General features: G+C 52.3%; 6 protein-coding genes across 16 annotated transcripts; 3 read left to right on the top strand and 3 right to left on the bottom strand.

Annotated features, from left to right (window-relative positions):
- Positions 1-7,356: 7,356 nt before the first annotated feature.
- AGTRAP (angiotensin II receptor associated protein) lies at positions 7,357-21,949 on the top strand. Of its 3 annotated transcripts, none has more exons than XM_082612313.1 (5): positions 7,357-7,492; positions 15,290-15,324; positions 17,599-17,704; positions 18,531-18,726; positions 20,216-21,949. In XM_082612313.1, exons 1-5 carry the CDS (start codon positions 7,466-7,468, stop codon positions 20,317-20,319), a joined length of 468 nt encoding a protein of 155 aa, XP_082468439.1. In that variant the 5' UTR covers positions 7,357-7,465; the 3' UTR covers positions 20,320-21,949. The 3 variants fall into 3 exon arrangements, with proteins under 3 accessions (XP_082468439.1, XP_082468441.1, XP_082468440.1); XM_082612315.1 differs by having other exon boundaries at positions 18,531-18,705; XM_082612314.1 differs by lacking the exon at positions 7,357-7,492 and adding an exon at positions 8,437-8,679.
- A 7,094-nt stretch (positions 21,950-29,043) lies between these two features.
- On the top strand, positions 29,044-52,735 carry LOC309799065 (uncharacterized protein C1orf167; the record flags this gene model as incomplete). The annotated part of the gene is given in 23 exon segments (XM_082612093.1): positions 29,044-29,222; positions 29,309-29,365; positions 33,289-33,413; positions 34,711-35,246; positions 35,248-35,874; positions 36,622-36,834; positions 37,775-37,853; positions 41,467-41,521; positions 43,654-43,829; positions 43,941-44,061; positions 44,335-44,536; positions 44,658-44,761; positions 46,204-46,411; positions 46,715-46,862; positions 47,320-47,464; positions 48,501-48,899; positions 49,715-49,814; positions 49,866-50,069; positions 51,208-51,276; positions 52,121-52,192; positions 52,566-52,592; positions 52,596-52,632; positions 52,635-52,735. Coding segments are annotated over 23 exon segments (3,984 nt in total).
- MTHFR (methylenetetrahydrofolate reductase) lies at positions 50,236-67,900 on the bottom strand. 5 transcript variants are annotated; one of them, XM_082616348.1, is made up of 13 exons: positions 67,694-67,717; positions 66,701-66,807; positions 65,084-65,329; positions 63,687-63,925; positions 62,712-62,822; positions 59,766-59,959; positions 58,585-58,835; positions 58,176-58,310; positions 57,832-58,012; positions 57,407-57,589; positions 56,474-56,575; positions 55,513-55,632; positions 50,236-55,147 (listed from the first exon to the last, which is right to left on the bottom strand). In XM_082616348.1, exons 3-13 carry the CDS (start codon positions 65,314-65,316, stop codon positions 54,929-54,931), a joined length of 1,968 nt encoding a protein of 655 aa, XP_082472474.1. In that variant the 5' UTR covers positions 65,317-65,329; positions 66,701-66,807; positions 67,694-67,717; the 3' UTR covers positions 50,236-54,928. The 5 variants fall into 5 exon arrangements, with proteins under 5 accessions (XP_082472474.1, XP_082472475.1, XP_082472473.1 ...); XM_082616349.1 differs by lacking the exon at positions 67,694-67,717 and adding an exon at positions 67,375-67,596; XM_082616347.1 differs by lacking the exon at positions 67,694-67,717 and adding an exon at positions 66,890-67,596.
- A 161-nt stretch (positions 67,901-68,061) lies between these two features.
- On the top strand, positions 68,062-95,694 carry CLCN6 (chloride voltage-gated channel 6). Of its 5 annotated transcripts, XR_014293601.1 has the most exons (24): positions 68,062-68,145; positions 68,945-69,004; positions 72,823-72,888; positions 73,245-73,310; positions 73,886-73,952; positions 75,755-75,861; positions 76,495-76,621; positions 77,268-77,335; positions 78,352-78,410; positions 79,489-79,621; positions 80,444-80,557; positions 80,827-80,993; positions 81,534-81,660; positions 84,758-84,884; positions 85,146-85,299; positions 85,443-85,602; positions 85,693-85,799; positions 86,809-86,995; positions 87,789-87,946; positions 88,077-88,233; positions 89,837-89,944; positions 90,089-90,214; positions 92,669-93,739; positions 94,864-95,694. XR_014293601.1 is itself a non-coding variant. In XM_082616343.1 (23 exons), exons 1-23 carry the CDS (start codon positions 68,077-68,079, stop codon positions 92,747-92,749), a joined length of 2,595 nt encoding a protein of 864 aa, XP_082472469.1. In that variant the 5' UTR covers positions 68,062-68,076; the 3' UTR covers positions 92,750-95,694. The 5 variants fall into 5 exon arrangements, 3 of the variants coding, with proteins under 3 accessions (XP_082472469.1, XP_082472471.1, XP_082472470.1); XM_082616343.1 differs by having other exon boundaries at positions 92,669-95,694; XM_082616344.1 differs by lacking the exon at positions 68,062-68,145 and adding an exon at positions 68,682-68,790 and having other exon boundaries at positions 92,669-95,694.
- A 3,073-nt stretch (positions 95,695-98,767) lies between these two features.
- NPPA (natriuretic peptide A) lies at positions 98,768-99,847 on the bottom strand (the record flags this gene model as incomplete). The annotated part of the gene is made up of 3 exons (XM_082612094.1): positions 98,768-98,779; positions 99,303-99,629; positions 99,728-99,847. The coding sequence occupies 3 exons, from the start codon at positions 99,845-99,847 to the stop codon at positions 98,768-98,770; spliced, it is 459 nt and encodes a 152-aa protein (XP_082468220.1).
- A 921-nt stretch (positions 99,848-100,768) lies between these two features.
- NPPB (natriuretic peptide B) lies at positions 100,769-109,200 on the bottom strand (the record flags this gene model as incomplete). The annotated part of the gene is made up of 3 exons (XM_082612095.1): positions 100,769-100,914; positions 108,561-108,816; positions 109,075-109,200. 3 exons carry the CDS (start codon positions 109,198-109,200, stop codon positions 100,769-100,771), a joined length of 528 nt encoding a protein of 175 aa, XP_082468221.1.
- Positions 109,201-138,630: the final 29,430 nt, after the last annotated feature.

Here is a 138,630-nt window from a genome sequence, read left to right on the forward strand (position 1 = left end):
AGGCAGCAGCGGCCACCATCTGTCACGTATGTGGGCGTGGGTGCTTTGGTGTGCCCGGAGGAGGGTCTGGACGTGAAGTTCTGGTCGGGATGCCTAGGGTGGGGTAGGGTGGTGTGAGTGGACCCATGTAAGCAAGTGGCTAACAGAGGTGCCCCTTCCCTTCATCACACCCCTCACAATGGTTCTTCCTGAAACCCACCTGTTTGTGCCACTGGACCAGCCTCAGGACACCCGGGCTCCTTCCACACTGGTGATTGGTCAGTGCAGCAGGGCAGGTTAGTCAGTTCTGCACATTGCGGTCCCGAACTGTTCCGCTGTGTTCCCAGCCTTGACCTTGTGTCAGCTCCCAGCACAGAGTGAAATCCAGGGTTAGAGAGGAAATGCATTCATCCAAACAAAACCCCGACCTCTGTTTACTGAGCTGAGTCCCCTGCATGGGGCACCCATCCTCTGTTGTAGCCGGAAATTGTTAGAGCCCATTTTGCAGAGGAGGAAAACTAAGGCACTAAGAAACAAAGGCCACTTGTCCAAAGTGACATAGTTACTTAATGGCAGTGCCAGGGACCCTACCCAAGTCTCTCTGAGTCTGAAACCTGATTATGTCCACCAACCCCACGTTCCTCTCAAAGGCCACCAGTTCACTGAGCACCTACTGGGAGTGGGTCACCGATCCTCACCCCTGCCCCCACCCTGCCCATCACAGGACTGTGCAGCTCTCCCAGGACCATCAAGGCTGCTGTCAGGGCCATTGGGCGGGGTGGGCAGGAGCTCTGCCGGCAGGTCCCAGCCCTGGGCTGCCTGAGCCGAAGGTCACGCACTCACCTTCAGGCCACCTCCTGGGGGACTCCTCGGAGAGGAAAGCGTTCGGGATTCCTCCCAGGGGCTTTCCAATTGGTGGAACCATGGAGGCACCCTGCCCGGCCCCACCACTGCGTCCTCATGCTTCTCTTATCTCTCCTGCCTGCCGCAGAGACTGAAGGCCATCGGCGGTGAGCCAGCGGCGGGCAGCGGGTGAAAGCAAACACCAAGATAAACCCCACTGCAGACAGGCATCTTGGGGGCCGCAGGCCTCAGCAGCCATAACTGGCCTTGTCTGGGTTTCTGAGCGATCATTACGGCGCGGCCGGAGCCCTCAGATGCCCCCTTTGGAATTCCAACCTACCCACGTGGAGAGATGGGAGGCCTGACAGAGAAGAGGAGGCAGAAGCCTGAACTCCGGACAGAACCGGCACAGGCAGGGGGAGGCGAGAGGCAGTCAACACACATTTAGTGACGGCCTGTGAGCTCACTCGTGCGGGTGCGCGCGCACGCACACACACACGCATACACACGGTGACATAAAGAGGATTGCTGGATTGGGAGTTTGGGACTCGCAGATGCAAATCACTGCATACAGGATGGATGAACACCAAGCTCCTACTGCAGAGCACAGGGACCTATACTCAATATTCTGTGATAAACCATTAATACAAAAGAATATGAAAAAGAATGTGTGTATATATATATATATAATTGAACATATAATTGAATCACTGCTGTGCAGCAGAAATTAACACAACATTGTAAATCAACTATACTTCAATAAAAATAAAGAGGATTGCTGGAGTATGGATGAAGAAAATGCCACAGGACAGAGAATTAGAGTGTAGCGGGGGGGAGGGGGCTGGCTTTGTCCTGGGCAACACCCACTTATATGGCTTTCTTTCTGGCTGGTGTCTAACACGACCACTGTTTCCTGGGACACGGCAGGGCACAGGCAATTTCCTTTCTGCCTTTTCCACGCTCACCAAGGGGTCCACAGGGCATTCCGATGGGTTCTCTGATGCCCGACTTGAGCACACCAGCCTCTGGAGGGACACGGTAATATCACTAAGTGTTCAGTGAAGCCGTCCCAGGATGGCGCTCACCCAGCAGTGATTTTCATAGGACCCTGATGAGGCGGCAAAGCAATAGGAACATTAGGAATTATTGGCTGCGTTTTAAGGCTCAAGGAGGAGTATTTAAGGAGCCTGACTGTGGCCTATAAAAGTTAGCGGTGGATGCTGCCGTAAGTTCCAATTCTGTGCCATCGGGACAAGTATTTCAGAATCAGCCCCCCCCACCTTTTGACCAGTCACACAAACAAATGCCTCTCTGGAGAGGGGGCTCTCACACCTCCCAGCAATGTCCAAGCATCTCCAGTAAAACCCAGGAAGAGGGAAGGAGCAGAATCGCCCACCCTAATGCCCCCCGGGCATGTGCTTCCCCAGGATCACATCCCTTTCCCGGCTCTGAGTCAATGATGTGTGGATACAGACGATCTTACTGACAAGTCATAATGATCTTCGATTCTTTCAGAATTTTGGCAGCAACCAGAGAATGGGCCGCAGGATCTGGGAGCCTAAGAGAGATGCCCCGACTCTAACCCTACAGCGTTCCACTCGGTTCCTTCACTTCTGCTCCTCCTTTCCTGCTGTCTTTGCTCAGAAAGAGAAAAGATCACATCCTCAGATACAAGGAACAACCCTGACCAACAACACCTGGGCTTTCCCCCACCCTGCCAGACCTTAGGCCAAGAAACACAGAGCCAGCGTGTTTGGGTCAAGCTGAGAAGAAGCACTGGAGGAAAGGTCTCCAGATCAAATCTAGATCCATCATGAATCCTGGTGGCACCCAGGGTCCACGGCTCTGCCTTCTAGGCCCTTCTCTGATGAGCTTCCTATGGAGGGCCTGCCCTCTCACAGGGGCCTGTGATTTTCAAACAGTGTTTTGGTTTTTCTCTGCTCTGTTTCTTCCAGTTTGATGTACCCACTCAGGGAAGGAAGTGGCCGGATCACATCAGACTTGTTGGGTGGCTAGTACACTGTGGACCAAAGGACAGTTGGAAATCATTTCAAAGCCTTTTCATATTCAGTGCCTCCTTTGTGCCTCACACTGCCTGGGGACTGATTATCACTGTCCCCATTTTCTAGACGCAGAAAAAAATTCAGAGAGATTAAGCAACTAACCCAAGGTCACATAGATACAGAGTGGCAGTGCTGGGCGGGTCAAGGTTGGGAAGGCGGCAGCATGCTGAAACACGGAGGTCCATCTCCCAGGCTTTGCTCATAGGAAAGGGCTCTGGGCATCTTCTCCCCATCCAAGGGGCCTTTCTCTGCTGCTCCAATTCAGCAGGCATTTATCAGGGGCCAGGAGCTCCTGAGAGATGCTGAAAGATGCCGTGGTTTTTTCATAGCAGCAGGGCAGCTATTTGCTTACTGAGCATTTACAAAGTGCCAGGAGCTGTGCCAGGCATGCTGGGTAAACTATCTCACACGATCCCCACCATCACCCCGAGCTTTAAGATCACTCTGCTAGGAGGAGGCGAGGCAGGGCAGGGATCCAAACAATATCTTTGTCTGAAGGACACAAGCAACTATGGGGAAGAAACGGCAGTGGTTGCTTCATCGGCCGTTTGCATAACCAACAACATTGACTGAGTGGCTTCCAGAGCAGAACCTGGGCTACTAGTGGCACCCTGAGGACAAGCGGAGAGTTGGGTGGCAGGTCTTCCCTGGTGCCCGTGGTGGGAGGAAGTGGTGCACACATACTGGTTCAGCTGGTGTATTCCCTGAGCACCTGCTATGCACCAGGCGAGTGTCAAGGTTGCAGGCCCCTCTTAGGGCTTGCAGTCTAGATGGGGGGACAGACAATAAACAAGGAGACAAGTAAATTGATAGGGCAATACCTTCACGTATTGACAAGGGCTACGAAGAAAAAACAGGACGGCACCACGGTCTTGGAAAACAGTTTGGCGATTTCTTAAAAATTGAAGTATACACGTGCCGTGTGGTCCCGCCCTTCCATTCCTAGGTATTCACCCAAGTAGGTGTTCAATAACTATTCCCTTAATGACTGAATGAATAAATGAATGAATCTATTCTGCATGTCAGTTTTTTGGTTTTGTTTTGTTTTCAATTACGGTAAACAAGAAAATACATAACATAAAATGTACCATCCCAACCATTTTAAAGTGTACAGTTCGGTAATGTCAAGTACATTCACATTGTTGTGTGATGTCATTTTCTTTGTTGAAGGTATGAAGATAAAGCTCGGCTGAGACAGACAGGATTGGTGAGGAACGTGAAAAATTTAAACTTGACTTCCAGAAGTGCACCCCCTAAATATATGACCCCAAAGCCTTGTGGAATGTGCCTTGTGGGGGTCCCCTTGTCTTTCCACAGTCAGGATAGATCATGGCAGGAACTCTGGTGTTTTGTTTTGTTTTTTCCGGTACGCGGGCCTCTCACTGTTGTGGCCTCTCCCGTTGCGGAGCACAGGCTCCGGATGCGCAGGCTCAGCGGACATGGCTCACGGGCCCAGCCGCTCTGCGGCATGTGGGATCTTCCCGGACCGGGGCACGAACTCGTGTCTCCTGCATCGGCAGGTGGACTCTCAACCACTGCACCACCAGGGAAGCCCCAGGAACTCTGGTTTTAAGAACAGTTTCACTTTCCTTTGTCCCTGTGGGCTCCCTCCCCACCCCTGCTGGGTCTGCTCCCACTCTGCCCCACCCCCATCCCCGAGTGCCTCTGGCCCCAGCTGGTCGGGGTGAAGGCAGTGTCACCGTGTGAGCTGCAGGGACATTCCACAGGCCCAGCCTCGTGCTTCATCTGGCTCCAATCTGTCTTCCCCTCCTTGCCTTGCTTCATCGTTTGCATCTCAGCCTGGGCTGTATTTTCCTGTGATGTAGGCTGTGGAGCTGAGAGGCTGAATGTCACAGCCGTGGAACCAGACCTCCTTGATCCCCAGCCCAGTTTAATACCAACTAGTGATGTGCCCTTGGGCAAGTGTCTTAACTCCTCTTAGCCTCAGTCATCTTACTGTAAATCAGGATGAGAATGGCACCTACACCACAGCAGTTATTGTGAACATGTATTATGAGCACTTTTCACACTGTCTACCCCGAAATAGTACTTAATAAATGTCAGCTCTAATCCCGGGAGTTGTTTTGTATTTTCTCATTACAAGGTGATCACGGTTTTATTACACACCTGCAGGTTTGGATTAAACACCTCTAGGATCTGGGGTGGATGGGGAACATCTCTTAGAAGGAAATAATATGATAATAATGTTATAATACCCACCAGTTATTGAGGAATTCCTCTTTTCTAGGTACTATGCCGGTAACAGTAATGAATGATAATTAACTAATAATGAATAACAAAATAGAAGCAAATCCCGATTGACTGCTTACTGTCTGCCAGGCAATGTTCTAAACATTTGTTGTGTATTAACAAATCCTAACAACCCATTGAGGAAGATACTGTTATTATCCTCATTTAACAGATCAGAAAACTGAAGCATAGAGAGGCAAAGTGACTTGCTCAAGTTGAACCAGTAAGTGGACAAAGATAGGACTCAGACTCTTGCTACTCTGGTCCAGCTTGTCCCCTGGGCTCTGAATCCCAAACAATCCTACCCAGTGGAGCCATTTGTCTGGTCTCTAAAGCTTACCAGCTCTCGGTTATTCTGGCAGATGTTGTGTTGTTCTGCGCCCGGGCTGGATGACTGTGTCTCCAAAAGGGACATTAAATTAGGCCAGCGGACCCTGAAGCCCTGCAAAAGTTCCCACACCCACCTAGAAAAGTCCTTCTTTGTATCTGGAGAGAGTATGCATCTTGATATGATCTCAGGACCCACCCAGGCAGTTTTTCAAGTTTCCACGTGGTCTCTCCCCTCCTGGAAATAAGAATAAACACTCAGACAGACTCGAGGGGACCCTCTAAATGAAAGCCGGAGTTATCCAAATGAAAGCGTCCTCTGGTTATGGGTGGAGGATGGGCCAGGGAGGAGGATGGAGGGACTCTTTGGAGGGCAACGATCTTTAAGAGAGATGCCAGGTGGGAGAGCCCTTTCTTTCCTCGATCCCTTCCATTCACAGCTGGGGGGAAGACAGTGTCTTTTTTTTGCAGTACGCGGGCCTCTCACTGTTACGGCCTATCCCATGGAGCACAGGCCCAGCCGCTCTGCGGCAGGTGGGAACCTCCCGGACCAGGGCACGAACCCGTGTCCCCTGCATCGGCAGGTGGACTCCCAACCACTGCGCCACCAGGGAAGCCCCAGACAGTGTCTTGATAGAATCTTCTCGAGTCTTCTTCCTTCTGGAGACAAGTGTGACTATAGGTTTTCTGCTGGTCTTCCAGGTGGATTTTTCTGAAGCTTTAGTATGTTAACTCAAGAAGGCTCCAACCGTAGGCCCCTTGTGTATTGATAATAACAATATTTTATGTATATTGCCCACTTACTAAGTGCCAGGCATATGTTCTGGGCACTTTACGTTGACAAAGACTCTATCTTTTTTTTTTAATATTTATTTAGTTATTTATTATTTTGTTTGCACCGGGTCTTAGTTGTGGCACGCAGGATCTTTTATTAGTTGCGGCATGAGTACTTCTTAGTCGCGGCATGCCTGCGGGATCTAGTTCCCTGACATGGGATCAAACCCCAGCCCCCTGCACTGGCAGCACAGAGTCTTACCCACTGGACCACCAGGGAAGTCTGGACAAAGACTGTATCTTTAACCAAACTGTAGTTAGGCTCCTCTGAGCCCTCTTCTTGACTAGGCCTCAACCCAGCCTTCTGCATCCTGCATAGAACAGCTTCAGCAAGAATCCTGCTAAGTCAGTTTAGCAAGAATCCCTCCGACCCTTGATATCTGATCACCCTCCATATCTGATCAAGTTCCCCAGCCCCCACTTTAGAGGTCTGTCTTTGGCCTGCCTTTAGCAAGGATCCTGTTAGGTCAGGTTAGCAAGAATCACCCTATCCTTGATGTTTCTTCGTAGTAATACTTCTGCCATCCACTGACCGTTCACTCTGCTGCTTGCCTATAACCCCCCACTTATCCTTGGGGTACTCCGAGTTGGGCTTGATCTCTCCCTCCCCTATTGTGGAATCCCTGCCCCAGTAGTCTTGAATACGTTTTCCTTACCATTTTAGCAAGTGTCAGAATCATTTTTTCTTCAACATGAATTAGTTCCTTTATCCTCACAAGGATCCTCTGAGGTCCGTAACTGTCTCCACTTTCACCGGAGAAGCAAGGAGGAGAGAGGGTGCCCTCTGGGATGAGACATCAGCTGTTGCCGCATCTGCAGTTTGTACCTGGACGTTCCCCCAAGCTCTCCTGGCTGCAGGTGGTCCCATCAGCCCACTTGCAGGGACTTCAACTCGGCGAGACATTGTGCCCCTTGCGACGCAAATCTGGATGTTCTCCAGCGGTGCCGCGAACTACCTGGGCAGTGGCGGGACTGAGCCGCTAGCAGCCGGACGCCGTCGCCTAGCAACCGGGCAACAGTCACGTGACCCAACTCACGTGCCCATCCCCCCCCCGGGGGGGGTTGGAGCCGGGGCCGCGGGCGGGGCGGAGCCGGGCAAGTTCGTTTCCCGAGTTCGTAGACCAGGAGCCCACGCGGCTGTCGCGCAGGTTCCCTCCAGCTTGGTCGGGATGGAGCTGCCCGCCGTGAACCTGAAGGTGGAGATAGGCGGGGCGGGGGTGGCCCAGCCGCTGGCGGGTTGGCGGGTTGGCGGGTTGGCGGGCTGGCGGGCGGGCGCGGGCGCGGGGCGGGTCTCCCCGAGCGTGGTGGGCGTTTGCGCTTTTAAAGTAGGAGTTTAGAGGTGAGAGGACCGAGCGTTTGGGGAAAGAGGGGTGGTAGGGAGAGGGAGAACGTACAGAGTCCAGGTGAGAAGGAGGTGGGTGGATAGACCATAGCAAGGAGGGGGATACAGAAGGCCAGCAGGAAAGACCGAGAGGAAACTGGAGGAGGGAAGGGAGGGAAGAGGCCCCCTCTTCCCGGAGTCAGACCGGCCCAGCTGGGAGCGCCGGGCCCCTGAGGCTCGCTTTGGCCTGCGCGCCCAGAATTCCCCTGGGGAAAGAGGAAGGCACGGGGGGGAGGGGCCCACCGAGAGCCCGAGGGGGGACTTAGAGGCGGCACACCTCCCCTCCACCGAGAGAGGGGCTAAACCTTTCACCTGCACCTCAGACACCAACCTGGTAGCCTCCTTTGTTGGCAGCTGTGATCACGGACGAGTGGTTTTTCAAAGTTTATAAATTCAACGTCTTTATTTCGTAAACAGCACAGACACCAATAGAAGTTACTTAAAAGCAGAAAACGCCAACTTTGCGCATTTAGGGAAACGCTGGAGCTTCCTGGGGTGTCTTCATTTCCTGAGCCGTGTCCTCAGCTGTCAGGATGCCAGCGGCTGTTCTTTTTTTTCCTCCCCGCCCCACATGCCCAGTGCTTCTTGGCTCTGTTTGCCACTGAGAGGCTGAAGCCGTTAGCTTTGGTCAGGAAGGTATGAACCTTGCACCAAACCTGCCATTTTGGGTCTCAGTGCAGTTTCCTTTGGGACTGTAGTATCCAGGAATGCCCTTTTACTCACGCATGACAAAGAATTTATTGCACCCGTGGTGTCTGGTACTGAAGGAATCTAAGAGATAGATGACTACAGAGCAATACATTATCCATATTTGGATGATTAGACACCGTCTGTGCTGTGACTTCACATGGGAAGACGTCCCTTGATACTTTCCTTAATACTTGCTTCAGCAAACCTCCCCAAAGCTTTCAGTCAACGGCTAGGGGGAGAGATGGCTGGAACAAGGGAATGGACTTGGATTGAAGGTTTAGCTGGGAAGAAATTTACATGAGGGCAGCTGAGGTTTGTTGGTGTCAATACTCTGTTCCAGCCTGTGTGGGGTTAATGTTGACCGCCTTTTCTCTAATTAGAGATTTGCCTAAAATAATTGCTAAGAGGGAATGAAATGAGGGTCAGAGCCGCAGGAATTGAGAGGGGAGAGAGCCTGCATTTTGGGGGCATCTGTGGTGTGCCAGGTTATTTATTTAATCACATCAACCTGAGATTTTTACAGATGAGCAAACTTCAGCTCAGACCAGGTAAGTAACTTGCCAAGGTCCCACAGAGATTTAGTGGCAGAGTCAGGATTTGAACCCATCAGGGTCAGACTTCAAAGCTGTGTCCTTTCCTGGCCACCAATTAGTTAGGACTGACTTCTGCCTTGACAATTTCTGTCCACGGGGGGTGGGCTTAGTCTGTTTGGGGCTTTTTTTTTGAGCAACTTCATGGGTGGGACAGGCCACACACGACCCCAGGTGTGAGCTGTGCTGGCTTTGGGTGCCCGGAATGAAATGTCTGGTCCTTCCCTTGACTTGGGAAATAAAACATCATCTCTCCGAGGGTCTTAGCTGATACCAATCAGAGACAACTAAGTGCTGGGAGGGCCTGAGCAGCTAGGGTTGCTAGGTAACATACAGGACCTCCAGTTGAATTTGAATTTCATATCGACAATGAATAATTTTTTAGTATAAGTATATCCCAGGCAATGTTTGGGACATTCTAGCAAATTATTCATTATCTGAAATTAAAAACTAACTGGGTGCTCTGTGTTTTTGTTGTTAAACCTGGCCTCCCTGTGGAGAGAGCTGTTGATCCTTGTTCACTGCCGTCTGAGTGGGGTGTTCTGAGACCAGAGCCCCTTGGGAGCTGGGGAGATGCACCCCTGTGGCCCTGCACTACCCCCTCCCTTATTTCACACATTCCTTGGGCATTGGCTCAATGCCTGCTTGTGCCCAGCCCAGCTGGAGTGGGCAGTGGTGCCAGGTGAGCAGAAGCAAGTGCCCCAGGCCCTCTGGGCAGTCGCTAACCCAGCCCCACCCGTGAGGCAAGTCCTGAGCTGGAGGAATGTCACTGTGACAAGCTTCGAAGGCACTAGGCTTGGGTTTGTGAGGTCTTGGGAGAAAGGCCCTTTGGAGGAGGGTGCAGGGGGTAGTGTAGCATGAGGGTTAAGAACTCTGGAAGCTGACTGTATAATAGTAATGAGGATGGCCACGTCTGGGGGGCTGACTACCTGGCAGGCATTGCATTGAATGTTTCGCACATCCCTCCACCTCTCTGTAGCCACGCAACACACACGTGAAGCATTATTGTCCCGCTTTACAGAAGAGCAAGCAGCAGTTCTGAGAGCTCAGGTGACCGGCCCAAGGTCACACAGCTCTTAAGTCACAGAGCTGGGGTCCCATCCACATACTTGGCTGCAGTGCCCACGCCCTTAACCACTGCCCACCTCTGCCTCTGCTCTCCGGCAGTCCTGAGTGCTGTCCCCTAGCCTCAGCCCTCGGGGGTCCCCGGGTATCTTGCTGCCTCATGCAACAGGCCACCGGCTGTTTGCACAGGACCAGGAAAATATATTCTGGGTGTTTTTGTTTTTGTTTGTTTATGGGTTTTTTTGGCCATGCCGTGCGGTTTGTGGGATCTTAGTTCCCTGACCAGGGATTGAACCCGCGCCCTCGGCAGTGAAAGTACACAGAGTCTTAACCACTGGACCGCCAGGGAATTCCCTCCATCCAGATTAATATAGAGAGTATATTTTTCCTGGGAATTCCCTGGCGGTCCAGTGGTTAGGGCTCAGCGCTTTCACTGCCCAGGGCACAGGTTCAATCCTGCAAGCTGAAAAAATACAAAACTGTATGGTGACCTCAGGTCTGTCTACCACCCGTCTGGGAAGTCCCACCCCCACCCCTGTGGGCCCTCTCGTGGCAAACGAAGGGTCTAAGTCCTGGTCCGCAGGACCCTGCGGTTTCCCCATTAGCCTTCTCAAGGTCAAACCTCCTCATTTCCATCTACCCTTCCCTTGCTCTTCCAGCACTGTGGATAGAGCACAGGCTTTGGGGCCAGACAGACTTCTGTCCAAAGCCAGACTCTGCTGCTTACTAGCTGTGTGACCTGGAGCAGATTTCTAAACCTCTTTGAGTATCAGTTTCCTCACCATAAAAAGAGCATAAAATTAGACCCTAACTTCTAGGGTGATAAGGGGAGGATCTAGTGGTCCAGGAGGTGGTGTAGCATCACATTTTTTTTTTTTTTTCTTTTTTGCGGTACGTGGGCCTCTCACTGTTGTGGCCTTTCCCGTTGCGGAGCACAGGCTCCGGACGCGCAGGCTCAGCGGCCATGGCTCACGGGCCCAGCCGCTCCACGGCATGTGGGATCTTCCCGGACCGGGGCACAAACCCGTGTCCCCTGCATCGGCAGGCGGACTCCCAACCACTGCGCCACCAGGGAAGCCCCTTCCTCACATTTTTATTAGCAGGAAAACTCAGACCAGATAGACCTATTCTGAGATTTGCATCTGGGCTCTCTTGTTTATAAGCATTACCATTTGGGCCAATTTACTTAATCTCTCACAGCCTCAGTTTCTTCATAAGTAAAACAGGATTAACACTCTACGCCAGACCGTTGCAAGGATGACATGGGCCGAGTGTTCAGGGTAGTGTAGACACGTGACAGGCAGATCTTCATCAGTAGCAGGGGTTGATGTGGTTGACGCTGTTTCTGGATGCCTGTTCCACACAGTACTTACGGTTAGTAAGCGGGTGCATCCAGTGACTGTCAGATGCCTGTCTCTGCGGTTGAGGCACCCCCATGGGACACGTGGGTGATGGGTGCTGCTTCCATTTCACAGGGTAGGAACCCGGGGCTCAGACATGGGGACGTGGACCCTGGACCAGAACCCAGGTCTCCTGCCCCCAGTCCAGCATCCTACGACCCCCTGCTGCCTTGGCCCATTGGCCTTCCCCGTCCCCCAGTCTTCTGACACATGGGACACCAGCTGGGAAAGGGCAGGGCAGCCCCCCTGGGCCGAGTCTATAGGAAGAGTCCAGGAGCTCAAGTCCGTTTCCTCCTGCCCAGTCAGAACGGTCAGGCTGCCCAGGCCCATTCTCAGGCCCCTCCCTCCCTCATTCTCTATGGCAGTACCTGGGAATCCCCGGTATGCCCTTGGTTACCAGAAGCCTTCCCCAGAGCCAGCAGACAGTTCTTTTGTGCTGAGATGAGGGCTGTCAGGAAGGGCAGAGCCAGTTTGGCTGGGTTTCTTTTTCTTTTCTTTATTTTTATTGGCATATAGTTGATTTACAGTGTTGTGTTAGTTTCAGGTGTACAGCAAAGTGAATCAGTTATACATAGACATATATCCACTCTTTTTCAGAATCTTGGCTGGGTTTCTTGTTGGAGATTTCCTGCACGTTAGACCCCTCTGGGCCTGGGTGAGTGTGCCCTCCCATTACAAAGATGGGGAAACTGAGGCAGAGGAGGCTTAGTCTTTGTGGGTTTCTTTTCCCAGGACTGAAGAGAAGTGATCCACTAATGCTCTGTTTCCTAAATATTTAGAAAACAAAAGTGATGTCACACCGAGGGGATGTGTGTCTGCTAAAGATCTGCAGGATTTCCAGATTATACTCTGTTCTGCCCAAAAGAGAGGGCCTAGTTTTGGACCTTAGCAGGTGCTCACTCCATATCACAAGCTTTTCTGGCTCCAGGAAAAACTTTATCCCGCAGGTTAAACAGAATGGTTTCCCCCACAGGCTTCCCTGGGTCTCAGCCTTTCCTCTTACCATGATAAAGCTGGGCTCTGCAGGCCAAGAGCACCCCTTTATTAAAGACCTGCAGTGTGCACAGTCTAGAGGTGGGAACCAGAGCACTTGGAAATGAAGATCGTTTCTGAAATAGAAGTCAAGGGAGGGATGGATTTGGTGTTGATTTTCAGGAGTGGCGATGTGAGCTGCCTCCCCTGTGGCTCCTTCCTTGGTGTCTTGTCTTAGTTAAAAACCCGACACCAGGACCACCGTGGCTGGCCACGTGTCATGGCCTCTGGCAGGTCCCTTCCCCTCTGTGGGCAGGGTTTCCTGTTAGACAGAGGGGGACAGTGTTTTGCTCTTAAGATAAAGATCAGAATTTCGCCCCACACCGTCCAGGCCCAGCCCTGCCCCACCCCCAGCCTCCTGTCCCTCCTCTCCACTCTCCTCTTCCACTCCAGCCACATTGGCTTCTTTTCCGTTTCCAGAATGTTCCATGCTCCTTTCTGCCACAGAGCCTTTGCAGGTGCTGTCCCTTCTGCTTGAAATGCTCTTCTTGCCCCTCTGCCCCTGGTTAACCCCTTCTCACCCCCTTTGCCCCTCAGAGAAGCCTCCTAAGCACCTCTCCCTTGATGCAGAGTGAGGTTCCTTTTCCTTTGCTGTAACTTCCTTCGCAGCAGGCTGTCTCATTGGAAATCCACACTCCTAAGGTGATTGTCTGGTTCACAGTGTCCCGCCCACCCCAGGTGTCAGGTCTGGGAGGGCAGCCCAGTGCTGCATCTACCTAGCTCGCCTTTGAATCCCCAGGGTGGAGGCCAAGCTGGTGCCAGCGATGCCGGCTTAAACTGTACATGTTTCAGAAACTTAGCGCTGTTTGACCCCTCCTCTTCAGCCCCTGGGAAAAGAAACCCTTAGAAGATTAGGCCTCCTCTGCCTCAGTTTCCCCACCTTTGTAACGAGAGGGCACATCTGCCCAGGCCCTGCGTCGGACAACACCTGGCTAAGTCATGTTTGAAACGTGGCTCTGCTGTGCAACCTGGGGCAAGTTGCTTACGTCTGAGCCTCAGTTTTCTCAACTGTAAAATGGGGGAAATTGTACCTCAGAGGATTGTAAGGATGAAATGCGTTCCTATGCACAAAAATCTCAGAGTGCTGCCTGACGCGTGGGAGGCACTCGGTAATAAACGAGGGAAGGTGATGGCAAAGATTCCTTCCAGAGTAGCCTTCTGTCATGTAGACTCAACTTTTTCGGAGTCTCAAGACCTGTGTAAAGTCAGGTGCATTGGTCCTTACAGAATTGTTCTAGTCCTCTGTAGCCGGAAGAGGGATTCTTTGGGCGCTGTGGACCATACTCTGGGCTTTGTTCACTTCACTGAGCGCTGGGGGTGAAGGTGGGGTCCCGGGCGTCTGCCCCGGATGTCACCTGCCCCCCATGTGGAAAACGTCTGCGTCTGTCTCAAGCCCGAATAGCTCCTCTCCGCTGAAGGCCATGCATCCAGCGTGAAGGCAAGGAGCCCTGGTTCTGGAGTCAGACTTACAATTTCATTTGAGTTTTGCCATCAGTGGAATCACAATCAACTTAATTTACCTCTGAGCCTAGTTTTCTTGACTGTAACATGGGACTGATTCTAGTATCTGCTCCAGAGGCTGTTGTGAGGCCCAGAGAAGGTCACGTGGGGCGCTGGGCCCAGGGCCTCGCGTATCGCAGGTGTGCCATAAATGGTGACCCTTCTAGAAACGCAGCCAGAGCTCCTTGTTGCAGGTGGCTCCGTCTCCTTAGCCCCTTGCACCAGACCAGAAACCACTGCAGTCCTGGCCGTCCTCCCTTGCTGTCTGGGCCCAGCATGCCGTCCCCGCCCCAAGCTCTTGGCTTCCCCTTCCCAACTTGACCGCTCAGTGCCGGGAGCAAACCCCCTCAAGGGCCCCCGCCGACCACCAGGCCCCACTGAAGCTCCCGACTTGGGGCTCCTGGCCTCCCGCAGCCTCAGCGCCACCCCTCCTCGGGGCTCTAGGTCCTGTGTCCCTGCCTGTGCTTCCGGGTGTCCACTCTGGGACACCCCGCTCTCCCTCTCCTTTGCCTGGCTGGTCCCTGCGTCCCCTTTAGCACCAGCTCCGAGTTCCCTGCTTCTTTGGAAGCTCTAGCTGGCAGCTGCCCTGTCCTCCCCATAGCATCTCTTCCTTCCTTCTTTGCTTGCTTTGCAATCAGGGCCCTTCTGATAACCAGGAATAGAGACCAGTTCCAGTAAAGAGGGCTGTCTTTGAGGGACATAGGGGGCAACAAACAGGGTGGGATAGCGCAGAACTCTAGAAAAAAGCCAGAGGGATTTCTTTTCTTAACAAATCATAGCGTGTTACCTTCCTGCAGGAAAGCCCTCAGTGCACCTGGGCTGAAATCCACGCTCCTTGCCGGGGCCCTCAAGGCCCACCTCTCCCCTCTGGTCTTCTGCCACCGGGCTGCTCTCCCATTCCCTGGACGCACCCGGCATCCCCCCGTCCCCACACGGCACCCCAGCTCCAGTGTCCTAAGAAATCAGCCTCATTTGAGCTCCCCCCACCCCCATTTCCCACTGAGGCTCCTCTGATTCCAGAGCAGATTCCCAGGTTCCCCAAAGGAGCCTCCCGCCTTTGGAAGCAGGAAGGGCTGTGGGTGTCAGCTGCCCCGAGGGAGTGGGGAGGGCGCCGTGGCAGCATCACCTGGCCTGTGCTCTTCCTCCGTCTCTACCTTCTCTTCTGTCACTGTTGGTGTTTCATTTCAACAGACATTGCTGAAGCGCTCTTAGGTGCTAGGCGGGGGCTTCCGGTGTTTTCTGGCTCCAAAGCTTTCTTGCCCAACCCCCTGCCACCATGGTGGTCACATTCACAGATCTCTCCTCCACCCACTCCCTCTTTTTTGTGTGCCACAGGCGATCCTCCTGGTTCACTGGCTGCTGACGATCTGGTGAGTGACTCTCTGAGTGTCCTGTTCTATGTCCACCTGTCTCCCAGGATCTGGGTCCACGTGTCTCCTTGGGGTCTTGTCCGTGTGTGTCCTGGGTCTGCATCCATGTGTCTCACGGGCCTTGTCCACGTCTCCCAGCCCGTTCCAAAACTAAATAGCACCTCTGTCAAGAGCATCGTCAGCAAGCTCCCCATGTTCCAAGGATGTCAGAGGGGCAGGCAGTACCCAGAGGCCTTTGCCATCACTGCCCTAGGAGCTTCGAGCCCTCATCCTCAGGGAGGCAACATCCCAGGGCAGTACCAACCGCTCAACCTTCCTCCAGACACTGCCCGAGCCCTTTGGGCTTGTCACCCCTCTGGTTCTTCCCCGAGGCCTTCGCATCTGGGGGGTCTGAGGTGCTGAAGCCTGGGGGCCGGTCTCTTATACTGTGCTGAGGTGGATGTCAGGTAGAGCTCTGTGTGTCTGTGACCTTGGGTGAGTCACTTAAACCCCCTAAGTCATTTTCTCACCTACAAAGTGAGAGCATTACTGACCCTCCCACTTGTCCTGTAAGGTCATCGGAAGGTGAAAGCGTAACTTCTGAAACTGTAAAACTGCTAACCTTTATTGAGGGTGTCCAGAGACCAGCTGCCAGGCTGGGTGCCTTCTGGGGGTTAGCTCAGCGGCTCAGCAAGTAGACACCTGACACAGGGGTGAGGTCACTTGCTTAGGGGTGGACCCTCACTCTCACTTCACACCCCCTGCCCAGAGACGGCAGACTCGGGATTCAGACTGACCCTGTTCAGGTCCTGGCTCTGCTATATTCCAGCCAGGTCACCTTGACCAAGTGACTCCACTTCTCGGGACCTTGGTTTCCATCTGTAAAATGGGTGCAAGGAATCACACCACTCAGGAGCTGTGAGGGAGAAGCGTGGCAATGCTCTGCTCACCAGACACTGCCCAGGCCTGCACAAGGGAGGCCTGAGGACCTCAGGATTGATTTTCATCATTACCATCTGCTTTAGCTGTTGAGTTTCTGGGGAGATTTCTTTGCCAAATCAAGACTGGAGACCATTGAGCTCACGTGTGCGTTTTGCAGTTGTGGAAGTGCAGTGCACACGTTAACGGGTATGAATCATGGGAACAGTGATCATCATGGTTAATGACCTCGAGGGGCAGAGTCAAAATCCAGATTTCTCAGTCACGCTCCCCAAGATTTTGAGCTGGTGAGGCCTGCTTTCTCAAAACCAAAAAATGAGATTACTTATTCTGAGTAAGCCTCGTTGTGCCCTGCACTTAAGTGCTTTGCACATGTTTTCTGTACGGTACACTTCAGGGAATGCCAGTTAAATTTATGCAGCACCCCACTGCATGCTGCGGCCATCCAAGCTGAGTGAATACGGCGGATAAGAGCACAGCCTCTTGAGCCAGACTGCCTGGGTTTAAATCCCAGCTCTGCCACTTAGCAGCTGTGTGACCTTCAGCAAGTTACTTGACCTCTCTGTGCCTCTGTCTCCTCATCTGTAAAATGAGGAAAGCAATAGTGCCTCCTTACTGGGGTCGTTAAGACAAATGCACATAAATGAGCGAATTTAAAGCACTTATAACTGTGCCAGATACTAGTAAGGGCTCTGGGTTAACTGTTATTTTCTTTGAGTTGACAAACAAGTAAACAGTTCAGTTATACCCTACAAAATAAAAGAGGGTGGGCATTGTGGTCGAAAGCGGTGAGGTGGTACTTGAAATGGGGCAGTCAGAGAAGGAGTCTCGGAGTTAACAGTTGAGGTGAGGCTAAAATGCCAAAAAGGGACCGAGTGTTCAGGGTAGAGGGGACAGCAAGGCAATGAATGGGAGGTATAGGCTGGGCTGTGTCACCAGATCCCACAGGGCCCCATAGGCCATGGTCAAGAGTCTGAATTTTATTCCAAGAGAACTGTTGGAGAACTTTTAGCACAGTGACGTCCCCTGATTTACCTAACTGGTTGCTGTTTATGAATGGCCAGGAGCGGGCAGGAGCAGAAGTACGGAGACCAGTGGGGAGAGGCTAGTAGGAGAGGATGGTGGTTTGGACCCGGAGGGACGTGGCCAGATTCCGGATCCGTTTGGGAGGCAGAGTGGTGGAATGTGCTGACATTTCTGGAGCACGGGGGGTGGGAAGCAACAAGGCCGTAGACTGTGGTCTCTGCTCGTAGGGGCCCTGAGACCTGAGAGCCTTAGGAGGTGACCTGCGGGAGGGGTGGGCACCTGTGGGGCGGCCACCTCCTGACTTGACTCAGATGCCTCCTCCTCCCGCAGGGGCTGCATCGTGTTCCCGGGCGCCTACGCGTGGTCCAACTTCACCATCCTGGCCCTAGGCGTGTGGGCCGTCGCGCAGCGGGACTCCGTCGACGCCATAAGTATGGTGAGCTGGGGGAGAACTGGCTTGAGGGTGATTGTGGGCCTGGCTCCATCCAATCTCCTCTCCCTTCTTTTTTCCCCATTTTCCACTTTCTAGAGCCTGCTAAGTAAGCCCACCCAGGCTACCAGCCCATGTGCACCTTCACTAGTCTGGCCTGCTTCCCTGCCTGCCTGGCTCAGAGAGCCCGGAGTCTGCTCATATTTTCCCCAAGAGGGCCATGGGGTGGGCTCCCACCGGTGTCCCAGACTGGCCCTTCCCCAAGGGCAGTGGGGCACGCGCCAGTAACCCACCTCTAGGGCCCTCTTAATAGGGAGGGATGTGGCCGGGAGGCCTGTGAAGAGGGAACTCCACCACCTTGTGAGGTCAGAGTGGACACGGTCTGGCTGAACTGTCCCACAGGGGAGCTTCCCGACACCCGCTCAGACCCAAATGGCTGTGAGCACCAGCACCGGCCTCTCGGGATGGCTGAGAAGGGATTCCTTTGGTGGTGAAGATGGAGCAAGTGAATTCTGAGGGGCCTTCCATCTCAGAGGCTCTGGACCCAAATCTTGTACCTCGTCGTGGCCTCAGGATGAGGTGGGGGAAGGTGCTCTGGCCCCGCATCCCTGCTCGCGGCCTCACAGCCCCCAGTCGGGCATCTCATCCACAGAGTCCTGCCTGCTGGCTTGATCTGTTCTCCAGCAAACCCCAAGGACACAGTAGGGCACAAGTGGAGCTTCCGGTCTGGTGTATATGGTGGGAGAGTGAGGGGGTGGGACGGGGGCAGCGGGCTCGTAAACCCGGATGACACGTGGTCACCCCTGGGCCCTGCGCCCGGCCTGTCTTGCAGTTTCTGGGTGGCTTGGCGGTCACCATCTTCCTGGACATCATCCACATCAGCATCTTCTACCCAAGGGCCAGCCTCTCGGACACACAGCGCTTCAGCGCCGGCATGGCCATCGTCAGCGCACTCCTCAAGCCGGTCTCCTGCTGCTTCGTCTACCAAATGCACCGGGAGCGCGGGGGTGAGCGCCTCCTCCACACTGGTGAGGCCAGCGCCTCCAGCCAGCTCCCCGACTCCCCTCTCGCTGGCCCAGGTGCTGGCATGCTGCCATCTCCCCACCTCTCCCAGGTCTCCACCTTCCACCCCCCAGCCCCGGCCCCAGGGAGCCAACCTTGCCCGCTGAGAGAAGGGCTCGAGGTGCAGGGCGGGGCTTGGCATGGGCTCTGGGAGCCAGGCTGGACCGTGTGCAAGTTTCTGGTCTCTGCTGCAGGAGCCCAGGGGTCCCCCCGGCCGTCCCCACCTGGTATGACCTTTCCCTTGCACCAGGCTACAGTGCCAGGTCCCCCTGTCAGCTCAAACATGGGTGCAGCTTGGGGCGTGATCCAGTGCCCCAGGCAGCTCTGGGCAGTCTGTGGCCCGAGGCTTGTAGGCACCTGCAGGGCCAGCTTCCCCTCTCAGCTCCCTCCAGCCCCATCGCTGGAACCCCCCTCTCCTGCCACATACGGGGTCTGGGTGGCCAAGGGAGGGGTGGTGCTGGCCTAGGCCGTGGGGGCCCCGGCCAAAGCCAGCCCTGAACTGCAGGTGCTTTCCCTTAGCCCAGACCCACTGCCCGCTCCCACAGCCTCTCTGAGCTGTATGCCTTCTCGTGGTGGCCCTTCCCCTGCCCTCTCTGATGCACATTCTCACCTCCTTTCTCTGTCTCTGAGAGAAGTGGAGAGAGGTGTGGTCTTCCACCCTTCACTTCTGAGAAGAGAGGCCCAGAGTGGCCCGTGACCCGCTGGGAGAGCTGCTGGGCTAAGGGCAGGAATGGCCCGGGGCCGCCCACCCTGGGCAACCTCAGCACCGCCCAGGCCTGCCCAGGGGCGGGGAGGAGCCAGTGACGTTCCTCCATTAGACAGATGAAGAAACTGAGGCCCAGGGCCCTTGGGGCCTGTTCGGGAGCACAGGACAGATGTGCAGAGTGCAGATGGGAGTGAGGGGTGTGGCACTGAGAGCCCTACAGCCTGCCTTGCACCCTCTGGGCTCTGCAACTGTGCCAGCTCTGGGGCCTTCTGGACACAGTCACGCTGTGTCCGCTCTGTCTGGGAGAAGAGCCGGAGGGGAGCCCGTGGGCCCAGGGCTGGGCGTCCCTTGGCCAGATTCCTGAGCGTGTGCTGCTCAGAGAACCACTGAGGCATAATGGCTAAGAGCCCTGTCTTTGGGGTCGTGCTGCTTAGGTTTGAATCCTGGTGTCCTCTGCTTCAAGCTTTGTAATCTCAGGCGAGTCAGTTTATCTCTTTGACCCTCAGTTTCCTCATCTGTAAAGTGGGGACAATAAAAAACCTGCTCTGTAGGGTTACAGGAGGACTGACTAAATAAAATATGCTCAAGGCTTGGTGCCTGGGGCTGCTACCACTGTCACTGCCGGGTGCTGGGATGCCCAGCTCTGGCCTTTCTGGTCGAGGGGTAGGGGGCTGTTGGTTTGGCCTTGTGGAATGTCCTAAGTCTCCACCCTTCATTTTTTCTTTCCCCCCATCTCCCCCACCCCCTAGCTTTCCTTGGAGCTTCACAGGAGCACAGTGCCTACCAGACGATTGACTCTCCAGAAGCCCCTGCCGACCTGGAGAGCAGGGCTCACGTCCCCCAAGGATACTGAAGCCAGCCCTGCTGCACCTGGCCCCAGCCTAGGGGCCAGTTTGACAAACTGCGGGGAGGCGTGGGAGGAGGCTACATCACCTTCTTGGTGCCTTAGATGTCATCCTTGGGGCGCTCCCGTCCCCCCACCTTTCTCAGAACTGATGTGGGATGTGTTTTCTGGTTCCCCATCTCAGGGCTTGCCTGAATCAAGTGCCCTGAGAGGCCAGGAGCCCCTGTGCACACCTGTCCCAAACTCCTCGAGGCCTCTCCTCCCTTCCAGGTATCCCACTGGTGCCAGGCTGGGAACTGTGGTCGCTTTTGTCACCTCCACCCTTAGCTGCTCCGTGCAGGCCCTGGGTCAAGCTGTGCCTGAGCCTGGTGGGGTCAGGCCTCTAAGAGCCAGTGATGCCCCTACCCCGCGCCTCTCCCGAAGTTGGCCAAGCCCTCCCACAGGAGCTCTGAGAGCTTCTGGTCACACTCAGCCCCTGGAGTGCAGGGGTGAGGACCCCCGGCTTCTCACTGCCTAGTCACTTGGGGCCCAGGACCCCGTCACTGGAGGCTGGTGGTGTCTGCAGCCTCAGAGATCCACCACAGCCTCCAGCGGCCCTCCTCAGAGCCACGGCATTAAAGTTCAGGGAATCCTCTAGCTGAGTGTGTTTTGAGCCATGTTTAATCTCCCGTCAGGGCTGGAGCCTGGACTTGCCATTCCTGGGAAGATTCCAGCGAATCCCCAGGGCACCAGGCCTTAGGTGCCCATTCTCTTGCGGCAGGAGGAAGCAGGGGCTCACGACCAGCTGGGCCTGCTCTGTGCTCAGCTCCAGCCTAGCCGAGGCCCCAGCAGAGGAGGGCACTGTTCATTGCGGCAAATGGGTGTCCATTTCTCCGAATTCAGATAGCTCAGGTATTGGTTTGAATCCTGCCCTGCCCCTGACCGTGTGCCCCTCAGACCCCCGTGTCTGCTGGAGGAGGGCTAATGCCTGCCCAGAGAGTGATGACGCGGCTGAAATGTATAGTGCCTGGCCCTCGGGAGGGGCTCCCTGCATGACAGCGAGGGTGTCGGGGGGGCTGTTCCTTGAGCCCATGATGATGTTGGGTCAGTGGGCCAGGGGCGGTTGGCTCCTGGCAGACCCTGTGTCTTGGCCTCAGAGCAGACGGGGACACCTGTCCAGAAGCTCCAAGGATCCCATGGCCAGGGCCCTACCCCACTCCCACTGGGATGGCATTGATCACTGGACCCCAGGTATCTGGGCTCTTTCAGGCCATCGTGGCTCTTCCCTGGCACAAAGAGGTCAAGGCCTGGTGCGCAGTCCCCTCCCCCCATTCTTCTGTATCCATCCATCCAAAGAAGCTGAGTGCCTGCCACATGCTGTGCAGGGGCCTGGAGCTACAGGGATGAACTCAGGTCCTGCTCTACGGGGGAAGAGGCATTAGGAGTCCTCTGTCCGGAGGCAAGAGCCCTGAAAGAAGGAACATGGGCCTCCGGGGAAGGGGCTTGTGCTCCGGGGCCAAGGGATGCTGGGTGGCTGAAGCTGTGGAAAACTGGAAACAGCCTCATAGTCAGACGGGGGCGGGCAGATAAGCCGTGGTCCGTTCATTCTAAGGAATACTGTTCAGCCGTTCAAATGAATAAACCAGGCCTATTTCGGTTTTTTTGTTGTTCTTTTTTGTTTTTTGTTTTTTGTTTTGCGGTACGCGGGCCTCTCACTGCTGTGGCCTCTCCCATTGCAGAGCACAGGCTCCGGACACACAGGCTCAGCGGCCATGGCTCACGGGCCCAGCCGCTCCGCGGCATGTGGGATCTTCCCGGACCGGGGCACGAACCCGCGTCCCCTGCATCGGCAGGCGGACTCTCAACCACTGCGCCACCAGGGAAGCCCAACCAGGCCTGTTTCTATCAATGTTGGTTCCCCCTGAACGTTGGTTGCAGAATGGCACACGTGATATGAGAGCGTTAGTGTGAATTTTAAAACCTCTCAGCAATACCCTGTATTGTTGCGTATATGTGGTAAGATGTAAAAGCATCAGCTAGAAGGACCCATGTCAAGTGCATGGCTGTGGCCTTGGGGAGGGGACAGGAGGCTAACACTCAAGTTCCAGTTCTCTTGCTTATACCAGTTCCTGGCACGTGGGAGGCTTGCAGCGTATATACTCCTGCATCTGGATCCTGAGCATGTCAGATTTCTCAAGGAAGGAAGAGGCGGGGGGGGGGGTGGTTACAGATAGGAGAGGCTGTGTCAAACAGAGGGGGAGTATATTCAGAGACCCCAGTTCCTTATAGTCCCAGGGCCCCACGTTGAGCGGATCTTTGGGGAGAGGGCAGAGCAGGGCCCCTGTCTGAGGTGGAGCTCCCCAGGAGCAGACCCTGAAGGAAGCGTGCGATGTGTTGCAAAACAGGGGAGCTGGGCTTTCTTGGTCATCTGCCAAAGCTACTCCAGGGTTGGGGGACAGTGACTTAAACTTTCAGGCTGCTCTGGCTCCCTGACCATGCGGGCAAGGTGGCCCCAGGAAGCCAAGGGCCATCCTGCAAGGAGAGGCCATCAGAGGCACATGGGAACAGTGAGGGCCACCAGGGTGGCTGCCCCTTTCCACCCAGCAGGTCTCATAAGGGAGAGTGTCTAACGTTCATTCAACAAGCAGTCAAGAGTCGATGGGAGCTGGGCAGTGTCCTAGATGCTGGGGATACCCCAGTGAGGGGAAAAAGCCCCCAGTACCTGGGAGATTCCATTTTGCTTGGGAGGTTTTAGGCAGGGCACAGCTCGGAGGAAGGCCTGAGCGGGCGTGTGCCTGCCCAGTCTGGGGGCACGGTCAGGAGGCCAGCGTGGCTGCAGCCAAGGATGGGAAGAAGGAATGAGGTCAGGGAGGCAGCAGGGGCCAGATGGGTCAGAAGGTCATTTCAAGGACTTTGAATGTGAGATGGGAGCTGCTGGAGGGCTTTGGGCAGAGTCGGACATGGTCTGACTTACATTCTAAAAGGACAGTGTTGGATGGAGAGGTGGAGGTGGTGACGAGTGGTCAGGGCAAGCAGAGCACCGGGCACCGGTTGTCAATCCAGGGGAGTCCTCCAGGCACTTCTGCCCACGGCAGCTTGGTATTGGAGGCGCCAAGGAAAACATCAGACGCTCAAACACTGATGGACGGCACTGGACTCACGCTGAGAAGAGACAGCAAGATCGGCTTCAGTAGTGGCATCAGTCTCCCGGGGGCCAGCGGGTCTCTCCTGGCAGCTGACAGGCAGTGTGCTTGTGCTCGGCCCTCTCATGGTGCAGTGGAAGGACCCCATCCCCTCCCCGAAGAGGACAGATAGAGCAGTGGGGTTGGCCGGGTGCCATATGACACACAGGCTTAAGCAGAACAAAAGAGCACACACTGGGCCTGAAACAGGGAAAGATGCTCCCACACCAGGCACCAAGCTCGGCAAGGCTGTGTGGGCTCTTTGTCTCTTGGTGAGGAAGTGTCCCAGGCCAAGCGGGGTGGAAAGGCCACGTGACGGAGATTACCTCTCCCAACATGGCAGCTCTTGGATCTGTTTCGAAGGCAGAGCAGCAGGCTTCACTCACAGACTGGATGTAGGAGAAAAAGAGGAGATCAAGATTGCAAGGTTTGGGGCTCCCCTGGTGGCGCAGTGGTTGAGAATCCGCCTGCCGATGCAGGGGACGCGGGTTCGAGCCTTGGTCTGGGAAGATCCCACATGCCGCGGAGCAACTGGGCCCGTGAACCACAACTACTGAGCCTGCGCGTCTGGAGCCTGTGCTCCGCAACAAGAGAGGCCGCGATAGTGAGAGGCCTGCACACCGCGATGAAGAGTGGCCCCCGCTTGCCACAACTAGAGAAAGCCCTCGTGCAGAAATGAAGACCCAACAGCCATAAATAATAAATAAATAAAAATTAAAAAAAAAAAGATTGCAAGGTTTGGGGCTCAAGCAACTGGAGGCTGGAGCTGCCACTCACCAAGAGGAGACAGGGAGGTCAGGTTTGGGGCAATGATGCATGTGGCCCCCTTTGCCTGGCAGAGCAATAAAGCTATACTTTTCTACTTCACCCAAAACTGTCTCCGAGATTTGACTTGGCCCCGGTGCACAGTAGCTGAGTTTTCAGCATGAGCAAGGCCAGGAACTCAAGTCTCCAGTGGGCCGCACTTGAGGTAACGGGGCTTTCCAGCCAGACATTCTCATTACCGTGTTCTTTTTATTTATTCATTTATTTTTTTGGCCGCACCGTGTGGCTTGCGAGATCTTAGTTCCCCAACCAGGGATCCAACCAGGGCCCACAGCAGTGAAAGCACCAAGTCGTGACCACTGGACTGCCAGGGAATTCCCCCACATTCTCTTTAAAAGGCCAGTTTCTAAAGGGATTTGGAAAGAGTCCATATTTTAGTCTATAGGGTTTTCTCACATTCTAGAAACTGTCAACCACAGGAGGCAAGTTCCTCTTGTCTCTGGTCTCCTGCTGGCCAGGGCTAAAGTCATTTATCTTGTCTGCAAATCTTGTATCTCTTGTCTTCACAAAACTGAGCCTTCCAGATGAAGGAGCCAGAGGAGTTGCCCTGGGAAGGTCAGTGTCTTTTCCCCTTGGCCAAAACTAGACCAGAGCAGGGGCCCACCAGGCACGTCTTCAGAGTCTCCAAGTCAGCCTGGAAATTCCAACTCTCCAAACCAGCTCTGGAGCCAGCGAGCCTTGGTTTTAATCCTAAATGCAGCCTCTGACTGGCGGTGTGAGTGACTGGATGGTCTCTTAACTTCACTGAGCCTCAGTTAGATAAATAATACACCTCATTGCCTGTGTTAATTATTCAGAGGGAGGGATGGCCAATGTAGGGAGGAAAAAGTTTTTCTCAACCCTCCTAGGGTCCCTGGCTGGGTCTGAAAATTAAATGGACAGTTTTTTGTTTTTTGGGTTTTTTTGGCTGTACTTTCGGGATCTTAGTTCCCTGACCGGGGATAGAACCCCCGCTCTTGGCAGTGAAAATGCAGAGTCCTAACAACTGGACCTCCAGGGAAGTCCCTAAACTGACAGAGATTAACAGAAAAGCATACAAAGTTTTTGAATTTTTATGTATACCAGAGAATGGAGACCCAAAGAAGTGACCAGAGCAGGAAGCTTTTAGACAAAGAAAAACAAGAAATTTGTGAAGAGTTGACAAGACAAAGGCGTTTGGGCTTGGAGTTGTAAATGGTAAAGAAGTAACTAGGAAGATAAGGGTTTAACAAGGTTTTTACAAATTTTTCGGCCAGAAATTCCCTGTCTCTGGTGATAAGAATGTCTTCTTTCCTCCTGATACAGGGGGGTTCCTTGCACATGGGAGTTTTATGACCTGTTTCAGGGAAGAAGGGCAGGGCGGGGGGTGGGGGGAAGGTCAGAGGGACCTTCCTGCTTCTGCTGCTTTCTCAAAAACTCCTTCAGGGACTTCCCTGGTGGCGCAGTGGTTAAGAATCCGCCTGCCAGTGCAGGGGACACAGGTTCGAGCCCTGGTCCGGGAAGATCCCACATGCCATGGAGCAACTAAGCCCGTGCGCCACAACTACTGAGCCTGCGCTCTAGAGCCTGCGTGCCACAACTACTGAAGCTCGCACACCTAGAGCCCATGCTCCGCAACAAGAGAAGCCACCGCAGTGAGAAGCCCGCGCACCGCAACGAAGAGTAGCCCCCGCTCGCCACAACTAGAGAAAGTGCATGTGCAGCAGCGAAGACCCACGGCAGCCAAAAATAACTTAATTAATTAATAGTTTTTAAGAAACTCCTTCAGCTTAAAATATTCGATATGCCAAGGTGCCATATTTGGGGATAGCATGTCTGACCATTTATCTATTTGTTTATTATTAATTCTATAAACATTTATTGAATGCGTTCTATGAGTTTTCAAAAGATTGAAAAAATTGTCAGGAGACAGAGGTCAACAGATTGTTATAAAACATTATATCGGAGATCTAAACTCAGAATCACAGATTGGAACTTGAAGGGAGCTCAGAGCTCCCCAGACCAACGATTTGCAAAGTCTGTTTTATTTCAAACACTTTGTTCAAAAGACATCTTACCCAGTATATGAAACAGAGCTAGTCTGACAGAGCTCACCAGCCTCACCCCATTACCACTGCCACTCTAAGGTAGGGTCCCTGGAGCACAATATGAAAACTGGTCCCCTAGATCCTCCTTATTCCACAGCTGGGGACACAGCCCAGAAAGAGGAGACCTGGACAGGGCACATGGAAACCTCTTGATTTTAGAGGCAGAGTGTGACAGTGTGGAGGCTGGGATGCCAGGTAGAGCTTCAAAGGAAATAAATAGAGCTTCTACAAATGAAAAACACAGTGACTGAAGTTAGAAAGTCAATGGATAGGTTAATTCATAGAAGAGATCCACCAGAGGAGAGAATCGGTAGCCTTGAAGATAGATGTGAAGGAATTACTCAGAATTCAGCAAAAACAGACAGAAAGTAGGAGAAGAAACAAAGGATAGAGTCAGAAGGTCCTATATAAATATAGTCAGAGTTTCTGAGGGAGACAGTGGGAGAGAGGCAACATCCAAAGATATAACAGTGGAGAATTTCCAAAACGGAAAGACACCAAGCCCCAGATCCAGGGAGTCAAACAATCTCCAAACAGAATACATAAGAGGAAACCCACATTTACAGTCATCATAATGGAACTTTGTTCACTCACTGATGTATCTTCAGCACCTAGAACAGTGCTGGCACCCAGTAAGTGCTTTATAGAAGTTATGGAATGAATAGATGAATGAAAACAGCAGAACACCAAAGACAAACACTAAGATCCCAAAAGCAGTTAGACAGAAAAGTTATTGTCCTAAACGGAATGACAATTGTCGACTGAAAAAAAAAAAAGCACAACCTAAAAGTTGAGAATTATGTTTTATTTCACAGACAAAACTGAGAACTAAAACTCAGGACACAGCCTCTCAGATAGCTCTGAGGGACTGCTTCGACAAGGTGAGGGGGGAACCAGGATATAAAGGAGTTTTTGCAACAAAGACCAGGTACTGGGAACATCAAAAGATCACCAAAAATTAAAGAAAAGCAGACATCTCAGGTTAATGAATTTAGCGCTTTTCTATGTATGGGAATATGCAAAAGTCTGGGCTCCTTTGATATGCACCTCAGCTATCTGGGGCCAGTATCACGTGCTTTCTCATCCTGAGTCTCCTCAGGGCGCACCTTTGGGGGCAGCTGTAATGTGGTGGCTTGATGGCTGCAGCATTCTTTGTTTACTGGTATGGCAGGCAACATTTTTTCCTTCACACAATTATACTGGCAGCTGATGTCTCAACAATAACAATAGGAGTCAGAAGACAGAGGAATGGTATCTTTAAAGTGGTGAAAAAAATTACTGTCAATCTAAATTGTGTACTAATGAGTTAGCTTTCAGGATGAAATACATGTTCAGAGGAATGCCAGTGGGGGTGATCACCAACAGACCTTCCCTACCGAAACGTATAAGAACCTTTTTGTGGAAGAAGGAAATTTTTCTTTAAGGAAGATCTGACACGCATGAAGGAAATAGTAAACATGTGGTTTAGTGTTCGAGACAATAATAATCTATGTCAGGAGGAGCTGACCAGACACAGTGTTACAAAGTCCATTTTTGTCTGGAAGGAAGGTAAATACTGGATTAACTTTACACTTTGTTAAATTAAATATACATATTAAAATGTCTTGGATGGGGCTTCCCTGGTGGTGCAGTGGTTGAGAGTCCGCCTGCAGATGCAGGGGACGCGGGTTCGTGCCCTGGTTCGGGAAGATCCCACATGCTGCGGAGCGGCTGGGCCCGTGAGCCATGGCCGCTGAGCCTGCGCGTCCGGAGCCTGTGCTCCGCAACGGGAGAGGCCACAACAGTGAGAGGCCCGCGTACTGCAAAAAAAAAAAAAAAAAAAAAAAAAAAGTGTCTTGGATGCCTACTGAAAGAAGAGAAATAAAATGTGTAATTTCCAAAACAATGGTGGGGAAAAAAATGAGGAAAAAGAAAACCTTGGTCAATTCTAAAAAAAGGCAAGAAAGGAGAAAAAAACCTGAAGTTTGACCATTAGCAAGCACAAAAATAAGATGGTTTATATAAATATATCATAATCATACATTTGTAAATGACTTTTTAAAAACTTCCAGCCACATTGTGTTTTAAGAGACGCACCTAAAATATACAGACACAGGAAGGCTGAAAGTAAATCAATGAAAAAGTTAAGCCAGGCAAATAAGGAATGAAATAGAGCTGGTATAGCTAAATTCATATCAGAGCGACTTGACTCTAAGGCAAAAAGTATTACTAGACATAAAAGGGGACTTAAGAGGAAGTAATAATCATCCCCTCCTTCAAGAATTGCTTTAGAGTTTAAAGGCTCTTTGGCATTTATTTATTAAACGTCTGATTCTCCCATCAAACCCATGAGATAGTACAGTAGGTGTCACCACTTCCCTTTTACAGAGGAGGAGCCTGTGGTTCAGAGAATTTAGGGACTTGCCTGAGGTCACACGGCAAGGGAACTGATCTTGATCACAGGTCTTCTGACTCCAGGCCCAGTGCTCTCCCTGTTTAGAAAAGAGAAAACGTAAAGTAAAGAGCAGGTCAGGTCTGGGTGGGGAACAGCATGGGCAAAGAGGTTTGGCAGGTAGAAAATGCCCGGAGAAAAGTATGATTGCGCCAAGGACACAGCGCGGAGGGGAGTGGGTAGTCCAGCCCGTTTCAGAGGGAGCCGAAGGCAGGCAGAGTTCTGTCTTGCACGTGGAGAAGTTTGCACGATGCCCACCTGCCTTGCCCCCGGGCACACCGCGTGGGGCCAGAACCCGAGGACCGCGAGCTTCACCCACCCCCCGGCCACGCGCATCCCCGAGCGCGCACGCGCACAGACCCGCGCCGCCAAGCTCTCAGATCGCGTGGAGGCGCAGGGGGCACCCTCCATGCGGCAGCTCCGCACTCGGCAGGCGCGACCTTTGATGTCCCCACCCCACCTCCCCCGCCTCCACCTGCCTGGATCTTAGCCGTCCCGCCTGAGATCCCCTCCAGGTTCAAATTTGACTGGGTGAAGGTGGACCAGAGGAAGATAGAGGCGCAGGAGGGCAGGTCCAGGAGGGCAGAAAACTGAGTCCTGGTGGGAAGAGAAGAGAGACTCTTATCACCTTAACTGGACGAGGATGAGGGTGGAGTGGCGGGGGGCAGACAGGGTGGGGGTTGAGCAGATCGATGGGCCGATGAGCCCAGGCGTGGGATGAAGGGAGTTAGGGGTAGGAAGGGATACTGCGGATTGAGCGTCTCACATCTTTGGAAAGAGGTGGGGTTCGGGGCGGTCCTGGTTAGGAGCATGCGCTGCGGAGTTAGCCCCCCGGGGTAGCCCTCTGCCACTGCTGACCGGCTATAAGGCCTTGGGCTGGGCAGGTAGTCTCTTTTTTTATTTTATTTTATTTTTTTACATCTTTATTGGAGTATAATTGCTTTACAATGGTGTGTTAGTTTCTGCTTTATAACAAAGTGAATCAGTTATACATATACATATGTTCCCGTATCTCTTCCCTCTTGCGTCTCCCTCCCAGTGGCGCAATCGGTTAGCGCGCGGTACTTATATAGCAGGTAGTCTCTTTAAGCTCATCTCTAAATCGAGCAGCCTACTTCTTAGGGCTGCGGTGTAGGTTAAATGACAGGGCGCATCCTAAAGGCTGCATGATGCTTAGCCTGATCCAGTCACTCCTTTAACACAATGTTTAAGCCCCTACTGTGTGCCACATACTATTTATTCTATGTGCTGTGAATACAGCAGGGGAAAAAGAGACAGTGGTTCATAGTCCACTGCAGAGAGAACAGCAAATTTCTGCAGTCTGTCAGGTGGTGATAAGTCATGGAGAAAAATCATGCAGGGTAAAAAGAGGCGGGAGTGGTGGGGGTGGGTGTGGGCAGAGTGGTCAGGGAGGGGCTCCCTGGGACGTTTGAGCAGGATTGGAAGGAAAGAGGGAGAGAGGGCGAGAGGGTTCTGGGGGGAGGGGACAGCAAGTGCAAAGGCCCTGAGGTGGGAACATGCACAGCATTTTGGAAGAACGGTGAGGAGGCTAGTGTGTTCAGAGCAGAGAGAGCAAGGGGAGGGAGGAGAGGGGGAGGGTGGGTTAGGTGAGGGTGGGAAGCAGCTAGCATAGAGCAGGGGTCAGCCAACCTCCTTAAAGGCCAGAGGGTAAATGTGTTCAGCCATAGACAAGCACAACCAAAGAGATGAGGCTGTGTGCCGACGTCACTTTGTACATAATAATAAGGTCTCTGAGAGAGGGCTTCGAAGCCTTGGTTGAGGATTGAGTGGGTTGGGGAGTCTTTGCGGGTGTTTGAGGTGAGTCAGGACACACCCTGATCTCAGTGTTCACAGGGCCACTCTGCCCTCTGTTGGGAGGAGGCTGTCGGATGTGGGGACAGAGGGCAGAAGAGGGGAGACCAGTTAGGAGGCAAGAGGAGGGGGTGGCTTGACCCAGGGAGGTGAGGATGAGGTGGTGAGCCGGGGCAGATTCTGGGTGTCTCTGGAAGGTGGAACAGATGGGATTAGCTGATGGACTGCACGTGATGGGAGGGAGGGAGGAGTCAGGATGTCCAGAAGAGCGGTATGGGAGTCTGTGTGAGAATCATCTGAAGCTGAGGTCACCTGGGGTGCGAGCATCAGGCAAGTGGGGGTCCCAGGGATGAGCACGGAGAACAGGAACCAGCAGAGGAGGCTGGAAAGAGCGGGCAAGCAGGAGGGAGGGAGGGATACTGAGAGGTGGCAGCCTGGAGTCAGGGAGGCAGGGGCTCCGAGGAGGCTGAGTGATCACTGTCCTGCCGCCTTTGCTGCCTCAAGAAAACTGAGGGCTGGGACTTCCCCAGCGGTCCAGTGGTCAGGACCCTGCGCTTTCACTGCCGAGGGCCCGGGTTCGCTCCCTGGTTGGGGAACTAAGATTCTGCAACAAGCCGAAGGCTGGGAACTAGCCAGAGGCTTGGCACTGCGGAGATCACCTGGAGGAAAGGCGCTTTGGGGTGAGGGGAGCCCAATTGCACTGAGGTCAGCAGAGATAGAGGTGGGGGAGGAATTGGGATTTGGGGGTGATGAGAAGGGGAGAAATGGCCTGAGTCCTTCCTGGAGGCTCAAGAGAGGAGTGGGGTTTTTTTTGGTGTGTGTTTTTTTTTTAATTTATTTATTATTTATTTTTGGTTGCATTGGGTCTTCGTTGCTGTGCTTTCTCTAGTTGCAGTGAGCAGAGGCCACTCTTCACCGCGGTGCGCGGTCTTATTACGGTGGCCTCTCTTCTTGCGGAGCACGGACTCTAGGTGCATAGGCTTCAGTAGTTGTGGTACGTGGGCTCAGTAGCCGTGGCTCATGGGCTCCAGAGCGCAGGCTCAGTAGTTGTGGCGCAAGGGCTCAGTTGCTCCACGGCACGTGGGATCTTCCCGGACCAGGGCTCGAAACTGTGTCCCCTGCATTGGCAGGCGTGTTCCCAACCACTGCGCCACCAGGGAAGCCCTTGCTTTTTGTTTTTAAAGATGGAAAAAAATAACCACTTGTTGAAGTGCTGATGTGAATGAATCCGTCAGGCAAGAGGAAGTGTTGACGATGGGGGAAGTGACTTTGGGAGCAGAGACAGGGCCCGGACACATCATAGCCTGTGTCCCGCCCCCGCCGCTCTGTGCCCTGGTGGGCTTGGGGGGCTGAGTCAGCTGTGGGGATCGAGGGTTCTTTTCCTGATTCACAGAATGGGACCTCGGAGGCTGGTGGTGGCCCTGGGTGCTGGCCTTGGGCAGGGGAGACGGGATGACCCCCAGGGCACAGAGGAGGGTCAGGCTGGGGGGTGGGACCACACAGGATGGGGGAGGGGGTGGGAGAGGCTATGGACACGAAGCTGGTGAGCAGGGACCCTTGTGGCTCTTCTTTTCTGATGGCCCTCTTTGGTGGGTGAAATAGGAACAAGGTCTGCTGCAGGGGATGAGAGGAGAAGAGGCAACGGAGGCTTGAGGATAGCAGAGAAAGTGTGAAATAGCTTCTAGAGGGTGGGGAGGAGGGGACTAGAGTCTGATTCTCCAGCAGCCTTGGGGGCCTGCTTGAGATTGAAGGTGGTAATTTCAGAGCGAGGCCACCAGTGCAGTTGTAGGGTTTCCCTTTAGTCACTTTAACCTATGTCGTGATTTTGCTGCGTGAGCGGCAGAGAGAGGGAGCCGGGGTGTGCAAGGGGGATGGTCATAACGCCGGATGGTTAAACTGCAGGAGGCGCGAGAGAGACATCACGGTGGGTCCGGTGGGTCGGAGGACCAAGGGTGGTAGGGACAGAGGGTTGGGTCTCATGGAAGGAAGGATGTGGCAACAGAGGGAGGGAGCTGGAAAGATGGGTGTGGCTCTGAAGCTGAACATATGGGAGGGGGTGCAGTTTTGGAGGATGACAAAGTCTGGGGGGACCCTGGGAGCAGGTGACTGAGGTTGGGTGAAGGACAGGATGGTGGGAGGTTAGAAGGTCAAGGACTCGCAGACCAGGAGTTGGAGGGATTGTCCGCATGCAGGGTGAAACCACCCAGAAGTTAGGTGTGTGCTGCAGAAAGTGACAGTGAGCTGGGAGCTGAAACCATCAAGGAATAAATGACGAGGGCTTCCTTCCTGGCCTGCCTGGAACTTCGAACCGAGCATTTTAGAGAGGAGAGAGGGAGAATGGTCGGGAAGCGGTGACTGGAAGCAAAGAGGGCCCCCCCTCCTGCCTAGAGGTCTGAGAGAAAGAGCCCTCACCTGACAGGGCTGCTCGGGAAGCAGGGTCCACAGGGATCTGTCATCAGGGTTAGGAGTGGGTGCCGGAAGACACGAGAAAATTACAAGGGAAAGGGGTGGTACAGGGGCTGGGGAGAGGAGACCCCAAGGGGCCCTGAACAGGACAGCCGGGGCTGGACCTCAGGGCAACCAGGGATGCTGGTGAAGCATGGGAGTGGGGACCAGGGCTGGGCGTGGCTGGTAGGAGGCAGGCACCCTATCCTCACCCCTCAGAGTCCCCCTAATCAAACAGGACCGGCTGCGGTGTGGACCAAGGTCACTGCCACCCTGGCTTTGCCCTGGAGCCCATGGAGCTGAGCCCTGACACCAGCCACAAGGAGAATGTGCCCTCCAGGCTGGCCACCCCCCTGGGGCCAGGCAAGAGGCTCAGGGGGTCTGGGTCAGAGGTGGCAGGAGCAAGGTCCCCTCGGGTAGCAGCCAGGCGCCCCTTTCCCAGACAGCCCAGCCCAGGGCCTTGCTAATTCCAGAGATTAGCTGTTCAGGGCCAGCTGGGCCAGGACAAAGTCTTCCAGCCTGGGGCGCGAGGGAGGGTCAGGAAGTCAGGACATGAGGTGAGGAGGGGGGGCGCAGGAGTGGGCCTGTCTGGGGCCCCTGGCAGAGAAGGGGCCCTCACAGGTCAGTCTTCTGGCAGCGCTGGTGGGCTGGGAACCTCCCTGCTCAGGTTCCTGGGGCTTCCAGAAGGCCACAGAGCTGGTGCAGCCAAGAGTGGGGACAGCGGGCTTCCCTGGTGGCGCAATGGTTGAGAGTCCGCCTGCCGATGCGGAGGACACAGGTTCGTGCCCCGGTCCGGGAAGATCCCACATGCCGCGGAGCGGCTGGGCCCGTGAGCCATGGCCGCTGAGCCTGCGTGTCCGGAGCCTGTGCTCCGCAACGGGAGAGGCCACAGCAGTGAGAGGCCCGCGTACTGCAAAAAAAAAAAAAAAGAGTGGGAGCATCCCAAGAACAAATTCAGATTCCTATTTACGTGCCGGTTTCTCTGTGTTCTAGCCGTGTGACCGTGGGGCAAGGTGCTTAACTTCTCTGACCTTTAGTTCCTATCTACAAACTTTCATGGCCCACACTACCTGCCAGACCCTCCCAGGCATCTCACCCGCCCCCAAGAGGCCTTGTCTCCCAGCTGCAGAATGGCCTGGGGGCTGGGGAGACCAGCAGGGAGGGAGCGCCACCCCCTCGGGGCCAGAGCAGCCCACGTTTAGCTGTTTGATATGTTGAGTCTTGCTTTCACCCCAGCACCTCTTTGCTCAAGCTGGACACCAGGGAGCCATCAGTGACACTTCTCCTTCCTTCACCCTCTTCTAGGCCTTCTCAGGAGACCTGATCTGTCTCCTCTCCACCCCCCTGCTGCCCCCATCCCAGCCCCATCACCTCTTGCCTGGGACCCCTCAGCAGCCTCCCAACTATCTCCCTGCTTCCCTCTGCCCTCCTCCCTGTCTCTGCCCTGTCCCTGCTCTGAGTCCCTGCACTGTCACCAGGTCGCTGCTCTGGCTCAAGACCCCCGGGTGCATCCATTGGTCCACCTGGGATGACAGAGCTGACGCAGACCTCTGGAGCCTGGGCTCCCTCCCGTGTGGCGCCCTGTCCCTCCCCACCTGTCCCTCCCCAGAACTGACCACCAAGTTCTCCCCCAGGGCATAACTGTCTGTCCTCTTTTTAGAGCAATGGAGACTCCGGAAGAGCCTGGCCAGTAGACATGGCCAGTGGGTGCCCGTGGGCCAGGCCGAGAGCAGGGGGGCTGCCACCCCACCATCCCCGGGGGCAGCTCTGTGCCAGGAGCCCTGCCGAGTCCAGAGCAACCTGACCAGCCCCAGCCTGGGCCTCGTCCTGAGGGACACGACTGGCCAGCTGACCAACTCAAGCTTCCGACAGCAGATCAACTTGCAGCCCCTGGCCGGGAGGCCCCAAAGAAGAGCCCAGGCGTTTGCCATCCAGCAGAGCAACCTGAGCGTCAGGGAGACCAGAGTGACTGAGTGGGGACGTCGCCTCTGGTTGGGGGATCAGGAAAGCTTCTGGCCGCACAGGATGCCCGAGGGAAGCCCCCTACCCCGAGGGCCACTTTCTTCCCCAGCCTCCCACCCAAGGTGTTCCTGGCTGCTGTCCACCAATACCCCCTGCCCAGACATTGGGCCTGCTGCAGGCCTGGGCCCACTCGAAGGGCACACACGGCCGGACCCCAGATCCCAGTGTGGCCTGGGGGGGCTGGACCTCCAGGCTCGTGGGGGAACGCTTCACCCTAGAGGACCTGGCTGTCCCTGCCCAGAGCCGGACTTGGGCTCCGTCCCAACCTGCCATTCACCAGCTGCTGGCCTCCATGCAATGCCTGGAGCGTGAGGCGGTCCATCTCAGGTGCCAGGCATCCCGGGAACCCCCAGGCCCTGTGCGGCAGGAGCCCTGGACCAGAGCTGGCCAGATATTCCCTGCTCACCCCCAGCCCAGCCAGCCTGTTCTTGCTTCCTGGGATGAGAGGAGGAAACATTCCCAAGGTTTCAGGGAAACTGCAGGTTTCCCAGAAGCACCGGGGGTCCAGGATGGTCTCTCAGACTCGCAGGCAAGCAACAAGCCTGCATCACTGGACACTACTTTGGAGATGCTGCCCAGGGTTGCCCTTGACCCTGAGCAAGGGGTCCTTCCTGCCCACCCTGTAAGACAAGGCGAGAAGTGCTCCCCAGGGACTACATACGGCAGGGGACAGAGGGAGGACCCCCTGCCCCTTCAAGGGGCGGGCAGCAGGGAGGCCAGGCTCTGCTCTTCAGCCTCGTCCAGTTCAGCCCAGGGCATCCTCCCTGGGCGGGAAGGAGGGGACAGGACCCCATGGGAGCAGGTCGGCAGGGAAGAAGAGAGGCCGGCTTCCGGTCCGCCAGACACGGCCCCATGAGGAATGCCCTGCAGGTAGAGGCCAGAGGGGTCTGGGATGGGAACTGGGGGACTCAGGGTTGGGGGAGGAGGGCTGCCTCCCAGGAATTCTCGTTCCAAGCTGGCTGTCACTCCTGTGTCACCCTCCCTCAGAAAGGGAGGCCGTGGGCAGGCAGGCTTAGCAGGGGGTGTCCAGTCCTGCTTGCTTCTTGGCCTGAGTGCTGTGTCATGTCCCTTTGTTTTCCAAGAACGTAGCTGGAAACACTGTGAGCCTGGAGTCTGAGATAGGCCGATGAGGTCATGGGCTGCCGGGGTGGGAGCCGGGGCCATGCTCCTGGGACGCCTCCTCTCCCATTTGCCTGCAGGCTCAGGCCTGACAGAGATAAGGCCCAGATGGCAGATCCTTGCAGAATTTCAGGCGGAGGGAACCTCCCGGGCCCCAAGGACAGGAACGCAGGGACTGCGGCTCCTGGGAATCCTAAACCTGTGAGGCTGTCCTGCATTCATTCCCCTGCCCCCAGGAGCTCTCTTGTCTGGGATTCCCAAGGCTAGCCCTCCATAGAGGGAAGTTCTCCCGGGGTCCAGCCAGCTCTCCTGCCACAGTGTGGAGCATCACCCTCCATGCTGGAACGGTGACGTGGGTGCTGCTGAGCCCCCAGCTCTCCCTGGGACTGGGGACCAGGCCCATCTCCTGGTCAGCCTGGTCTGTCCCCAGCCGGCAGTGGCCATCCAGATGTTTCAGAGCGGAGCGTGGTGGCACTGGGTGCAAATGCGGTGGGCAGTGGCAGCAGCCATGGCGCTGGGCTGCCGGCAGCTGTCGCACAGGGGTCTACGGGCGCCGCGGTGGACACTGTGGCTCCAGGAGGCCCAGCTGGAGGCGGCATGGGGACGACATATGCAGGCACTGCTGGCTCGGACCTTCCAAAAGGTTAGGGGCCTCCAGGTTGGACCATGGGGAGGTGATGAAGTGCCCGTGTGTCTGAGGAAGAGGCTCTCCTGGGGCGCAGGTTGTTCCTCCTGAGTGATTCTCAGTAGGGGGAAGCAGTGTCAGCCCAGACATGACCGAGCTCTGCCTGAATTCAAATCCTGTCTCTGAGGGAGGGAGACGCAAGAGGGAAGGGATATGGGAACAGATGTATATGTATAACTGATTCACTTTGTTATAAAGCAGAAACTGAAAAAAAAAAAATCCTGTCTCTGCCACTTTCCTTTTCCCTACATTTTCTCACTGTGTGAGTTTGGGCAAGTTACTTAACCTCTCTGTGCCTTAGTCTCTTTAGCTTTAAAATGGGATCATAATAGTACATACCTCTCAGGGTTGTTGTGAGGTTAAATTAATAAATATAAGGAACTCAGAACCCTGCCTAGCACATAGCAAGCGCTCTACTGTTTCAGTGGTTGCTATTTTTTGTTTGTTTGTTTTGCTTTTTGTTTCTGTTTGGCTGCACCGTGTGTCACGCGGGATCCTAGTTGCCCAACCAGGGATAGAACCCATGCCCCCTGCAGTGGAAGTGCAGAGTCTTAACCACTGGACCGCCAGGGAAGTCCCAGTTGTTATTTTTTACTAGCGGTTTGCCAGCCAGGACTAGGAGGGAACTTCTATGTTCTTCCCTCCTTGGGAAAAGTGCTTTAGGAGGGCCCAGCTCCAGGTTTTGTCTCCCGAGGAAAACCCTGCCTCTTCGGCTCTATCTCTCCATTCATTCATTCACTCATTCATTCATTCCCAAAGAGGCAGGGGAGTCTAATGGTTAAAACCACAACGTCTGACTTGTGTCCCCGCCCTTCCTGGTGCCCCACCCCCACCCCCGCTGCTCAGGGTACATTTGAGGCTACAGCCAACGTCCCTCTTCCCCTCTCTCTTGTCCCAGTGGAGAAACTTGATTCAGCAGCAGAAACAAGGGCGGCTTCACATCCAGGCTGGGCCAGGACCCCCATCCTCCGGGGGAGGCCAGGACTGAGGCCTCTCAGGAAGGAAGCCAGTGGTGGACACCGCCTGGAGAAGCAGGTAGTCTGGGACACCCCAGGTTGGTCAGTGTGACCTGGGCAGTGCTGGTGGCCTTCCCTCCCTCCTTGTCCCCCGTCTCCCCTCCCCCACAAGAGAATGAGGATAAAACCAGCAAATGTGGACCAAGATTTGTGCAAAAGGATGTCCATCACGGCGTTATTTACACTTCGTGAAAACTTTGAAACAGCCTAAATACCCAACAGCGAGAGAGAAAATTGTAGTTTAACCATGTGATAAACATTTGGCAACAGTTCAGTATGATGCTTATTGAGATTTTTAAAGTTCCTCCCCACTCTTTTTTTCTTTATTTTTTGTTTCGGTAGCTTTACTGGTGTTCTTTCTAATCATAACAGTAATGCATGTTTGATTTGAAAAAACATTTGAGATAGATGGAAATATTTCAATTAATTTGAAAGTTTCACCTCCCTCCTTATGTATATTATTCCCCTTCCTGGAAGTAGGTTTATGGGTATTTGCATATAATTTTTTTTTTTTTTTTTGCGGTACGCGGGCCTCTCACCGCTGTGGCCTCTCCCGCTGTGGAGCACAGGCTCCGGATGCGCAGACCCAGCGGCCGTGGCTCACAGGCCCAGCCGCTCCGCAGCACGTGGGATCCTCCTGGACCAGGGCACGAACTCGTGTCCCCTGCAGCGGCAGGCGGACTCTCAACCACTGCGCCACCAGGGAAGCCCTTGCATAGAATTTTTAATGAGAAGGAAAAGGGTTATGGCAATGTTCAATGAAAAACAAAAAGAGGATAAAAAAATAGTACCTAAAATATTTTTTCCTATGAACGTAAAACGGTGCATAGAAAAAAAACCCAGAAGCAAAAATACTAAAATGTTGCATAACAATGTGAATTACTTAATACCACTGAACTGCTCGCTTAAAAATGGTTAAGATGGGGCTTCCCTGGCGGCCCAGTGGTTGGGAGTCCGCCTGCCGATGCAGGGGACACGGCTTCGTGCCCCAGTCCGGGAGGATCCTGCATGCCGCAGCGCGGCTGGGCCCGTGAGCCATGGCCGCTGAGCCTGCGCGTCCGGAGCCTGTGCTCCACAATGGGAAGAGGCCACAACAGTGAGAGGCCCGCGTACCGCAAAAAAAAAAAAAAAAAAAAAAAAAAATGGTTAAGACGGGGACTTCCATGGTGGCGCAGTGGCTGGGAGTCTGTCTGCCGATGCATGGGACACGGGTTCAAGCCCTGGTCCGGGAGGATCCCACATGCTGCAGAGCAACTAAGCCCGTGCGCCACAACTACTGAGCCCGAGTGCCACAACTGCTGAAGCCCGCGTGCCTAGAGCAGGTGCCCCGCAGCAACAGAAGCCACCACAACGAGAAGCCCGCGCACCTCAGCAAAGAGTAGCCCCTGCTCACCGCAACTAGAGAAAGCCCGTGCGCAGCAACGAAGACCCAACGCAGCCAAAAATAAATAAATTAATAAATTAATTAATTTAAAAATGGGTTAGAATGGGCATCATCAGAAAATCTACAAACAACAAATGCTGGAGAGGCTGTGGAGAAAAGGGAACACTCTTGCACTGTTGGTGGGAATGTAAATTGATGCAGCCACTATGGAGAACAGTATGGAGGTTCCTTAAAAAACTAAAAATAGAACTACCATATAACCCAGCAATCCCACTACTGGGCATATACCCTGAGAAAACCGTAATTCAAAAAGAGTCATGTACCACAATGTTCATTGCAGCGCTATCTATCTACAATAGCCAGGACATGGAAGCAACCTAAATGTCCATTGACAGATGAATGGATAAAGAAGATGTGGCACATGTATACAATGGAATATTACTCAGCCACAAAAAGGAACAAAATTGAGTTACTTGTAGTGAGGTGGATAGATTTAGAGTCTGTCATACAGAGTGTTGAAGTTAGAAAGAGAAAAACAAATACCGTATGCTAACGCATATATATGAAATCTAGAAAAATGGTACTGATGGACCTAGTGGCAGGGCAGAGATAAAGACGCAGATGTAGAGAACGGACTTGACACAGTGGGGGAAGGGGAGGCTGAGATGTAGTGAGAGAGTGGCACTGACATATATACACTACCAAATGTAGAATAGATAGCTAGTGGGAAGCTGCTGCATAGCACAGGGGGATCAGCTCGGTGCTTTGTGATGACCTGGAGGGGTGGGATAGGGAGGGTGGGAGGGAGGCTCATGAAGGAGGGGATATGGGGATATATGTATACATATAACTGATTGACTTTTGTTGTACAACAGAAACTAACACAACATTGTAAAGCAATTATACCCCAATAAAGATGTATAAAAAAAATTCAAAAAGTAAAAAAAGAAAGTCACAATAATCACATCAGTATTCCTTAAAAAAAATGGTTAACATGGTAAATTTTATATTATGTATATTTTACCACTATTAAAAATACAAATAAATACATAAATGTCATCCCCCATTCCCCCCCACACAAAAAATGCTAAAATGATGGTCATCTTTGGAGTGGTGAGATTAAAGGTGGTGATTTTCTTTTCCTCAATTTTCCATTCCAGTGATGTATTGTTTTTGTTCCTATTTTTAAATGAAACGAATGTGTTTAAAATAATTATTTAAGTAATATTTATTTTAATGCATGTGTGTTGTAAAAAACCCTAATAGTATTGACGAGAATTCAGCAAAAGCAGAACCCTCCCCCCAAATCACTTACATAATCAGGAGTAGAACGTACTGTCTGGAACAGAACAGGGGGTGGCTCAGCACACCTTTGTTCCTGCAGGCAGACAGCACTGCAGGACTGGGGTGGATGGGTTGGGACCAGGTGCCCTCCCTCTGCCTGGGCATCAGTTTCTCTCTGGGCAATTTTACTCTCAGTCCAAGGAGTTGGAGGGAGGAGGCGGGAGGCCAGCCGATTCCGTTGTGTTCTGGGCCGAGGCCAGATGGAGGAGACAGGGGAGTCCAGATCCTGCAGGCTCTGCAACAGCTGGCTGGTAAGATGTGGGGCGCTGGGAAATGGGGCAGACGGAGCCAGGCAGGGCAGGGGGTCCTCAGTGAGTGAATGAGTGTTTATCGAGTATTTACTCTGGCAACTTCCCAGACAAGATCTCATTTGATTCTCTCGTGGTGACCTCAGCAAGGCATTGTGCCCATTTTACTGATGGGGAACTGAGGCACAGAGACATGAAGTGACCAGCTCAAAGACATACAGTATGAAAGGCGCACATCCTGCATTTGTGTGCCATGGATGCTGGTACAGGCCAGACAGAAGCTTGAGTGTTAGAATTGGCAAGTCCTTAGACATGACTCACTCGTGGGGAAACTGAGGCCCAGAGATGGAGAGGGACTGGCCGGAGGCCACACGGCCTGGGGTCCCAGGAGTCAGTGGTCCCTCTTGGCCCTGATGTTCCCCTCCGTTCACTCTCTCTTCCCCCTCTCTTCCCTCCCTGTCGTCTTCCTCCTGTGGTGCCATCAGAAGGAATGGGCCAGGCAGGAGAAGGGGGTCCAGGGAGAGGCCTCCAGGGCCATGCTGAGGACTCAGAGAATGGAGAGGCCCCCCCGACCAGGCCTGGTGCTCTCCTGTTGCAGATGCAGCCTGGGTGTCCCCACTGGACACCCAGTGCCAGAGGGCCTGGCTCTGCAGTTAGGGGGAAGTGGGAATGGGGACCGCCTCCCCTGAGGCAGAAGGTGAGATGCAGCTGGGAGATGCACTTTAAGTCAATTCTTGACTCCTAGGGTTGAAATGATGAAAATAAAAAATGAATACATGTGCCATTTACTGAGATGCTAAGACCTGCCAGACACCACCCAGGGGCTGGGATTTAGTTATAAGCAAAGCTTAATGCCCACTGTCACTGGCCCTCATGGAACCCATGGCCCAGTGTGGGGACAGGCAGGAAATTAACAATCACAAAGGGTGTGTGTGTGTGAATACCACCAAAGTTAAGTGTTGTGAAGGGAATAAACACAGATCTACATGAAGTTGTTTTTTTCCTTGTTAACTATTTTATTATGGGACATTTTAATCTTACATAAAAGTAGGGAAAATAGGATAATCAACCTCAGTGTACCCATCATCCAGTTTTACACAAATCACCTCCTGAGAAAATTTGTTTAATCTGTACCCTGGCTACTTCCCCCACTACATAATTTTGAGGCAAATCCCATGCATCCTACCATTTCATCTGTAAATATTTCTGTAGCATCTCTAAAACATAAAGTGTCTTTTAACAACAGAATCACCATGCCAGGATCACACCTAAAGAATGAATACTTCCTTAATACCAACAAATATCTGGTCAGCATTCAAATTTCCAATTGTTTTACAAGCAAATATGTTGTTATAGTTTTTTGGGTTTTCTTTTTTGGTTTTGGTATTTATTTATTTATTTTTGCTGCTCTGGGTCTTAGTTGCGGCACATGGGATCTTTGTTGTGGCATGCAGACTCTTAGTTGCGGCATGCACGTGGGATCTAGTTCCCCGACCAGGGATCGAACCCAGGCCCCCTGCATTAGGAGCATAGAGTATTACCCACTGGACCACCAGGGAAGTCCCTGTTGTTATAGTTTGTTTGTATTGGGATCTAAATAAGGCCCACATGCTGTCATTGGTTGAGGAGTCCTTAAGCTCTTTTTAATCCAGGGACTCCCTTCTGTTGTTTTTGTTTGTTTGTTCCCTTGCAAGTTACCTGTTGAAGAAACCAGGCTGCTTGTCAGGTAGAGTTTCCTACTGTCTGCATTTTGCTGATTGCATCCCCCGATAGAGTTTTCTTTTTCATAAATTTATTTATTTATTTATTGTCTGTGTTGGGTCTTCGTTGCTGCCCGCAGGCTTTCCCTAGCTGCCACGAGCAAGGGCTACTCTTTGTTGCGGTGCGCGGGCTTCTCATTGCAGTGGCTTCTCTTTGTTGTGGAGCACAGGCTCTAGGCGCGTGGGCTTCAGTAGTTGTGGCACAAGGGCTCAGTAGTTGCAGCTCGCAGGCTTAGTTGCTCCACGGCATGTGGGATCTTCCCGGACCAGGGATCGAACCCGTGTTCCCTGCATTGGCAGGCGGATTCTTAACTACTGCACCACCAGGGATGTCCCCGATAGAGTTTTCCATGAGAACTTTTGACAAAGGGAGCTGACTTCGACCAGGGTTCAGCAGAGATGGGAAGGGTGCATGTCTGACTGCTGGAGGGACAGCAGACAGGAGTGCCAGGCAGAGGGAATGGAACAGCATGTGCAAAGACCTCTGACAGGGAGAGGAACATGGGAAATGCAAAGAACGGCAGTCCAGTCGGAACCCTGTTAGTATGGGGTTGGGGGGTGGGGTGCTTTGAGATGAAGTTGGAAAGGTGTGTCATGGTGGGTGGGGGACAGACCATGAAGAGAGTGCCTTGCTGTCAGTGGGGCGGAGTCAAAATTTTATCATCAGAGCAAGGGGACCGCTGCTGGTGGAGTTTAGCAAGACAGTAAGATAATTTGATTTGAGATTTGAAAAATATCACTCTGGTTACTGTGCAGGCACTGACTGGAGGGGCGGGGGCAACAGTGAATGCAGGAGGGCAGGTAGGAGGCTGCTGAGGCCATCCGGGCACCCAGAAGTGACGGTGTGGGCTGAGCAGATGGCATGCTACACCATCCTTACAGCAGCCCCATTTTACAGACAAGAAAGCTGAGGCTCAGAGAGGTGAGTGGCTTGCCCAAGGCCTCAGTGGTGTGTCTGGCACATGGCAGGAGGCTGTAGCTGCAGTCATTACGATGAGCACCAGCACGTTCTCTTGGCTCTCCAGGTGCTTTGGGGCCTGGCAGTTGTTCGTGCAAAAAGGGACCCGGTACCGGGACCACATGGCCAACCGCCGGGCAGGGACCCTGAGGATGTGCCTGCAGCAGTGGGTGCAGATGAAGCAGCTCCAGGCCTCAGATGGGGCGAAGGTGACCCAGCTGTCCCTTTGTTGGCGGGAGGCAGGTGAGCGAGTGGCGGGCCGAGGGGCTCCCTCTCTCTCCCACCCCAGCAAACAGCATCACTTAAGCTCCTTCTGCAGTCGCCCAGTTGATTTATGGATTCTCGTGGTGGGAGGTGATGGGATTGGGAGTTTTCTCAGGGATGAAGCCTGGCAGGCCTGGGAGGGTCCGGAGGGGTCCCTGGAGCAGCAGGCTTTGGTGGGCCCCATCCTGACCTCCATCATGAGCTCCTTTAGGCGAGAGGCCTGTTCAATCTTCCACCTGGAAGAGATGTAGCCCCTGCTTCTGGGAAGCTCCTGGTCTTAGGGGGATGCACAACCCCTGCCCCCGACCGACCAAAACGTGACAGAGGAAGATGGGATCTTCCAGGTGTCCTGGTGGGGAGGGTTTGGGGGTGGTGGGAGGGGGCAGTAGCCACAAGGGGAGAGGTCCTAAGGGGCCTGAGGCAGCATCCACCAATGGCTTTGAGCAGAGGGTGGTCACTGATTCATCTCTTGTCTGCTTCTCAGGGAACATGGCCCTCCTCAGCTCAGCCCCTGGGGGGGGGGCCACAGCCCACGGCCTGGCGGGGGGGTGGCCCAGGCCCAGGCGCTGCCCTGGGAACAAGGCCAGGGCTCCCTGCAGGAAGCCGGCCGGAGGCTGGCCCTCCACCGGGCACTACTGCTCTGGAGGATGCAGCTCTCCCAGCGCCAGTGGGCGGAGAAGGTGTCCGTGAGTTTGTGACCTGGGGCTGGGCCTGGAGGACATGGGGTGGGAAGGTGAGCAGTCCTCAGCACTGGATGGAGTGTCCCATAGGGAATGGGCCACCTCCTGCTCCTCTCTGTGGCCCCAGCATGGGGCCTGGCACCCTGTGGTGCCCAGCAGGCATGGGACCTGGGGAGGTAGCCTAGGGACAGAGTCAGTGATTGAGCAGAGAGCTGTGGGGGACAGGGAGTGGTCAGGTGCACAGACACGGAGTCCTGCCAAGGTGGCTGGACCTGATGGGGAGGTTGGTTTAATGCTCGTCTCCCTCCCCAGAATCTGGACCCACCTCTCACCCATCTCCTGGCTAAGTGGGAGCCCCCTGGTGGCGGGAACCGTGTCTGTCTCCTCACCACTGTCTCCCAGCGTCTTGCAGATGCCCAGGCTGCTGAAGGCACAGAACAAATACCGTAAATGAATCAGTGAAGGAGCCACTTTTTCCCCTGCCTCCATTTGCCTTATTACACAGCTGGAGAAACTGAGGCTCAGAGGGGTCAAGCAGCTTGCTCTAAATCACACTGAATCAGGAGCAAGAAGGTCCCTATAGTGAGACCTTCTTGTGCTGCTTTTTTTTTTTTTTTTTTTTTTTTGCTGTACGCGGGCCTCTCACTGCTGTGGCCTCTCCCGTTGCGGAGCACAGGCTCCGGACACACAGGCTCCGCGGCCATGGCTCGCGGGCCCAGCCGCTCCGCGGCATGTGGGATCTTCCGGGATCGGGGCACGAACCCGTGTCCCCTGCATCGGCAGGCGGACTCTCAACCACTGCGCCACCAGGGAAGCCCTTGTGCTGCTTTTATACAAGATGGGATGCTGGGACTCAGAGCCCAGGCTGATGGTTATGGGTGAGAGAGCCAGTGGAGGTCAGGAGGGGCCAGCTTCACTGATGGAATGTCAGCAGGAATGTAAGCCAGCAGCTGCAGGGTTAAGAATTCTGTCCTTAAAAGCTATGCACCTAGCAGAGGAGCTCCCACGCTGCGATCTATTGAAAGTCAGCCCTCGACACAAGGGGTTGTAAAGATACAAACAAACAAACAAAAAAAACCCCAAAATAACAAACAAAAAAGAACAAAACAAGAAAAAAATATAAACAAACTAAAAAAAAGCTATACACCTGGCATCCATCAGCCCCACACCCACTTGGTCCACTTGGACCCTCAGTCTCTTTTAATGCGTCCCTGGAACTCTAAGGAAACTCAGTTCACCATGATCCTTCAGAATGTAGCCCTCCCTCCCCCAGTCTATCCTCTGGCCTTTGGGTACCGGGTCACAGTCCATATCTCCCTGCAACATATCTGAGGCTGCCCTGTAGCCTGAGATGAGTACTTGGATCCCAGGTCTGCTGCTGTTTGGAGTTTGGGGAAATGACCTTCCCCAGGCCTCAGTTTCCCTACCTTTATAACCGAGTGGAGGCAGAAATACTGGTGTGGGCTCTTGAGTCTTGGGTCCCTGGGCCTGGGCTCGGCTCCACCCCCCATCAACTGTGTGGCCCCCAGCCCCCAGCAACCCACTCTCCCCCATGATGGATGGAGGGAGAAGAGTCACCCCAAGCCCTCCCTGCTTCTGAGGGGAGGGGAAGGGAGGGCCGGGCTGGCCCAGGGTGGCAATGACCACCTGAGGGTGGACACTCCCCTTCCCAGCATCCTCCTTGGCTGGAGCCACTGGGCCACAGCCCAAGGGGCCAGGAGAGAGCTGGCTGCCCGCCGGGCCTGGGATCAGAGCTGCAGAGCCGCGCTGGGCCTGTGGCGGCAGCAGCTGGTGCAGCAGCAGGAGACGGAACAGTGGGCCTGGGAGTGGGGTGGGGACAGCAGCGACGTGCACTGGGCCACTGGCACTGCTGCTGGCAGAGTGAGTCGGGCGCTGGGACGGGGCACCAGGGCTGAGGGGGGGCCCAGGTCCATCAGGGACACCCAAGATTCTGGTCCTCTAGCACAGAGTCCAGTGATGGGACACTCCCACAGCACCCCCCGTGCCCACCTCAGGACTGGGTGGCAGAGCAGGACCGGGGGGCGTGGACGCTTGGGTTCACGTTCCCCGCTCTTCCATTCCCTGGCTGTGTGGACTTTAAGTGTGCTACTTAACCTCAGCTTACTCATCCGTAAAATGGGGATAACAGTGGTACCCTCCCTGCCCCCGCTAGAGTGATTGCAGGAATTCTGTGAGACGATCCACACAAAGTGCTTGGCTCAGAACCCAGCTCCTCGGGATTCTACCATCACCATCACCATCTTCATCTTCATCCTTGTCATCGTCACCTGGCCTTCAGGAGTCACAGTGTCCTCAGAGCCCAGCACACAAGGCGGGGATCACTGGGGGCAATTTTAGAGGCTTCTCACTCCACCGCTATCTTATCAGTGGGCTGGCAGGTGGAGATTTGGTTGTTCTGGAAAGTTCGTGTCCTGTCCACTGGGGACAGCTGCTTCCCCAGCCTAATCGTTGCCCAGGAATGTTGACCCAATGTTGCCAGACCTCTGTTTTTACAGAAAAGCTGGAAATCTGTATTTTTATGTGAATTCTCCTGACTCCTAAACATTGTCAAGAAATTTAAAAAACAAAACAAAACTCTGAGTTGGTAGGCCTGGTCACCAGTAGGACGCCTGTAATGGGAGCATCTTAACCCAGACAGTTAGGTGGCCTCCTTGGTTCCCACTTGGGTAGAGGGCAGAAGCTGGCAGAGCAGGGGCCCACAGTTCCTTGGGGCCCAGGCTGAGGCTGGAATGAGCGCCTGGGACACTTCAGCATCTCTCTGGCCACAGGACAGCAGCTCTTGCGTGAAAAGTACCAGCAGTGTGTGCGGGCCCGCCTCCAGGGCCTGCGCAGGGCCGTGTTCCGGGGCTGGCAGGAGGCTGCAGCTCGTCAGAGACCCACGGCGGCCGGTCCAGAGCAGCTCCTACTGCGGAGGTGGCCGGGCCTGGGGGTGGGAGAGCGAGGGTCACCCCCACCCCGGGAAAAGCAGGGAGAGAGCCCAAGGATGGGAAGCTGGGTGGCCTCTGCAGCTCTAGGGGCAGGCCAGGCTGGAGGTCTGGGACCCGGGCATCATGGGCATGAAGGGAGACCCCAGCCTGGAGTCAAAACCACCAAGCTTCCATTATATAAATTGCTTGGGAGGTGCGGGATGGCAAGCCCCTAACCCCACCCGATGCCCTGACAAGCCGCAGGTCTCCACCTCCTGGCCAGGTCAGCCCTTTGGTTTCAGAGCTCACAGTTAAGATGGGGAAATCAGGGACTTTGCTGGCGGTCCAGTGGTTAAGACCCTGCGCTTCCACTGCAGGGGGCACGGGTTCGATCCCTGGTCAGGGAACTAAGATCCCACGTGCCTTGAGGCCAAAAAAAAAAAAAAAGAAAAAGATGGGGAAATCAACTCCTCAAACAGCCACCACAAAGAGAGAGAAATCTGAAATAGAGATGTTCTAGTGACACACATAAACCGTTCATGGGTGCACGTTTAAAAGCAGAGGGGACACACGACACCTTCTCCCAGGGTTGGTTCTGTACAAACTCACACGCATTCACAGTGTCCCCACGGGGGCGTTGAACCATTCACCGCAGAGTGGCTGATGTTTTCTTGGTCCATCTGGAGCAGGGGACCACATTCTCCTCACTGACCTCCTGCCCCAGAGTGGCCTTGTGAGGGCAAGCAGGGCGTGGATGTTCTCTTGGTGGAGGGGGACCTGAACCCACAACTGCCAGGTTCCTACACCCTCCCGGGCAGCACCTGCCCCCGGAGCGGGGGTGAGTGCTTGCCAAGGCCCCTAAATGAAAGCCAGAGCTTTCACCTGTTATACATCGATCCATACGTTCTTAAGGCACAGGGCTGTGTAGGCAAAACTGTGAAGAACCAGTGATGGTTTGTGGGGAATTTTCAGGTGTAATTTTGAATTAATGTGACTTTTGACTGGGAAGTCGGCTGGGCCCCTTCTCTGCACCTGTTCTGCAGCCACTTCCAGGCCTGGTGTGGAGTAGTGAGAGACACAGGGATGCCCCGGGCCAAGGGTCCAGCCTTCCAGGATGGCCTGAGGAGATGGGCACCAGGGGCCACATTTGCCAGTGAAGCCCCAGAAGCTGCAGCCCGGGCTCAGGAGCAGTGCGTGGCCCAGGCCTCCTTCTCCTGCTGGAAAAGCCAAGAACAAGGACACCAGGTGGACAGCAAGCTGAGGAGGGCCCGGGCCCAGCAGGCCTTCGTTGCAAGGCAAGCGGCCCCGGGCCAGTGCTGTGACGCCCGCCAGCAGGCAGGAGAGAGAACCCAGGCCCAGGCCCTGTGCTGGATGCTGTGGGCACGTGAGTCCTGCCTGCAGCGGGTCAGCCGAGACCATGCTGCCCCGAAGCTGAGCGCCAGGTGGGTGCCCATGGCCTGAGGGCAGCCCCGCACTGTGCTTCCAGCTTAGGCCTTGAGCTCGTTTGGGGCCAGGGTAGAGGGAATTTGACGGCTGGTGGCAGGTCTCAGGGGGCTAGGGGTGATGGGGAGAGGAGGTCCTGGTCCCTGGGGTCAAATTCCAGCTCTGCACTTTCCAGCTCTGCTACCCCTCTTTGGGCAAGTCTAACTTTTTTTTTTTTTTTTTTTTTACATCTTTATTGGAGTATAATTGCTTTACAATGGTGTGTTAGTTTCTGCTTTATAACAAAGTGAATCAGTTATACATATACATATGTTCCCATATCTCTTCCCTCTTGCGTCTCCCTCCCTCCCACCCCTGTAGGTGGTCACAAAGCACCGAGCTGCTCGCCCTGTGCTATGCAGCTGCTTCCCACTAGCTATCTATTTTACGTTTGGTAGTGTATATATGTCCATGCCACTCTCTCACTTTGTCACAGCTTACCCTTCCCCCTCCCCGTGTCCTCAAGTCCATTCTCTAGTAGGTCTGTCTTTATTCCCGGCAAGTCTAACTTTGAAGGTCCAAGGAAGATTACAGGCCTGCCTTGCAGGGTGGCCCCGGGGATTAGGATAAGAAATAACGTGTGCAAGTTCTCCGCTCAGCTCGGGCCAGACACACACCAGGTCCTGGATGATATAAACCAGTGCTTATGGGGCGATGGGAGGGAAGGAGGAGCTGGCAGGACTGCTTTCTCTGTGTCCCCTAAACAGGATGCCCGTCCCCGTCGTGTGACAGATAATTCTGCTGCTCTGTGCCCATCTGAACGCGATTTCCCCAGAAGAGGGATGGGGGACAAGGAGCACAGGCAGGGTTTTGCCTGGAGGTCCCCCTCCTGCAGTGTGCTGGCGGGGGCAGAGGAGGGCACCCCACAGCCCGTTGTAGAGTCCTGGCCCTGATGGCCTCTGTGTGGGCTCCTCCCTCGCCACCAGGGTCCTAGCGACCTGCGCCCAGTCAGCGACCCGGGGCCGTGTCCAGTGAACTGCCATAACCCAGTTCCAGCGGGCTGGGCCCAGGCGCCTCCTGCGAACCCACTGGGCCCAGTGGCAGACAGCGCTGCTCAGAGTGTGGCTGGAACCACAGGCCGAGAACCAGGAGGCCGGCACAGCCCACCCCAGGCCCAGAGCCAGCCTCAGGCACTGGCCTAGGCTGGCCGCCAGAGGGCACCTCCTGGTGCTGAGGTGGGAGGTCCAAAATGACCTCGGGGCCACTGGCCTCAGAGTCAGCTTGATTCAGCCCCGATGGTGAGGGTGGTTGCATGCTTTTCCAGGACCCCAGCGGCCTTGTGGACACCACCCCTACAGGTTCTCAACAGCCTCCTGGCCGGGCAGCCAGCCAATTACAGGTCCATCAGCACTTACTGAGCACCCACTGAGTGCCAGCCCAGGGCTGTCTGCCACAAAGAAGCACCCTGGGTCGCATCTGTTAGGGAGACAGACACCTAAACTCATTATAAGTCATGGTACAGTCTAGGATCAAGAGAGGTAATTGGAGTCAGTAGCAATTTTTTGTCTTTTTTTTTTTTTAATTAGAAAATGAAACATGCTCATTATAGAAAACCCAGAAAATATAAATGAAAAAATATTCTTTCATGATTCTCTCTACCCAAAGATTACTGCCAGTCCGTCTCCAGACCAGAAGCATTAGTTCTGATACCAACAAATGGTGACAAAGAGCTGGGTGGCCTAGCACGAGGGAAGAGGCCACAAGGAAACCCGGGCACAAAGAGTGACACTGCATGGCAGTCTAGGGACATGTCATTGCGGGACACATAGCCCCAGAGTTACTGGCAGGCCACAGAGTGTTCCTCAAGGTGAAATGGCATCATTAAGAATCCCGTTTCAGGGTGCCACAAAATATGTCATAGACTCTAGAAAAGTTTCTAAGAAAAAAGACTAAAGTGGTTTGTTTTAAATGGAATTGAAACGGACTGGCTCTGGTTATTTGCAGAATCCACATATTTACCTATGTGGGGCTATGGCAACAGCAGATTCTGGGGTCTCGGGGTATTTTATTTCTAGATCTGTGTTTCAAGAGAATTTTATTTTCAGAGTATGTTTATAAACACTTCCATTCCATTTCTGTCAGCAAAGGCAGGCAGGGATCCCGTTTACTGATGGAGAAACTGAGACTTGTAGAAACAAAGTAAATGTCAGGAATGGTAAATGGTAACTGGGGGGCTGAATTCCAGGCCCCCCTCTTTCTACCACACGCACACGCGCGCCCAGGCAGCCCTCACCTAATGACGAGGGCGGGTTTTATGCCATCCCTTAGAGAGCCCCTGGTGTCCGTATGGCACAGTCGCTGGGGGCTCGGGCCCTGGAGTCAGACCACTCTGCAGAGGTGAGACCTCAGACAAGTAATTTGACTTTATGAGGCTGAGTGGGGAGAGTGATGCCCACCGCACAGGGTGTACCTGGCACAGGTAAGCTCTGATTGGTAGCCATTTTTGGTCCACTCACCTTCCTGAGTCTCGAGCCACGTGGGACTATGGGGAAAGAGGCAGTGGCGTGTACTGATGGCCATACTACTCTCGGGCCCTTCCTGTCTCCTCTGGGAGCCTCAGGGCTCGCGGGAGAATCCGTCCCACTTGTGTGCACACAAATAGGAGGCCCTGTTACTGGTCGGGACAGGAATCCTGCCAGATCACTTGGGCCCCTAGATGTCCAAGCCCATTGGTTCAGGGTTTCCTCTTTGTTCCCTCAGGCCCACAGCTGCAGGCCACAGGCCACAGGGCCTGGCCTGCCCAGCCCAACCAAGCACCACAGCCCCAGTGGACAGAGGAAGTAGAGAGAAACGTCCCGGACTCAGAGTAAGGAGACCCTCCCTCAGGGAATAAACATGTCTGAAGTGGAGGGATGAGACCGTCACCAGCCCTCACGGGCCTGGAAATCAGCTCTGAACTCTCAGCGAATCTGTCTTATGTATTTACTGTTTTCCCCACCCATCTCCTCTTCTGGAGTATTTCACAATTTTGAGAAAACAATTACAATTTCTCCTGCCCCACCCTTTGGGGCCACAGCCCAAGCCTTTGCAGGAGGCTTGGGCAGAGACGGTGGAAGCAGGGACACAGGCTCAACACCATTTCTCGTTAACTCTCTTCCTAGGGCTCAGCTTCCAGAAGTAACGGGGCGAGAGCTTACTCCCCTGAATGATGTGTTAACCTCTTCCAACGCCCCTTTGCCAGGTGACAGAGAGCCTCCCCTCTGCCCCGCCTCCCAGCTCCAGCTGCAGGGGCCCAGGGCCAGTGACCTACGGGGTCAGAAGGGGACTGCAGCTCTGAGACCAAAGACCTCGAGGGCAAAGGCGAGGCCAAGCAAAGGTGTCTGGGGTGGGAGGAGAGCGTGTGCGTGGAGAGGGAGGGCTGAGGGCAGGGGTGGAGGGGGAGGGCTGAGGGTAGGGGTGGAGGGGGAGGGCTGAGGGTAGGGGTGGAGGGGGAGGGCTGAGGGTAGCGGTGGAGAGGGAGGGCTGAGGGCGTGGGCTGGGCTGAGGGGCTTGCCTGACCTGGGCCCTCTCTGGCCGGTGCTCATCCCGCAGCAGGCCCAGGCCCATGGCTCTGCCCTCTTTCCTGGCCATGAAGGGGTCGTGATGCCCTTTGCTGTCAGGACACACACCAGGGCCTCTCCCCTCAGGAGGAAGTACCTGCAGCGCGGGCGCCTTGAGGCACTGCTTCGCCGGCACCGGGGTTCCCTGCAGGCCAGGCCCAGGCAGCTGCATGGCAGCGCTGGGTAGATGCTCAGGGGATGGAGCAGCTGGCACCGACGCTGGTGAGTGGGGCGGCCCCTCCCCACCCTCACGCTGACCTCCCATCACGTCCCATTCCCAGCCCTAAGCCCTGGAAACGCAGTCTCTGAAAGTAGGTTCAGGCCTTGGGACCTACCAAGCCTGAAACCTCGGGAACAGGTACAGGAATCTGCACTGTTAACACACCTCAGATGACACCTCCTCGTCACATCTCCTTCCTCCTGGTGCCACAGCTGCAGGCAGGGAGAAGCAGCAGAGGGGCTGGGGGCTGCCAGGCCGGGGACAGCGGTGGGCCCAGCTCGGGGCCTCCTAGCGACTGTCCCCATAGCTCAGGCAGTGGCACCTGAGGCGGGCCTGGCGACGGTGGGCCCTGCGGCTGCAGGCGTCTCAGCGATTACAGCAACAAGAAGACGGCTGGGTCCATTCCCAGGTACTGGGAGGTGGCCCCGCCCCCCAGCAGGCCCTTCCTAGCCGTGCCACACCTGCACATTCCTGAGCTGCAGCCCTCCCTGCTTGCTGCCCCCAGAACCCCTTCCTTTTCAGGGGAGGGGTCAGTTCAGTTAGAGAAAACAGCCTGGATTCCAGAGCCCTTCATCCAGCTGGTGACCTCGTGCTGAGCACAGTCCTGGTCCGTCACTGGTCCGGGGACAGGGCTTGGCCTGTGGCACAGAGGCTGCTCACACCCGCCCGTGTTGGGTGTGGGTCGCTGAGCGCCCCTCCCTGATGTGCACTCAGAGCCTGGCTTCCCTGATCTGCAGGCCACAGCGCTTTCGGGCCTGTGAGTCTGGCCTGGGGCTGAGGGAAGGGCCTCCTCTTCCCTCGGGGGCAGGAGCTGGCCCCGGAGTTCTTCCAGCTCTGACAGCACACACCCAGGAGGGAGCCAAAGAGCTTTCAGGCCTTTGAAACATAGCACCAGCGTCTGGCTGCCAGGGCCCTGAGGGGCAGAGCCAGCAGCAGTGGGAGGCCTCGGAGCAGGCAGGAAGCCGCCAGAGCCCCTGTGCTTGGCGGACTTGGGGTGAAGCAGGGGGCCCAGCAGCAGCTGTGACCCGTTCCCCTGGAAAGGAAAACAGATCGGAGCCCCACCCACCTGAGGAGTACAGGCTCAGGCACAAGGCACTCAGGCCAGGAGCTCTGAAGGACAATAAAACACCCTCCTCAGCCCCGGCTGCTTCTCTCAGTCTCTCCTAAAGGCTGCCCCCTGCCCCACCCAACCAGCCCCTGTGACCTGCTTCCTCTGCCGCCCTGTGGACAACCGGCCCCCTCTCCTTGCCCTGAGCCGGTGAAGACCCGCAAGCAGGGACTGAGACAGGGACCAGCCTATGTGCACGTGTCATTCACAGCCCCTGGGTAGTGGGGCTTAAGGGCTGATGCCTGGGGAGCAGTGCCACACAGACAGCTTCCGGGACAGGGTGCACGGAGGGGAGGGAGCGGCGGGCAGCAGGAGGTCTGTCCGAAAAATAAGCCAGGAAAAGGTCAGTCCTGCTCGGGCCAACCTCATCTTCGCCCTCGATGGTAACAGGCAGGTATCCCTTCACCCCTCAGAGCCAGGGGAGAAAAGGGAAGGCCGAGGGCTCCACCATGCACAAAGGTTCAGACACCTTTATCCCTTAAGAGGCACTTTCTAGAGCCACGGGAACGGAGACAACTGTTTCAAAAAGCAGCGCTGTAGAAAAGGGAGAAGCTCAGCTGAGCTCTCGGCTAGAAGGAGGCGACAACTATTAGGTTTCAGTCCAAGGTCCATCCAGGGGCCAGTGCCTGGCAGGGCAGTGGTCCGCCCCTTCATTCCCGAGTGGGTCGTGCCTGGCTGCCAACGCCTTGGAGGTGGAAGGCTGCAGTGCCTTGACGCTGCCATGTCTCCTCTGCAATCCCACAGAGCCCACTGCCACGTTTGCTTTGCTTGTCCTCCATAGGCCCCAAGAGCAAGGTCACTGGCGGTCCCAGGTTGGCTCCTAGGGGTTCCGTCGGCAACAACGCTTCTCAGGGAGGATGCCTTCTGCCCACGTGCTCCTCTGGGGGATGGGGCTGCTTCCCACCGGAGCACAGACTCTCCGCTAGGCAGGGAACACCTGGCTCCCATGTGGGGCGGACTCCGGTCCAGCCAGAGCCTGGAATCCTCACACCAGTCTAGCTGCCATCATTGTGTCAGGAGGTGGGGGGAAGTGAAGGAGAACGGGGGTCTCCCAGAGAACCAGGACGGAGAGGAGGAAGGCGGGACACAGTGGCCTCAAGCTAAGGGTGTCAGGGCTCAGGGTCACGGCGCCTCCGTCTCCCTCTTGTTCTGGGGGGGCCTGTTGAGAAGCTCAAACGTGTCTTCCACCACCTGCCACAGGCAGCTGTCCAGCGGGAACTCGTTGTCCACCAGGTTGACCAGGAAGTAGTTGTCGTGGATGTACTGGATAATCATGCGGGACGGGGACTCCTCCTCATACAGCTTGCCCCACTGCTCGATCCACAGGGCGAAGGCCTCGTCCTGCACACACGCACAGGCACGCACGCGCAGACACCGGCACACACACAGAAAGACACAGGTATATACGTGGTCCCACATACAGACACACAGACACACACTCAGACACGCCGGCCAGGTTAACAGGGCTGCCCTAGGGCCAGGGCTCCACACTCAGCACCCCAAGGGCCTCTGCTGCTGCCCAACAAGACGTTTCCAAGAACAGAACTTGGCCCACTGCCAGCGCCACCCCTGCTCCCCAGCCCAGAAGTAAACACCATGAGTCAGAGTCAGGGCGCTGCCAGCCCTGGGGGTGCGGCCCCCAGCCGCCCCGCCCGCCTGCCCGCGGCTCTGGAGGTGGGCAGGGCAGGCCTGCTTACCCCCCTTACCTTCCAGAACATGAAGCTGACCGGGTCCACCACTGTGGGCTGGATGATCTCTCGCCCAGGGAAGATGCCCCAGGTGACGGCGTTGGGCTGCAGCTCGGGGGCGTTGGTGATGTTGTCACCCTGCGGGGCGGGGCGGGGGGCGGTGGTTAGGGGCAGCCTTGGGGTGCAGACAGCTCCGCCCCTCCTCCCGCAGTCACTGCCCCACCCCTGCCCCGCCTCTGCAGCTCGGTGACGGCAGCGAGCCTGAAACCCAGACGTCATGCCGGGCTTTGCCTTCCTCCTCCTGTGCTCCAATCAGCTTCACACCCAGCGGTGCTGCTCACTTCCTCTCGTATCTAGCCTTGTGTCTAGCCTGGCCAGGCCTCTCTTTGCTACCCAGACCACCAGGGCTGCTGACTCTAGTCTCCCCTGGCCCTGTTATCCACACAGCTGTCCCCTGGGACCTGCCCAAAATAAAACATGGAGCCAAGGCTCCCTCTTGCCTATACGGGAAAACCCGAGTTCCAAGCAGGACAATGGAGACCCCTGAGGACCTGGCCCCAGCTTAACGCTTCAGCCTCACTCTGACCCCATTTGGCAGCGATGCCTTTGCACGCCCTCTGCCTTTTCCCTGGGATGCCCTTTTACTCCTCATCCTTAAAGATTCAGGCCACACAGGAACTGTCCAAACACCTTCCCTGATCTCTCAAGCTGGACGTCCCTCCCTTGGATCCCCAGCTTCTTCCTATGCTCAACTTTACTGTTATAAAGTGCAACTGCTTACACCTATTCATAATTATTCCCCGATGGCTTCCCCCGCTAGGCTGGGTGATCTCGGAGGGCAGGGGCCTGGCTCTGTCTGCGTATCCACCTGGCACGATGCGTGGCCCCACTGGGCACTCCGTGACTGCTGAATGGTGGAGTAAACGTGGTGCCCTCACCCCGGCCCTGCTGAGCGCCCTTTGACCCGGGGCCAGCCCACCTTCACATCCACGATGTGGTAATTCACCCGGAGCTCGTAATTCTTCAGCACCTGCAGAAGTGCCTCCACAGTCTCTCGGGAAGTGAAGAACTCTAGGTAGGCCTGCGGGAGGGAGACAGGTGCCATCACGTAACCCCCAGTCCTTGCTGGACGCCTTCGCTGGGCGCTGCTGAGTGGGCCACGTGCTCTGAAACACCAGACGCCTGCCCTCCTGACCGTCCCAGGGAGGCATCCACGAGGACACTCGTAGCAGAACACTTAAGGCGTCGGGACTAGCGGTGGCCACTAGCTGGGAGGTGAACCCATAAGCAAAGGGAGGGGAGCAGGTACGTGAGGTTTCTCGGTCTGGACAGGTCTGAGGGACGTCTGCCAACCCTCCGTCCAGTTGGGAAAGGTTCCATGGAGAAGTCGCTCCAGAAGCTGTACAGGGGGCCCAGTTTGGCAAGTAAGGCAAGAGAGGCCTGACACACCCCATCCCCCTATCTGCTGGGTGGAGGGCTTCTCCAGCACCACCTGGCCACCAGGGATTAAGCTGGGCTTATTTAAATTCACTTCCCAGAGCCCTCAGGCTTTAGTTTAGAATGTAATTTTAACTCCAGCAGCCCCAGGAGAAAGGGGTCCACAAGGAACAGTAATAATAGCTCCCAGTTAGGGGATGCTTCCCACGTGCTAAGCACTTGATGTGCTTTGTCATGTTTCATCCCCAGAACACGACGTGACATATCCCCATTTTACAGAAAGGAAAGCTGAGGCCCAGAGTGGTCAAGTGACCAGCCTACCCAGGTCTGTCCGACTCCGAGCCTGAGATCGCATCCACTCTGATCCCCGGCCGCTCAGAACAAAGAGCCCCTGAGACGAAGGCCTCTGTCCCCAGCCCCGGGGAACCCCTGCAGGCAGGTCAAAGGAGGGCAGCCCTGTGTGTCCCTGCCACACCTTCTGGAAGACGTAGCCCCCGCCGGGGCCCCAGCCCACGATGGGGTCAGAGGACGGCTTCCCGTTGATGCTGGGCTGCGAGTTGATGGTGAGAATGCCCCGCCGGTTCACTCGCAGCAGCTCCTCCTTCATCAGGCTGGTCTCGGCCGCCAGGGGCTCATCATTCCAGGGCAGGCAAGTCACCTGGGGAGGGTAAGCAGGGCTGGGTCCCTCCCTGTCACGGTCCCCATCAGAGGCCCAGCCTGTCTCTGCTTCCGTAAGCCCCTGCCAGGCACCCCACGTGGGGACCCCCCAACTCACCTTCTCCCTTTGCTGAGGTGCCACCTCCAGGCACAGCGATGAGGCTCAGGGTGGGGCAGTGACACCCACGTCTGGCCCCTGGGGCAAGGGGAGGTACCCAGGGATCCCATCCCAGCAGCACTCACTTTACAGCCGTTCTGGTTCGGCTCTCCCGAGAGGTAGCGGGCAAAGACTTCAAAGACACTTTCCTCACTGGTCAGCTCCTCCCCCCACATCTTCAGCAGCTCTTCCTTTGGGGACTTGCTCTTCAGGTAGAAGAGGTAGTAGTCCTTCAGCTCCCCAAAGGCCGGAGAGGAGGAATTGCCCCTGGCGGAGGAGGAGCCCGAAGGTCAAGGCACACCCCTGACCTTGGACTCCAGAGAGAAGCATCCACCTGCCCCAGGGGGGCATTCCTGTGAATCCTGTCCCGAGGGCTCCACCATGATTGGTCTCCCTCCTCCCAAAAAACAGTTCATTTGCAATGGCTCACCAGCGGCCGTTGGGGAACTCATCCCACTCCTGGGTGCGGTAAATGTAACTCTTTGGTCTGGAGGCCCAGAAGATGGGACGGACATCTTCCTCTCGGCGCTTGGGGTGGGCACTGATGGCCCAGGGCAGGGGACGTCTGGGTGAGAATGGAGACAGAAAGGGTCAGGGCTTGGCCAGAGGGAGGGGGCACCACTGAACCTGGGTTCTTCCATCTTGACTCGTAAACGTCAAGCCGGATGGCATTCCCGCTGAGATTGGAGCCTAAGGGTGCCACTAGCCACGGCACAGACATCCCTCTGTGCCCCCGTGGCAGCCAGCACTGCCAGCTAGGGCGCACTCATTCTGACCTCCCTGCCCACCCGACTCTCCTCTGTGGCTCCAGGGCCTGAAGTCGGGGCCACTGGCCTCACCTGGGGTCCTCGATCCACATGCCCAAGCGCTTCAGCACCTCTGTGGTGGCCACCTCGCGGTTCAGGGTGTAGAAGTGCAGGCCCGGCACCGAGCCGCTTGCCAGAAGCTCCTGGCACAGGCTCAGCGCCTGCTCGATGCCGTAGTTGCGGATGGCAGCGTCGTTGTCTTTGATTGGCTCGATCACGTCCTTGATCCGCTGCGGCACCTCCAGCTTGGACAGCTTTACAAGCTGCCGGAGGGAGTGGTAGCCCTGCCCAAGACACAGGGGGCTGTGGGTCCCATCTTCCTGCCCGTCTCTCACCCCAAATCCTTATCCCCCCACCAGGCCTCCTGGCTCTGTAGTGTGACACAGACTGACCCAGGAAAGTCAGACCATATTGTACCAGCACTTTTTGTACTCTGCAGGGTGCAGCAGCTGCTCACAGCATTGCTGCCATTGGTCTGAGCCGGCCCTTTGGCCCCTAGATGTATCTATTGATAAATGGGGGTCATCTAAGCCAGTGGTTCCCAAGCCTGACCGATCACCAGAATCGCCTGCCAAACTTCAGGAATGTACCAATTCCCAGGTCCCACCTCAGATCTATTAAATCAGAACTTCTAGGCATGGGATCTGGAAATCCATGTTTTAAAAGAGCTTATTAAATGATTCTGGTGACAGCCAAGTTTGGGAAACATTGATTTAACCCACATTTATAATGAGAGTAATAATCCCTTTTAGTGACACTTATCAATAAGCCCCTCCAACAGTTACTATTGCTATTTTGGGGAGACATAAGAGGTAATCAAAAGAGGGTGGCGGGGGCTTCCCTGGTGGTGTAGTGGTTGAGAGTCTGCCTGCCGAAAAGGGGACACGGGTTCGTGCCCCGGTCTGGGAAGATCCCACATGCCGCGGTGTGGCTGGGCCCGTGAGCCATGGCCGCTGAGCCTGCGCGTCCGGAGCCTGTTGCTCCGCAACAGGAGAGGCCACAACAGTGAGAGGCCCGTGTACCGCAAAAAAAAAAAAAAAAAAAAAAAAAAAAAAAAGAGGGTGGCAAGACAACATTTTGCAAGGTCTAATGAGCATCAAAGAGGAACTTTGGTCTGAACTCGGCACTTCAGGTTCACTTTGGCCTGAACCAAGGCCCTGGCCTGTGCTAGGACAGGGGTGGTGGGAGTCCATGAGCCCTCTCGGGACCCTCACCTGAATAGGGAAGATCCCGGGGAGGATGGGGCAAGTAATGCCCATCTCGGAGCAAGCCTTGACAAAGCGGAAGAAAGTGCCGGCCTCGAAGAAGAGCTGGGTGATGATGAAGTCGGCTCCCGCGGCCACCTTCTCCTTCAGGTGCTTCAGGCTAGCCTCAAAGCTCTCTGAGTCGGGGTGGCCTTTGGGGTAACCTGCCAAAGGGATGACAGTAGGGAGAGACTGGCTCCGCCTGCTCAAGGGGAGTGATGAAGCAACCAGAGAGCCGGGAACGGAGAGCTCTGGATCCATACCTTCCAACCCCACAGCATGGACAGGCTGAAGTGGTCGGTGATGGCTGGGCTCACCTGATGCGCCCCTCAGCCTGGAGGTGACCCTCGGTGAACGCTGCCTTAGAGCCACCCTCCCAAGAGTGGGGATGGATTGCCCCCAAACACCCACACTGTCCTGCAATCAGCCAGGCCAATCTGGCCTGCACTTTGTGGCCACAGAAGAGAGGAAATGCTACATTCACACCGGCCAGGCAGCTTTGGGGTAATGGGCTTGACTCTAGGTACTGGATTAAAACAGTGCTTGTAATTTCACACTAAAATTACTCAGGGGTCCTAGACAGTGCAAAGTCAGAAACCACGTTACACAAGGAATAAGTGAAGAGAGTAGAGATGTTCTGCTTGAAGAAAAGAACGCAGAGAATACGGTAACTATTTCTAGACGCCCACAAGTCTGTCACCTTAGTCGAGTTCCTCATTCATCATATTCTGTGCTGCTTCTGATGGCACAAGCAGGATCAGTTTCAGAGAGCTGCCTGACAGTGGACCGAGCAACCCCACAGAGGAATGGACTCCCAAAGAATGCGGCAGGGCGATGACCCTGTGCCAGGGATGCCTGGGAGGCGGGGCCAGACGTCCCCTAGGTTCCTGACTAGCTCCAGGAACGGTGTGCTCCCTTCCCTAAACGACTGAACTTACTAGTGCCTCTGCCTGCACAGGAAAGACCACAGGCCTTAATGAACTACAAGCAGGGTGCCGGCTTCCTCAGCCTGAGGCCAGGGCAGGACCCCAAGCCAGGAAGGGGCAAACCTGAACCCACACTGTTGGGTAGCCAGGCTGCTTTGCTGTGATAATGCAGTTTCGTTCTTAAGAAACCCTGAGTCATCAAAACTGGATATAAAAACTACTGTTTCGGGGATAGGCGTGGGAGGATTAAACACTAGAGCTTTATACTTTCAATAACAAGGCGATTTTTCCAGCAGAAAATTTGAGAAACAGAGGTTTTAATAGCTGAAACTCTACAAAACCTCAACAGCACCCAACAAGTCCAGCAATTGCTTACATTTGGGTTTTGCTCAGTTTTACTATATTCTTGTCCTGTCATGGCCAGCTGAGTGCCTTCTAATCCACTGGTCCTCTTTTTCATCCACTTTACCATAAGCAAAGCACCAAACTGTTCAGCAACTGTACGCTCACAGCTCTGCTGGTTTCCCCTGGTGACCGTCCAATGCCCACCACACGTGGGCACATTCCCCAATCAACTGACCGTCTTGTGGCCGCACGACCAATGACACTTGAATTCCTACCTCCTCTTCGGGGCCTCCTAGACTCATCCACCTCAACGCCCTCTTCTCAACACTAAGAAGAGCGGACATGTACATGGGGGCCTGGGGACGCAGCCCAAAGTCTCCACAACAAGTAATTTCCTTGAAGCCACGTGGCTTGTATTTTTAAATTCAGATCACTTTGATTTGCTACTCCATAATGTAGCCATGTTTATTTTAATACGATATGATTTTCCCCAAAATATTTGAGAAAAATTGTCATGCCAAGGTGGTATGTCAAATTAGTCCCCGGACTTCCTGTGTCCCTGGCACACACTGCCTCACCACACCCAAGCCCCCATTTGAGAAGCTGAAGGCCCAGACCCCATGAGTCGGGGCAAGAGGGAAGGCCACGCCATCTGTTTCTAGCAGGTGAACCTTGCCTCCTGGCTGTAGCTAAAGAAACTAGAGTTGAGCCGATGCGGTTCTCTCTCCTGAGGGTTTGGAACTGATGCTGAGACCTGTCAATCAGTCTGGCCGAGCCAGGAGCAGGCGGCGGGTCACATGTGTACCATACGTATCAGAGACAGAAAAAGCGTACATATCAGGTCTACTGGATGAGGCATGAAGCAGCGGGGGGTGGGGGGTGGGGGGGCAGAGAGAATGAGGGAGGGCCTTGGATTCTGCCTGCCTCCTGGTTCCAGCGCTTAATGAGGTCTGATGCCATTTCCTGACCTTGTTCTGAGAGTCCCTGCCCCCGGAACCTTAATAAATATACCTCTTTTGTTTAAGGAAGAATAGGGCTGGGAAGCAGGCTAAGAGCAAGAAAAGGCAGAGGAAGGGACTTCCCTGGTGGTCCAGTGGTAAAGAATCCGGATGGCTTGCAACGCCTAAGATCCCACATGCTGCGGGGCAACTAAGCCCGCGAGCCAAAACTACTGAGCTCGCACGCCTCAACTTGAGCCCACGTGCTGCAAACTACAGAGCCCACGCGCCACAACTACAGAGCCCACGCGCCCTGGAGCCTGTGCGCCACAAATAGAGAGAGAAAACCCGCAAGCCACAGCTAGAGAGAAGCCCGCACACCACAATGAAGAGCCCGCGTGCCGCGACGAAGACCAGACGCAGCCTAAAATAAGAAAGCAAAGAAAAATAAATAAATAATAAAAATTAAAGGCAGAGGAACGAAAACTTAAGGGGTGGTGGCACGCCTGGGTGGGTAGCGGATGACAGAATGATGGGAGGACAGACGCTGTTTGATTCACCCCCGCGCCTCCGTCACCCAGCGCAGGCGGGCCGGCGGTGCGCTGAGCTAGCGGGGCCTGACCTGAATGCCATGCCGAGGGGGCTCTCTGTGCCTCTCCTTCCTTCCCCTCTCCGGTCCCACCCACTGGGACACTCCAGCCTCTCACCTGCCACACAGACATCGAAGTAGTCACCAAACTCGCTTCGGATGTGCTTCACCAAGTCTACGGCATAGTTGAAACCTCCGTCCTCCTCTTCCCACTGGTCACCTATGGGGTCTGCGGGGTTGGAGGTCACAGTGCTGGGTCTCACCCAACCTCCAGGTAGCCTCTCTGTTCCTTCTCCCCCCACACCCAGGACCGTGAGCACCTCGAAGGCAGAGCCTTCATATTACTCAAGTTGGTATCTCTGCTTTCTAGTGTAACACTTGGTAAACAGTGGGAGGGAAGACAGCAGCCAACCCATCAAACAGTCCCTGAGCGCCGACTCCGAGGGCCCTGTGCTGGCTGCAGCAGACAGGGAGCAGCTGCAGCTCTGCGTTCAGCCTGGAGCATCGGCGATCCCTTCCCTGCTCACACCTGGGTGTGTCCACACGCCCTCACCCAAGCCCATGGCTTTTTCTCCCACTCCCTTGGAACCCTCGCCTCCCGGGAGAATCCTCCACTCATCTCGAGTGAGAAGTGGTCTTTCGGGTGGGGAGCATGGGGCCACAAGTGCCCACCCATCAGGCTCCCACTTCCCACACTCGTGTGGCCCAGTGACAGTGCGCGCCAGAGGCATAACCAGCTATTCTCACTCCTAGGACACATGCCAGAGCTGAACTCTTCGACTGGGCCAAAGGCCAGGTGCAGCCAGGGATCGATTAATTGCTTGATTAATTGATTAACTGATCGTGTACATCGGCCAGAGGGTTATCAGGCACCGGCCGCAGGCTCCACTGAACTCCTACTGTGAGGTCAAGAAGTGGCTCCATCTGTGCGTTGCCCAGGGTCCTCCTGCCCCACACTGCCTATCGATGCTACTGGCGGGGACGGGACCCTGAGTGTACTCAGTGTGGGACCTGAAGAAAAGGAAAGGACCGTTCCAGGGACAGAAGTCTTTAGGAAAGCAAGACCCCAGAGAGCAGAGTGAGGGCTCCACACCTCCCCTCAGCGCCAGAATGTTCTTCAGGCCCAGACGCTTGGCCTTGTGCAGGTGGCCCGTGATCTCTTCCCGGCTCTGATGGCAGCAGGTCATGTGCAGGATGGTCTCCAGGCCACAGTAGTTCACGGCGGTGCTGGCGATCACCATGGACGAGGTCTCCTTGTCCGAGCCAGGGTCCCCTGCTGGATGCCAGGTCACATCTATGAAGAGGGGACCACCTGCCCCCATCCGGTCAAACCTGTAGGGAATTTTTGTCTGAGGAGGGGCTCCTGGGGGTACGTCACCCTTCACCACCTTCCCATAGGGTCTGGGGGTTAGAGAAGCATCACATGCAGGCTGGAATCAGACCGACCTGCATTCATATCCTGGCTTTGCTACTCACTAGCTGTGTGATCTTGGGAGAGTTCCTTGATCTCTCTGAGCCTCAGTTTCCTGATTTCTATAATGTGGCAGAGGACAGTGCCTACTTCATAATAATACTCTGAGGATATCATGACAGATGGCTCCACAGCTCTTAAAAGAGCGCTGGGTACACGGCAAACACGCAATCAATGTGCTGTCATTATGATTACTCTTACTGTGGAGATAATATATAATGACAATGAAACCAGTTTGCGTGACGGCAGCACTTTGGACTTTTCAAAGTGCTTGCCCATTTATTATCTCGGGTGAGTTAAGACATTTCAATGGTCAAGGGTTCGGGGAACCCTCAGAGTGGCAAGCAGGGCCTCATTCTAGGGACAAAGAGGGTCAGCAGACACAAGTTTCTTCCCTGCCGCCCCCCAGTTCCGGCGCAGCAGCCAAGAGTCCTGCAGAGCACGGCCACATTTCCATAACTAGAATCAAGAGCTATACGTGCGCACATGCGCTGTGTTACAGGTTATAACGTGGTGCCTTGAAACATCTTTGTGCCTTCAAACTTCACAACCTTGGGAGTGACACATAAGAAGTGCAAGCGATAAAAAGCATAAACTTTAAAAAAGGAACTGCGATTCATCAAGTGCCAACATAATCCGGTTGGCATTTCTAGATTTCTAGATGCATAATCCAAATTCCTAACTTGCTGAAAATGTTCTCCAAGCCGCCGGTTCTGTAACTTCCTAAACTCTCCTCACGATCCAGCCCCAAGTTCCGCCCAAGAATTTAGTCTGAGAGAATCAACATTTTTAGCACAGGGAAGAGAGTGTCTAAACATTCCAGGTGCTTGGAGGGGCTTTTACAGACAACAGAAGCTGCGTATCAGAGGATCTACCCTGGCTTTGCTTTTTTCCACCCCCTATGGCTGCCTTTTCCTGCTGGGTCAAAGTGCAGCCCAGCCTCGGGGCTGACAGTTCATCTTTTCCCCCTGCCCCCATCCCCCTGGTCTGGCCCTACTCCTTATCTTGCGTTGACTCACCTTGAGATGAGATTGACAGCTCCCTCAGCAGTTCGAGGAGGGAAGAATTCTAGGGAGAACCACCTGTCACCAGATTCCATCCTCCGCTTCATCTTCTCCCTGAGCCTCTCGTGGCGTTCAGGGTCCAGCACGGGTGTGGAGCACCTTGAACTATCCTTGGAGCTCTCGCTGCCACTGCTGCTGCCCTCCAAGCGGGGGCTGGGGCCGCCATGCTCTCTGGGTTCGTTCACCATGGCCGAGCTCCTGCTGCACGGGGTGAGGCAGGGGGCGTGAGACGGCAGGCAGGCAGCCGAGCCCCAGCAAGGCAGGGTCAAGCGAGAGATGCTGCATTTCCACGCAGGAGGAAGGCCGGTGAGGGTACGGGTGACAACGCGCCCACCCAGTGGCTCCACACGCCAGTTACGACTGTCTGCGCTGCCTCGCTCCAAGCTTTGCCCTCCGCTGCTGCCTGATTCCGCGTATGACAGCCCCCACCCAGCACAGAACCATGCTCCTTCAGCCCGTGGGTCCTCCGTGACCGCTACCTGATGGAGGGTGGCACTGAGAACCTCGCGCTGCCAGCCTCCCAGGCCCGCATTCCCAGGGAGGGGCAGCGGTGCCCCGCCGGGAGGACCTTGGGTTTGGGACGGTCCATCTCTGCCAGTGTAAACTCAGACCCCAGACCACTGGGGAAGAAATGGAGGAACCTTCCCCAGCGGGTGTGTCCGACTGGGCGGAGCTGTGACAAAGGAAGAGCTGAGAGCAGTAGCTGGGGCCGGCGCGAAGGGGCGGGGGCAAGGCTTCCCGGCGAGGGGGAGGGCTGAGGCTCTAGAGGCCGAAGGCGGATGGAAGGAGGGGGACGTGGGACTGCAGACTGCAGGGTTTGGGCGTGATGAGGCCAACAGATGTTCAGGGTGACTGGATCACATGCCAAGGAAGGAATGGCTCAGCCATGGAAACATCTCCTGTTACTTGGAACAGTTTGTATGCGTGCAGGCTGGAAGGGGTGAGAGCTTGACAAAGCAGCCTGATTTCTCCCGAGTTTGTGCTTCTCTGAAAAGACCATGTCATGGGTTAGAACTTGACATTGGCTGGGTTCCAAAAATAGCCAGACCCCAATTCAATAAGGGCATGAATTGATGTCCAACTCAGAACAAAGGCTGAACAGTCTGCGCCTGCCTTCCAGGCTGTTCTCCTTACACACACCAGTGAAGTCAGTTCAAGTGATTACAGCGACTGCAAAGCCACCGCGGTTGAAGCCCTGAACCACGGCAACCACAGGCTGGCCGACAAGAGGGCACAGCGCGTTGGGCAGTTTGGTGGGGAAAATAAGACAAAAGCGAAAACAAAACACTACACTTGCACAGCAAGATGCAAACACACAGTAGTGAAAATCCAGGGTGTGGTGACCTGGAGCATTAGAGGAGCAACCAGGCCAAGTTCACGTCTTTCAGGGAATGTCCACTGCTAAGCCCGTGTTCTTAACCATTTTGGGGGTCCTAGACTCTTGCGAAACTGATGAGATCCAATGCTCCTCTCCCCTAAAACACACACAAGTGCACGTAACACACCCTGGTACACCCAACGTCAAGCAGTTGAGACCAGACCGCCCCCAGGGATGCCCATTTTGATTCTGACCTAAAATTCCAGTTTCTCTGTGGGGATGAACGTCAGGAGTAAGAGAGTGTCAAGATCAGCCTAGTCTGGTCTTTCTTCCGAATTCCAGAGAGTGCCTCATTAATTGTCTGCTAGAACAAAACCAAGAGGGGAGAGGAGGCTGAACCACCCACAAACTAAATGCTCTTTCATTTGTTCATTAAGACTTACTGAATTCCTACTATGTGCCAGGCACTAGCCTTCTTCCAACATTTTTCACGTGCTACCACTTAAACCATTTTAAGCTAGGATCCCATAGCACCCTGGGTTGCAACTGTGGGTTCACATATTTGTCTCCCCTCCCTCTTCCCAGTTCCCTGAGACCAGGGCCGGGTATTCTGCCTATGGTATCCCCGTGCTGGCACCCGGTAACAGCCAGCACTCACTGAGCGCCGACGGGCCAGGCGCTGTCAACCCGTCCTCAAAGCAACCCTCTGCCATTTGATGAGCACTTAATGGGTGCCAGGCACCGAGCAGTGGGGGAATACGGAGCCCAGCACTCCCAGAGGGGTCCCGGTGGGCACTTGTGAGCCGCCCGATGCAGTGGGCGTCGGGGACAGCAGTGTCAGTGGCCCACGGCTCTTCTCCAGGTGCTCGGCAGGGAGCCGGAGAGATGCCTCTGGCGCCGGGGGCTCGAGGGCCACGAATCTAGTTACCGGGTCACTAGGTCACGGGAGGGGGCGGAAGCGAAGGCCCAAGTCCACCCCCAGCTCAGGGCCGCCTCAGCCCTGCGGTCCTTCAGTCCAGGCCGGGGGCCGAAAGTGAGTCTCCGCTTCAGGGTCGAGGATCGCGGGGGTGGCAGCCAGGGGGGCGCTACTCTAGCCCCGCCGAGGGCGTGCACGCAGAGGGGGCGGGCCGACCGGCCACCACCGCTCCCCGCCCTCCGTGCAGAGCCCGCCCCCGGGTGGGTGGCCCCCAAGGCTCCCAAGGCCCTGGTCTCCCTCCCCGGCGACTACAAGCCTCGCCGTCACTCACCCTCTGGTCGCGGATGACTCAGAGCACGCGCCCGTCGCAGCTGCGTGGCTGATAAGGAGGCGCCAGCAGAGGGGGCGCGGCTCGGGTGGGGGAGCGGCGCCGGTGTCAGGTTGCTTAGGAAGGCGGGGCCAGAGGGCGGAAACCACCCTTGCAGGCGCCCGGAAGCCCCGCCCCCAACATGGCGGCGCCCAGAAGTCTCGTTGGAAGCCGTCCCTCCACCGTCATGTGACGCGAGCCCTCGCCTCACCCGTCTGCAGCCACTCCCCGTCCCCGTCCCAAGCTCGAGAGGGCCACGTGACACGCCCGAGGCCAGTCACGTGAGGCGCGGATCCTGGGTGGGAGGGGGTTGGCGGAGGGGTCCAGAGTGGCAGTAAAGGAGAAAGATGGCGGGGTGCAGGGGGTCCCTGTGCTGCTGCTGCGGTGAGCGTGAGACCCGCACCCCCGAGGAGCTGGTAAGAAACGGGTGGAGCCGGGCTGGGGAGGGGGCGGTTGCTAAGGACGGCGAGAGGCGTTGCCGGGGGTGGGGCCGGGCCGAGCTGGGCCCGCAGGTGGCAGCGGGTGGGGCCTGGGGACCGCAGCCTGGGCTCTCGAAGCATCTGCCCGGCTTCACGTGCCCAAGTCTTGGGTCATTTCTCAGAACCCCTCCCTGGAATCTGAGGGAGAGCCCAGGCCAGCTTCAGTTAATCCCATCCTTATTTTTTTTATTTCTATCTGAAAGGAGTTTTGAATGAAACGAGCGTTTTCGGAGTGAGCCCCCTCGCTGGACTTTGTGCATATCATGCAGCTGGCTTAGTTTTTCCAGCCCTTTCTCACTCTATCCCTCACCCTTTCTGGGTCACTGATAATCCAGCGTCCCTCTGCAAAGCACCCTGGGAAAATTTGAGTTGTTGCGTCCCCAGAGTTGACAAGTCCCTCCTGGTTTCAGACTTGGCACGTTATCAGACGGAACCTGAACTCTTTCCCCTTTCCCCTTTAAACTGGCAAGTGACATCTTTGAAGTGTCCTGAAGATGAGAGGTTATTTGGAGAATGTATAAGTAGAATGAAGCGCTCACCTGATGACTGTAGATCCCCACCACATCACCCCCATCCCAAAAGGTTTTTTTTTTTTTTTTTTTAGGTCTTGTTCCCATTTGATGATAATGGCCCCAGATGATTTAGAAACTAGTAGCTGGTTTCAGTAAATACTTCTGCCTCTTTCCACTTTTAAAACCATTAAAAAGGTCTTCCTTCTCTGGATCTGTTTTTCTAGACCATCCTTGGAGAAACACAGGAGGAGGAGGATGAGATCCTTCCAAGGAAAGACTATGAGGTAAGATTCTTAGATGCTGTCTTGGGTAACATAAGTAGTGAGTGACCTGCTCACTTCAGAGCGAAGCATTAGGATTCCAACCAGAGATGCTCTTTGACCGGGGAGTGAGTGGGTAAGATGTAACTTCTTTGTGGGAAGGGGCCTGTTTAAGAAGCCCTTTTCTCACCTCAGCCCCAAAGCAGGGTCTTGGGTGTGTCTCCAGGCTCTCATAGATCTGTGGCACCTTAACCTGGATAGAGCATGTGTTTGCCATTAGACTGTTTGCTTTTTTTTTTTTTTTAAAGAATCAATTTAATTTTATTTATTTTTTGTTGCATTGGGTCTTTGTTGCTGCATGCGGGCTTTCTCTAGTTGCGGAGAGCAGGGGCTACTCTTTGTTGCAGTACACGGGCTTCTCATTGCCATGGCTTCTCTTGTTGCAGAGCACGGGCTCCAGGCGTGCAGGCTTCAGTAGTTGTGGCACGCGGGATCAGTAGTTGTGGCTCATGGGCTCTAGAGCGCAGTCTCCTTAGTTGTGGCACACAGGCATAGTTGCTCCACAGCATGTGGGATCTTCCTGGACCAGGGATTGAACCCATGTCCCCTGCATTGGCAGGCAGATTCTTAACCACTGTGCCACTAGGGAAGTCCCTGTTTGCTTTTTTACAACTTGTAGAGACCCAGAGTCAAAGCCACTGACAGTGTTTGCTCGTAACAGGTGTGGGCCAGGAGACCTTGCTTCTCTTCTAAGAGAACTGAGTTTTCAGATGATTGCTTCCTGCCCAAGCAGCTTCTCTCAGAATTGTCAGTTCTTGGTTATAGTTCTGGATTTCAAGCATGGGACTCTGAAAGTCTGTGTGTGTGTGTTTGTGTGTGTGTGTGTGTGTGTGTGTGTGTGTGTGTGTAGTAAGGCCAGTGCTGCTGGAGTGCCTTTTATCATTTAATTAGTTTATGATGACATTTCTATGATTTTTGAAATGGCAGAAACAAGCCATGTTTGTGATAGAGGATTCGTAGATGATTTATAAAAAGAAGCTAGGGAAAAACCCATAACACTTCTCGTTAAAAGATGATTATTCACTTTACTAAACGTCCTTTTCCATGTTTTTTCTTTTTTTTTTTTTTTTTTAGTTTTTTTTACTTCCCTTCAATGATGATAATAGCTACTCTTTTTTAAATTAATTAATTAATTAATTAATTATTTTTGCTGTGTTGGGTCTTCGCTTCTGTGCGAGGGCTTTCTCTAGTTGTGGCAAGCGGGGGCCGCTGTTCATCGCGGTGCGCGGGCCTCTCACTATCGCGGCCTCTCTTGTTGCGGAGCACAGGCTCCAGACGCACAGGCTCAGTAATTGTGGCTCACGGGGCTAGTTGCTCCGCGGCATGTGGGATCTTCCCAGACCAGGGCTCGAACCCGTGTCCCCTGCATTGGCAGGCAGATTCTCAACCACTGCGCCACCAGGGAAGCCCTACAAGCGTTTTCAATGTTTATGGAGTCATAGTGTTATTAGACAGAACCATCAAGCAAATAATTAATTGCCAGTGATTTTTATACATATTTGGTATGAAGGATAGTCATAGTTTCAACATGTTAATTTTTTTCTGTTCCTAGAATGTGATGTCAGTTAATTGATTAAAAAATATATACATGTGTGTGTATATATGCACACACACATATACACGAACATATGTGTGTGTATCCATACAGCTGACCCTGAACAACACAGGTTTAAACTGCTCAGGTCCACTTATATGCAGGTTTTTTCCAATAAATACAGTGCCTGTATTTTCATTTTACAGATATTTAAATTAACTAAGTGTGGGGAAAACTTTGTGTTCCATTAGAGATCACAGTATGTGGAATCAAAAGAACTGGTATCCAAACTGTTTCAGCTTCTTGCCCTTGGGTGAGTCATTTATCAGTTTCTTCATTTTTGAGGCAGAAATAGCAAAATTCGGATTTTCGACTGTGTGGGAAGTCGCTTCCCCTAACTCCTACGTTGTTCAGGGGTCTACTATATGTACGTATATGTGTAGAATATGTATGTGTATACATATATAATCATTAAATACGTACATACATAGCACAGGGAGATCAGCTTTGTGACCACCTAGAGGGGTGGGATAGGGAGGGTGGGAGGGAGGGAGACACAAGAGGGAAGAGGTATGAGAACATATGTATGTGTATAACTGATTCACTTTGTTATAAAGCAGAAACTAACACACCATTGTAAAGCAATTATACTCCAATAAAGATGTTAAAAAATTTTTTTAAAAAATAAATACATATATATATTTAGTCATTCACGGATGGGTCTAGTTTCCCAGCAGAAGTATAGTTTACAGATTGGGGTTTTTTTGTTTTGTAATCAGGAAAACAATTTTGTTTCTAATATAAAAAGTACACCATGTTTGCTGGGAGAATTTTAAATCGTATCCAGATGTGAATGCCTCCTAAAACACCAGAGAGAACCACTGTTAACAGTTTTCCCAAATGTTTTGCATTGTATGCTGACATACAAATCTTAATTTTATTTAATCAAAATAGGATTATATTATACATTTTATTCTGCATCTGCCTTTATTTATTTATTTTGTATCTTGCCCTTTTTACTTAATTTTTGCACATTTTCCCCATCTGTCTTTGTAGACCTGTCAGAATTATTTTATGGCTATATAGTCTTCTGTATTAGGGTGGATGATAACGGATTTAATCAGTCGCCTGTTGTTACTCCAGGACCCTTTAAAAAAAGGAATTTGGACTTTGGGTAGTCATATAAATGGAAAAAACTGTCACGTGTCACACCTGTGTTTGTTTGGCTGACTCTGAACTCCTGCCTGGGAGTGTGGCCACCGGGCCAGTGTCCAGTTTGTTCACTAGCTGACGTGTAGGTAGCAACAGGTTATGGGGAGAGAGCACCCAGAAGACTGTTTTCCTTTGGTGCCAAACTGCTGCTTCTCATGCAATATGTAGAAATAAAATTATTTCCTTTGAATTGTTTCTTGAAATGACTCTGGCCCACCTGCAAAGCGTTTGCAGAACAGCTGTGTTCTGCGAAGTTTAAGGAAAACAGTCTCCACGTTTGTCTCGAGACTAACCTCCTTTTCACAGACACGAACTGCAGAAAAAACTTAAAATTAGAACTTTCTAAATTAATTTGGTTCTGGTTAATTGAAGTATTTGTTCATCTAATAGAGTAAGTTGAGTAACACTAGTGACAGCTGAAGGTCTTTTAATGTTTGGCAGAAACAGGACACTTAAAAATACGTCGTTTAAAACTTCTTGGGACTTCCTGGTGGTGCAGTGGTTAAGAATCTGCCTGCCAATGCAGGAGACATGGGTTTGAGCGGGAAGATCCCACACGCCGTGGAGCAGCTAAGCCCATGCGCCACGACTACTGAGCCTGAGCTCTAGAGCCCGCGCGCCACAACTGCTGATGCCCACGCGCCTAGAGCCCGTGCTCCGCAACAAGAGAAGCCACCGCAGTACGAAGCCCGCGCACCGCAACTAGAGAAAGCCCGTGCGCAGCAACAAAGACCCAACACCGCCAAAAATTAATTAATTGACTAATTTAATTAAAAACTTCCTAAAGCATGAGGTATACACCTAAAGCAGTGCTGCTGAAATGTCCGTATGAAGCACAGATCGCGATACTGCAGGTCGGGCCCGAGGGTGTGCGTTTCTAACAAGCGCCTCCTGGGTGCTGCTGTGCCGTCTGTGCTTTGAGTGGCAGGAACCAGGAGTTTTATCCCTTTCCAGGTTTTGGTAATTCTTCCTCTTGGCTTGTGACTTTTTTTTTTTTTTTTTTTTTTTTTTTAACTCACACGCGTCCCTCTTTCAGAGTTTGGATTATGATCGCTGTATCAATGACCCTTACCTGGAAGTTTTGGAGACCATGGATAATAAGGTGAGTCCCTTATTGATCTCTTGGGACCAAGTAGGTCTTAGGACAGCTTCTTTTTCTGTTCTAAATACTCAAGTAAATTTCTTTACCCCTTGGCCTCTTAACCCTTTTCGTGAGATATCTGCATTTATTACTTAGTCCTTCAGCCTGCCAACCAGAGTGCCCACTGCCAGGGCTCCTGGCCCGGCCCTTAGCGTTCTTCATTCCTGCATTGTAAAGCACCTGCCACCCCAGACATCATCACCGTGCTTGCTGCCCGGATGGAATTTAGTCTAAAACTGGTTGGCTGAGATGTATTCCCTCCCTGCTGTCATCGTAAGCCTGCAATAAATGGAGTCATTTTTTTCCTTTGTGAACAGAAAGGTCGCAGGTATGAGGCGGTGAAGTGGATGATGGTGTTTGCCATTGGAGTCTGCACAGGGCTGGTGAGCAGGCGGGGCGTGGGGAGACGATGGGCCAAGGGGCGGAGGGGGTCAGAGGGCAAGCTCCAGCCGGCGAATAAGTTGTTTGTCTTTATAACAGAGACTGCCTTCCCCTCCCCCCCCGCTCCTTTTTTTAAAATCATAATCCTGACACTTTTTCATACTTCTCTTGCCACGCAACTCTGATGCCCTGTAACGCACGCAAAGGCTTTTTGAACCTGCATTTGGAAAGAGCGGAACAGGCCCTCGCACGTCACTGTACTGTTCCTCTCCAAGCACCGGTGGTCTTCCTTGGTCTCTGATCTTTTTTACCATCCTTTTCCCTCTGTGCTTTAACTCTCCTTCTGAGAACTTAACTGCACCCCTTTCTTTTGTGCTTGGAGGGGCTGTGGCGCCAGGCTCCGGTGGGACCCTCCTGTAGCCACAGTGACTAAGGAAAGCCTGTTCACGCGTGGCCTGTTGGTAACATTGGTGCAGGTGACCAGCGAGAACAGGCAGTGGGGGGAAGGGGCGGTGCCTCAAGGGGAGTGCCTGTGACAGCGGGGAGACCTGGGTGACCACCCACGTGCTCTTCACAGGTGGGTCTCTTCGTGGACTTCTTTGTACGGCTCTTCACCCAGCTCAAGTTCGGAGTGGTGCAGGCGTGTATCCTTTTCACGGGTCTTGGTGTTTCCGGACGTCAGCAGTTGCTGACTCTGCTTTCCTGTCTAGAAGTGAGTCTAACGGCAGACGTGATCTTTGAAGAGCTACGTATTAGCCACTTGGGTTTGAGGTTTTTCATTATCATCGAAGGACACGAGAGGAAGACTTTAATAGAGAGGTGCTCATGTTCATCGTTAGTAAGACATGAAGCACAGATGCCTGTTCTCCCTGATCAATCTATGAATTCATTGTGGTTCCGATGGAAATTCCAGTAGATTTGTTGCTGGAACTCGAAAAGTCTCTTCCTAAATTTGTGTGGAATAGTAAAGAGCCCAAAGTAGCTGACACAGTTTTGAACAACAGACAGGGAACTAGCCATACTAGATCTCAAGACATATCATTTAAGATACAGTCATTGAAACAGTATCATATTGGTGCAGGAATACCCAATTAGACCAGTGGGAAATAATAGAGAAGCAGAAACTGGCCCACACACATGTGGAGATGTGGTGACTGACAGAGTTAGTGTTATAAATTAGTGAGGAAGGATGGATTAGTTAATAAAAGATGCTGGGACATCAGTTATCCACCTGGAAAAATACAAAATTAGATTCTTTGTACTATAAATTAATTCCAGATTAAAGATGTCAATAGGCAAAACAAAACTTGAAGAGACTATGTAATGTTGAGAGTACAGAATAATTTCTAAGGACTCCAGGAGGCACAGAGTGAAGGGGAAAAGCTCAATAAACTTGACCACATCAAAGTAAATATTCTCTTTATACACACACACAAAAAACCCCAAACAGCAATAAAACACCATAACTAAACTGAAAAACAAGTTTACAGCCTAGGAGAGGTTGTTCCCGTGCATTTAAGAGACAAATAATTAGTATCCAGAATAGAGGGAGAACTGCAACTCAGTAAGAAAAAAGCCCAAACAGCCCAATAGAAAAACAAGCAAAGGATGTGAACAGGCAATTCTCAGAAGAGGAAAATTAGCCGGTAAATAAACCTGTGGAAAAGTGCTCACCTCACCACCAGCAGGGAAATGAAAATTAAATACATAGGAAGGTGCACCTTCCTGACTCCTGAGTTTCTGTTCTAAATGTGGCCCTCAGACATGCACAGAGATGTTCACTGCAGCTCTGTGATTGCAAAGGATTGAAATCACACCAAATGGGAGAGTGGGAAAATTGATGTTCACATGATACAGTTTTATGTAGAAGTCAAAATAAATGAACCAGAGCTTTTATATCAACATGACTAATTCTCAGAAAGCGTTGAGGGAGAGAAAAAAGGCAGCTGTAGAATGTGCATCAAGTGCAATTGCCATTGTTTTAATTTTAGAAGCACCTAGAACAATGTGGATGCACATGGAAACTTGCAGGGGAGGATGCGCAAGAGTTTCAGCTTAGTGGTTTCTTCCAGGAGAGACAGAGGGAAACAGAAAGGGTTTTGTTGTTGTCGTCGTTGTTTTTAATGGTATCTGATGTTTTCATTTTAAAAAAATACCTGGAGCAAATGTGGCGTAACACTGAGATTTGTCAAGGCATGGGCTGTGGGAGTACAGGTGTCTGTACCTTACCTCTCATAACGTTTTAAGTATTTCATAGTTTAAAAATGGTTCCTAACGTAGGAGGCATCTCAGGCAGTTGTGTTTTTTTAAAGTTTATATACGGAGAACAGGAAGGTGTGCAGTAAGCAGCCACCGTGCTTCAGGAGAGGAGAAGCTGCCTCACTTCAAGTGACGGGTAGGACCGCCCCAGCTAGCGGGCACAGTTTCCTTAACCCCATGTCTGTAGCGGTGGAGGAGTGCAGCCAGAAAGGCTGCCTCGCCCTGTCCCTCCTTGAACTCTTGGGTTTCAACTTGACTTTTGTCTTCTTCGCGAGCCTTCTTGTCCTAATTGAGGTGAGGTGGTGGGGTGTTGCCTTTTTGCTCATGAGGTTTTGCGCTCATTTTCTCCATCTCCATTTTTGAAATGTCAAGAAACTGATTTAGACTTCGAATATAGATTCCCATAGAAAAAGTGGTCTCTCGTTCACTTAGAGATGTTTTCTGAAAGTGGTTTCAGCCTCTGGTGAGATTAAAGAGGAACAATCTAGACGAGGAGGTTGGTTCTCGACCTTGGTAGCACATTAGAAATACCTGGGGAATGGTAAAAATGACTTTAAATAACTTTAAAACACTTCAAACTTAAATACTTTAAACTTTAAAAGACTTTAAAATAACTTTAAAAGTGACTGATACCCAGCTTAGACGAATGAGGTAAGACTCTTCGGTAGTGAAGGCTGGCATCGATTGTTGAAAGGCCCCCCCAGGTGATGCTGAATCACCAGGAACTTGCTAGAAATGCATCAGACCTGCTGAGTCAGAAGCCCGGGGGGCAGGGGCAGCGTCTGGTTTCACAGGCCCACGGGGGGCAGGGGGGTGGGTGCTGCTCTGGTGAAGAGGGTCAGTTCGCTGTCTTTAGTGAGGCTGTCCAGGGTGAACCGTAGGCCCAGTGGAGTCTGAGTTTCTGGGTGTCCCTGCTCTCCCCATCAGCCAGTGGCAGCGGGTTCTGGGATACCCGAGATCAAATGCTATCTGAATGGTGTGAAGGTGCCCGGAATCGTGCGTCTCCGGACCCTGCTCTGCAAAGTCTTTGGAGTGCTGTTCAGTGTGGCTGGAGGTAAGGAGCGTCTTTCTGACCTTTATCCTTGAAGCGTTCAAGGGGCGAAGATGACAAGAAGCATCACGTGTGTACACTGAGTAGGTTCGGATTTGAAGGCCCCGGCCTCAAACGGGTTTCTTCACTGTTTGTTGATGGGTTATTTTTTAAATGCAGACGCTGTGAATTAGTTACCATTCAGAGATATCTGACCAGCACACCACTGAGTCTTGAAGTAGAACGAATGTCTAATTGGTTTGTGGAGTTGGCTTTTAGCAAAGTCAGCAAGTTTTTGTGCCAGATAGTAAATATTTTAGACTTTGTGGGCCAAGAGGCAAGAAAAGAAGCTAGTAGGTAGGTGCTTAAACTTACATAAACTTAAAATGTATCCATGTGAGAATAAAAACCATTCTGAGCTCTCTCAGGCTGTATAAAAACAGGCAGCAAGGCTGACTTGGCCCACAGGTTATGGTTTGCTGACCCCCGATGTAGAATTTCAAGATTATTTTCTCCTGTTTGATGGGAATTTGACTCACTCTTTCTCGTACGAAGTCATAGGATCATCTTTGTTTTATAATTGTCAAGAGAAAGGTCTACGTGACAAAGGTCTCCTGACCCAGACCGTTCTGTGCTCACTGATGGCCTCCCCCTTTTCTACCTGTTCCAGGGCTCTTTGTGGGGAAGGAAGGCCCCATGATCCACAGTGGAGCAGTGGTAGGGGCTGGCCTCCCGCAGGTAAGGGTTGATGGTCTGCGGGGGCGGGTTACCCCTGTGCGTGGGCCTCCTGTGCAGGGGCGTGTCTGTGGTTGAATGTGGAAAAAATCCATCGGGAGCATCCCAGCAAGGCTTCGGAATCTCCTGTCACTTTGGGTTGACGAGAAAACGATGTGGTCTATCTCCCAGGAGAGCAGGTAGCTGGTATCTCGAGGCTTTCACGAGGCCTTGCTGAGTCCTAGGAGTAGGAATGGGACAGAGAGAAAGTCTGTTCAAATGAAAGTCACCCGGTGCTCCCACAGCCTTTGCCGAGCACGTCCACACAGGGTGGCTTTGTGGAGCATCTCAGGAGAGGCTGGAAGCCTTGGCTGAGATGGTCTCAGGCGCAGGTCTCTGCCGATTCCTTTGGAAGCAATGCAGGAGTAACAGCTGCTGTTCATTAGCGTTAGTGCTGTCCAGGCCAGACTCTCATATGCTGGCTCCTTTCTTTAAAGCCACCTCAAGGGTTGAGTTGTCCTTATCATCTTCCTTCTCAGAGGAGGAGCTGAGGCTTAGGGAGGCCAAGGAGCTCACCCAGGACCCCATTCTCACGGGCTGATCCACGTGGAGAAGCCTCAGTTCCTTGTGAACTGTCACTTACAGACGTTTACATCTCATGTTCTAAGGGGAGAGAGTTGCTGTGCGGCGGCCTGAGATTTTGTCGCGCAGGTTAAGAGTTGGTCCCCTTGGCCCTTCCCCGGTGACTCTGCCCCGTTACGTCTGCAGCAGCTTTCAGTTCCACCCAACCCTTCGCTCAGCTCTTTCCCCTTTTCCTTTCGGACTCGCTCTCTATGTACAAAATGCGGTTTCTGAGGGACCTAGAAATTGGGGGGCAGGAAAAGCAGTTCCTCCCCGAAGCCACCTCTCTTCTCCCATCTGCTGCCCTGGACTCCTCCTCACAGTCCCTGCCCAGACGCGCTCAGGCCACAGGGACTCCCCGGCGCTGTGGATGCCTGCGGCTTCGGGCCCCTCTCTGACTTTGTTTTCTCTTGTTCTAGTTTCAGAGCATCTCTTTACGGAAGATCCAGTTTAACTTCCCCTATTTCCGAAGTGACAGGTATGGAAAGGTTGGAAATTGGGGGGTTTTTTGAAAAAAACAAGCTGTTCATTTACTGCCACTGAGACCCTACACTTGCTCTAGTCCGACTCACACTCTCCCCTGCTGGGCGGGCTGCGTGCAAAACCCGACCATCCAGAAGGAGGTGGGCTTTGAATTATTCTTCTGAAGATTAGGAGCACAAGGGCCAAGCAGGCATCATGGCTTCCATTTTGTCATAACGTAAGGCCTAGAAGCATCTCAGACAACGAAGAATGTGGTCCAAGATCAAACATACGACCAGGAAAGTCCACAGGCATATTATCAAGAATGGAGTTTATGGGCTTCCCTGGTGGCGCAGTGGTTGAGAGTCCGCCTGCCGATGCAGGGGACACGGGTTAGTGCCCCGGTCCGGGGAGATCCCACATGCTGCGGAGCGGCTGAGCGCATGAGCCATGACCGCTGGGCCTGCGCGTCCGGAGCCTGTGCTCCGCAACGGGAGAGGCCACAACAGTGAGAGGCCCGCATACCGCAAAAAAAAAAGAATGGAGTTTATTGCTTGGTCAGCCGCGTCTCGGGGTTGGAAGGCTGCTTCTGGGCACTCTTCAGCCCGTGGGATTTGCGTGTGTTACTGACCTGCACGCCTGGCAAGGCCCTTGCAGTCAGGGGCCCAGGGTCCGGGTTGCGGTCCACCTTCTCACCTCGGCGTTCCTGCCGGTCACTGTCACCTGCCCCTCTGCTCACAGCCACACTTGTACGTTTTCTCTGGTGCTGAGCTTTCTGGAAGGACGGTCTGATGAGCCAGTGGCTCAGCGGTGACACCAGAACCCTCCACTCTGCCTCCTGAGAATCCATGTTCAGAGTCGACGGGCATCAGGGAGTCCCCCCACCTGGCGGAGCTCCTCCTGGGGAGAGCGTTTGGCTTGTAGGTGAACTGCGTTGGCTGCCGAGTTGCCTCCCCAGAGACCTGCCCGTCATGAACCTTGACTGTTCATGGGTCTCGAGATGGTAAAATGTCAGTGCATAAGGAAGTGAAAACTTGCCTTTTGCAGCCTGAGGGCTATTTCTCAGATAAACCGTCTCTCCTTTCTCTCCTCAGAGACAAGCGGGATTTTGTATCAGCAGGGGCGGCCGCCGGGGTCGCTGCAGCTTTCGGGGCCCCCATTGGGGGTACCTTGTTCAGTCTGGAGGAGGGCTCATCCTTCTGGAACCAAGGGCTCACGTGGAAAGTGGTGAGGAAGACCTTCCCCTGAGCCTAACCACACCCCCTAGATTTAAACTGGACACCTCTTACCCGTTACATTTACCAGTAGTTGTTTTTTTTTTCCTCTTTCACTGTTTACCAGAGTCATGCTTTAAATACAGTTACAAATGTCTGAAAATAAGGGGAGCAGGAAAGGTGCACCACGCAAACACTCAGCAAAACAAGGCTGGTGTGGTTATTTCTTCATGTTCAAGGAGACTTTGAGACAAGGGGAATCACCTTGAATCACAGTGAATGAGGGACGTTTCACCGTGATAAAAGGCTCCATTTAATCGATAGTTAACCTGTGCTTCTGATGAGACCAAGAGAGTTGACGTTACTGGACACTCCTTTGCTCTAGACGCCCATAACCTCCAAACTGTGGACTTTTCCGTACTTCCCGTATTAACACCCTTCCCATCCTTAGTCAAGCTGCTGTTATTCTCTCCTGACGAACCATCCAACCCGATCGGTGAGACCGGCTGTGGTCCTGATGGGAACCCCCGTCTCCTCCCTCAGGGGAGCACGTTCTTCCTCTGGTGTTTACTGCTCCTTTTTTGGCACAGGGTCTGGTGCATAATAGGCTGTAAATGAATAGAGTCCTTCACAAAAGGCTGAATGAAAACTCCTAATAGCCTGATGGCCAACTTCTCACACTTGTGGTGTATCTACTGCCGTGGTCACCAGGGCCCTGGGTCCAGACCTGGAGTTGGCCGGTCTCTGTGCAGAGCAGGAGGTTGGTGGGGACACGTCTGGGAGGAGGCAGGACCTGTCCCCACCGAGTGTTCTTGTTTTCTCACCTGTCCCCTAGCTCTTTTGCTCCATGTCTGCCACCTTCACCCTCAACTTCTTCCGTTCTGGGATTCAGTTTGGAAGTTGGGGTTCCTTCCAGCTCCCTGGATTGCTGAACTTTGGCGAGTTTAAGGTATGTTTTGTCCTTGCCCCCCAAATTTCTTTCTTGACCCGTGAAGATTGCTCTTAAGTACCAGAGAGAAGCTGTCAGAAGGGTAGGTGCGTCTCTGCCCCTGTCGTCTCCTGCATGCCCTGGGCTCAGTGTGGGCAGGATTCCAGCACTGCTTTGGCTCTCGCAGGGAGAAGGCAGGATCGCTTCTCGTCTCTGTCTTTTTCTGCTCCTGTCCCTTCCTGTTCTCATGGGCACTCTGGTTTTTCTCTCTCCCTTGCCCCTTCTCTCAGTGCTCTGACTCTGATAAAAAATGTCATCTCTGGACAGCTATGGACTTGGGTTTCTTCGTCATGATGGGGGTCGTTGGGGGCCTCCTGGGAGCCACATTCAACTGTCTGAACAAGAGGCTGGCAAAGTACCGTATGCGAAACGTGCACCCGAAACCTAAGCTCGTCAGGTACCCACGCAGTCACCTCCCCTCCTGCCGTGGCCCCCCAGGCCCCGTGTGGACCGGGCCATCTCTCCCAGGGGATGGACCCCACTTTCCACACCAGCTTTCATGCCATGTCTAAGACTGAAAATGGAAATCTGTTTCTCAGATGGGCCAAAAGACTGAGGCTGAGCTTAATTTATATCAGAGCCGCTGGCTCACTCCCAGCCTCTCTGGACTTGGCCACCAGGACACATGACAAAGTCAGTATTGGCCCCGCCACGGGGTGCACTCTCATGAGACTCTCACCCCAGAACTTAAAATGGAAGGCCTTTCATTCCTCGGAGAGAGATGATGTGGCCGCAGCAGCCCACGTTACTGGCTACCCACTTTTTACATGCAAATTGCTGGAATGCAGCAAGTCACTGATAAATTCTGCACACGCGCTAACAGCAGGGGCTGCTCTGCATGCCCTTGGGGGGAAGGAGGGTTGGGGGTAGGCAGTTTTTGAGTTCCCAGGACCAGGTGACTTTTTATCCACAGTAACAGCTGTGCTTTGCCTCCTAGAGTCTTGGAGAGCCTCTTGGTGTCTCTGGTGACCACCGTGGTGGTGTTTGTGGCCTCCATGGTGTTAGGAGAATGCCGACAGATGTCTTCCGCAAGTCAAGTCGGTAATGACTCCTTCCCACTCCAGGTAACCCTGGTGCACCTGCTACCTTTGTCCTACACACGCGAAGCAGAAGAATCCAGAAGTGTATGGCTTGCCTCGGTTTAGAGCTAATAGATGTGTTGGATTCATTGTTCCACACCTGATTCAGATTGCCCGGGGTGGGGCGGCTATCGTAGTAGTCTTTTTACCTAAGAGAGGATGTGCACCAAACTTTCTCTTTCACTTTTGTGAATAGTAGTAGTAGTCTTTTTACCTAAGAGAGAATGTGCACCAAACTTTCTCTTTCTCACTTTTTTTTTTTTTTTAGGTGTTGGGGGTAGGAATTTACTTATTTATTTATTTTTGCTGTGTTGGGTCTTCGTTTCTGTGCGAGGGCTTTCCCTAGTTGTGGCAAGCGGGGGCCACTCTTCATCGCGGTGCGCGGGCCTCTCACTGTCGCGGCCTCTCTTGTTGCGGAGCACAGGCTCCAGATGCGCAGGCTCAGTAGTTGTGGCTCACGGGCCCAGCTGCTCTGCGGCATGTGGGATCCTCCCAGACTAGGGCTCGAACCCGCGTCCCCTGCATTAGCAGGCAGATTCTCAACCACAGCGCCACTAGGGAAGCCCTCTCTTTCTCACTTTCGTGAATAGTCCTGGCTCTCATAGAGGGGACTCCTCTCCCTCTCTCTCTCCCCCACGTCCCCCTCCCTCCTTCCTTCCCTCCCTCTCTCTCTTTGTTGAATGAAACTAATTGGAAACAGACGTTCAGGATGCTGACTGTCTGCTTCTCCTCCGAGCCTCAGTTTACTCTTCGACCCCCCACCCCTGAAAGGTGCCCTCCAGCCTTACCCTCGGGATGTGAGAGGCACCCCTCAGACTGGAGAAAAGAATGCCTGCCTCAGGGCACACAGTGGTCCTGGCTCTTCTTGCATCTTCTAGTTTTTCTGGGTTTAGGTCATTTACTCGCATGCCTCCTGTTTGCATTTCTCCTTTTCCTTTCCTAGGAGTATGTGATGTTTTCTAGCACCTTTCCCCGAAAGAGCCGGTTGAGTGAGGTAGGCATTGGAGCTTACTGTACCCTGTGTTTTTCGGTCCAGTCCGGTGGATCTGAGACCTGGCCTCTAGGGTGGAGGCTGGAGGTTCTCTAAGTACATGTCTTGTTGCCCCCGGGGAGCCACTCGAGTCCCTCTGAGCCCCTTTGGGCTTTTGTCTTGAGTGGCTGCCTCTTCTGTGTCCCCAGGAACAGTCAGTGAACGGCTAGAATGTACTAGGTCAGAGGTCAGCAAACTGCGGTCCATGGGCCAAATCTGGCCCTTGGCAACTGCTTGTTTTTGTGTAGCCCCCAAGCTAAGAATGGTTTTTACATTTTTAAAGTGTTGGGAAAAAAAAAAAAGAAGAACATGTGACAGAGACTGTATGTGACCTGCACAGCCTCAAATATTAACTGTCTGGCTCTTCACAGGAAAAGTTTGTTGATCCCTGTTACTGGCTATTCCCCAAGGCCACCTCGTTACCAGACCAGTATTTTCCAAAGTGTGTTCTAAGGAACACTGATACACATGATTCAAGAGCAAACAAATGGAAAAGGATTCTGTGGTCAGATGGGTTAACCAGAGTTGAGTAGGTTTCTTTAATACAGGATTTCTCAGGGCCTTTGAAGTTCCAGTAAGTGTTAGGAATGTTTGGAATGTTTGTTGTGTGCCAGGTGTTCTAATAAGCACTGTACATACATGACCTCACTTAGTCCTTACCACTGCCACGTTAGCTAGTATTGTCCCCATTTTACAGATGAGAAAACTGAGGCAAACTGAGGCCTTGCCTGAGATCACCCAGCTAGTAATATATAGCATGAGGTGGGTATTATTCCCATTTCATAGATGAGGAAACGGAAGCTTCACAAAATGAAAGACCTTTCCCAAGGTCACTAGAGGGTGGCAGCGTGAGAGTCAAATCCGCCTGATCATGGAGGCTGTTCTCTGCTTTTCACAGATACACCGATTTCCAGCAAGTGCTGTGATACTTCTGTATGCGTTTGACCACAGGACTCTTTCCAGAGCACCTTCAGGACTAGGTTCCTCCAGGCATAGTTTGGGAAACACTGCATGTGCTGGTGATTAAGCTGTCGCCTCAGCTTGTCCCCCCTTCACTGTTCTGCACACGCGTCTCCTTTGCCAGCTCCTCCCTGCCAGGTTCTGCCGATAGGTGGCGCTCTCCTGTCTCCCACAGCAGCCTTCATCGGGCCGTGTTGCCCAGCCAGGTCCACCTGGTAGGGTTATACAAACCCATCACCTAGTATTGTTACAGGGTCCACATCAGGGCATCTTTACAGTGTCATTAATATCGATAGAATGGAATCCAGGAGAAGTCTGTCTGCATATGCTTAGTTACCTTTGCAAGAAACACTGTCTGATCGTTTGCCCCGTGAGCGGCGTGAGGTCTGCCCCCTGTGCTACTTGTACATCGCCAACCAGAAAACAGACACCCTCGCCCTATAATGAGTCCAGCAGTGCCCGGATCTCACCTGCTCACACAAAACGATGAAGAGAATGAGAGGGCTGGGATGTGGAGAAATAATCTCTTCTCCCAGCTTGGGTTTTGTTCAGCCAGGTGGGAGAGGCAGCCAGGAGCGTGGCGTCTGCATCGGGCCTCACGTATGTGGGTTTTCTTCTGCAGCAAACTTGGGTGGAGGCTTTTTCCATTTGGGACAAAGTTGGGGCGTTAGGTTAGGCCGTGCCCTGGACTCTCCTCCGCAGATGCCTGTCCACTCCCGACCACTTGTCGGTCCCCTGCCTCGTCCTCCACCGTCCATGGTGCTCTGGGGCCAGGCTTCCCGCAGTACCACTGACAAAATCAGCCCTGGGAGAGAAGGCAGAGCCAGACCGTGGTGAACCCTAAGTGTAGTTACACGTTTGTTACAAACGTGCATGAACAGAGCCCTCCTCCTGACTCTTTCTCAAAACGCAAGGAATACACCGTCTCATGGTTGGCTGCTCTTGGGGATCGATCTTTTTCCTGCTGCCTGTTTAATTTACGGGTAAAGCTTGCACACCAGACTTTTTCGACCTCGCTGGAGACATCCCACTTGAAGTCTCAAATGCCCTACCCAGGGGCCCTTATTTGACTTTTTGATTCCTTTTTCTTAGGTCACATCAGAAGAAGTGAATTCCAGCATCAAGACCTTTTTTTGTCCCAATGAGACCTACAATGACATGGCCACACTCTTTTTTAACCCCCAGGAGTCTGGTATCCTTCAGCTTTTCCACCAGGATAGTGAGTATCCGGGAGGGTGGGGTTTGGGGCAGGGAACAAATGGTTACTCCTCTGTCAGACAGAGCCAGACATGCCCTTCATTCTGAGCGAGAACAGGGCTTTTTGTTGGTAACGCCAACCCAGACAGGATTGGGGTGTCTGCCTCCGGTGCTGGAGGTGAACCGGTCAGGGCGCAGAAGGACCTGGTGGGAGCCAACGCAGTCTGGTGGGCCTTGGCAGGCATCTCAGTGGGACTCAGGTGGATCTGTTCTGGCTTTGCAGGTACTTTTAGCCCCATCACTCTGGCACTGTTCTTCGTCCTCTATTTCATGCTTGCATGTTGGACTTACGGCATTTCTGTTCCAAGTGGCCTTTTTGTGCCTTCCCTGCTATGTGGAGCTGCTTTTGGACGTTTAGTTGCCAACGTTCTCAAAAGGTACTGTGTGTGTGTGTGTGTGTGTGTGCGTGCATGCGCCTGAGCGTGCACTTGAGTACATACGCACAAGGGTGCAAATCATAACTCCCTCCCTCACCCCCAATATGATTCTAAGGCACGTTCTTGGTTTCTTTCTTCACCAGCTACATTGGATTGGGCCATATCTATTCGGGAACCTTTGCCCTGATTGGTGCTGCGGCTTTCTTGGGCGGGGTCGTCCGTATGAGCATCAGTCTCACGGTCATCCTGATTGAGTCCACCAACGAGATCACGTACGGCCTCCCTGTTATGATCACCCTGATGGTGAGCACGCCCCCCGTCTAGGCCTCCTTCAGGTTCAGGGCCACGTTCTCCCACAGCAGCCTCTTTTCAAGCCTTTGCTTTGTGTTTCAGGTGGCCAAATGGACAGGGGACTTTTTCAATAAGGGCATTTATGACATCCACGTGGGCCTGCGAGGCGTGCCGCTTCTAGAATGGGAGACGGAGGTAGAAATGGACAAGTAAGGCCAGGATTTCTCTTCATGTCCTAGTTCCAGAATTTACAGGCTTTAGGACCCAGGAATGTTTGTATTAGGTAGGAAATGGTCATTCAGATTCTTGGGTTGGAAGAAGGTAAGTAACAACAGCAAGGTCCTTCCAACAGCAAGCACGTCTGTACCCAAGTGTGTTCGGGTTGGTGGAGCGGCCCCGTGCAGCTGGGGACTGGGGCGGGCAGGGCCGCTTCGTGGATGGTTCGGCCGCTGTGGCATTCTGGTTAAATAGGAAGTGTTATGATTGAATGTTTAAATTTAGGGTCCAAGCCCTGTGAGTGAGAACTAGCTGCTTCGTGTGTGCCCAGCGAGGTGTCGTCCTATCAGCAGTGATTCCTCTGGGCATAATCACCAGCTTATCCGTCAACCAACAGATAGTTCAGGCCTCCCATGTCTGGGATCGTGCAAGGCGCTTAAAGTCTAACGTAGGGGTCAGCCAACTTCTGGAAAGGGCCAGATAGTAAATATTTTCAGCTCTGCAGGCCATGTGCCCTCTGTCCTGCTGCTTTAGTGTAGAAGCAGCCACAGACAACTTGTAAACAAGCGAGCGTGACCAGATTGGACCTGTGGGTGACAGTTGCCATCCCTGGTCTAAAGGGACGCCCAAACATTTTTATTTTAATTCCAGTATAATGAGCAGTTCAGTGGTGATACTGGCATGTTCCAGGGGGTGCTGAGGAGCGATGGCCAAACCCCTGAGCAAGCGGATGAGGTTTGTGGAGGCGGGACGTTCATATCGAGCTGAGGGTCTTGGCCCAAGCGTCTGACAGAGCACGGAAGGGCATTCCAGGCATGGGGAACAGCACGTGCGAAGGGGATGGAAGTACCAGGGAACGGGTGTGTTCAAGGAGCTGCTAGAGATGGTTCAGAAAAGGGGCCCAGGTGGTCCAGGCAGTGCAGGAGAGGCAGCGCAGCTCCGTCGTGGCTTGCTCCCGTGGAGCTCTGTCGTGAGTCTGGACCGCTTCCCTCCCTCTCCCAGACTGCGAGCCAGCGACATCATGGAGCCCAACCTGACCTACGTCTACCCGCACACCCGCATCCAGTCTCTGGTCAGCATCCTGCGCACCACTGTCCACCACGCCTTCCCAGTGGTCACGGAGAACCGGGGCAACGAGAAGGAGTTCATGAAGGGCAACCAGCTCATCAGTAACAACATCAAGTACAAGGTAAAGGCAACGGCCCCGCGGGAGAGGTGGGCGATGGACAGGTGGTCCCCTGCCGCCCACAGTGATCCCGTGCTTGTCACACCCCGTAGATGGGGTGGCCCCGGTTGGCTCTTGTGAAAGTCAGCACTCTTTTCATTGCACGCGACAGTCAGTGTGGACTGGACAGCGAGTATAGACCACGCAGTGGGTCAGGACTGTGTTAGGCCATCAGGACGTGTGTTCCTTCCCACTCCAGCCAGCACGTGGATAGATTGTTGTTTTAAACATCAGTTTTGAGTATTCAGTGCAGGTTGTATCGGGGAGGGTTCTGGGTTGCCAACAATGGACTTTGACCTACTTAAGAAAGAAAAAAGTCCATTGGAAACTGCAGGATGGACAGGAAAGCCGAGGAGCCAGGAGCAGTGCACTCTGGGCGAGCAGGTGGTGGGTGGCCCCTCTGCAGGTACCAGGAGGCACCTGCGCTGAGGGAGAGTCCCGCTGCCCCACTTGGGTCACGTGCCCACCCTTGGCTTCGGAGGCTGGGGGGCACGTCAGTTGACAGGACCACCAAGGCATGACGTAGGAGCATTGAGACGCTGTCCCCAAATCAAAGGAGTAGGGGTGTTGGGCTGGCAAAAACCTTGGGCTCCGAGGGGCTCCTTTGGATCACAAGCCCCTGAGCCGCTGTGAAGGTTTCTTGCAGTTACGGCGTAGGCCTGTGCTGTTGACCCGCACTGGCACCCACATCCTCACCTGAGTGGGTGCTGGTGCGCCCGCACTAGCTGGCCGTCGTCGCCACCCCTCCCGCCCACAGAAGTGCAGCATCCTCACCCGCGCCGGTGAGCAGCGCAGACGGAGCCAGTCCATGAAGTCCTACCCGTCCAGCGAGCTGCGGAACGTGTGCGACGAGCACCTGACCTCCGAGGACCCGGGCGAGAAGGAGGACCTCCTGCAGCAGATGCTTGAGCGGAGGTGAGGGAGCGCGGCCGCCTGCAGGGCCGTCAGCCTCTCGCCCGCGGAATTGGGGGAGGGGGTCGGGGACGTGGACGGGAAGTGATCCTGCTGAGGGTGTCCTAGGCAGCGTCTGGTTTCTGTATAACAGATACACTCCCTACCCCAACCTATACCCTGACCAGTCCCCAAGCGAAGACTGGACCATGGAGGAGCGCTTCCGCCCACTGACCTTCCACGGCCTGATCCTGCGCTCACAGCTTGTCACCCTGCTCGTCCGAGGAGTTTGTTATTCTGAAAGCCAGTCGGTGAGTCTCCTTTCTTGTTCCCACCAGGATTCTGGAAGGCACGAGGGTGGCAGGAGCACAGTCCCTGCACCTGCCGTCCAGCGGTGTGTGTGGCCCTGTGGCCCCCGCTGCAGGCAGGGTCCCTGTGCTGAGACCGAGCAGGGCTGCGAGTTGCCCTCCAGCACCTCTTCCCGTAGTCTCCTCACCCGTGGCTAAGTGTCCTTCTGGCCGGTGGGCTCTTAATATAGTTTCTGCCTTTAATCTCTGCCATGAATGAACTTTGTTACATGTGTCATCCAGAGAAATACCCTTCTTCTCATCAATTCCCCTGTAGTTTTCTTTTTTCTCTGGTTTTTGTCGAGATAGCAGGCATGGGTGGGCTGTGTTCAAAGTGGTCCCTATAGCGACCTGGGACACACTTCACCCCTGCAGATGGAGCCTGAAAAAGTCACGCAGAGGACTGGTTTCCAAACTGACTCTCCTGCTTTGGGTCTTGCCTGTGGGCAGCCAGCCGAGGTCACTTGTGGTCTCACTGGCCTGCAGAAGAGCAGCTCACATGGGCAGGACAGAAAAGGCCATTGGGTGGAGAGGCTCAGGCTTGGGGGTGTGGCCTGTGGGGAGGCCCAGCCCTGCTGAAATGGGGGAAAGGTCACGTGCAGAGCACAGGGGACAGAGAATTTGGAGGCATGAAGTGGGCCAGACTACACAGGGCCTTGCCTGCACGCAGGAGCCGCCAGAGCTGGCCCGAGTCAGTGGTGGATGGGGAGGGCTGTATGCAGAGGGGAGTTAAGGGGAGGAGAGCGGGGCAGGGCAGTGACTAGCACCTGTGCTTCCTGAGCCCCACTCGAGAGCTGGTAGTGGCGGCCCAGCTGCCCACTGACAGTCTGCAGCAGTGAGAACTGAGGGAAAGTCCAGGAGGCTCAGAAGGCAGAAGGAGTAGCAAAGCTCCCGTGTGAGTCTCCTGTGGCTGCCACTTCCAGTCGCCGCAAACTGGGTGACTTCAAACAACAGCAGGGTATTCTTTCAGAGTTCTCAGGCCACAGGACAAGAGCAGGTGTCAGCAGATCCGTGCTTCCTCTGGAGGCGCCTTCCTCGTTTGTGGTGGGGGCCAGCAGCCCTCGGGCTGCCTCGACTGGAGGCTCCCCACTCACGTCTGCCTCCTCGTCACCCACTCTCCCCCTGTGTGTCCTCTCCTCTCTCATAAGGACAGCAGTCATTGGGTTTAGAGCTCACCCTACTCCAGGATGACCTCATCTTAACTTGATTCCATCCACAAAGGCCTTGTTTCCAATGAGGCCACGTTCACAGGTACCAGGCGTTAGAACTCGGACGTACCTTCTGGGGTGACACAAGGCACCCCACACAGCTACTATTAGTTAGCACTTTTCTCCTTGAAACTCTGGAATAGCTCAGGTCTGTTTTACAGATGAAAGGGAAGTCCAGAGAGGTTAGGGGACTGGCCTGGGAGGCACAGCTGGGAACTGGCGGAGAGCTGGCTGTGTAGCACCTGTTCTGGCCCCTGCTCTGCCCCGCCCCGCTCTCAGACGCAGAGGGAGGGGGTCTCTAAAGGTGACCCTGCCAGTTGCCGCATTCGGTGCGAGGACTGTCTCGGTTGGGATTGCAGAGCGCCAGCCAGCCGCGCCTCTCCTACGCTGAGATGGCCGAGGATTACCCGCGGTACCCTGACATCCACGACCTGGACCTGACCCTGCTGAACCCGCGCATGATCGTGGTGAGACGGGCTTCCCTTGGGGACGGGGCCAGGCACGGAGGCCGAGGGCCTGTCCCGCGTGGACCGCTGCTCGTCCGCACGGTTGGCCTCTGATCCTGGGCGGGCAGGACAGGCCATAGGTCCCCTGTGTTGTCTCCTCTGCAGGACGTCACCCCGTACATGAACCCCGCACCCTTCACTGTTTCCCCCAACACCCACGTCTCCCAAGTTTTCAACCTGTTCAGAACGATGGGCCTGCGGCACTTGCCCGTGGTGAATGCGGTGGGAGAGGTGAGCATGAGGGCGCGTGTGCCTGCGGCTGCATCTTCTGGAAAAGACACTCTAAAGGCAGTGCTGCCGGGGAGGCGGGGCCTCTCACCCAGGAAGGAGCAGCAGAATCCCACAGGGAGGCTTCTCAGACCCGACCTGCTCTGTGGCTCCCCACCGGGAGTGAGGGGCCCAGGGGTGGAGGGGGAGACTGGGGTAGCTTCAGGAATCTTCCCCTTTGCCTCCGGGGTGTTTCTTCTACACCGTCTCCTGTGTGGCCGGCAGATGTCGCCAGCGTCTCACTGGTCTTCCCTCCTGAGGCCCAGAAGCGCTTAGGGCCTTGTCTCTGTCCTGAAAGCTTCCTCTCCACCCTTGACCTGATGGCGCCTCCTTGAGGAGGGGGTCAGTTCCCCACCTGTTATGGGAATTTGTAGCAGTAAATGAGGGAGTTTCAGACAAAATACTTGGAGAGTTTTGAAAGGTAAAATACCTAGTAATTATTGCTACAGATTTTTCCATTGTTTTCTTTTTCTTAGAACTGTTTTTCTTATTCCACAAACATTGGTGTTTGTAGAAAAATATGAAAATACAGATAGGCAGGAAAAAGAAATGCCAAACCCTTATCTCTGTAGAGGCAGCCACGTTAACTTTTCAGAGTATATCTTGTTTTTTTCCTCTGTGTCTAGACATAGAGGTTTTATATGTCAAGGTTTAGTGAAGATGTTTATACTATTTATCCTGTTTGATACCTTAAATTTTCAATTAATCTATAGGAAATGACTTTCCACAGCAGAAAGTGTTCACTTGGGATACTTTGACAGCTCAAGAGCATTCCGTTGCGTGGCAGTCCAGTCACTTATTCAGTTGTCCTCTGTTGTACAATATCTAGTTAAATTTCACCATAAATGGTCACCTGTTTGAGGCTTTCGGTGGGTGTCGCCTCGTTGCCCTCCAGGAAGTGACGCCTCTCCAAAGTGAGGGTCACAGCAGGACCTCCGACGGCACGGCGTGTCCTTACACGGGTTTAGCGGCAGGGAGTCAGATCGTGTTCCTTGAAGTACAGCCGCGCTGACAGTCCTAACGCAGTTTATGGTGTGGGACACCCACCTCAGTGACAGCTGTGAGTCACCGCGCCAGACTGTGGAAAATACCCGTTTAGGGAGGACGCTGGTTCTCTGGGCTCTCCTGCTCTGCTGTGCTCCTGTCACTGGCTTGGTGGAGGAGGCCGGGTGTTCCCCACACAAAGCAGTTCTCTGGTTCTCCGGGTACCAGCTGGGCATCCTAAACTCAACTCAGCCCTGGCGCTGTCTGCTGGGGGCGGCGGCGGGCCCCTCGGATTGAGGGCTCAGCCCCACAAGACGGTTCATCACACCTGCCTTCCCCCCCACTTCAGTTTTCAACGGGAAGTCCAGGTTGTCACCTGTGCTCCTGACTGGCTGTAAATAGGAGGTTCCCATGACCCCCTGCTCACAGAACTCCGGAAGACAGTGACTTATATCCTTTTATAGTAAACAGTAATTCAGTAACCCCGGGACGGCCGGATGGAGGAGATCCACTGGGCAAGGGATGTGGGATGGGGAAGGCGTGCCCAGCTCTGCATCCTCTCTGGCACCACCTAGCACCTTACGTGTTCACCAGCCTGGACGTTCTCCAAACCCTGTAGTTCAGGGATTTTAACAGAGGCTTCATGACCTAGGCATGATTGATTACATCATTGGCCATTGGTGATGGATTCAACCTCCAGCCCTCCCCTCCCCCAGCTAGGGGGGTGGGAATGAAAGTTCCAGTCTTCTAGTCAGTCACACACTTGGTTCCCTGGGAAACCAGCCTCCATCCTTAAGGGCTTTCTAAAAGTTACTTCATTAACATAAACTCTGGGGTGGTTGAAAGGGGCTTGTTATGAATAATAAGACACCCTTATTACTCATCACTTAGGAAATGCCAAGAGTTTTAAGAGCTTTGTGCCAGGAACTAGGACAAAGTCCGGATATGTGTTATTATAAATCCCAATATCACAGTGACTCAGGTAGTTCTGAAAGATGGGATTTCTGAGCTGGAGCAGGGGTCACCGCCTCTCAGAAGCCTCCCCTGGGCTCTGCGTCTTGCACACGCACACCAAGCGGGCTGGGTGTGGTGGCTGAGAAGCCTAGAGAGCGTGGGCCCTGTTTAAAAAGACATTCACATTCAGATTCTAGCCGGCCCAACTAAAACCGTTTGGAGCTAAATTTGTCCCATCGGCCTCCAGCTTGCGATCGCGAGTTGTCTCTTTATCTCGTTCCCATTTAGAAATCAGGTGGCCTTTGAAATGAGTGTCCTGATCATGTTGTCAGGCCTGTCCCCGGCCTTCCGGGACCTGATCCTGGCCCTGCTGTTGATTGAGACGGGCCGGGCAAGCTCTGTCCACTCCTGTCCCTCGTGTTCTCGTCCCAGTGGGGTTCACTCTGCAGGTGACTTGGGTCTTTCTTCGCTTCGTCCTAGATCGTTGGGGTCATCACACGGCACAACCTGACACACGAGTTTCTGCAGGCACGCCTGCGGCAGCACTACCAGACCCTATGACGGCCCGGCTCGGCCTCGCCGCCGCGTGCCAGCCCGTCCTCTCCGGGAGCTGGAGCTCGGGCTCCGCCGCCATGGCTGGCGAGGGATGTTCCCGGGCATGGAAGATTCCCAGTCGCCCGCTCACTTGGAAAGCCTACAATCATCGAACACTTTGCCGTCCGAGCTCCTGGGGCTGGTGTCAAGCCATCAGAGTCTGGACTTGTGTGACCTCTCAGCCAGTGTCTTCCCGTTTCCTGCCCCCTGCGCCCCCCCATCCAGTGCTGGCACAGGCCCCAGCCCCTCCGCCCCGCTAGCACCAGGACCAGAGGGGAAGTCAGGCCTCACCCACTGGCGGGGGGCGCTCGGAGCAGGTTCCCCACCACCTATTTGCTCCTTTCCTAGGGAACCCAGCTGTTGCCTTAAACCATCATGGGAGGGACCTTGACCGAGGCAAACACTGGGTGGAATGCCAGTTGCAGAATTCAGTCAATTACTAAATTGAGGAATTGGGTCCTGAGAAAACTACGCATGTTTCAGGGAGGCCCGTTTTCACTGGGACTCTTAAGTTGACGTCTTCAGCAGTTCATTTTGAGGGAAGTTCTGCTTCTGAGTGTGAGCTGGTGCTCTGGTCTCGCCGCTGTGCTGTGAATCTAGAACCCTAGAAGCACAAAGCATTCAAATCCCGCTGATAGTTCCTGAACAATAGCTCTGACGGTAGGGTTAGATTTACACCTGCCCTAGTTTGGAGCATTTCGGCTTCCTCTCCATTTTCCAAATTACCCGTGGTCTCCGAGTGCCACGTTCTTACTCTGGTCCTTTTCTTCTCCATGGAATTACTAAACTTAAGTTTTACCTGCATCTTCCTGGTGAAGCAACCCCAGCCCAGAGGATCTTGGCATCACCCCTAAAAGCAGGGCACCCCTAGATAAAGCTGCTTCACTTGACTCTGGGCAATGGTGCAGTTATTCAGAAGATGGAAAGGAGTGAATCCTGAGCCAGGTCCACTCACAGGTACACGATGTGGCTTAAAAAGCCAGAGTGTGACAGTACAGCAGATGGTTAATCGAGGAACAGGGTGTCTGCCTTTCTCGAGCACTTCTCACTGGCCTCCTGCTGGCCACCCCCAGCCTACTGAGCGGTGCAGCAGTGGAAACTTCAGGAGGGGTTAACCGCGGGGAGAGGGAGGTGCCTCCTGCCAGCACGTGCCCCGGGGTTTTAACATCAAGCGGAGGAAGCCTCCCTCTTTCTTTCAGTGACTTAGTTTCCCTTTGGGCTGGTTGGCCCTCTCTGAAGAGGCACCAAAGGCATTTGCGTTACTTTCCTCTTGTGCTCGCTCTACATGTTTAGCAACGTCTTAGGCCCATCGTGCGACCATGTGGCACATGTGCTCTGAGGGTCAAGGTGGCATTCATTTGCATTACGTTAGTTTTTTGGTTTTTTTTTTTAAGTCATGGAATTTGCCTGAGGAGGTCAGTGCCAGGCCTCAGCCATGCCTTTCTCTCCCCTCAGCCTCCTGACTTCTGTTGCCGCCTTTAAGCCTGGGGGGTGGGTGTCCGCCCGGCTTTGCTGGCTCAGGTCTTGTGCTCCACACACTCTAGGGAACAACTCCACCTACGCCGGAGGCTGCGTCAGCATCATTGCCAATGACTCTGGCCCCTCCATTCCTCCATTTTCTTCATCTCTTTGACCAAGATTACTTCGACCTATAAAATTTTCAACTTCCTTGGGTGCACTTGACTTATGAAACACAGATGAAACTCCCAGTAAGCAGTTCGGGAAATCCCAAGGACCAAAAGGGCAAGCCCTTCTAATGTGATTGCGTTCAACCAGCTGCCACTATTTTAAGGCAGCATTCGGAACTTGACCGCATTACTTCTTCCTTTTATTAAAAAGGAAACCAATGCCGAAGTCAGGCGAGTGGCATGACCGCCCGTACCAGGAACCTGCTTTCCTCTTCCCCCTCCTTTCCTCTCCTGAAATTGGTAGCACTGAGGTCCTGCTTGAGGATCTCCCGCTTCCAGAGGGCGGGGTCCCAGGCTGCTGGCCTCCCGGACACCCTGGTTGAGGGGTGTCGGGGTTTATGCCTCCTGCACATCACGTCGTGTTTAAGTCACCAGTTATTTTGTTCCCTTCAGTGTAGCCCAGAGATAGACGGCAGAGTGCAAACGCCTCCCTCCCCCAGAACGGACTGGCCGGCCACCAAGGAGGACCCAAACCCAGCCCCTCTGGAAAGGCACGTTATTTCCTGTCCTATCCTGGCGTTTTGCCCTTTCCAGACAAGCCCAGAGACAAGCGCGGCTCCGCTTGTAACAAAATAGCTGTAAGCCTCCCTCCTTTGATTTCTGTTAGTTAGAAATCTGCATCTCAGCATCCCGCCTCTTACCAGCCTGATGCCCTCCCAGTGAACCTGGCACCTGGATAAACAGAAACCCTCGGGGGCTGGGGCCTGGGCTGGGGTTGGGGCTGGGGTTGGCTAGAGATGGTTTCCTGTTTTCCTGGCTGAGGTGATGGGGGAGGAGGCCAAGAGTCCCCACCCGACTGGGGGATCTTTGTGCTCTGGGGGACGATTTGCTTGTGACCTTGTTTAACTAACAGTTCCGGACTGGAATGGACACTTGCATACTTGACCCAGCTGACCATATGACATTTCTGATGCAAATTCACGCACTGACACGGCCTTCGGGGGACAAGAAAGCCTCCGGAAAGGCCAGCAGCGCCCTCCCAGGCCTGCAGTATTGATGTGCAGTATTGCCCACGGCTCGTGGACCTTGGTCATTTCAACAGTAGCAGCTTCCCTCTTTCTGTTTGCACTGTTTGTTTAAATGGTAATGTTAGCTAATTCTACTGTGTATATAAATTGTATTTTTTTTTAATTTGTAAAATTCTATTTTTATTTGAACTCTTGGAACTTGGAAGTTCTCACTGTAACTGTAACATGTCAGAATACAATGTCTTCATCTCCATCATCCTCTTGTCCCCACCGTGCGCTTTCTTTAGAGTGGTACATACTTGGTTTTCATTTCACTCCCTCTCTCTAATATGTAAAAATTGCACAGCTGGGGAGGGGGTTATAGTCTCAGGTCTTTATAGCTCTCCCAGCAGGACTCTGCATCCACAGGGTGCCACTTACCACCTTAGTATAAGAACCAGTTTAGTCCTGAGGATCTTAGCAAAAACCACCGGTGTCCCCCTCTCCTGTTCCCCCTTCACGTCGACGCTGTTGGGCCCAGTGTACAGGTCCTTTCCTCCTATAAAGCCACCTGTCCTTCCAGCCGTTCCTTCCCGCAGCAGTTGGTGGAGAAGCCATTCGGTTCCTGTTGGTGTTGCGTTTAGGAAGCTGCCCCACAGGCAGATTTCCCCGATGTCCAACCAGAACACATGGACCTGGTGCTGGGCCTGAGGATGTTTAGCCCTTGCAGCCAGCTTCGTCGCTGCCACCTGCCATGGCTCTTTGCTCACATTTTGTTTTGCCGGACACGTGATTTTCTTGGTCTCCAGTTGTTCTGCCTCGAGTTGCCACTCCACAGTGGCAAACGGTCTCAGTCGGCTCAGGTCCCTCCACCCATCCCCCCTTCCACCCATCCCCCCGTCCACCCATCCCCAAGGGTCCTCTGAGTTCCAGGGGCGTCTCTCTGTGCGTTTGGGTATTTGGCACGTTCAGTGAATTCCGTTGGCGAGCACCCGCTGTGTCACTGCGACACCTTGGCAGTGAGCCCAGGTCCCCACTCCTCTCCTCTCAGCAGCTCCCACTCCCCCAGTGCCGGAACTCAGGAGCCGGCTTTGGACAGACGCTGCTTCCTTGCTCTCCACCCTCCTGGTCCTCGTCAGTCCTCTGTTCTTGGCTTTCCACCCTCCGTGTTCAGAGTCCACATAAGGAGCATCTTTATGAGAAGTGGTTACCTTAGTGTTCTTTCCCCACCTCCCTCTCTATCCATCAATTCACTCCTGGCCTCCCCTTCCCTCTACAAGGAGCAAGTTGCTAATTTATTTCCTCTTTTCTCAATTTCTGCACCAGAACAAGACACTGTGACCGACATTTATAGAGCATCCAATGTGCCACGTGCTGCAGGGGCTGCTGAAGGGGCACTGACCCTCCAGGAGCTTGCAGTTCAGGGACACAGACGCAGTCGCATACCGAGACAAATTGCGGTCTATGATAATAGCTATACGATAGTTATAAAATGCTGCCAGTGAAGAGCTCGATTTGTCCTGGGCATGTGGTGTCAGGGAAGGCTTCAGGGAAGAAGTGGCATTCTCAATGAGCCTTGAGAAATGAGCAAAACGGTCTCAAGGGCTCTGGATAGAGGGCATTCTAGGTGGAAGGAACAGCGTGAATAAGGGCGCGGGGAAGCGAAGGTGGAGGGTTGTCGGAAGAGTGTCATAGAATCTGATTCAGAGAGTGAGGTGTCAGGGGGTGACGGCTGGGAAAATTGGTCAGAGCACTGCTTCATGTTGCAGGTGAACTCAGGGCCTGGTATTTTCTGCTTTGGGCAGCACCCTTTTCAGAAGCAGATACAAAGAAACTTCTCCAGTGGCTCCCACCTTGGTGAAACCTACAAGTCCAAACACCTTGGACCTGAATTTGGGAAAGCCAATGGCTAATTCTTTAATTTAGTGCCCAAAAGGCACATAAACTTGAATGAAGTTTGTCAGCACAGCAAATATTTCTTTCTTCACTTTGCTCAGCTTTTAAACCCAAATATCCTGCCTACTCTTCTTTAGATTAAAAGTGCAATTCACTCAGCTGCCGCACTACCTCTCAAAAGGTGTCAGAGAAGAGTTAGTGCCCTCATTTTACATACGTGCCTCTAAAAAATAATAATAATAACAGTAACGAAAAAACACTTAAGTGTACAAAAAGTGTCATATTGAGTACAAGCTACTTTCAATGTAACCAGAAAAAAAGCCCAGATGTTTGTAAATTTTCTTTTCAATAAATAAGTGCCCTGGGCTTCCCTGGTGGCGCAGTGGTGGAGAGTCCGCCTGCCAATGCGGGGGACACGGGTTTGTGCCCCCGTCCGGGAAGATCCCACATGTCGTGGAGCGGCTGGGCCCGAGAGCCATGGCTGCTGAGCCTGCGCGTCCGGAGCCTGTGCTCCGCAACGAGAGAGGCCACAACAGTGAGAGGCCCGCGTACTGCAAAAAAAAATTATAATAAAAAATAAATAAATAAATAAATAAATAAATAAGTGCCCTGAATGTGAGCAAATCTGAATATAAAGATAAATGCCCTTTTGGTCTCCAGGGGCTTTTTCAGGATCCATGATGAGGCTGCAGTGTGAGTGAGAGCAAGTTGAGAGCTGTGGTTTGAGACCCGACCCCCTACACACACACACACACACACACACACACACACACGTGCTCACGGAGGGAGAAACGAAAGGAAGCCGAAGTTGTCCAAACCCATAGAGTGTACACCACCAAGAGTGAACTCGATGTGAACTATGGACGTTAAGTGATCATGATGTGTCATTGTAGGTTCATCCATGGTAACAAATGTCCCACTCTGGCAGGGATGTTGATAATGGAGGAGGATGTACACGTGGGACAGACAGGGATATGTGGGAAATCTCTACTTCCTGTTCAGTTCTGCTGTGAACCTGTAACTGCTCCCCAAAATAGGTTTATTATTTTTTTAAAAAAGGAGGAAGAAAAGAACTGAGCATTATTCTCTTGGACAAAAGGTAAAATGATAAGGACTATCAGGCTGAACTCCCTTCCCCAGGAAATGAAAGAAATCACACCAAGCCTCCAGCTTCTGTCCGTGGTGCTGAAGTTTATTCATTTTCAAACCGATGTCAGTAACAGGTGATTAAAATTTAACGCATGGGTGGGAGAGGTGGAGAAGCCACAACTAAACCACTTTATCTACATTTAGCATAAAATGTGAGAAATGTTGACAGGAGGCTGATGCTTGAATAGGACGCTGGTCACAACTCAACTTGATGGCAACGAGATGGGACAAAGTTGAGAGATCCCAGGGGATGAGGGTCTCTTGAAGTCTGCCGGGGGCCTGGCCTGCCTTTTCCTCCCTGGCCGTTATCTTCGGTACTACAAAGAGAGCAGAGACGTGTTTGGCTTGGTGACCTGCCTCCACTGGAAAAAGTCAGCTTCATAGGACCGTGCTCCCTTCCCACCAGCCCCCGCTCCAGCTTGATGACCCTCTGAGTTCCACGAACTGGTAAACAAATTGCCCATGAGAAGCTAGTAAAGTCAATCCTGGTAAATTCCGGTCCTTCGGGATCTGACAGTTCCTCGAGGGACATGAACTGCCAATCAGCAGTACGCAGGTGACTTGGCCCCATGAACGTATTAAGTTCCCAGTGCTCCTAGCAGTAACTTCTTTTCTTCTTAGCATTTTCTCAGCAGACTGTAGCTGAGGATGGTATCATGGTTCTGAGACTCATGGGGCACCTACCCAGTTGGGACAGAAATTTCAAAGGGAGTAAGCGTCTATGCTGTTCCCTTTCCTGCTGAAGGTGTCCCCTGGTGGTATTCTTTCACAAGGTTTGAACCTCAACAAAACCACAATTTCCTTCCCGCCCACCCCATTTCCATCCCCAGTTCCTCTTACCCGGAAGCTGTTGCAGCCCAGTCCGCTCTGGGCTCCAATCCTGTCCATCCTGCCCCCGAAGCAGCTGGACCTCCTCAGGCTCCGAGGGGCAGCGAGCAGTGCCCTCAGCTTGCTCTTCAGGAGGGCAGATCTATCGGAGGTTTCCCAGGGGCCCCGCCCAAGGGCACCCCCATCTCTCTGGGCTGGGTTGACCTCCCCGGTCCAAGGAGGCACCTCAGAAAGGGGGCTGAGAGGGACCCCAGCTTCCTCATTCTGCTCACTTAGTACTTGTTGGGGCACAGCCTCATCTTCTAAAGGCAGCTTGTCCTCCAAATGGTCCAGCAAGTTCTTTACAAAAGGAAAACAGGGAAAGGGAGAAGTCTCACTGCCTGGCACAGCGTCACAAAGCCCCCTCATCCCAGACCGTGCCCCTTTCCTGGCCCTACCTTGAAATCCATCAGGTCTGCGTTGGACACAGAGCCATACACGGGGTTCGCTCCGGTTTGCCCTGGGAGCTGAAATGCCAGAAAGAGGAGGAAGCTCGCGGCGATGGTGGCGGGGCCCATGCTGGCGTCGGTCAAGGAGCGGTCTGGTGCTTGCTGCCTCTTCTCTCTCCTCTCTGCTTTCCCACCCGTGGCCTTCCTCCGTCTCCGTCTCCCAGCTGCCCTGCGCCTCCTCTTTTTATAGCCCCTTGGCTCTCTGAGAGCACAAGAGGGATGGAACCCTCCCCATTCTGTCACTTGCAGCGATAAAGCAGCTGAGCCAGGAGCCAGCAGAAGATGCCCTTTTAAAGTTATCAGTCCAGCCAGCTCGTCACAGCCCCTCCGCCTTGAGCAGCTCCAACGAGCCCGGGACCCCCAGCTGCAGGAGCCACATTCTTGTTGATTTGCCTCAAGAGGTTCCCACTTCAAAGGTGTGAGAAGAGCAAAAAAGAGTCCTTGGTTATCTCACAGCGATGCCTCAGGCTTCTTTCTCATCAGCAACCGGACCCATGCGGGGAAGCAGAGGGTGACGGTTGGCCGGCGCCCAGCTCCCCCGTTGGTTTGCGGCTCAGCTGTCAGGGGCTCCAAATAAGGGCGGGAGGGGAGGAAATGGCAGGCAGCCAGCAGCTCAGCTCAGGACAAATTAGTCCAGATGCTCCAGCTGGCCTCATACCTGACTCATCGGCGGTGAGGGCAGACCTCCCCCTCCACAGGGCTGTCCTGACACCTGGCTGTCACTCTCAGTGGTCAGGTGAGGAAGGAGTTATTTTTTAGAATACTAAGTTAGCCAGAACCAGATGTGACCAAATGTCCTGAGAACTCCACCCCCAAATAGAAACACAAGAAAAGTTTTGGGAACACAATCATTCCTCTGCAAAGCTCCCCCACTTCACCGCACGGCTCCCCCCAAGGCGTTGGGGGAGATTGATGCTAAGAGGATACCAGCGTTTTCATTTATAGAAGTTTTGCTGCTTCTCAGACTCTGGGCTTGAAGCTTGTCATGCCTCACACCTCGCTGGGAAAGCCCCCTGTGCGAAGTTGGCTGCTGGAGCGAGGTGGGATGCAGCTGTGGCCCATGCAATTTCCCTTAACACCTCCCATGTGCTTCTCCAAGGCCAGGCAAGCGATGAGCCACTGAAGCCGCCATTTTCCTGGTCCCCAAAAGAGAAGTACCAGGCAGTGAGCCTGTCCACATGTAATGAGTGGCCTCCACTTACTAAGCACTGGACTTAACGCTCTACATTCTTCAATGTAATGTATCCGGGGGAAACATTACACTTGAAGGGATGAGAACCCTGCATTGCAGCCCCAAACAAGCCAAATTGCATACATCTTTGGGGCCTTATTCTCCTCATCTGTGAGGCTCATAAGAGCTATTAATATGTGAACGTATTTTGAAGTGTGAATTGCTATATAGTTGCACGATGCTCACAATGGTTGTCCTCACTGGTTGGTTGGAATGTGCCAGGCACCGTGCTGAGAGCTTTATATGGATTTTTTCCTTTTCGTCACCAGCCCCAGAAGGTGGGTAGTATTGTCCCCATTCATAGAGGGACAGAACTGAGACTGAGAGCATCTGCCACTTGCCCAATGTCACTCGGCCGAACCAGGACTCGGACCCCAGGTCTGACGCCAACGCCTGTACTCTCCGCCCACTTCCCAGATCCCGCTGCTTCTTTGCACGAAGGTTCCTTAACAAGCCCTTTAGTCTCAGTTCCTGATTAAACACCACCCTAATCCCAGCCTCTCAGGTTGCCTCCGAGCACCTCCTTGCCTTCCCCCTGCCCTGGAACTTCAGCTTTGCGTGCTTGGCAAGTCTGCAAGTATGTGGACTATCTCAGGAAAGCACCACATCCAAGCCCCATGACCTATTTACACACCTAACATGTTTCAATCTACCCTGTAGAAGCTCAGGAAGTGTAGGTGGAATGACAGCTCTGTCCTGGCCGGACCCTCCCCCAACTGTGCTCACTCCTTGGCTGATCAGAGAGAGAGGCTGTTACTCAGTGAAAGGGCAGGAAATGCGGGTATTACGTGGCCAGGGGTCATGAGAGGTGTTCGATGGCGGGGTGGGGGTTATTCTAAAGGAGAAAAGATTTGGGTCGGCCAAACTCAACTTGAAATCTGAAATGAGTGCAATTCTGAGTAGGAGCGCTGGGGGCAAAGAACCGCTCTATCCTGACGAGTCTCTGGAATGTGCTCACAGTTTAATAGCTCGGGTGGCAGGTTTATTATTAGCAGAGGATTCAGTGAGCAGCCACCCTGGGGGAACTGATGCTCCTTGCTGCGTGCGTCACACAGCCCGTCTCCTGGAGATACCCTTTGAGACAGACCCTTGATGCAGGCAAGACTTCCGGAAGGGCATCATGGCAGGTGGCCTCTGCCATGGCTTGGCCTCTGGGGGCTGATGCTGTTCCTGCGTCCTGAGCCACTTCTGAAGTCTGTTGGTGGCCCAAGGAAAAGCGGAAATCCCGTCCAAGGTTCCAGAAGGAGAATTTCAGAATTTTCCCAGCTCCTTTTATTAAAGTTACGTTTTGTCTTCCAGAGTGAAACTGGAGTGGGGCACGAGTGTCATTTGTTGAGTTCCTTCTATTGTTTTTGGTTTTTTGTGGAAGGTGGATGGCAAAGAAAAGAATACTTAGGTTTATTGCCCTGGCTTTGTACAGGACCAGCACCAGCCCCTGCACTCACAGGGCCCAGGGAAAACAGACAATCTCCAAACACACTTACCGCCCAACCCTCTTAAAGCCTTTGACGTGTCCCTGAAATGGAAAATGCCTTGACGTACAGTTTCTCTTCATTTTCGTGCCCCTGTTCCACTTCGGGGGGTATGTGTGGAGGAGTTAATATTTAATGGGGTGTTTAGAAGCCAGCCTGTGGGAGTGAGAGAGAAGAAAAGCAAAGGGCACAGAAGACCAGGTCCACCCTCCACCTCCACCTCTCCCACTAGCTGAAAAAATCAAAAGGCTTTGTTTCCCTATCACTGGAAAGAAGTCATCTTAGTCATATGATGGAATAAAGGTTGCAGATAGGTGGGAGGATACAGAATGGGGTAACTCCAGTTTTTAGCCCAGTTTGGTTTCATGACTCTCCATGGGGATGCCGTGGGCTGCCTTGGGGAGCCGTGAGGGCCCAGCAACGTCACACGTGGGCAGAACTGGTGTGAAAAACCCATTACATTCATGGGACAAGTCTGTTAGACCTAAATAGCCTAAAGCAGAAGCCCCAGTTGGGAGAAATTGGTAGGACATTGGTGCGTATTTAGGAATGGTTGCTTTGGACTTTGAAAACGAAGTTCTGTTTCTCTGGTGCAACATGGAGGTCACAGAGACTGGAATTTGGGGGCAGCTTCCCCAGGAAAAAGGCCCAAGACAAGTTGATTTGCTAAAGCTTTATGGGGGTTCTAGTTCAAGGGAAGTAAGAGTGAGGAGCAAAGGGAAGTGAGATAGTGTATTAGTCAACAACTGCTGTGTGACAAATTACCCCAAACCCTAGCAACTATACATCTATTATCTAATAGCTCCCGTGGACCAGGAATCTGGCTCTGCTTTAGCTGGGTGCCCCTTGTTCAGAGCTCACACAGGCTACAATTAAGATGTTGGCCAGGGCTGCGGTCATCTCAAGGCTTGGCTGGGGATCTACTTTCAAGTTCACTCCTGTGTCTGTTGGCAGGTCTTTGGGTCCACACTGACTGTTGGCTGGAGATGTCAGTTCCTTACTGCGTGGGCTTCTCCACAGAGATGCCACTGACTTCCTTTAGGTAGAGAGGGAAACATTATATAAGCCATCATCTCTTTGTAACCTAATCTTAGATGTGGTACCCCATCATTTCTGTTGTACTGTGTTCATTAGAAGTGAGTCATAATGTCCAGCCCATACTCAGAAGGAGGGGATTACCAAGGGATGAATACCAGGAGATGAGCATCAGTGGGGGCCATCTCAGAGGCTGCCCACCACAGGTAAGGAAAGAGAAAGAGCAAATATAAAGTGATATGTTACCAAGCTGGTCACAGCTTTGCAAAAACAACTTAGTGGTTGGTTGGTCGGCTGGTTGGTCATGCTGCACATGTCCAGAGAGCTTTGTGGAACCCAGCACCTTCGAACAGTCTATGAGGAGAGAAAAGGAGAGGGCACTGCATTAGATCCCTAGGGCTGCTGTAACAAAGTACCATAAACTGGGTATCTTAAAACAACAGAAGTGGATTGTCTCACAGTTCTGAAAGCTAGAGTCTGAAATCAAGGTGTCAGCAGGGCCAGGCTCCTTCCACAACCTGTAAGGAAGGATCCTTCCTTGTCTCTTGCAGCTTCTGGTAGCTGCCGGCAATCTTTGGCATTCCTTGACTTGTAGATGCATCCCTCCAATCTGTCTCTGTCATCATATGACCATCTTCCCTCTCTGTGTTTCTCTCTTTTCTTCTTATAAAGACACTAATCATATTGGAATAGGGGCCCACCCTACTCAAGTATGACCTCATCTCAACTAATTACATCCACAATGACCATGATTCACAAACACCCCCTCCAGCATACCACCCAAGGACATACATGAGGGCCCACCCCTGCACCTTGCCCTCCCTAGGGGCCTCACAGGGAGGGGGGGTCACCCGCTGGCTAAGGCATGAAGGTTCTGCTCTCTCCCCCGATGCAGGAAGAACCAGATCGGGGAGCCCAGGGCAGGGAGGCCAGTTAGGAAGCTGGTGCGCCAATATGAGTGGTGAGGGAAGGAAGGAGGAGTGGACATGGTAACTGCCTGGGTGGTCCAGCCAAAGAACGGAGTCAAGGAAGATTCCAAGGGCTGAAGTCATCGAGGGTGGAGCCCTGGGAGAAGGTTTACTCATTCGGGAGTGTCATAGTTTGGGTTCTCCTGAATCTGAGACAAGTATTCAAGCAAAGTTGTTTATTTTGGAGATAATCCCAGGAAATACTGGCAGGAGAGTGGGGAAGTGACCAGGGAGAGAAGGAGTTTAGCTGCACGGATCACCGTGGGCAGTTGCAGCTTAATCCCAAACCCCCGCAGAGAAATCCAGTAACCAGTGAAAGATATACACCACCCGTGAACAGAGGGCGCTCCTAGGTGTTGGTTGAGTGTTGCTCCTGGTCCATGTCAATTCCCCAGCACTTCCTGCCTGCCCACAGGAAGTGGACTCTGGCTGCCAGAGAAAGTCCTCGGGCAGGAAAGTGCAGTGCTGCTGGATGAAATTAGGGCTGGTGTGCACTGAAGCAGCAAGGGCAGTGCCAGAGACAAGATACTGGGGGCACAAGAGTGGGAGACAAGGTCCCAGGGCTGAAATGTTCCAGGATGCCCAGGCAGCTGTATGGAGCCTGGCTCCTGACCCCACAGGAGAAATGGGCCACTTAGTGGAAAAGCACTGATTGCATGAAAAATCCTACAGACACAGGGATAGAAGGTTGAGAACTGCAACACGAACAAAGACAAATGGCCAAGTTCATGACTTTGTTTAGACCTGGTTCTGCCTGAGGAAAGAATGCATTTTTCTTTCTTGCCACAAATCATTCTCAGAAGGGTCAAAGTTGGGAATTCCTTGGCGGTCCAGTGGTTAGGACTCCGTGCTCTCACTGCCGAGGGCCTGGGTTCGATCCTTGGTTGGGGAACTAAGGTCCCAGGTCCCACAAGGTGCGTGGCGTGGCTCAAAAAAAAAAAGTCAAAGCTGCCACAAGAGGGATGGAGAGGGGAATGCAGAATCAGTGACATGAGATGTAGCGTTCAGGCCCAACACTGTCCTGACTTCAGTAACCTCAAAACTGGAGACCCAGCAAAGCCAGTCTACCCTCTACTGAAGCTCCTTCCAGCTGTGAAGCCGTGGGCTAGGCATCCTTGGGCCTGTGTCCACCAACATGTCTTTCTGGGTAGATTACAGTGACAAGCATCCATGGAGATACATAATCTGGCAGCTTCTTTGGAGGACAAGTTTGGTAATAGGAAAGTCAGGGAGGTTAAGGCCATGGCTATAGCTACATGGGGATGTGTTTGAAGGGGCCAGGGTCACAGGTTAGGGAGGGCTGGTTCTAAAGGGCACCCATAGATGATGCATGTGCCACAGCACTGCCCGCAAACACCAAACACAGGGGGAGCTCAATGAGATGTCACTTCATCGGGTACATCAAGCCACCCACTCCCCATCCTCCAGAAGGCATATTTGCTTCCTTCACAGTTTGTTTTGGGGTCCTCTTCCTGGACTTTTGCTTGGGGAAAAGGCTCAAGTAACAGGATATATCTGTATTATACATACAGACTCCACTGCCTGAGCCCTATTTATGGAAGAGTTGGACTTAGCTGGAAGAATTCTGAAGTGCTGGCTGGGTTTGTAGAGTGGGCGTTCTGGGAGGGGGTCTGTCTTCATCACCTGAGCAGGGGGAGAAAGTGGCCAATACGCAGCAGCCCCAAATGGGGAACTGAGGGATGCCATTAAGAGGGGGAACTTCCAACCCACCAGCAAGCCTAATTCACTGGCTTGGGAACGGTTGGGCTGTGCAGTGGTTAGGGGCCTGGCTGCTGGACCAGTATGCGTGGGCTTGAATCCTGGTTCTGCCACTTACTAACTGCGGGACCCTGAGAAAGTCACATTTCCTCTCTGTGCCTCGATTTCCCCATCTGTAAAATGAAGGATAATAAGAGTTCTTCCTGCATAGTTGTTGCAAGGACTAACATGAGTTCATGGAACTGGGCCTGGTACATAGTGAGGCCTTTATAAATGTTAACCGTGCTAATTACTCATTACCGTCCTGGGTCAAAAACATTAGGCAAAGATGGCTCAAAGTTTTATTGGAAAATAAGTTGGTCCTAAAAACTTATTTTCAAAATCTTAATCTCATTAGATATGTCTAATGCACACTGGGTTAAAATAAGAAATAACACAAAGACCCACCACTTCTCTTTCCCTCTCACTCAAAGAAACATCAGATGAGAACAGCACAAAAGCCATAAGAGAGTCACGTGGATCTCTGCTCAAACCTCAGTGTTGGCACTTAGCAGCTGAATGCTTTCAGGTAAGATGCTTCCCTTTTCTGGGTCTCAGTTTTCTCATCCATAAAGAGGGGATAATGATAGTCCTGTCCTCCTGCAGAGCTGGGACCGTAAAAGGCATTCTAGGCAAAGGAAACTGCATGAACTGAAGCCTGGGAGCCTGAAAGCAGGAGAGAGTTCTGCAGCATGACCTGGGATGCCTGGAACCCAAGATGCAGGGGAAGGAGGACCCTGAGAGGAGAGGGCAGTGACCTCTACCAGGACCACCTGCTGATTAAGGCAACACAGTAGGATTCTAGTGCTTGTCTCCTTTTCTGCCTTGGAATAAAGGTCTTCTCTCTCTAGGGCAGAGAGGAAGTGAAGATGTGGGGCCCCAAAGGAAGGGCACCCTGAAATGCTGGGCCTCTTTCAGGCACTTCTAAACTTATGGGCTCAGGAAATGAAAGTGCTATTAAGCTCAGGATTTAGAAGCCTCCTTTCCAGGATGACATCAGGAATTGAAGACTTGAACCTGAGGTTTGGGGCAGATGGAGGGCTCACCCCCATCAGGAATGCAAATAAGCTGGCATATCTCTTTCTCTCTCTCTCTTTCTCTCTCTCTCACACACACACACACACACACACAAAGCGCCCCCAATCTCTGAGAGCTTCTGGAAACAACAAATACAGGGAGAGTGCCTCTAATGGCAGAATTCCAGGCAAAGGGAAGGCTACTGTCAAGGGGCAGATACCTTGACACACACCTTCATGTCACAGGAATACCTCAGAGCCCATTCAACTCCCAGGGAGAAACTGCCGGCCTTTGAAAAGTAGTTTCTGGGAAGTGTCTCAAGTGCTTGAGATATTTAGAGACAGTCCAGAGCATGAAAAGCCCTTAAAGAAAAGCAGCCACCACCCCCCGTCCCCCCCCACAACTGTTTGACCAGCCCTTGAAGCCGTGTCCCCGCCCCACCATTAGGACATCTTTGGGATCTTCAAGAAAACACAGGGTTTGACTGTTTTTCAATGACGGATTATTTTTTAGAACACTGAGACAAATCAATTTCAAAAGAAAAAGCTATAATATTGACTTTATTTCATCATGGAAAATTTGTGCTCAAAGATAAGAACCATCTTATACAAAACAACCAAATAAATAAATAAATAAGTAAAAATAAATAGGAGTTGCTTCAAAGGGGAGCAGGGGGTTGAGGGAGAATCAAATGCAGCCAGGACCTTCTATTAATACCTCCTCAGCACTGTGTGGGGAAGAGAGAGAGTGATGATTACATTTGGGTGGGAGACAGGCAGGACCTGAGCTTCCCCTCACCATGTGCCATCTGTGCCTCCCCCCTGTTCAGTTCATCTGGATGTTTGAGGCTTTGGAATAATCTATCTCCCTGGACCTTGCTTTCCTCCTTGTAAACTGGGGATTACCATCACCCTGGTGATCCTGCCCTCTGCCCTTGCAGCTCTAGACAGTTCAGGGGAAACCAGGAGGAAAATGTTTAATATTCTTTCTGCACCAAGAAGAGGCTGCCAGGCAATTGACCGAATTACATGGATGTAATTCATGGGATGACCGAGTTACATCCTAAGGTGATTCTGCCCCTTTTGGTAAGAGAGGCAGGAGGTGGTTAGAAGGTGGCTGGGAACTCACAGGCATGGTAATGAATGTTGTCAAAATTTAATATTTCCAGAAAGGCGCTCCCTGACCCTGAGGACTGTCAGCAAGAAAGAGTGATATCCAAGTGTCCTTTGCTCAAAGTTTGGTCCCCAGAGACATCAAACCCAGAAAGGCAGCACGCGGTGGCAATGGGGGTGGGTGCTCACCATTGCAGCCCAGGCCGCTGAGGGAACCGATCCGGTCCAGCCTCCGCCCAAAGCAGCCGGAGTCGCGCAGCATCCTGGGGCTGCGTATTCCCCGCAGGGCCTGGAGGACGCTGTTGCCGGGCCCGAGGAGCCCCGGGGGGGCGGCCGCCCGGATCTCCCAGGCTTCTGCGAGGCCGTGGCCCTGCTGGAGGGGGTCCAGGTCCATCTGCTCGGCCTGCAGCTCCAAGACCCTGCCTCGTAGACGGCCCAGCAGCTCCTGCGATGGGTGGGGGAGGCGGAGCCTCAGGAACCCGCACCTGGGCCCAGCCGCCCTCGATGGCGCCAAGGCAAACCGACCGCCTTGGGGACGGGGGTCCCGCACCCAGCCTCGCCGCTTTCTCACTCTCTTATCACTAATTCCCAAGGGAGGGTGGGGACCTCTTGGGACCGTGGGTGGGGGTAGGTGGGGACCCGTTAATTGCTGCTGCCGGTGCCCTCCCGGCGAGCCGGCTTTATGCAGTTCGGCAGCGCTCACCTGTATCCCGCGCAGCTCCGAGGCCGGGCCGGGGCCACCTAGCGGGTAGGAATGACAGCCTGGCAGCCACAGGTGCAAGAACAGAAGGAGCATGAGCGCCCGGGGCAGCGTCGTCTGGGGGTCCATGTCGCTGGAGGGGCGGAGAGAGGTTGCCGCCGCTGCCGCTGCGCTGGGTCCCGGTTCACGTCTCACCTGCCGGGTCCTCGGGCGACCGCGGCCTTTTATCCCCCGTCCTGAGAGCCGGGTCAGCCCTGCCCCTCTGGGTTATCTCTGATTTATCGGCGCGTTCCGGCTCGGCCCGCTGAGCTCAGGGCGGGGGAATGCACCTCTCCGCGCGGAGGGGTGGAGGCCGGGGACAGCAGGCCTTGTATAGAAATGGGCCTGGCCGGGAACGGGGGCGCGCGGCGGGGGGAGCTGGCGGGGTTGGGTGGACACCGCTAGGTCCTTTGTCTCTCGCTTCCCCCTTTCCTGCAAAAACCCCGGGCCTTAGAGTGGCTCTTTTCTCTTTCCTCCCCCCAGCATTCCTGGAGAGGGCAGAGGGAACCCCAGCGATCAGAGGCCCGACGCAACTGCCGGGCGCACGGGGTGACTCAGAGAAAGAACAGGCCCAGCCGCACCCCCACCCCCACCCCCCGCCGCAGCGCGTCTTCCCTCCCCGCCTGTAACTCTCCGCACCTTGCTCGGCGGCGGGTCTTCCGGGCGCTCTGACCGCTGTCCGTGGTTCTGATCGCGCCGAGCCGACAACGCAAGAGGACTCGCTCCCCTCAACGTGGGTCTTGCCAGAAAGACAAGCGTGGGGCAGGGGCAACAGACGTCTGAGACCCCTCTCCGCCCTCTCTCAACCTCCTGCACTAGGATGCTAATTCTCCAGTGTCACCTGATTAAAAGTCTGGGTATGACAAGGAACTTCTGGAATGCTGACCCTTCTTCCATCCCTTAAAGTGTAGAGCTGATTTGACAGGAATTTTGAGAGGCAAGGCCCAGAGATGAAGTCATTCAGGAATGCCTTCTATCACATCCCCCCAGGTGCCAACACCTCCTCTCTCCCACCAAGCCAACGTAACGGAAAAAGCAAGGATGACTGGAAGATGCTTATCTATTTGCTGGGACACTAAGGGTGTGAAGGAGTGCCTTCCACAAGGCCTCCTTCACCTGGTCGTCCATGATCTCATTCCCATCCACAGACGGTCTGCGCCTCCTGTCTGTGATTACAAAAGGGGCTCCATAGAAAAATGGCCCTGGGAAGAGACACAGCAGATTAAATCCCCCTAAAGTGTGCATGACTGGTGTCACCACCCCTACCAGATAACTTGTGCTGAGAAGCAGCAGGATGAGGGGTCAGCATTGTTTAGGAAAGGAAACGTGTCGTGACGGAAGTGGAGAAAGGGGCAGCAAAGAGCAGGAGCCGAGACCTCTAAGCAAACCTGGCCTGAAAAATAGCATCTTCCAGGTATTGAGTGAGAAAATTATTACTGTAGTTCTTCACTTTTCAGATAAGAAAACGGAGCTCAGGGCTTCCCTGGTGGTGCAGTGTTTGAGAGTCCGCCTGCCAAAGCAGAGGACACCGGTTCGTGCCCCGGTCTGGGAGGATCCCACATGCCGCGGAGCGACTGGGCCCATGAGCCATGGCCGCTGAGCCTGCGCGTCCGGAGCCTGTGCTCCGCGGTGGGAGAGGCCACAACAGTGAGAGGCCCGCGTACCGCAAAAAAAAAAAAAGAAAGAAAGAAAAAAAGAAAACTGAGCTCAGAAAAATTAATCTACTTTCTTTTCTTTCTTACACCTAAGTTGATTTTAAATTTTTAATTGGAGTATAGTTGATTTACAATATTATTTTAGTTTCAGGTGTACAACATCGTGATTCAGTTTAAAGTTACTTTAAAATATTAGCTGTATTCCCTATGCCATATATTGCCTCCTCGTACCTTATTATTCTATACCTTGTGGTATACCTCTTAATCCTCTACCTCTATCTTGCACCTCCCCCATCCCTCTCCCCACTGGCAACCACTAGTTTGTTCTCTGCATCTCTGAGTCTATTTCTATTTTGTTATATCGTTCATTTGTTTTATTTTCTAAGTTCTATGTATAAGTGAAAACATATAGTATTTGTCTTTCTCTGTCTGACTTATTTCACTAAGCACAATACCCTCTGGGTCCATCCACGCTGTTGCAAATGGCAAAATTTCATTCTTCTTTATGGCTGAGTATCATTTCGTTGTCTATATATACAACATCTTTTTTATCCATTCATCTGTTGATAAGCGCTTAGGTTGCTTCCATAACTTGGCAATTATAAATAAAGCTGCTATGAACATTGGGGTACATATGGTTTTTTGAATTAGTGTTTTCATTTTCTTTGGATGTACACCCAGGAGTGGAATTACTGGATCATATGGTAGGTCTATTTTTAGTTTTCTGAGGAACCTCCATACTGTTTTCCATAATGGCTGTACCAGTTTATATTCCCCCTGACTGTGCATCAGGGTTCCCTTTTCTCCACATTCTCACCAACATTTGTAATGTGTGGTCTTTTTTTAAATGTTTTTTTAATTGTGGTAAAAGTCACATAATATAAAACATACTATTTTAACCATATTTAGCTGTACAGTTCAGTGGCACTGAACTGTACATTCATATGGTTGTGCAACTCTCACCATCATCCATCTCCTGAACTTTTCACCTTCCTAAACTGAAACTCTATCCCCATGAAACATTTTGATGATAGCCATTCTGACAGGTGTGAGGTGATATCTCATTGTGGTTTTGATTTCAATTTCTCCAAAGATTAATGACGTTGAGCATCTTTTCATGTCCCTGTTGGCCATCTGTATGCCTTCTTTGGAAAAATGTCCTTTCAGATCTTCTGCCCTTTAAAAAAAAAATTATTTATTTATTTATTTTTGGTGGGAGGTCGTGTTGGGTCTTCGTTGCTGCGTGCGGGCTTTCTCTAGTTGCGGTGAGCGGGGGCTATTGAGGTGCGCAGGCTTCTCATTGTCGTGGCTTATCTTGTTGTGAGCACGGACTCTAGGCATGCAGGCTTCAGTAGTTGTGGCACGTGGGCTCAGTAGTTGTGGCTTTCAGGCTCTAGAGCTCAGGCTCAGTAGTTGTGGTGCATGGGCTTAGTTGCTCCGCAGCTTGTGGGATCTTCCTGGGCCAGGGCTCGAACCCGTGTCCCTTGCATTGGCAGGCAGATTCTAAACCACTGCGCCACCAGGGAAGCCCCTCTTCTGCCCGTTTTTAATTGGGTTTTTAAAATATTGACTTGTATGAGCTGTTTAGATATTTTGGATATGAACCCCTTATCAGACACATCATTTGCAAATATTTTCTCCCATTCAACAGGTTGCCTTAATCTGTTTTCTTAAGGTCACACAATTAACAAGTGGTAAAACCTGGATTCTAACCCAGGCAGTCTGATTCCAGACCTGAAGCTCTTAATCACTGCCAGGGTGATTGCAAAGTTCTTCTACTAAAAGAAAAATTAGGATAATCTATTGCCATCTCTAAAGCTACAGAGAGCTGTGCAATAAGGGATGTAAGTCTGGTGGCTGACACAAGGGGAAGGATGTAAAGTGCGGGAAAGATGAGAATTTTGCAGGCGAAGATGGGGGAGAGGTAAGGGCTGTCCTGGGAAGATTCTGGGGGCTGGAGCAGTGTGTGTGTGTGTGTGTGTGTGTGTGTGTGCGCGCACTACAGGAAGAATATCCAAAGATTAAACAGCAGAGAGAGAGACAACAAAAGCCTGCCAAGAGCAGAGCTGAGTGAGAAGGCTGGGGCTGCTGAGAGTGTAGAGAATCCCTAGAGCTGGGTGTCATGATATGAAGGGTTGGGAGGAAGGCATAGTACAGCAACCAACAGTTCTATCAAGAGCTGACTCTGCATCTAGCCTGAGCCTCTCTTTAGTCTTCCACAAAATGGACATATGCTCCCTCCTTGCAAGGACTAAAAGGGAGAAAATGGTGTCTTTGAAAGTCCATAGCAGTGTGAAAAGAGCCAAAGAATTTGGAATACATGTGAGAGTTCATCCCTGCATCAACGGAGATTGTGTCTCTCTGGGGAGACAAAGCCACCCCAGGGGAAAACGATTAAGTGCTCCGCACTCTGACAGAGCCTCTATCTTCCCCCAGTGGAGGGGATTGTGGAAGAAGACTTTAGGGCAGACACAAGACTGAATACATACTCCAGGGCCTTCTGTCCAGGGAAGGACCCCTCTTACACCAGATCATCTCCACAAATATTTATTGAGTGCCTATGACATGCCATGCACTTTCTACTTCTATTTAATGGAGATAATCATACCATCTATGTCACAGTATTACAGGATTAAATGAGGTGGTATATGTGGTAGGCTGAATAATAGCCCCCCAAAGATGTCCATGTCCAAATCCCCAGAACCTGTGCATATGTTACTTCACGTGGTATAAAGGGCCTTCTGGATGTGATTAAGTGAAGGTTGTGGAGGTGGGTCGCTTATTTTGGATCATCCAGGAGGACCACATATAATCACAAGGGTCCTTACTAGAGGGAAGTGAGAGGATCAGGGCTAGAGAGAGGACAGGGAAGGGTGGAAACAGGGGTCAGAGGGGAGAGGTGTTACACGGCTGGCATCTGTGAGGATGGCTTTGAGGATGGAGGAAGAGGCCATGAGCCAAGGAATGCAGGTGGCCTCTAACACCTGGAAAAGGCAAAGAAATGGATTCTTCTTACAGCCTCCAGAAGGAGCACAGGCCTGCCTGCCAGCACCTTGATTTTTTTTGTGTGTGTGGTACGCGGGCCTCTCACCATTGTGACCTCTCCCATTGCGGAGCACAGGCTCCGGATGCGCAGGCTCAGCGGCCATGGCTCACGGGCCCAGTCGCTCCGCGGCATGTGGGATCTTCCCAGACTGGGGCACGAACCCGGGTCCCCTGCATCAGCAGGCGAACTCTCAACCACTGCACCACCAGGGAAGCCCCAGCACCTTGATTTTAACCCAATGAAATACATATCAGACTTTAGATCTCCAGAACTGGAAGAAAATAAATTTGTGTTATTTGAAGCCACTACGTTCAGGGTAATTTGTTTCAGTAGCAATAGGAAACTCATACAACATATGTAAAATACTGAGCACAGTGCCTGGCATTTAGTGACCCTCCCCCGTAGAGGTGGTTGTGGTGGCAGTGTTGGTTCTCTCCAGTATCAGACCCTAGGTAGGGGGTGCTAGGTGCTGGCTGTGCCGGCTACAGAGGAAGAAGGAAGACCCTTACTTCACTCAGCAAGTCTTCACTGAAGGTCTGGGCTCACTGTGGTCTGGAATCCAGTCCCTGCGATCAGATTGCCTGGATTCAATCCCACCTCAGTCTTTTGCTACTCAGGCAAGTTGCTTCACCTCTCATGGTTTTTCATGTCCACCTCATAGGGCTGCTGTGAAGATGAAATGGGACTGTGCAGGTAAAACTAAGCTTTCTGCTGGGAGGTGGGGATGCGGAGTGGACAAGACAAATCCCACCTTTGAGGAGCATACAGTGTAGGGAGAGAAACAGACGCAGTCACAGGCTCCTAGGGTGATGTGGTGACTGATTCAGCACGGAGACCTGGGTGCTCTGGGAACATGGCAGGAACACTCAGTTGAGGAGAGAGCTTCCTGGAGAAGGTGGTTCTGGGCTAATGCTTTGAGGGATAAGAATGAATCAGCCATGAGAGGGAAGATGAGGAGTGTTCTGGGCAGAGCTGGGGGACTGGTTAACTGCTCAACTACCACCCCCAGTGTCTTAGTCCATTCAGGTTGCTGTAATAGAATAAATACCGTAGATTGGATGGATGAAGCAACAAAAATTTATTTCTTTTAGTTCTGGAAACTGGGAAATATAAGATCAAGGTGCTGGCAGATTCAGTGTCTGATGAGAGCCCCCTTCCTCGTTCATAAGCTTTCTTTTCACTGTAACCTCACATGGTAGAAGGGCTGAGAGAACTCCCTGGGGTCTCATTTATAAGGGCACTAATCCTATCCATGAGGGATCCACCATTACACTGGGGGTTAGGTTTCAACATGTGAATTTTGTGGGGGACTCAGACATTCAGTCTATAGCACCTAGGCTCTTGGCAGAAGAAAGATGCAGGTAAGGAAATGTTTGGGGCTATTGGGCCCATCAGGTAGCATGTGGCCCAGCTGCAATTGTACTGAGCTCCTTCTCTGCAACTCCCCTTCTCACCCCATCTCTAGCCCAGCCCTGGGCAGCCATGGGGCAGCATAAGAGCACTGGGCACCTAGGAAAAGGGGAAAGAGGGAGCAAGGAGCACTGCCCCAGGAGTCAGCTGGTGGCGAACCTGTGCCCACTGCTATCTCACTGAGTGGCTCTAGGCAAGTCCTTTCTCTGCCCTGGCACTCTGTTTCCCCTGTGTAGAAAGAAGGAATTAGACGAGGAATTCTCCCAGCCACAAAAGTGTTGTTATAGGCAACTGCCCCTAGTTCATGGTTAGGTCTGCTTGCCAGCTCCCAGCCCCCAGTAATACTTCCGTCTTCTGTGACCCTTAGACCTTCTCCAAAAGCCAGAAACCACCTGCAGAGGGACATCAGATCCTTCACAGCTGTGATAGGCGTGTGTGTGTGTGTGTGTGTGTGTGGTGTGTGCTCGGGGTTCTTTAGAAACCAGTCTGAGTGTGTAGATCTTCTCTGCTTTTGAAGTGAATCTCTAGACTGATGGTTAACAGAGGAAGGTCTGAGTTTGGCAGCCTGAAGGAAAAGAGCTATTAAGTCTTCCCATCCCATGTGCAGCCTCGCCAGCAACATTCAAAGCATCTAACGAGAGTGGAGGCGTTGCCTATGTGTTGCAGGGCAAGAGTCTCTCTCTCTCTCTCTCTCTTTCCTTTCTTTCCTCTCTCCTTCACATTGCTACAACCGCATAAGGAAAAAAGAATTCTGAAAGCGTCACCTTATCCCTCCCACCACCTCCAAAAAGTATTGTCCTCATTAGTTGTCCCCATAGCTGACATCCTAGTGACATCATTGGGGCCCCTGGACTCAGCAATGCTTGAAGTCAGTCTACTTTGGCCTCTTTGGTTATATGAACTTATAAATATTCCCCCCTTTTTTGCCTAGGCCAATTTAAGTTAGATTTCTATCACTTCTGTCTCAGAGATTCCTAACTGACACAGTTCCCAAAAGAAACGGTATGCCTTTCTTTTAGAAGTGTATCTTGAGGGCTTCCCTGGTGGCTTAGTGGTTGAGAGTCCGCCTGCCGGTGCAGGGGACACAGGTTCGTGCCCCGGTCTGGGAAGATCCCACATGCCGCAGAGCGGCTGGGCCCGTGAGCCATGGCCGCCGAGCCTGCGCATCTGGAGCCTGTGCTCCGCAATGGGAGAGGCCACAACAGTGAGAGGCCCGCGTACCGCAAAAAAAAAAAAAAAAAAAGAAACGTATCTTGAGAACAAAATATCTCAGCCCTTGGTAACAGCCCAAGGTCTAGAGCCTTTGCAGACAAAACTGCTGAGCACTGTCTAATTTAAATCTCTCCTCTTGTAATGTGAGTTTATCCCCATAGTCAGACAGAAAACAGAAAACATGTTCAATAACTTTCCAAAAGGCTGGAAAGTCGGAGCTGGATCAGCTGTTGGGAGAGATGCAGGAGGAAGGATGAGAGGTACACCTCAGAATCCACATCCTACAGGAGCTCTGTCCTGGCACAGTGGGGATAGGGGGAGGAATTGGAAGGTCCAAAGCCTGCCTTCAAGTTGCTTACAGTCTAAATGGGCAGACAGACCTCCCCCTTCAGCAGGCTGAAGAGGGCTCCTTAAGAAGCAGGGCTAAGGACACATATGTTGACCTCCCACCCACCAGCAGACATTTGTGCAGCCTGTGATGCTGAGCCAGAGACACCATGGGAAAGTGGTCCCTCTGCCTCCTGAGGCGGTTCTCTCCCAAGGTCCTCCTGATCCAGGAATCTCACCTCCTTCCTGCAGGAGAAGAGACAAAGGACTACCTCAGCTCAGAGCCAGGAGCCTGGAAGTGGGTGTGAGATTGCTCTCTGACCCTGCTAATCCAGTAGAGACACAGGGTCTGCATTCAGTGTCCTCCAGGGATGCCGCTCTTAACCTCAAAGGGCGGGGATGGGGGCATTGGCTTCACTCAGCCTGTCTGGTTTGAGTGGCTCAGGGTCACCAGCTAAAGGACTGGTTTGGACTCCAGTGGAAACAGCCATGTCGGGGAGCCCCTGGAGGGATGCTCCATGGCCCACCCTGGCTGACTGGGGGAAAGCAGCTGACCTCACAGGGAGGATCTGACCATGGACAGGCTTGTGCCCTGTCCCCAGCTGGGAGAGTCTGTCCCCACGCCTGGGACTCCCTAATTAAATGTATCCTTTCTAGACTGGCCTGGAGAGAGAGCATTAATGAGTATCCACCTGAGGCCAGGTGCTAACTCCGGGACTCTCCCATAAGGGGAATCCCTGCTGGCACAGCTCAGCCCAGTAGACTGGGGCTTATTTACACTGAAAGGTGAGTACCTAGTTGTCTGAAATTCAGGTTTAACTGGGCGTCCTATATTTTTACGTGCTCAGCCTGGCAGCGCTAGATGGGGAGTGGAGGGTGGGGCTTGCCGCGCTTCTCCCTTGCACGGGGTTCTTCTGTCCGCAGGTCCTGGAGGTGGGAATCAGAGTGAGGGGGGCGTTCCCCAAATTTCATTAGCGCCCGCACCCCGTTCCACCTCGCGGCTCTTGGGTACCCGGCGCCTGCCTTCACTGCGTGGGCCCCCCGCAGCTCGCTCTCAAAGACGCTGACATCCCACGTTTGACCACCTCGCGGCCGCCTGGGGCGGGGACAGCGAGGCCCTTGGCTCAGAGGGTTGAGAGGGTCGTGCCCAGTGGCGCCGACCCCCAGCCCCAGCGGCTAATTACGGGGCCGCGGCAGCTGCAACGCACCTCCCCTACTCGTGGTCATCATCGTTCCGCAGGCTCCCCCCACCCCATCCCTCCCCCTGTATCAGAGGAAAGAGCACAGACTCACGACCCCAACCCCCGATGCGAGCCCTGCCTGGTCACTGAGCCTCCGGCTCTGTGGAAGCCGCATCCCACGGGGGCCTCATTCTCCGCATTCAGCCTGCGGAGGTGGGGCTGAGGGATGGGTGAGGTTTTAGCACCAACCCACCCTCGGCTCTAAGAGATACCGCTGTGCCACCTCGAGCAAGTCACGAACCTCTCTGTGCCTCAGTTTCCCCTTCTGTAAAATGGGAACAGGATGGTCCTGTGTGAGGATCTAAGGGATTAATCCGCATACAGCGCTTGGGAGAGCGCCAGGCAGGTACCAGCTCGAAGAAACTTTGTCTGTTCTGCTGGTTGTTTTCTTTCTTTTTTTTTTTTTAACATAAATTTATTTATTTATTTATTTTTGGTTGGGTTGGGTCTTCGTTATTGCACGCGGTCTTTCTCTAGTTGTGGAGGGCGGGGGCTATTCTTCGTTGTAGTGCTCAGGCTTCTCATCGCGGTGGCTTCTCTTGTCGCAGAGCACAGGCTCTAGGCATGCGGGCTTTGGTAGTTGTGGCTCACAGGGCTCTAGAGCGCAGGCTCAGTAGTTGTGGTGCATGGGCTTAGTTGCTCTGCAGCATGTGGGATCTTCCCAGACCAGGGATCGAACCCGTGACCCTTGCATTGCACTGTACCACCAGGGAAGTCCTGCTGGTTGTTTTCTAATCTCTGCGCCCTGCACTTCCCGCAGCTCGATCTTAGATAAGGGCACTTGGAGCCTCCATCCTGTCCTTGCCAGAAAGCCTGTGGAATCTTTCCCTAGAGATCTTTCACATTAGGACTTGACATCTTCACTATCAAACATTTATTAAACTAACTGCATGTGGCATATGTTTGGCCCTTGGTCCTGAGGGGCTCCTTTTGCGAGCGAGCATTCTCTAAAACCTCTGTAGTCAAGCAGCTTAATGTCTTCTCAGAACTTTCTGCTCAGCATCAGATCAGGGTGGAGTTTGCTTTTCCCGCACGCTTAGTTCACCATCACCTTCTTGCCTGGGACAGGGTTCCACTCCCACTGGGCAAAGGAAGCGTTTGGGTAGGAGTGGAATAAAGAATAAGATGCAGTTTAAGTTCATCCCTCCCTTAAACCCACCTCAGGGGGACTTCCTTGGTAGCGTAGTGGTTAAGAATTCGCCTGCCAATGCAGGGGACATGGGTTCCAGCCCTGGTCCGGGAAGATCCCACATGCCACAGAGCAACTAAGCCCATGCGCCAACAACTACTGAGCCCGCGCACCACAACTACTGAAGCCCGTGTGCCAAGAGCCCGTGACGCAACAAGAGAAGCCACAGCAATGAGATGCCCGCGCACCGCAACAAAGAATAGCCCCTGCTCGCTGCAACTAGAGAAAGCCCAGGTGCAGCAACGAAGACCTAACACAGCCAAAAATAAATAAATAAATATATTTAAAAAAAAAACAAAACCCACCCTGGGTCAGGTCAGCCCCCCAAAATCAGGAGCTGCTGCTGATGAAAGGAATCTCTGGCCATCACCGCCCCCACCCCCGCCAGCTCTCTTCCTCCTCCTCTCCCCAGTGCATCTCCACCCTTGCCCTGGAAAACGTAGCCTCTGGCCCCTCTCCTCATTTTACAGATGGGAAAACAGAGGCCCGGAAAGATAAAGGTCCCTACCCAGGGTCACATGGGAAGGCAGTGATTCAACTGTGAGATGGGCATAAGACCTGTATCTATCTGCCATTCAGGGGGGCTGTAGGAATGCGTGGACCTCTCTATACCACAAACACATCACACCACGTGACATCCACACTCCCAGTGTACTGAAGGCTTTCTAAGGCCAGCTGCTTTTTATTTTGAGCTAATTTCCAACTTATAAGAAATATTGGGATTGACATATATGCACTAATATGTAAAAAATGGATAACTAATAAAAACCTGCTGTATAAAAAAATATATTAAAAGAAAAGTTCCAAGAATAATTCAGAGAAGTCCCACATACCCCTTACTCAGATAAAACCAGTATTTAATATTTTGCCACATTTATTTTCTGTCTCCCAGATTAGGTAAAATATGACACCTAACACACAGGCAACTGAAGAAAAAGTAGATAAGTTAGACTTCATCAAAACTTTAAAATTTCATGCATCAAAGGACACTATCAAGAAAATGTGAAAATATTTGTGAATCATATATTTAAATGTCCAGAATATATAAAGAACTGTTACAATTCAACAATAAAAACACAAGGCTTCCCTGGTGGTGCACTGGTTAAGAATCCACCTGCCAATGCAGGGGACACAGGTTCAATCCCTGGTCTGGGAAGATTCCACATGCTGCGGAGTAACTAAGCCTGTGTGTCACAACTACTGAGCCCGCGTGCTACAACTACTGAAGCCAGAGTGCCTAGAGCCCGTGCTCCGCAGCAAGAGAAGCCACTGCAATGAGAAGTCCATGCACTGTAATGAAGAGTAGCCCCTGCTCACCGCAACTAGTGAAAGCCCACGTGCAGCAACAAAGACCCAATGCAGCCAAAAATAAATAAATAAATAAAATATTTTTTAAAAGAAAAAATTTAAAAAACAATAAAAACACAAATAACCCAATTTTCTTTTAATGGGCAAAGGATTTTGAATAGATATTTCCCCAAAGACAATATACATATTATGCAAATCAAAACCACAGTGAGATACCACTTTATGCACTAAGATGGCTATAATTTTCTTTAATTTATTTATTTATTTATTTATTTTGGGCTGCCTTAGGTCTTTGTTGCTGTGCGCGGGCTTTTCTCTAGTTGCGCTGAGCAAAGGCTACTCTTCGTTGTGGTGCACGGGCTTCTCATTGCGGTGGCTTCTCTTGTTGCAGAGCACGGGCTCTAGGCATGCGGGCTTCAGTAGTTGTGGCACGTGGGCTCAGTAGTTGTGGCACACGGGCTTAGCTGCTCCGCAGCATGTGGGATCTTCCCGGACCAGGGCTCGAACCTGTGTCCCCTGCATTGGCAGGTGGATTCTTAACCAGTGCACCACCAGGGAAGCCCTACAATTTTTTTTTTTTTTTTGTGGTACGCGGGCCTCTCACTGCTGTGGCCTCTCCCGTTGCGGAGCACAGGCTCCGGACATGCAGGCTTAGCGGCCAGGGCGCATGGGCCCAGCCGCTCCACGGCATGTGGGATCCTCCCGGACCGGGGCACGAACCCGTGTCCCCTGCATCGGCAGGCAGACTCTCAACCACTGAGCCACCAGGGAAGCCCCCTACAATTTTTTAAAAAGAAAAATAACAAGGGTTGACAACGATGTGCAGAAATTAGAGCCCTCTTACGTGGCTAATGGGAATGGAAAATGATGCAGCTCCTTTGGAAAACACTATGGTGGCTTCCCAAAAAGTTTAACATAGAGTTACCACATGACCCAGTAATTCTACTCCTAATCATATACCCTGGAAAAATGAAAATATGTCCATACAAAAACTTGTATACAAATGTTTATAGCAGCTTTTTTTTTTTTTTAGGTAACATCAACAAAAGAAAAAAAAAATTTTTAACATCTTTATTGGAGTATAATTGCTTTACAATGGTGTGTTTGTTTCTGCTGTATAACAAAGTGAATCAGTTATACATATACATATGTTCTCATATCTCTTCCCTCTTGCGTCTCCCTCCCACCCTCCGTATCCCACCCCTCTAGGTGGTCACAAAACACTGAGCTGTTCTCCCTGTGCTAGGCGGCTGGCAGTTTTATCATAGCTAAAAGATGGAAACAATTCACATGTCCATCAACAGATGAATGGATAAACAAAATATAGCATAGCCATACAGGAATATTATCTACTCATAAAAGAATAAAGTACTGATACTTGCTACAACATAAATGAACCTTGAAAATATCAGGCTAAATGAAAGAGGCAGACACAAGAGACCGCATATTATGTGATTCTATTTATATGAAATGTTCAGAATAGGCAAATCCATGGAGATAGAAGGAGATTAGTGGTTGCCAGAGACTGGAAGAAGAGGGTGAACAGGGAATAGTTGTTAATGGGAGCAGAGTTTCTTTCCGGGGTGATGAGAATGTTCTGGAACTAGTCATGATGGTTGCACATCCTTATAAACATTCTAAATGTATGGTTAAATTTTTGGATATGAATTATATCAGTAAAAACAATGGAAAATTTCCTTTAATTTTCTGTGTTCTGAAACTATTAATGGAGCCTTGGGACTATCTTGACTCTAAAGTGGCGGTAGGATTTCTCCCATGAAACAATATGGGACTGGTTTTTTGTTTGTTTTCTGTTTTGTTTTTTTGGTGTTTTGGGTCTTTTGCAGGTGTAGTTTGTAGAAAAGTTTTTCTGCCTCTTCTATAGAAATAGGTCTATTTAAAATTTCATTTTATCTCAGTCGCAGTTAATCTTGGAAAACCGCATTTCCCTAATAATTTATCTATTCATCTAGGTTTTCATATTAATGTGCATTGAAATGTACAAATAGTGTCTTTTGATATATTAAACTTCCTCTCTATTGATAGGTACTATTCTTCCACCCATATCCCAAACTTTGTTCTAGTTTTTGCTCTGCATATAAATATATTAAATGCTCACCATCAGCTTTTTAACCTAGGTTTTCCCAATTACCTCTTGGTTGGATCAAGTTAACTATCTAGCAGATTTCTCCAAAAGGGCACCTGTTAACTATATTCATTGATTTCAAACCTGTTCTTCAATACCCTTTATACTTGAAGGACAACTTGACTAGACAGAAAGTTCTTGACTCACACTTTATTTCCTTGAGTCTCTTGAAAATGTTGCTCTGTCTGCTGTTGCCTTGCTTTGTATGTTGCTCTTGGGATGTCTGATCATAGCCTAATTTATTACCCTCATAAATAATTCAGTATATTATTTTAGCCTGAGTGACCTGATGGTTTTTTTCTAATAATTTTATCAGTAACTGTCTTGGAGTTGATGGTTTCAGGTCAATTCTCAGTTTTTTTGAAATTTAAGTTTTCTTTTATTTCAGAAAGATTTTCTTGAATTATGGTTTTAAATATTAATCATGATGCACGGTTTTGTTTTTATTTTCAGGAACTACAATTGTCTCTATGCTAGACTTTCTTTGCCCATCTCAATTTCAACCACTTTTTCCCTTTTTACTTTTTTGTTTCATTCTCTCTCTCTCCTTTCTTCAATGTGTTTTTAAAATATTCATTTGAATCTATCTGCTTCTGGGCATCTTGTTATTTATTCTTTATTTCTAATATGATTTTGTCTTTATATTCAATGTCTTTCCTGAATTCAAGCAACTTTCACTGCATTTCTTCCTGTTTTCTGCCCATTTTTCTTCTTAGTTTTTATATTTTCTTGCAGGGTTTTAAAGTTTGTATAAAGCAAGATTAATTTTTCATATTCCTGGGTATTATGTGGACAGATTCTTAGTTCAAAGCACACTTTATGTCAGTATTGTGCAGTTTTTAAATACATGTTGGTAACGGGATGGAGGAAAGAACAGGAGTTGGCACATCTTTTTTCTCTTTAGTTTCTATAAGATCCTTAATTTCCCCTCTGTATTAGTTTGCTCAGGCTGCCATAACAAAGTACAGGCAGACCTGGGAGATATTGTGGGCTCAGTTCCAGACCACAGCAATAGAGCGAATATTGCAATAAAACAAGTCACACAGATTTTTGGTTTTCCAGTGCATATAAAATTTACGTTTACACTATACCATCATCTATTAAGTGTTCAATAGCATTATGTCTTTTAAAATGTACATACTTTAATTAAAAAATACTTTATTGCCAAAAAATGTGCTAACCATCCATCATCTGAGTCTTCAGCAAGTCATAATCTTCTTGGAGTAGTAACATCAAAGATCGCTGATCAGATATCACCGTAACAAATAACAGAGTAATGAAAAAAGTTTGAAATATTGTGAGAATTACCAAAAAGTGACCACAGACACAAAGTGAGAAAACGCTGTTGAAAAAATGGCTCCAATAGACTTGCTCAACACAGGGTTGCCACAAACCTTCAATTTATAAAAAACACAGTATCTGTGAAGCACAATAAAATGAGGTATGTTTGTACCACAGACTCAGTGGCTCAAACAACAGAAACTTATTTTCTCCCAGTTCTGGAGGCTGGAAGCCTGAGATCAAGGTGTCTGCAGGGTGAGTTTCTTTTTTTTCTTTTTTTTAACATCTTTATTGGAGTATAATTACTTTACACTGTTGTGTTATACATTGCTGTATAACAAAGTGAATCAGCTATACGTATATATATATCCCCATATCCCCTCCCTCTTGTGTCTCCCTCCCACCCTCCCTATCCCACCCCTCTAGGTGGTCACAAAGTACCAAGCTGATCTCCCTGTACTATGTGGCTGCTTCCCACTAGCTATCTATTTTACATTTGGTAGTGTATATATGTCAGTGCCACTCTCCCGCTTCATCTCAGCTTACCCTTCCTCCTCCCTGCGTCCTCAAGTCCATTCTCTACATCTGCGTCTTTATTCTTGTCCTGCCCCTAGGTTCTTCAGAGCCATTTGGGGTTTTTTTTAGATTCCATATACACGTGTTAACATATGATATTTGTTTTTCTCTTTCTGACTTACTTCACTCTGTACGACAGACTCTAGGTCCATCCACCTCACTACAAATAACTCAATTTCGTTTCTTTTTATGGCTAATATTCCACTGTATATATGTGCCACATCTTCTTTATCTATTCATTTGTCGATGGACACTTAGGTTGCTTACATGTCCTGGCTATTGTAAATAGAGCTGCAATGAACATTGTGGTACATGACTCTTTTTGAATTACAGTTTTCTCAGGGTATATGCCCAGTAGTGGGACTGCTGGGTCATATGGTAGTTCTATTTTTATTCTTTTAAGGAACCCCCATACTGTTCTCCATAGTGGCTGTATCAAGTTACATTCAGGGTGGGTTACTTTTGAGGTCCTCTCTCTTTGGCTTGTAGGTGGCCATCTTCTCCCTGCATCTTCACATGGTCTTTGCCTGTTCATGTCTGTGCCCTAATTTCCTCTTCTTATAAGGATACCAGTCCTATTGGATTAGTCCCACCCGAATGACCTCATTTTAGATTAATCACCCCTTTAAAGACCCTATCTCCAAATGCAGTCACATTCTGAGGTACTTGGGGTTAGGACTTCAAAATACAAATTTTGAGGGGACACACTTCAACCCTCACACCCGCTTACTTCCCTCTAGTCACTGCCGCGTCTCCAAGGGCCATTTCTCTATTGTTTTGTTACATTTTGCTGCATAACAACCCTCCCCCGAATATAGGGGCTTAAAATAACCATCATTTTATTGTGTCTCCTAGTCCCAGGGGTTGATAAGGCTCAGCTTCCTTGCTCTCACTTGAGGCGCCTCAAAGGGTTATCCTCAGATGTTGGCTGAGGCGACAGGAATTCCCTGGCGGTCCAGTGGTTAAGACTCCGTGTTTCCACGGCAGGGGACGCGGGTTCGATCCCCAGTCCCTAGTCAGGGAACTAAAATTCCGCCTGCTGTGCAGCGTGGCCAAAAAAAAAAAAAAGATGATGGCTGAGATGAGTGGTCTGAAGACTTCATTCACTGCTATTACCTGAGCTGGAGCGGCTGGAATACAGAGGTCAGCCGAGTCCATCTCCCTCCCCATGTGGCCAGCTTGAGCTTCCCCAGCAGTAGTGGTTTTCCCCACAGCAAGTGGTCCCAAAGTGGAAACTGCCAGTCCTCTGATAAGCTAGGCCTGGATGGTGTGTCCTCCATCATTTTCTATTGGTTAAAACAGTCACAGACCCCCTCAGATATAAGGAGAAACGGGTTCCACCTCCCAGTGGGGGTTATGAATTGAACCGTGTCGCCTCAAAATTTAATCTCCAGTACTTCAGAATGTGATCTTATTTGGGAATAGGGTCTTTACAGAGAAAATCAAGTTAAAATGCAGTCATTCAAGGGGGCCCTAATCCAATATGACAGGTGTCCTTATACAAAGGGGAAATTTGGACACAGAGATATGTGTAGAGGGAAGAGGATGTGAAGAGTCGCAGCCATCTATATACAAGCCAAGAAGAGTCCTGGAGCAGACGTTTTCCTCACAGACCTCAGAGGGAACCCACCCTGCCAACACTTTGATTTTGGACTTCCAGCCTCCAGAACTGTGAAACAATGAACTTCTGTTGCTTAAGCCCCCTGATCTGTGCTACTTTGTTACAGAAGCCCCAGCAAACTAATACAACGGCAGAGAGGCATGCATCTGTAGGAAGGGCAAGGAATTGACGGCAAGCATCTTGGAGATAAGCCACCACATCTGTTAATGGGATTCTCTCCCAAAAGCACTGCTTTATCGAAGCGGCCACCTTTGACCTACTCACTTTCAAGCCCCTTCCCTGTAGCTGGTGCTGTGAACCACCAAGCCCCAGACCCAGGATCTGTATTTGGACACACAGCTGGACTTACTCCTTCTAGGAACAACTCTGTCTACACTGTGTCTATGAGCTCTGCCGTCCTCCCCCTTCCTGTTCTCCTCTTTTTACTGAATCTTTTAAGCCTCCCTCCTCCGCTGTCCCCAACCACAGATTTACAAGGGCAAAGTAGCTCTGCTGGAATTTGGTGTTCGGGGCTTACAGGTAAGTTTCAGTTTGTTGAGTTCTCTGTCTCCTAATAATGTGGAAGAAGTGGGTCATGTGTGGTTGTATTTACGTTCTTTGTATACCTTATGCACGTAGGAGAGGATGTGTGTAGTGATTTGAATGCAGGTGGTCACTGTTAAGCTTGCCAGTATGCTTTAGAGGTATTAACTGAGTTAATGCATTTGATGGCTACGTTTTCTTGATAAACAATAGCTGCCTTTTGTGCTGGAAATCTTCACTGTGCCCCTGTGGAGCTTCCCTACACCCTTCACTCTGCTCAGTGCCCCAGGAGGCCGACTTTTATGGCTTATATGGACTGGCTTATGTGCCTTCTGGCTTCGTGTTGGATCCACCCGGTGGTGGAGGCAGCAAAATATCTGAGGGAGTAAGATTAGAGAGGGAGGCCATGGTATGTTGTCTGCCAGCTCCAACTGCCCCGTCTCTTAGGGTTGCCACCTCCCCCTCCCCGCTCTCTGTCTCAGGCTGCTTCCAGCTTAGGTGGGGTCGTCCAGACACTGCTACTTCCCCTGGACGCTCTTCTCCATGGTTTCTCTGTGTGCAGGCCTTTTTTTTTTTTTTTTTAATTTACTATTTAAAAAAAATTTTATTGAAATGTAGTTGATTTACGATGTGTTAGTTTCAGGGGTATAGCAAAGTGATTCAGTTTTATATAGGTAGATTCTTTTCCATTATAGTTTATTACAAGATACTGAGTAGAGTTCCCTGTGCTATACAGCAGGTCCTTGTTGCTTATCTATTTTATATATAGTCGTGTGTATATGTTCATCCCCAACTCTTAATTTATCCCTCACCCCCTCCCCTTTGGTAACCATAAGTTTGTTTTCTATGTCTGTGAGTCTATTTCTGTTTTGTAAATAAGTTCATTTGTGTCATATTTTAGATTCCACATATAAGGGATCTCATATGCTATTTGTCTTTCTGTTTCTGACTTACTTCACTTAGTATGATCATCTCTAGGTCCATCCATGTTGCTGCCCATGGCACTATTTCATTCTTTTGTATGGCTAATACTCCATTGTATATATGTACCACATCTTCTATATCCATTCCTCTGTGGCTGGACACTTAGTTTGCTTCCATGTCTTGGCTATTGTAAATAGTGTTTGTGTGCAGGCCTTTATACTCTGTCCACACCTTCGTAAACTGCCCCCTCCTTTTTTTTTTTTTTTTTTTTGGCCACAGCACGTGGCATGTGGGATCTTAGTTTCCCGACCAGGGATGGAACCCACACCCCCCGCATTGGAAGTGTGGAGTCTTAACCACTGGACTGCCAGGGAAGTCCCAAGAGCCTCCTTTATTAAACCTCCTTGAGTTATTCTAAGTCTGCTGCTTTCTGTTACCACCCTCACGGATACCCTTTATCTTCATCGCCATCATCATCACATAATGGTTTTGACCTTGGGTGCTTATTCCTCCTGGTTACAGCTGCTGTACCTGCTCTTCAGACAAGTCTCACAGCCTGTCCAGGCCAGGGCTGGTTCAGCTGAGTCCTCTGTGTGAGGGGAGGAAGGCACCCCAGGCCCGAAATTGGGGCAAAAGAAGCCATGACCGTCACAAGCCTCTGCAAGGAACTTATTTTAAGGCAGCCCTTTGGCCTGTCACCTGCTCTCAGCCACCATCTCCCACAAGGTTTCTAGGACCTGAAGGCTCGGAGGGTGACGGGTGACACACGTACTTTGTACCAAGCTCTCCTCCCTGGGCTGGCAGGCTCTGGCCAACACCCCCCAGGAAACCACACTCTCTTCCTGCTGGACGGGGCTGGTGGGGGCACGGAGGCACTAGATGGCCACAGGGCAGGAGTGACGGGCCAGTCTCCAGTTCTGTCCAGGACAGAGCAAGCCCAGCAGACGGCTTCCTGACAGGGTCGGGAAGGGCAGGCGGGGCGGCCGGGCCATTCGGAGGTGAGGAGCCACTCACTCTCTGTTTATAGCAGCTGCGTTTAAACTGGGCACGGTTCTTACCCACTCATTCACTCAACAAACATTCATGGAATGCCTGCTTTCTCCTGGGTGCTGAGGACACACCAGTGGACAAAAGAGACAAAAGCCTTGTCGTTGGGAAGATGATGGGGTCTGGGGGAGTTTTTGTTTGTTTGTTTTGTTTTGTTTTGGCCGCTCCACACAGCATGTAGGATCTTAATTCCCCGACCAGGGATTGAACCCGTGCCCCCTGCGCTGGAAGCGCGGAGTCTTAACAACTGGACCACCACAGAAGTCCTGGAAGCTTATGTTCTAATAGAGGGAGATAGACGAAAACAACCAAACAACTATGGGCCTCCCTGGTGGCACAGTGGTTAAGAATCCTCCTGCCAATGCAGGGGACACGGGTTCAAGCCCTGCTCCGGGAAGAGCCCACATGCCGCAGAGCAACTAAGCCCGTGTGCCACAGCTACTGAGCCTGCGCTCTAGAGCCTGCGAGCCACAACTACTGAGCCCGCGCGCCTACCGTGCTCTGCAACAAGAGACGCCACTGCAATGAGAAGCCCGCGCACCACAATGAAGAGTAGCCCCCGCTGGCTGCAACTAGAGAAAGCCTGCGTGCAGCCAAAAATAAAAATAAATTAATTTAAAAAAAACTAAATAACTGAAATATTTAGTATATTAGAAGGTGATAATTCTAAGGAGGAAAATAAAGCAGAGAAGAGGGGCGGCTGTGTTAGGGGCTGTTGAGTTGTTAGCAGGAAGCTCAGGAAGAACTCATCAGGGAGGTGATATTGGAGCAAAGACTTGAAGGAGGTGAGGAGGGTGCCCCAGTGATATTTACAGGAAGAGTGGGTCGGGCAGCCTTACAGTGTGCTGGAATGTCCACGAATGACAAAGAGGCCAGCATTAGGGAGTGGAGTGGGTGAGACAAGAGAGAGAGGAAGTGAGCTCAGGGAGGTGGTGAGGGCGGGACAGAGCAGAGCCTTCTGGTTAGGACTTAGGCTAAATTTATTCCGAGTAAGATGGGGCCAGTGGGGTGTTTAAGGCCAAAGAGGGATGCTCTCTGACTCATGACTTCACACTCAGCGTGGCCCTGCCTGTTCCAAAGAACTGGCCCCAAGTATCTCTTCTGCTTCTTTTCCATCCTCCTCAGAGGTCTGGGTCCCAGCCCCAGGGGGCCCCTCCTCCAAACTTCTAGTTTTAATCATTTCAACCCTTCGTTACTCCGGTCTGGGGGCACAGCTTCTTGCACTGTCTCCCTCCTTGACACCCAGTGTTCTCTTAATTTTTCAGAGCCTAATTAACATTTTTATATGTTAAATTCTCTCTGTTAAAATAACTGGAGTGGCAACTGTTTCAGCTGGCCCCTAGCTGTACCCTCGATGGTGGACCTTCCACTGTGAACAAGACCCAATCTCTAGCTTTGAGGATGACTTGAAGGTGATGAGAGATGCTTCCCATGTTGTAGCATTATATATCAGTACTTCACTCCTTTTTTTTTTTTTTTGGCGGTATGTGGGCCTCTCACTGTTGTGGCCTCTCCCATTGCGGAGCACAGGCTCCGGACGCGCAGGCTCAGCAGCCATGGCCCATGGGCCCAGCTGCTCCGCGGCACGTGGGATCCTCCCGGACCAGGGCACGAACCCGCGTCCCCTGCATCGGCAGGCGGACTCTCAATCACTGCGCCACCAGGGAAGCCCCTTCACTCCTTTTTATAGTCAAATAGTATTCCATCGTGTGGACATATCACATTTTGTTTATTTAGTTTATTCATTCGTCCACAGATGAACATTTGAGTTGCCTTCCCCTTCAGCTATTATGAATAATACTGCCATGAACCTCCATGTACAAGTTTTTATGCGGACATACGTTTTCTCCTCTCTCAGTTATATACTTAGGAGTGGAATTGGAGAGCCATACAGTAATGCTCATTCAATTGTTTGAGGAATTCACATATATAATTATATATAATATTCATGTATAATTTTAATATACTTCTCTATGTTGCCAAAGAGCTGTCATATTTATCTTTTTAAATGGCTGTTTTATAGGTTCTCTGAGTTTAATATTCTGAATATAATTAACTATTTTCTCATTTGATAGCGTGTAGATTTTTTAAATTAGTTTTAATAGTGCTGCTATAAAAGTCTTTAACTATGTAGGCTTTTTGTCCTTTTAGATTAGGGTTCCTCAACCTCAGTTCTATAGACATTTGGAGCCAGATAATCCTTTGTTGGGGTCGGGGGGCTGTCCATGTGTTGTAGAGTACTTAGCAGGATCCCCGGTCTCTACCCCCTTACCCAAATTGTGACAGCCAAAAATGTCTCCAGCCGTTGCCAGATGTCCTCTGGGGGCAAAATTGCACCTTACTGAGAGCCACGGTCTTAGATATTTTACTCAAGATAAACGCTCAAGAACGAGATTCACTGAATTAGAGGCTAAGAGCCTGTTCATGGATCTCGATGCCAGCCAGTGGCCGGCCCTCCAGCAGTTCACAGCCTCTTCACGAGGGTCAGGAGAATGGGATCAGAGATCCTCATGGACACCTGTGAAAGAGCAGACCTTGCACACGGGACCAAGAGTGGCTTCGCACTGCTGCTCGCACACCTGCAGGGGGCACCTTTCACACTGAAGCCCCTGGGAAGGGCTGCGCAGGGCACGTATCCAGGCAGACATTGTTCATTCAGCATAAGATGTAAACACAGTGCCCCTAACTCGGTGGCCTCATTGTCGAGAATAAGCACACGGTGGCTTAGATCCTGCAGACGCTCTGGAAACAGATCAGGAGAGGGAGGGAAGGAGCAGAGAACGGAGAGAGGGCACAGGAGAGGAGGAGGGAGCCAGCCCAGCCTGGAGGGGCACACTCATGAATGGCGTGGGGGGGGGGCACACGTGAGGACGAGCTCATGAATGGCCGTCCCGGCACGTCCACATGAGGGATATTAATAGAGCCGTTCTGGAAGAGGACACCCTGTGCTGGGCAGGGTCAGACACAGGAGCAGGGCTGGGTGTGCGGGAAGCAGGCCCTGTGACAGCCCCACTGTGGGAAGTAGGGGAGGCGCTGGCAGGGCACTGATGTCGCCCTGGCTGGCTCTTCTCCCGATGCTACTCCCCAGGGAAGGTGGCCATCCCCATGCGGGCTAGCTGCATCCTCCTGGACGTGGCCGGGACCTGGAGCCATGCTCCCGCATTTAAAAGGCTGTATAGAGCAATGAGAGAGACCGGGAAAATAGCCAGGGTATGACAGGAAAATCAGAAAGGGGCATCGTACTGGGCTGAACAGTGTCCCCTAAAATTCATGTCCACCCAGAACCTCAGAATGTGACCTTATTTGGAAATAGGATCTTTGCAGATGTAATTAGTGAAGATGAGATCATACTGGACTAGAATGGGCCCTAAATCCAACGTGACTGGTGTCCTCATAAGAAGAGGAGAGACACAGATACAGACAGACATGCAGGGAGAAAGCCATGTAAAATCAGAGGCAGAGATTGCAGCCACGTGTCTACAAACCAAGGAACACCAATGATTTCCTGCAAACACCAGAAACTGGAAGAGCTTCGAGCCTTTGGAGAGAGCGTGGCCCTGCCGACACCTAGATCTCTGACTTCCAGTTTCTAGAACTGTGATAGCATGAATTTCTGTTGTTTTAAGCCACCCAGTTTGTGATGCTCTGTTGCAGCAGCCCCAAGAAAGGACACGGGCATCCTGTATTTGCAAAGCGTCTTTGGTCTGGGCTCCTGCGTGCTTAAGTTTATGCCTTAGGTTTCTGGGGGACTTAGCCTTTAATGGGACACCACAGTACAGCAAGGCAGAGTTTGGGGTCCAGGAGTCAGCCTGCCGACATTCAGATTTCAGTGCCCTCTCTTACTAGATCGAATCTCAAAAGAGGGCCACATGGGGCTTCCCTGGTGGCTCAGTGGTTGAGAATCTGCCTGCTAATGCAGGGGACACGGGTTCGAGCCCTGGTCTGGGAGGATCCCACATCCCACATGCCACGGAGCAACTGGGCCCGTGAGCCACAACTACTGAGCCTGCGCATCTGGAGCCTGTGCTCCCCAACAAGAGAGGCCACGACAGTGAGAGGCCCGCGCACCGCGATGAAGAGTGGCCCCCGCTTGCCACAACTAGAGAAAGCCCTTGCACAGAAACAAAGACCCAACACAGTCAAAAATAAAAATAAATAAATTTTAAAAAGAAGGTTTGGGCTTCCCTGGTGGCGCAGTGGTTGGGAGTCCACCTGCCGATGCAGGGGACACGGGTTCGTGCCCCGGTCCGGGAGGATCCCACATGCTGCGGAGCGGCTGGGCCCGTGAGCCATGGCCGCTGAGCCTGCACGTGCAGAGCCTGTGCTCCACAACGGGAGAGAACACAACAGTGAGAGGCCCACGTACCGCAAAAAAAAAAAAAAAAAAAAAAAAGAAGGCTCAACATTAAAAAAAAAAAAGATGGCCACATGATCCTCCACCCTCCATGCTCTTCCTACAATGGGACTTTGACTCTCCTCCCATTGAAATGTGGGTCCATGTTCCCTCCTCTTGAACCTGGACAGGCTTGTGACTATGGCAGAAGTAAAGCTCTGTGACTTCTCAGGCTGGGTCATAAAAGGTGAAGGAGTTTCTGCTTTGCTTGCCCAGCAGAACACTTGCACTGGAGTCCTGAGCAGCCATGTAAGGAGTCCGTCAGCCCCGAGACTGTCTGCCATGCTGTGAGGAAGCTCAAACGAGCCTGATACCAATCAGAGTTCTTGGCCTTTCCCAATCAATAGAAATTGATAAGAGGCCAGACAAGAAATTCAGGCAAGGCTTTACTGAGGCCCCTGCTGCAGCAGTGAGGAGAAAAAACAAGTAACCATTTCCCTTGCTCAGTCCCTGAGGTGGGGGCCAGCTGCTTCCTTATAGGGCATGAGGGTAGGGGTGTGTCCAGGGGTCGGGCTGGAGAGGTGGCTTAGGTGTTTTGCCCGCCCCTTTGGTGGTGGTGTGTGCAGGGGGCATGCGCAGTACCCTGCTTTTGCTCCTGATACCCGATTTTTGCTCCCAGCTCTTCAGAAGTGGCAGTTGGGTTTTTTGGGGGGTTTTTTTGGTCTTTTTGTATCTTGTTGTCCATAATTTGCCCCAACTATGCACACACGCAGTTATTTTTAGTCCCTTATAGTTTCTTTGTATTTTGTTGCTCTAGGAGATGTTTGTCCAGGTGTAAGCACTGCAAGGAACGGTCCCAGGTCCCAGGTCCCAGCCTGTCTCAAGCCCACCTGGAAAAGCCCTGAGGCCACATGAGGAGAGAGAAATGCCCTGGCTTAGCCCAGAAAACAACCCCCTTATAAAGGATTTAAACCTCCCAAAGGCGCAAACTCTCTGAGTTCACCCATGCGTCTTTCCGCGTGTACTTTGCTTTCCCAATAAATTTTTACCTTTCTCTTTACCTTCTGCCTCCTTGCCTGAATTCTTCCTTGACAAGGCAGGCAGGAACTGGGGATTTAGGCCCTAGCTGCTGGCCTCTGTGGTCTAGCGGTTAGGACTCCTGGTCAGGGAACTACGGTCTCACTTCCAGCTACTGCTCGCTGCTGCTTACTGCAAGCTGCCGCTTGCTGCCGCTTTCTGCTGCATGCGTCCGAAATCACCAAGAACTAGTTAACATTTACTGAGCACGTCCCACAGGCTCTGACCAGTTCTTCACGCCAAAGGGAAGCATCTCACTTACGGGAGGAGGAAGTGAGTGGAGCCCAGCTTTGCAGGACAGATCAGGGAGGCGGCCAGTGGAGGGGGGAAGAGGTTTGGATTTTGTCCTGGGGCATCTTCCCCACCTGTCCCTCACTCACCTCCTCCCACCTCTCTCTAATGCGCCCCAACACGTCCCACCCCTTTTAAAATAATTTAACTTGTTTTAGTGAGCAGGCATCAGCTTTGAAACTGTACCCACAAGTTGAAGTCTTTGAAGACAAGAAAAGCAGGAAACAAAGCAGGTTCTCTGCTCATCTCTCTTTATCCTTGCCATCCTCTCCTCTCCTGTCCTGTCCCTGCAATGTGCACCTTCTGCCCTGTAGTGGGAACCCGAGGCTGAGCAGAAGCTGCGTCCCGCTGGGCGGGGCTCCTGGTTGTCAGCACCTGCGGCCAGCAGGACTGTTGCAAACTCTGTCACTCTAACGGCTGATAAAGCCCCACGACCCACTCGCCTGCAGCCTGGGCTTATAGTCCTGATAAGTTGGGCCTGTCAGCACTGTGTCCACACCTACTTCTGGCCCGGCCTCTGCGAGCCCACCCCTGCTCTGGGCTTCCTGCTGCCCGTTTACAGCCAAGCCCTGGCCACCGTGCCTAGGCCAGGCCCCAGTCACCTTGAGGTGACCCCAGGGAGCCAGGCTTGCAGCCGCAGGATCAGGAAGGACAGTTTACTCAGGACATGGTGTGGGTCCTCAGTGCTGGAGATATTCAGGCCCCTACTTGCAGTCTGGTCTGTGTGGGATTCTGACTGTACAGGGAGGTGCAGAAGCATCCTGGCCCTTCCTAAGGCAGCCAGCTAGACCAGGGCTGTGGTCTTGACCCCAGAAAGACTTGGCAATGTCCAAGACATGACTGGTTGTCATAACCAGGGAGGGAGTACTACCTGCTTCTAGTGGGTAAAGGCCAGGGATACTGCTAAGCACCCTACAGTGTATAGGACAGCCCCACGAGAAAGAATTATCTGGCCACAAATACCAACAGTGTCGAGACTGAGAAACTCTGAGCTGGACAACACAGGGGCAAGCCTGGAAGTTGGACCTCCAAATGCCTCACCCAGAGATGCAAAAGCCAAGTCCACGCACTGCCTGGGAGCCTGGACCAGAGCAGGGCAGGGATCCTACCCTCGGGTACCAAATGGCTCGGGAAAGGCCAACAAACTACTGCAACATCTCCCCAGGGCTGGCTCCCCAGGCATCAAATTCAGGTACATCCTGACCAGCAGCCCCTTGGCTGATCTCATCCTAGGAAGGACATAAGAAATAATAGTGGCTGTTTTCCTGAGCACCAACTAAGATCTGGGCGCTGTGTTTCTAAACAACAACTATGGGATGGAGGGATTATTACCAACCCCATATGACACATAAGGAAACTGAAGTTCAGAGCTGTTATCTGATTTACTCAAGGTCACTGTTATGGTCATGTTGAAGTCCCAAACCCCAGACCTCAGAATCACCCTATTTGGAGGTAGAGTCTTTACAGAGGTAATCAAATGTAAATGAGGTCTTTAAGGGTCCTAATCCTATAGGATTGCCGTCCTCATAAAAAGGAAAAATTTGTGCAGAGACATGCACACATTCAAACCTAAAAGCAGAGATCAGGGTGATGCGTCTACAAGCGAGGAATGCCAGAGATTGCCAGGAAACCACCAAAAGCCAGGGGAGACACGACAGACCTTCCCTCACAGCCCTCAGAAGGCATTAACCCTGCTGACACCGTGATCTTGGACTTCTAGCCTCCAGAACTGTGAGACAAGAAACTTCTGTTGTTTCAGCCACCCAGTTTGTGGTGCTTTGTACAGCAGCCCTTAGCAGACTAATACAGTCACACAGCTCCTAGGGGCGGGCCCACCGTGGAGCTCAGACCTGTCCAGCCGCAGGCAGCCTCTGACCATGTTTCCGTTATTTCTTCTGGGGCAGGTGCCCCAGCATTCAGCAGGTCCCTGGAAGTAAGGCTTCAGTTTCCAGAAGTTTCATTGGGTTGCTGCTCATTAACCTTTTTTTAAAAAAATAAGTTCTTGTGTTTTTTTAAATTAATTTATTTATTTTTATTTTTTGGCTTTATTGGGTCTTTGTTGCTGTGTGCAGGCTTTCTCTAGTTGCGGTGAATGGGGGCTACTCTTCATTGAGGTGCGCGGGCTTTTCATCACGGTGGCTTCTCTTGCTGCGGAGCATGGGCTCTAGGCACGCGGGCTTCAGTAGTTGTGACTCGTGGGCTCTAGAGCGCAGGCTCAGTAGTTGTGGCGCACGGGCCTAGTTGCTCCGTGGCATGTGGGATCTTCCCGGACCGGGCTCAAACCCATGTCCCCTGCGTTGGCAGGTGGATTCTTAACCACTGCACCACCAGGGAACTCCCTCATTAACATTTTTAACATAACGCTGCTAAATAACATACAATCACTGCAAGTAAGCACCACCCCAGGCTGCTTGCAGCAGGATGGTTTCTACTGTAATGAATAGTTCGTCAGGACCATGTGATTAGTAGGAACACTAGTAGGTGAGTCATTGGGAGTAGAACTTGGACTCTGGAGGTCTGAATGACACATGCAGGTCCAAATCCCAGTTCTACCACCCACCAACAGTGTGCTCTTAGGCAAATCTCTCAGGATCTTCCAGCCTCGGTTTTCCCAGTCTGTAAAATGGGTGTAAAAATAGTGTCTGCCCTATGGGGTTTTCATGATGGTTAAGTGGCATCATGCTTGTGAACTGCTCAGCACAATTCTTGACACACTGTACTCCCTCAGTAACTAGCTGTTATTGTGATTATTACTATTAGGATGACTCTATCGTATGGCCCCAGGAAGACCGAGAGATGTGGCTATTGACGACGACTGAATTTCATCTCTGGGTCCCCCTGCCCTGTTTTCCAGTGCTCCGCCATGTTTCTCAGAGCTGGGCCTAAGAAGACCTTGGAGATTCAGGATCGAGGTGCTGGGGCCCGCCCAGCACACTTTTCTTCACACGGTTCCCAGAGGAAGTCACATGGTGATCACACACAGAGCATGAAGTGCTGTCAGCAGCTCCGCCACGTTCCAGGAATTCTTTAGCCCGTGTGGGACCCAGGGGAGTGTGCAGTCTGATGCGAGCCTGGGTTGCCATCACACAGGATGGCTTTGCCCCTGCACAGAATAACCTGCCCCCATGTGGTACATCGTTCTCCCATCCCACATCCCAGCAGGAGTCCCAACCAGGCCCAGGCTGTTCCCACCAGAACCTGTTACCAGAGGGACCGTATTTGCCATCCTGGTAGGGAGGACAGTCAATGTGTGGTGCCCTTAAGAGATCCTCCGGGGCCTCCTGCTTCCGGGAGACAGGCTGGGTCCTCTCCCATCCCCGGGACTCAACAAACATCTATTAACACTGACCATGATCCTGACACTCTGTTGAGCAAAAGGGACCTCCAAAATGTCCCCAATTTCAAGGAATTTGTAGTCAAGAAAGAGGGAAAGACCAATACATTTTTTGTTGTATTTTACTTTGCTACGTTATTAAATGCAAAGACCAGATCTCACAAAGTTTCTGGCCAAAACCCAGAAATAAGTGATAGAAAAAAAAACAAGAAGTCCCCACACCATAGAATAAAAACTGGGGTAGGGGACAGAGTGGGGATGAGGAGGTCATAGCAGATGACCAGCCTTTTGTTTTCTTTAATTTTACTGTTTGAGAAAAAGTAACACATGTTCACAATAATAAAAAGGAAATCAGGGACTTCCCTGGTGGTACAGTGGGTAAGACTCCGCGCTCCCAATGCAGAGAGCCTGGGTTCGATCCCTGGTTGGGGAACTAGACCCCAAACGCATGCCGCAACTAAGAAGCCCACATGCTGCAACTAAAGATTGCAAGTGCCACAACTAAGACCCAGCACAGCCAAAAATAAATAAATAAACAAATAAATATTTTTTTAAAAAGGAAATCAAACTTTTGAAAAGGATGCATCTCTCCCGATTTCGTGCCTCATTTCTACTCCCCTCCCGGAGACGCCCTCATCAATTTCTTCCATCTCCTTCCATGGATATCTCATCCACACATGAGTGCACACGTCTGTGTCTAATTGTGCTCCAGCATTTTGCATTTTTCTGCTTTTTTACTTAAATTATTAAGCTACACAATTATCAAATTATCTTAGAGATGATTCTATATGATCATATAGAGACCTAATGGCATAATCATGTAACATAAGGTCCAAACCAGGATGCTTTTGAGCATGAAACAGGTGGAATTAAACCAGGTGAGGGACGTCAACCGGACAGCCTGGACAACCACGTTTTAGAAGGAGTCGTGAGCAGGATCCAGCTAAAACCAAGTTGAACATAGATCAGTGAATGAACAC

The sequence above is a fragment of the Mesoplodon mirus genome (assembly GCF_964341445.2).
Source record: "Mesoplodon mirus genome assembly, chromosome: 3".
NCBI classification, from domain to species: Eukaryota; Metazoa; Chordata; class Mammalia; order Artiodactyla; family Ziphiidae; genus Mesoplodon; species Mesoplodon mirus.

What these genes read in the sequence shown, in the direction of transcription:
- AGTRAP (XM_082612313.1), top strand. Translation starts at nt 7,466, where the DNA reads ATGGAGCTGCCCGCCGTGAACCTGAAG. An exon ending in CACTGGCTGCTGACGATCTG is followed by an intron (nt 15,325 to 17,598) that starts GTGAGTGACTCT and finishes CTCCTCCCGCAG; the next exon opens with GGGCTGCATCGTGTTCCCGG. An exon ending in CCGTCGACGCCATAAGTATG is followed by an intron (nt 17,705 to 18,530) that starts GTGAGCTGGGGG and finishes CCTGTCTTGCAG; the next exon opens with TTTCTGGGTGGCTTGGCGGT.
- CLCN6 (XM_082616343.1), top strand. Translation starts at nt 68,077, where the DNA reads ATGGCGGGGTGCAGGGGGTCCCTGTGCTGCTGCTGCGGTGAGCGTGAG. An exon ending in ATGACTCCTTCCCACTCCAG is followed by an intron (nt 81,661 to 84,757) that starts GTAACCCTGGTG and finishes CCTTTTTCTTAG; the next exon opens with GTCACATCAGAAGAAGTGAA. An exon ending in ACGGAGGTAGAAATGGACAA is followed by an intron (nt 85,800 to 86,808) that starts GTAAGGCCAGGA and finishes TCCCTCTCCCAG; the next exon opens with ACTGCGAGCCAGCGACATCA.
- MTHFR (XM_082616346.1), bottom strand. Translation starts at nt 65,717, where the DNA reads ATGGACCGTCCCAAACCCAAGGTCCTCCCGGCGGGGCACCGCTGCCCC. An exon ending in ATGTGGATCGAGGACCCCAG is followed by an intron (nt 58,311 to 58,584) that starts GTGAGGCCAGTG and finishes ATTCTCACCCAG; the next exon opens with ACGTCCCCTGCCCTGGGCCA. An exon ending in GAGTTCCCCAACGGCCGCTG is followed by an intron (nt 58,013 to 58,175) that starts GTGAGCCATTGC and finishes CTCCTCCGCCAG; the next exon opens with GGGCAATTCCTCCTCTCCGG.